This window comes from Fusarium falciforme, chromosome 11 (genome assembly GCF_026873545.1).
Source record: "Fusarium falciforme chromosome 11, complete sequence".
Taxonomy (NCBI): domain Eukaryota; kingdom Fungi; phylum Ascomycota; class Sordariomycetes; order Hypocreales; family Nectriaceae; genus Fusarium; species Fusarium falciforme.
Genome location: NC_070554.1, coordinates 343,620 through 482,315, shown reverse-complemented (window position 1 = coordinate 482,315; position 138,696 = coordinate 343,620). Strand labels below are relative to the sequence as shown.

The window sequence follows — 138,696 nt, the reverse complement described above, 5'->3', positions numbered from 1 at the left end:
AACCGGTCGTGCTGGGTTTATGTTGGCAGATAGACTAGTCGCGCTGTGCTTGAACAAGGGGGGTGTCACGTCTGGTAATGTGCTCAAAGGTATTGAGTGTAATCTTCCCAAATCGTTTGAGGAATCTGCGGTAGTAGTTGGCGAAACCAAGGAAGGCTTGTATTTCCTTGACGTTGATAGCTCTTGTTCAGTGGATTACTCGCGTTACCTTGGATAATATCGAACGCAATGGCTACCCAGGCAATTCCCGCAAACAATCACTAGTAGGTCCCACCTGCCAACCACCCACCTGCCGCACCGGCCCCGGCTAACCAGGACGAAGATATGGACGACGCGGATAGCTCCGACGACGACGAAGTCAAACAACTTCGGGCTCAGATCACCGCTATGAGCGCCGAAATGGACGGCATGCGCGACCTAATCGAGAGAATGGGCGAAACACAGCGAATATAGAACGCCTAATACATGAATAACGTCTAGGAAGTCAACAATATGGTAACCGCCGCCATGAGGGGCAAGGACGTGGGAGAAATCCTAAAGCTAGATCCCCTGGAGAAGTTCGATGGAACCGCGTATAAGCTGCCTATATTCCTTACGTAGCTACGCGCCTTCATGATCTACTATCTAACGTAGTTTAACCTGGCGTCTAGTAAGGTCTAGTATGCCGCCGGGCGACTTACTAAGCATGCTGCGGCCTAGTTTAAACCTGTCATAAAAGAATATCTTATTACCCCGTTCGTTGAACTCTTACCTAGGACTGCTAATCTCTACTCTAGCTTTGAGACCTTTAAGGCCGCGCTCTAGTAAGCATTTAGGATGGTCGACGAAAAGGCATAAGCCGAAAGAGAAATTAAGGCATTTAGATAAACCCGCTTAGCCTCGGAATATAGAACGAAGTATTTCTAACTCGCCTTAAAGCTCAACTAGGATTAGGAACCTCTGATATTATTTTTCTTTAATAGACTTAAAAAAGAAGTCTAAGCGGAACTCTATAAGGAAAATCAACCTAATAACCTCGTTGACTATATCGGCAGGGCAGTTAGGATTGATGACTAGTAGTTCTTATGGAAGAAACTATAGAACCCCAAGTTTGGCAATAATAAGGCCAATAACCCCCGGTTCGATGCTAATTAAGGGAAGAAGAGGAGTAGTAATACCTCCTATGGCACCGAAGCTAGCCCTATGGTACTCGGAGCCGCATAAAAGGGCAAATGGGATTACTATGGCCTAGAATGCTAATACTGCTATAAAATGAACCACATTAAGAAGGTTTATTATAAGAAATAGCGAGATATTAAGGAGGGACGCTATTAGCTAAACCAATGACGATCCCTCCCGGAAGGTAAGAAGCATATAAACATAGCACGATAAGTCTAATGGGAAGATAAGGAACCCTAAACTGCGAAATAAATAACCAAGCTCGTTGTGATATCGCGAAGCGGATATAATATGCTAGTAAGAAGGGATAAAGATAAGTATAAATAAAAACCGGACACCGGAGTGGCCTATAGTTAGGTAGGACGAACAAGGGAATAGCTAAAGAATACCTAAGATATATAATAGTAACTACTCCTAGAACTAATAAAGCAAGGAAACCCCCTACTAGATATAATAAATAGCAGAAGAGTTACCATCGCGGTTACTAGGAAACTTAAATAAAAGGAAGAAATAGCGCTAATAGGGCGGAAGCAATAAGCACCCCTGACGATAAGCGAATAAGCCAACTTCTAGGAAGCCGCTATAGAAGGCTTCCCCTATAAGAAATAGGTCGTGGGATATAAAAGAAAGGAATAAGTTTTAGTACCTGCCATAGTCTACCAAAGGGACTATAGATAAGATGATCCTATATAATGTAACTATACCCTGCGCCCTTAATACTAGGTTAAGGCATTATGGGAATATAATGAGATTTGCGAAAAGCAGAAAGTAGACCGACGCGGTAGGCTACTACGTAGCGACTAGACCACTAAAGCGAGTAGTAGCGGTGCGAATTGAACTAAGTTTGAACGGGATGCCTAGAAACTGTAAAAGGAACTACGTAAGGAATGCTCCTAACGGCAAAGGCGCTAGAAGAGCGATGAAGAACTATGGGAAGAAAAGAATTACCTACGGCTCTATGATAAGAACGACAACAGGCACTGGAACGACCTATGAGAAAGGTATATCTAGACCGCATGAGAATATATGGATATAGCATATAAATAAGAAATCTATATTAGAGCCTACTATAAGGAACTAGCTAAAAACCCGCGATACCGAGAGGCACTGTTTAATCCCTAAGATAATATGCAGATATACCCTATGCATAAGGAATACCCTAGTATCTCATGGATATCTTATTAATACTACTAGTGCAAAGAACACCGAGAGGAGAAATAGGAGTAAGACTGTTTCCCCGTCGCCCTACTAGCTTAACCTAATAATAACCCCTATATATAGTATAAAACGGAAGGCTATTAGGTATTCTATTGGTACGACGCTATCAGCGTCGCATGCGCTAGGTATAAGGAAGAACTATATAGAGCTATCTAGAAGCGTAAGTAGACTATTTATAAGGTCGAAGACTAGTAGAAATAAGTTAGCTAGGAGGAATAAGAAGAACTAGAAGACTAGCAACTAATGACCTAGTTAGAAGGCGAAGAGGACCCAGGATGGGAATAGGAACGCCGATACTAGGACTGGCTATATAGCTAGGATGATACGCATGACTATGAAGCGTGCGATAATGATGACTATGAGTACGACCATAGCGGCTATGCATTATTAAAAAACTAGGAAACCTACTTATAAAAGGGCCATAGGCGGAAGAACAGCTAATAATGCCACGAAGGGCCTTATGCACTATAAAGGGAGGTATAAACCTAAGATATTTTAAAATACTGGTATGAGTTAAGGGAGAATAGCTATGCGCTTTAGTAGATAGCGGAGCTAAGTAGAATCTATTTAACCCGAGGACGGCGAATAGGCTTAAGCTATTATAGAGGTATAAGGCGAAGCCCTATATAATAATTAACCTTAAAGGAAAATAGTTTAATTATAATAACGGAGTTATTAATAGCGAGATTGATTATCTTAAAGTTTTCGTTGAGGGAAAGAACTAAGGAATCTTATTTGATGTTATACCTATAGAAGGCTATGACCTAGTACTTAGGTACCTATAGTTATGCTGATTTAACCTATATTTTGACTGGAGGACTGGCTAAGTGCTCTCCTTTAATGAGGAAGCACCCTCTATAATAAATGATGACTTAGAGAACGATATGAGATCTCGAACTTCTACTAAAGACGCCAGAGAAGTTAGGCAGAGGTAAACACGAGATACCTCTCTACCTAAAGGGATATAATATAAATACCATAATGGATAGAAATGATAGAATTAGTAAATAATCGCATGTGTTATATAATAATTCTATAGGTTAGAAGAAGACCTTAAGTATGTTAAGAAGATACTAGAGGAAGAATGACTTAAGAATATTCTATTATAGTATTGCATTTATGAAAAACTCTTTGCGGAAGAACTCGAGATAGGTTTACCGGAGTATATGCACTATGACCTAGAAATCGAGTTTATTAATGGGAAGTAACCTAGCTTTAGTAAACTTTACCTACTTAATGAAGTATAATTGCTAGTGTTGAAGGAATATATCGAAGATATGCTATGGAAAGGATATATTAGGGAAAGTAAGTTATCTATTGGATACCCTGTTATGTTTGTCCTGAAGAAGAACGGAAAGCTCTAACTTTGCATTGATTTTAGAATGCTTAATACTATTATAGTTAAAGATTGTATACTATTGCCCCTTATTAACGAATTAAAGGATTGATTTTTTAGTATAAAGTATTTTATCGCATTTGACCTCAAAGGAGCCTATAACCTTATTTAGATTAAAGAAGGATATAAATAGAAAACCGCTTTTTATACTAAGTATAGACTATTTAAGTACCTTATTATGCCTTTTGGACTTATAAATATACCTGCTGTATTTTAATAAATGATTAATAATATATTATAAGAATATCTAGATATATTTATTATATATTACCTAGATGATATTCTTATCTTCTTTAAAACAAAAGAAGAATACATAGAATATATCCATAAGGTACTATAAATACTATAAGACGCTAAGTTGCTAGTGGAGCCTAAGAAGAATAAGTTTTATGCCTCGGAGGTGGAATTTCTCGGACATATTATCTCTTATAACGAGATATACATAGACCCTAAGAAGGTCTCAGTAGTTAAGGACTGGAAGGAACTAACTAACGTCAAGGAAATATAAGCCTTCCTTGGTTTTGCTAATTACTACCGTAGATTCCTTAAATGATTTAGGAAGATCATAGTATTACTAACCGACCTTACGAAGAAGGATAAGATATTTGTATTTAGGAATAAGGCATGAGAAGCCTTCTACGTAATTAAGGAACTTATCCTAAGCGAACTAGTACTTAAGATGTTTGACCTATCTAGACTGATAGAACTCGAAATAGATGCCTTAGACTTCGCGCTAAGAGCTTAGATTAGATAATAAGACGACGAAGGACTCTTGCACTTAATCGCATTCTACTCCTATAAGCTATACGGAGTAGAACTTAATTACCCTATCTATAATAAAGAATTCCTCGTAATTATTAATGTTTTTAAGGAATTCCGATACTATTTTCTTAGAAATAAATACTAGATTAAGGTATATATAGATTATAAGAATATTACCTATTTCGCGAAAATATAAGAACTTAGCGGATAATAACTATAATATGCTAAATACCTTTCGGAATTTAACTATATTATTATCTACGTTAAAGGAACAGAGAACAGCAGAGTAGATGCTATTAGCCAATGACCTGATCTGGATACTAGAAAGATTAAAGCTAAAGAATAACTTCTATACTTTATATTAGAGGGATACCTTAAATAGAAGTTCGTTAGGCGAACACGAAAGCTAGCACTCTTACTAGAGCACCTTATACTTATTAAGAAATATGGACGATGGGTTATGGACTTTATTGACTATGCGCGGGGATACCGATGAAGAAAAGATGGATTGTGGACCTATAAAGGAAAACTCTCTATCCCCGATAAAGCATTTTAGACTATCTTTGATTACTACTATTACTAAGTCATACGTTATGGGAACCTGGAAGAAATAACCCGGGCTATGTAATAATACTATGATGACTATGAGCTCTAGGCCGAAGTATAAAGAAGAATATTCTAATGCGAAAAATGTTACGAGGTAGTTAAATAAGTAAGCTAGAAATGGACCTACCTCTCGGAAAAAGAATATAAGGAATGAATTATTAAATAATTCTATGATATAAACTATAGATACCCGGAAAGATTAGTAAAATATATTAATAAGTACTTCTAAGGAGACTTCTTGGAAGAATGCTATAGATAAGCCTAGAACTATATTATCTGCGAATATATCTGGAAACGAGGAAAAATACTAACTTATGAACAGAGTAGAATCATAGGGATATCCTATTAGATTAACGTAGCTACCTATATAGTGGAATAAGGCAATCTACTCTTAGAATAGATCTAGTAGTATAATAAATAACTCTTAGACGATAAAAGGACCAATAAGTAATAAGTCCTAGATAAACTATGCTATGAACTTGTATGCGAAATATATAGCTACCTGCTGTATAGATACTAAGGAATTAATAAAACCCTAGAATGAGTTAAGATAATATTTACCTTTTTTAATATAAAGAAAATAGTCGCAGTAGTTATCGAATAATATGACCTTTGCGCGAAAACTAAGGCATGACGCCATAAACCTTACGGGAAGCTATAACTACTCCTAGTTGCATAACAACTATGGGACTCTATTACTATGGATTTCATTACTAAACTACCCCTATTAGAAGAACTAGCCACTGGAAACTTCTATAATAGCATTCTTGTTATTATGGATAGACTTACGAAATTTTCCTATTTTATACCCTATAGAGAATCGATAATGGCCGAAGAATTCGCCTACCTTTTCTACTTTTACGTCGCTAAGATATATAGCATATTACTTGAAATCATTATAGATCGAGGACTATTATTTACTTTAAAATTCTAGCAAAGCCTCATAGGATATTTAGGAATTAACCATAAACTCTCTACTATATACTATAAGGAGATAGATGGGCAAATAAAATATATGAACTAAATACTAGAATAATATCTCTGATGCTATATTAATTATGAATAAACTAACTAGGTTGAGAAGCTATTAGCTATATAGCTAGCTTATAATATGGCAATAAATGAAAGCATAAAGATTATACTAGCTTATGCTAATTTTGGATTTATCTTAGATGCCTACTGATAAATAAGAGATATGATTATTAACCCTAAAGTAATCCTTACTAGTGATTAACTAAAAAACCTGTATGAAGAAATGAAAATAGAACTCGAATTTGTTAGAAATAGGATAATAAACTATGTTAATAAGAAAAGAATTGAGGGATTGATCTTCTTAGAGGGAAATATGGTCTACTTTGTAATAAAAAATATTAAAATAAAACGATAAAATAAAAAACTTAACTATAAATACATCAGATTATATAAAATTAAATAAAGAATCTTAAAAAATAATTATAAATTGGACTTACTATTAAAAGTTAAGCTCTATCTAATCGTTTATATTTTATTACTTAAATTAATAGAAAATACTATCTAAGTTAAAACTGGAAACGAACTAGAAACCGAAGTCAATAGACTAGAAGAATATATCATAGAAGCTATCCTTAATATAAACAAAATCAACGGTAAAATAATATATTTCGTTAAATAGAAAGACTACCTAGACTTAGAAAATACCTAGGAACCCCTAGAATACCTTACTAGTATATAATACCTTCTAAAGAACTTCTATTAATAACGCCGAGCATAGGCTCATCGAGACTAATAGCATTCTAGTTAATTAAATTAATAGCCCCGAGAGAATACGCCTCTATAACCGCGGATGACTCCTCTTAGAGCTCGCCTAAATCCTCTAAAGCGCATAAACTATGCTTAAAAGCCTTGTTACCTCGCGCTTTGAGTAGTCTTTTTTGCTTCTAGATACAAGCGAGTTTAGCTATCGCCTCCTTAAGAGTAGCCTCTGCCTTGGCCTCCTCGTCCTCTAGATGCTTACGCTCCTAGATATTTTTAGCTACTACTAGGATTAATAAGGCCACTATAAGAAACCAATGTATACCTATAGAAAGAAGCTACTCTAGCCCCGTTGCATATAACCTTTGCGTCGATATAATTAGAATAATAGTTGGAATAGCTAGAAACTACCCTGTAGGTTAGACCCCGATGGAAATAGCAAGTATAAGGCATAATTTTAGAACTAAAAGCCTCGATATAGGAAGAAAGGCCCTACGCTTCAGAAAGTTTATAAAGAGAAGTATATTTAAAAACTCGGCCTAACATCGCGTTAGTAGGAGACAAAGATTTTTATAAGTTAAAGTTACTTACTGATAATACCTAGTCGCTGAAACTAGTCTTGAGGATAAGACCAACGGAGGGGAGACCTTATGTCACGGCTATGATATGGGCCAGGCGGTGAAGCCTGGCAGAATACCCTGACTAAGCAAGGGACCATAGGGACTGAACTTCGTTCCTATTGGTCCTAGGACTAAAAGATAAAGACGATGGTCCTACCCTAGACCGAACATCAGAATGATCGGTCTAGATAAACTATAATGAGTATATAGAACATACTTATTTGCACTTCCTTATATAGTAGCTACCTCAGCTATTAATACAACTTGGTTATACTTAATACCTTTGAGCATATTACTAGACGTAATACCCCCCTTGTTTAAGCATAGCGCGACTAGTCTATCTGCTAATATAAACCCAGCATGACCGGTTTATCCCTTGGGAATATACACGATCGTCACATAATAAGGAACCTATTTCTTTTTGGAATTGCAATATATCTTCTTTAGAAGGGGTTATATTAGCTTTTAAAAGCCTCTCTGTATTTCGTATAGGTACTTTAGAAGTTCCTATATTTTCCTTATTAAATTCCCTTATTTTATTATATATATATTTATTTTGAGATAAATATAAGCCTTTATTCTCTCTATTTATAGTTATATGCATTCCTAAAAAGTCTTTAATTTCCCCTAAAGCCTGGATAGCTATATCTTTAGAGAGACTTTTAACTATATTATTTATATCTTCTTTAAAGGGCCCTAAGAAGATTAGGTCATCTACATGGCATATAATAGCTATTTTTAGCTTATTATTTATAAAAACCCCGGTATCAAAAGGTATAGGGTAGAAGCCTAGATTATTAAATAATTTAGAGAGTAATAAATACCAAAGTCTAGGACTTTGTTTAAGGCCATATAAGGCTTTATTAAGCTTTAAAGCTATACTTTCTATATTAAATTCCTTATTAGGGTATTTTTTATTAAAATCCGTTATAAATTCCTTTAAAATAAGGTCTTTAAAGCCTATAGGAATAGTTATATAGATTTCTTCATCTATATTAGCATTTGCAAAAGCGTTTTTTACATCATATTGCATTATAAGGAAGTTATTAGCTATAGCTATTATTAATAAAAGCCTTATAGTCTCAGGTCTAGCTATGGAAGCATAGGTTTCATTATAATCTATACCATAAATTTGGTTAAAACCCTAAACCACATAGCGGGATTTATATTTAATTATATTATTATTATTATCAGTTTTTATTTTATAAACCCAACGGCCTTTTAAAGGCTTTCTTTCTTTAGGAAGAAAAGTTATACTCCAGGTTTTTTGCCTAATTAATTCTTCTATTTCAGCTTTCATAGAATCAAGCCACTTATAAGCTAATTTACAGCTTATAGCCTCTTTATAGTTATTAGGTTCTATAGGATTTTCTTTATTTACTAAGGCTATTATATCCGGGTATTCTTTAAAATCCTTATAGAAATCAGTTGGCTTTTTAGGAATTTCAATTGATATTTTAGGCTTATTATATATAAGGCTAGGCTTTTTATTATTATTATTTATTAGAGATTTTTCTATAAAAGGTAAATCCTTAAAGGTTATAGAATTATTATCTCGAATATTATTACTAAGAAAGCTATTTTCTATAATAATAATATCTCTAGAAATTATAACTTGGCGTTTATTTAAATCCCATATTTTATAGCTATTAGGTAAATAACCTATAATAACGCCCTTATAAGCCTTAGTATCTAACTTATCTAGAGGATTATTATTTTTATAATATATAATAGACCCAAAGGTCTTTATATTATTTAAATCTTCTAATTTTAAACTTATATTATCTTTAATTTCTATAGGGGCTTTAAAGCCTAAGGCAGAATGCGGGCTTCTATTATATATATAGATAGCTGCTTCTAAAGCCTCTCCCCATAAATAATTAGGTAAATTAGAAGTAAATAATAAAGCTCTTATTTTAGCCAATATAGTCCTATTTATCCTTTCTATAGCCCCATTAGGCTCTTTAGTATAGGGTGGACTAGTATTATATTTTATACCCCTTTTAAGGCAATATGGCTTTATTTTATATATATATTCCTTTGCATTATCAGAGAAAAATTCCTTAATTCTTATATTATTAGAATTATTCTCTATTTCTGCTTTAAATTGCTTAAACTTATCTAGAATCTCTGATTTATTCCTAATTAAATAGGCTTTAAGAAATCTAGTAGCTTTATCCATAAAGGTAATGAAGTAAGTAAATTTATTATAAGTAGGAACCTTTGAAGGGCCCCATATATCACTAACTATCTTATCTAGAAAATTATATTTTCTAATATTAGATAGCTTATTTACTTTACTAGTTAACCTAGATTTTATGCAATTTTCACAGGTATTTATCTTTATAAGATCTTCTTTATTATAAGAATATCTATCCCTATTTCTAAATAGGATTTTTAAGAGGCTTTTAGAATTAAGATGCCCTAGTTTTAAATGTAAAGAATATATATCTATATTCTTTTTATTACTATTTTTAATAGTATTATAAATAGGGCTTTTCTTAGTTATATTACTATTTTTAATATAAATTGGAAGAATATATAAGTTATTATCTTCTTTTCCAATACTTATAACTTCTCCTTTATTATTAAATAAGAATAAATCCCTATTATTTATAAGAGAAGTAGTATTTTTTAAAGAAGATTGACTTAATAAATTTACTCCTAATTCAGGTATAAAATAGCAATTTCTAAGAATATAATTCTTATTATTATCTAAGAACCTTATAACTAAATCACCTATTCCTTTAACTCTTATATAGCTAGCTTTTCCCCAGGTTACCCTATGGTTAACTAGCTTATAATTAATAAGAAAGTCTTTATTAGATACTATATGCCTAGTAGCTCCAGTATTATAGATAAAGTTAGTTATATTCTTATTATAGTTAAAGTTATAAGTTTTTACCTCTTTTAATCTTTTTAATAAGATTTTTAAAGCTGGTATATAGTTATTTATAGGTCCTAGTATATTATTAGCCTTCTTTTCTTTTAAAGAAGATATAGATAAATATAAAGGAGGGTTATATACCTCAAAAGGGGATTTTTCTATATCAGAGAGGCTTTCTATATCTAGGTCTAATTCATCAGAGCTAGTAGCCTCCTCTAGGGTAGGAGAAAATTCAGTTTTAGCTATAAATAGCTTTTCCTGTTTTTCATCTCTTTCTTCCCTTTTTGGCTTAGCCTTAGAGCTATTATTAGGATTTTTATAAGGTTTATTAATCTTATTTTTATCCTTAATTTTAAAGTTCTTAGGAGCCTTATTAGGGTGGAGAAAATAACAGTCTTTATCTAAATGTCCTTGCATTTTGCAATAAGAGCATTTATTAGCTATTTTCTTCTTTTTCCATGGTTTTTTAGTAGCTAAATAAACCGAGTTTTCCTTATTATCTAGCCTTTTAGATTCATCTATAAGGCTAGAAGAAAGGGATTCTAAATTATAAGCATTAGGGTTATTTCTTAAGGATTGAGAAATATTAGTTATATAGCTATTATAGCTTTCATCCAGATTATTTAAAATCCAGGCTATAATTACCTTTTTAGGTATAGCTATTTCCCTAGCTTCTAATTCATCAGTTACTTCTTTTATCTTATTTAAATAATCCTCTATAGTAGAGAAATTAGATAAAGAGATATTAAAGAATTCCTTTATAAGTAGAAATTCAGAAGTAAATCCAGAGGAATTATATAGGTTTTTTAAAGCTTCCCAGGCTTTATAAGCATTAGTTATATGCTTAATTTGTAAAAGCGGGCCATCTTCTAAGTGAAGACGTATAACTGCTAAAGCTTCTTCACTTTTAGCTATAGGGCTATTTTCTATAGAAATAGAAGTATATAGCTTTTCTTTAGTAAGAAGAGCTTCTAGCCTTAAAGCCCAAGTTATATAATTTTCACTCCCTTTAAGAGAGGAAATATTATACTTATTATTAGCCATTTTTATAAATTTAAAATAGCTTATAATATATAGTATTTTTAAACAAAATACTTTTAAAACTTATTTTAAGTCTCTTTTTAAGACTTAATAAAGAAGAGCTTAAAAGTAGCTTTTTCTTTATATAGCTAATATTAGCTAGCTAGTTACTATGAACTAGTTATTTAGCTAGTTATAGCTAATATATAATCCTTATTAAGAAAGTCTCTAATAGAAGGGTATTCTTCTAAGAGGAGCTTTTCTTTATATAAGAAATTATATAAAGTCATAAAAAGAATATCTCTATTAAATAGAGAAATAAAAGGGTATAGGGTAATAGAAACCCTAGATTTTCCTTGAATAGTAGGAAGATAAATAGTTAAAGAAGAAGCTTCTTTAATATCTAAAGGAGTATTATAGTCTATAATACAAGGTGAGCAACCGGGCTCATAACCTGTAAAAGACTGAAAAATAGAGACTATAAAGTCTGAAAATAGTATAGGGTAGGTAACTAAAATAGGAGGAGAATAGGCAGTGGAATCAGTCCTTATAAATAGCTGATTGGCTAGATAAGGTATCATAGAGTAATAAGAGTGGGGAAAATAATAGATAAGGTTATAAAGGAGAAGGCCAGCTTCTTATAGGTAGTCTCATTGGTTGAATTGGTTGAAGATTAAAGAAGCTATTTCTAAGAGAGGGTTTATAGCTTATATAGCTAATTGATCGGAATCTATTAGCCCGATTCGGATAAAAGTTATACCGTCGGATAGCTCTAATTCCGGGCTTTAAAACCCTATTAGTTTTGCTAGAAACGGATAACTAGAAGCCGAGCTATAGTTAGAAGAAGCTGAAACCCTTAAAGGTTTTAAACTAAGAGATTTAAAACCAGATAGGAAATACCCTATAGAAAAGCACGGTTTTACCGGCTTTATCGGGCTCTATAAGAGCCCTAAGTCCGAAGTCACGTGACCCTTCCTAAAAGGGTAATATTGCCTAAAAGGGGCATTATTGTAACTCCTTAATATCTTGCTTATCTAAGCATATAAAGCTTAGGTAAGCAAGCTGTAAGATAGCGCAAAAGCTATACTATAGGGTAATAGAATGCTAGGCTTATATCTTATAAGCCTATTTTTCTAGAATTATATTTATAAAAGACCTTTATAATAAGGACTTTTACATTTATTAATATAATTTATTATTTTAATTTTAATATATTTAAGCTTTATTTTTATTTCTTTATATAAGTTTTATAATTAATTATTAATAAAGATTATTTTAAGGTTAATAGTTATATCTCTTATTTATTAATAAGTATTTAAAATAAATCTAAAGTTAATATAAGCTAATATAATCTTTATGCTTTTATTATAGCTATATTATATAAGATAATAGGCCTTAATAGCTAGATTAAGGTAAAATTATAGATTAAAAATAGGTCTCTAATATATATAAGACTTTAATTTACTAAGCCTTTTATAATAGCTTAGCTATATAATATTTAAGAGGTCCCTATATATATAATATCTAGCCAGGGTTATCCTAATTAGTTAGCGGCTTTAATAGCTACCTTATATCCTTATAATTACCTCCCCTTTAGAGATCTTAGTCCCTAAGATCTTTAAGTAAATAAAAAAGCTTTAAATAATTCCTTTAAGTTCTTTAGTTTATAAATAAAGCCTTAATAAAAGCTTTTTATTATATTATCTTAAATATTTAAAATTAATCTTTATTTCTGTTTTATTATAATCTAAATAATTAAAATACTTTATTAGTCTTTTAATATTATTAGCTTTAATAAAATATTATTTTTATTTTAGCTTATTAATACTTATTAAATAAAGAATATTTATTACTTAATATATTTTATTTTAATTTTTTTTATTATAATAATATCTTATTTTTTTATTAAGGTTCTTTTATATATTTTATTATCTCTTAATAATATATTAATTTCTTTTTTATAATATTTATTTTTAATATTATTACTTATATCTTTAGGCCTTATTATATATTTAATAATAATATTAGCTTTATTAATTAATAGGCTAATAATTATTTATATTTTAATTACTTCATTTATATTTATAATAATATTTATCTTATATATATTATTAATATTAATAATATTATTTATATTTATTATAATTATTATACCTAGAGATATAATATTATAAGTTCTTTTAGCTAATTTATTAGCTTTATATTATTAATTTTTAGCCTAGATTCTTAATAAGCTCTTTAGTATTACTTAGTAATATTAGAACTTTTATATTACTTTTTAAAAGTATTACCTAAATAATACTAACCCTCTAATAAATATTAGCCTAATAACCTCTTATATTATTATTTAGCGCTATATTATTACCCTTAATAATTATAATATTACCTAGAATAATATTAAGGACTAATATATTAATCTAACTAAGAATATTAATAATTAAATAATAGCTAGCTATTAGCTCACTAAGTTTACTTTTACTTATAAGCCTTAATTTATTTATATCCTTATAAGTATAAATCCTTTTTCTCTTTGCCTTATATTCCCCGCTAACTTAGTATATAAGCCTAAGTCTATATTAATAAAACTAAGATCTATAGTCTTATTAATATTACTTAGCCCGCCTATGCCTATAATAATATTAAGCCTTATTCCCTCTATTATATACTAATTTACTTTTAGTCTACTAAGACTATAGTTATCCCTAATAAGGAGAAGGCTTATTTTTTTTATTATAATCTACCTTAGCTACTTATTATATATACCCTTGCTAATACTTTAATTAATATTTTTATTATTATTTATATTATAATATATATTAGTATTCTTTTTATTTCTTATAGTATAAAGCGCCTTATTATTATTATTATTAATAATAATAATAATAATAATAATAATAATAATAATAATAATAATAATAATAATAATAATAATAATAATAATAGCTCTAGTAGTAATTTACTATTTATTCTCTTTATTCCTAAGAGAGCTTATATTATTTAGACTTTTATATATAATAAGGCTAAGGCTAAGGGTAAAGGTCTAGTAAACCCTAGGCTTATTAATAATAATAATTTTAATATTAGTCCTTTTAACTCTAATATTATTAACCTTTAATATATATATATAGCAAGCAATATAATTAAATAAGTAATATACTTTTCTTTACCTTAAGATTAAAAATTATAATAAAAATACTATAAACTATTTATTTAATTAAAACTACTTATTATATTCTTCCCTAGATATCTTAATTACTACCTAATAAGTCCTTATATTATAACTAGGCTTACTATAGATATTATAATACTAAATACCTAGTTATACTAACCTCCCTTAATTACTACTCCGTGATAATTTAGCCACTACCTATATATTAATATCTATTTAATTAATTACTTATTTTCCTTCCTTTATTATTATTACTCCTTTTTTCTATAGCTAAGTCCTTTTTGCCCTTTAGCGCTGGCTAAGTATCTTATTTACCTCCTAAAGGTCTTTTACCTTAGTTATTAATAAAGTAACTTTATATATAATAGCCTTTAATCCTTTTATAAAAGACTATAAAGCTTTAAGGATTAACTCTAGGGAGCTATTTTAATACCTTTTAATTTATCTTTTAAGGTATTTAAACTAAGATCTAGCCTTAAGTATAGTCTTTAAGGTCCTTAAGACCTAAGAAGTAAAGGGTTTAGCCCCTTCCTTAATAGGTATTAAAGTCTATAGCTATATATTAAGCTTTAAGATTATATTTTCTAGATTAAGAAGAATAAGTCTAGCTCTTTTAAATAATACCTTAATATTTTTTTTATTATAATAGCCTTATATATTATATAAAAAGCTAAAAAGAACTTAGTCTTTAAAATATATATTATAAAGTATTTAATTAGATATTTTATTTCTTAATTATAAGCTTATTTTAATATATTAAAGTATCTAATATTAAGGGGCTAGAGTAAATAAGATAAATAAGGTAATATATAAAGCTAGATAATTGTTTTTTCTTTATAATATTTCTTAAATTTAATGAAATAATAATTTTTATAATTATTAAGGATTAAAAAATAATAAAAATTAATTAATTAATTAATTATATATTAATTAAAATACTTAAGTTATTTAAGACTTATCTTATTATTAATCTAGCTATTTTAGGTTATTATAATAACTTAATTACCTAAGAGGTTATTTCCTTAGTATTTATTAGCAAGGTAATATTAACCTATACTAATAATAAATAATAAGATTAATTAGCCTTTTATATTAATTACTTAGATTATTATAATTTATTCTTAGTTTCTAGGTTATATTAATTTTAGCTTTAAATACCTTTTTAAGCCTATAATAATTATTCTACTTATAATTATACCTATAAGAAAGCTAATCTTATTAAAGTTATAAATATTATTTAATTAGATATTATATTTTATAATTATACTTACTATAAGCTAAAATTAATTATAAATAATAATTAGATCTTTATACTTAGCTCTCTAATAGTTATATTTCTAAAAAAAAATATATCTTAAGGTCTAGGTATTATTTAATAAAGTTTAAAGCCTAATATATACTAATAAGTAATATATTATAATTAATAAGTAATATATCGCAATTAATAAGTAATTAATTAATTATTTCTTTTATATTATAAAGCTAAGAGGGAAATTCTTATAAATCTAGGTTAAGAATATAATACTTAAGGATTTATTCTTCTAGATTAGATAGCTAATATAATTTCTAGATAGTATTACGTCGAGGTTAGATATTATTTCGTCGCTAATATAGCCTTAGCTTAGAGACCTAATAGGTCTTTATAGCCTTTTAGATACTTAGATTTAGATTATTTTAGAGGGCCTAAAGGGCAAAAAGGGTTTTAGCCTTAATATTTAACTATAATATATTTTATAGTTAAGAATTAATTAATTAAATAAAAAGTTATATATAAGAGGGAAAAGTATATTGCTTGCTTAATTACGTCGCTTGCTATATATATATGTTATATATATATTTTTAATAAGCTAATTATAAAATTAAGGCTAATTTTTTAAAATAAATATAATAAGAGTAATAATAATTAGAGTTTATTATATAACTTATGCCTTAATATATAAATACCTTAATATATTAAGTAGCTCTTAATATATTTATAGATATTATTTATTATACTTAGCTAATAGAATTTCCTCTTTATTAAATCTAAGGTCTTTTAAGTACTTATATATCTTACTCTTAGATTATTATAATATTAATAAAATATCTCTAATCTTAGGGCTTTTTACTCTAAGATAATTAATTAATCTTTATATTATAATAATCTAGGTCTATTAATAATATAGCCCTTATATTTACTAATAGTCTTATATACTTTATTTTTTAGCTCTTTATATTATTAATCTTAGCTTTATAATTCTTTAAAAAATATTTTAAGCTTCTTAAAAAATAATAAGAAAAATATTATTTTATTTTTTATAAGTTATTTTATAATAAGATATAAGATATATTACTTTAGAATAATAACCTTAATTATAAGTAATTCCCTAGAGACTTAATTAAAGCTCTTTATTTCCTAAGTAATCTATTATATAATAATTTCTTTTTACTTAGCCTTTTAGTACCTAATAATAACTATAGATATAATATAATAAGTATTACTTTTTAATATATATTTATTAAAAGGAATAAGGCCCCTTAATATAGCTCTAATAATATATATATATATAATTATAACTAAGGTTTTACCCTTAAAGCTAATAATAATATACTAAAGCTCTAATAATAATATATATATAAGGGCTAGCTTTTTAATTAATATAAGGAATATATCTTTATATATTATTTCTCTCTTTATATAATCTAGTTATCTTAATAAGCTATTAATAAGGTTTTTATTCTTAGGCTAATATTAGATATTAAAATTAAATATAGAGAGTTTATAAACTTATCTTATTAATTTATTTCTTAACTTTTTTAGTAATACTTTTATAATACTTATAAGGGCTTAATAATTAATAAAGATTAAGAATTTCTCTAAGAGGCCTTATAAATAATAACTTTAGTATTTAAAGCTATTAATAATAATTAGTAACTCTTATTATCTTATAGCCTAATATTATTTTATATCTTAAAGCTTTTATAATTAATAAATAATAAGTTATTATTAAGAGTTTATTAATTAAGTAAAAATACCTAAGATTACTTTAATTAATATATTTATTTTAACCTTAATTAGCCTTAATAAGTCCTAGTAATAAAGAATAATTATAAAATAAAAAGTATACTTTAGGCTTTTTAAGGCATTATTAGCCTCTATAGGCTAACTAAAGTTTTTAGTCTTTTTATTATTTTAATTATTTTTTAATTATTTTATTAAAAAGCTTATTATTACTAAGTAATATATAATAAACTTCTAGTAAAAGTTATAAAATCCTAAGAAGACTTATATATCCTTAAAAGAGGTTAATATTAATTATTTCTTAATTAAGTTAATATATAAGGGTTTTATTTAAATATTTTTTTATATAATAATATATCTAAGGAACTTAATATTTTATTAATAGAAATTATATTTAAATAGGTTTTTATAGAGTTATATTTTAGTAAGCTATTATAAAACTTCTTATAAGTAATAAATATATTTTTCTTAAATTTAAGAGTATATAAGGATATTATTTATATATAAGATATAATATATATTAAGTAAATTAGTAAATAATTAATAAATATATACTTAAAAGTTAATTACTATATTTATTAATTTAAATAATATAATAAAATACTTAAAGTAATTATATTTTATATAAAAATTAATCTTTTAATACTCTTTTTTATTAACCTTAATCTTATAATAAGTATTATAAATATTAATCTTAGATATATATTTAGCTCTATAGAGCTTATTTAGTAAGTTATTAATAAAAGGGAAAGTATAATAATTCTTAATTATTATTTTATTTAACTCTCTATAATTTATATAAAGCCTTAGCCCTTTATCCTTCTTAGAGATAAAGAATATTAGGGCTCTAGCTTTACTTATAGAGTATTATATATATTTATTCTCTAGGTTCTCTATTATATATTCTTAGAGGGCTTAATATTATACCTTATCTATAAGGTATAATAGATTATATAGGGGCTCTTTGCCCTTAATTAGGTTAATCTTATATATAGCTTCTATAAGTATTAATATATTTTTTATTACTTATTTATTAAAAAACCCTTTTAATTCTTTAAGTTCTAAGGGGAGCTTCTTAGGTATTTCTATAAGTATACTTATTTTATCCTTAAGTATTTATTAAATAACCTCCTTTAATATAAGAAATACTATAATATATAATATATATACCTTTTTTTTTATTCTTAATAATCTCTTAGGTAAAGAATATAAATTAATAATAATAATTATAATATAATATTATTTATTAATAATATAATTATTTATTATATTTTTTTTATTTTATTAATAATTATAATAAAAGAATATTATATAAATTATTCTTAAATTCTAATTTAATTAATATTTATTATACTTTTTGCAGTTTATTATATAAATTAATAAGAAAAAAGGCTAACTAATAGGTATTTCTTAGGTATATTTTCTCTTCTTTAAAGGACTTAAGCCTAGGAGCTATATAATCTCTTATTAGCTTAAGGCTAAGCTTTTATATAAGCTTTATATTAATAATATTAATCTCTATATTAATATCTATAAAAACCTTAATCTCTTTCTTAGCTATACCTTAGAGAATTAATATAAAGGCTATAATTATCTTTTTAATTAATATTTATTTCTACATAAATAAGAATAAAAGTTTAGGTTTAATCTTTATTTTTTTTAATTTTCTAATAAATTAAGCTCTTAGGCTTTAACTTTATTAACCTTTATTAATTATTTATTTTTATTTCTAAGGGGGATTTAATTTATAAGGTTATTATTATTAGTATATATCTTAGCATAATATACTTAAGTCTTATAGCCTAAATAGCTATATTTAGCGTACTTTAGTAGTGGCTTATTTTTTCTTTTTCCTTAATATAGCACTAATATAGGTATACTTAAATTACTTATATTATAATAGCTTTATTTTAATATAAGGCATAAGAGATATTTACTAAAAGAATTTCCTCTAAAACTTCTTTTATAGCTTAAGCTATTAAAGAAATAATACCTTTTACTTAATTACTTAGTATTATCTTAGAATTACTTTTTCTTAGAATAATTATTTTAATTAATAATCTAAATCTAAAGGTATTTAGCTTCTTATATAATATAATAAGCCTTTTATAGGGGGTACTTTTACCTCTTAAGCTTTTTTTTTATCTTATTATATAAGTTATAAAAGAAATAATAAGCTATAGCCTTCTTATCTTCTTATTCCTCTAGTAAGCTCTTATAGAGTATATATTAATAAGTAAAGTAGTATATTAGTATCTTATTAGGCTTTTAGCTTATAGTTATAAATTAATTTCTTATTTTTCTTAAAGCTCTAGGTTAATATATTATTTTTATATAAATACCTTAAAATCTTTTTATATAAGTTCTTTTATTAAGCCTAAGATATAATTATATTAATTAGTTTATAATAAATAAATAAATATATTTATTTATTATTTATTTAATTTATTACTTTAATATTATTTCTATATAAAGCTAATTACTTATATTAATTACCTAAAGCTAATTATTTATATTAATAATAATAGCCTCTCTAATTAATAACTTATAATTATATCTAAGTAGCTTTTTATATTCCTTAGGCTAAGTGCTAGCTAATTAGTCTATAATATACTCTAAGATCTTTAATAAAAGGTTTTTTTATTTTTTTTTTCTTTATTTATTTCTTTTATCTTTATTTCTTATACTTATAACTCCTTTTTAATTTATTTAATAAGATTAAGGCTAATAATAAAAATAAAAAAGAGATTATTAAGATTAATTTTTATTTTTTTATTAATAAAATATCTCTCTTAATATAAAATCTTATTAATTCTAATAATTCTAATAGTTATTATTAATTTATATTAAGGAGGTTTATAATATTTACTTTATTTATTAAGGATAAATTACTATAAGGTTAGCTTATAGGTAATAATAAATTATAATATCTTTTAATCTCTTAGATTAGCCCTTTAAGGCCTTTTAAGTTAAAAAGGTTTAATAAGGTATTTCTTAAGTTACTTTTATTACGACCCTCGCGGTTACATTACATATTTCCCATAAATCCCAAGTTCTAAACCACTAATTATAATAAAACTAACACACTAAGGACTAATATTATTCCTAGACCGCGTTAGTCCTAAAATAATATTGCGCCTACTTATAATTAGCTTTACTTAAGAAAGCTTAAGTATATAAAATATATTTATTATACTTTCTTATATAAAAACTACCTTAGCTATTAATATAACTTAGTTATACTTAATACCTTTAAGTATATTACTAGATATAACTTATACCCTATTACTTAGATTATGCCTAGTACTTTTTATTAATATAAACCTAGTATAACTAATTTATCCCTTAAGAAATATATAATTATTATATATTAATAGCTCTTATTTAATAATATATTATATATTCTAAGTAATATTATTATTATAGCACCTAATACTAGATCTCTTTTTACCCCTCGTAGTAAGCTACCTATTACCCCTTAATAGAGATAGCCCGCGATTAAGCTAGAGGAACCTAATATCTTAATAGATATAAATAATAATAATAAGGAATATATTATTCTAGCCTTATATAAGGATAAGGTCTATAAACTTAGAAATAAGTATAATTACCTAAGTACCTAGTATAATAACCTCTTAGATAATATATATAATAATACTAAGATTACTTAGGAATAATTAGTAAGTATAGAGGTATTTATAAATAATATATAAGAATATTTCTATTAAGCTATAAAATAATAATAGTAATAATACTAGTAAACTATTAATAAATAATAAAACTAGATTAATTAACTTATTATACTTTAAGCCTAATAAAATAACCTAGCATAGTAATAAGTCTATAATCTTAGGAACCTAATATTTAAATATAATATTATTAATATTACCTATAAAGATATTAGCGAGATTATTAAGCCTAAGGACTTAGAGCTATTTAATAAATAAGCTATTTATATTAAGATATTCCTTATATCCCTTAGGGCATACTAATAGTATTTTCTTATTAAGATAGCTAATATTAAAAATAAGGTCTTATATATTAATAGATATCTTATAGGTAGTATATTTACTTAGTTTAAGCCTAAGCTATATAACTTTCTTAGAAATAAACCTATTAAAGAAATATAACTCCTTTTTACTAAATATAAGAACTTTAAGGATATAATTAAGTATAATTTTAGAATCATTAATAAAAAATAATAAGTTATATAGAAACTTAAAAACCTATAATAAATAAAGGCTACTTTAACCTATATAGCTAAGTTTATATAGATTACCTTATTCTTTAACTAAGAAATAAGCGCCCTCTAGATTATATTTTATAAAGGACTTAAAGATAAGGTTAAGGATAAACTCTATAAGATAGAAAAACCTAATAACTTCTAAGACTATATTAATATAGCTATTAAGATTAATAACTAATAATTTAAATAATATATAGAGAAATCTAATAAGGGATAAATTTAGGGTAATAAGAATAATACTAATTAGTTCTAAAAGCGAGAATAAGCTAAAGGTAATACCTCTTATAGGACCTATATGGGACCTATAGAACTTAGAGTAGCCTAAAAAGATAATAAAGATATTAAATATTATTATTATTATAAGAAGGGCTATAAGGCTAATAAATATTAAAAGAAATAATAAGATATAAAAAAAGGATATTATTAATTAAAGCCATAATAGCCCCTCTTAAAAGGTAAGAAGTAAGTAAGATTTATCTAAGTAAATACTAAGCCTTAGATAGCTATCTATACTACTAGGATACTTAGAATAGTATAAACGGGATATAACTATACTAGCGCATAATAAGGAAAAATTACTATGCCCTACTAAGCTATTTATTTAATAAAAGAGAAAGCTATTAGTAATTATATAATTAATAATATCATAAAGGAATAGCTTTATAAATTAATTAAGCCCTAAAAGACTAACTAGTTATACCTTACTAACCTAGATATATAGAACCCTTTACTAAAACTAGATAATAGAAAGGGAAATCTAGATAGCTTCCTATAATAATAAACTATTGCTATGACTAAACGCATAGAGCTCTAAATAAAAGAACCTATGGCATTAGCTTTAGCTTAGTAACTACTATTATTAGCAAATAAATAAGCTAACTTCTAAGAAGCTACCGCAGAAGGTTTTAATTATAAGAAATAGATTATAAGATACAATAAATAAACCTATATACCTACCATAGTCCACCGTAGAGGCTACTAATAAGATAACCCCGCATAATATAACTATACCCTATGCTCTTAATATTAAGTTAAAGTATCCTAGAAATATAATAAAATCTACGAATAATAGAAAGTAGACTAATATAATAAATTACTATATAATAATTAGGTTATTAAGATAAATAATAATAATATTAATTAAACTAAGTTTAAGTATAATACTTAGAAGCTATAAAAAGAATTATACTAAAAGCGCTCTAAGAAGCCCTAAAAGAGTAATAAAGAATTATAAAAAAAAGAAAACTACCTTTAACTATATAATAAAAATAATAATAAGTATTAAAATAGCCTAAGGGAAAGGTATATCTAGACTATATAGGAATATATAGAAATAGCAAATAAGTAGGAAATCTATATCTAAGCCTATTATAAAAAACTAGCTAAAAACCCTTAATACCTAGAAGTATCTTTTAATCTATAAGATAATATAAAAATATACCTAATATACTAAGAGTATATTAGTATCTCTTAGATATTATATTAATACTATTAGTATAAGACCTACTAAGAGAAAAAATAAAAATAAGATTATTTCTTTATCTTATTACTATATTAGCTAAATAATAAACCCTACCTATAATATAAAATAAAGGGATATAAGGTAATATATTAATATAAATCTATTAATATTATAAATATATAATATTTCTTAAAGCTCTATTATAATATTTAAGAAAAAAAATAAATTACCTATAAGATTAAAGACTAGTAAAGGATAATTAGCTAGGGAGATAAAAAAGACTTAAGAGCTAAATAAAAATAATAATACTAGGATTAATTATATAACTAAGATAATATATATAACTATAAAGCCTATATAAATAGTAAATATAAGTTTAATTATTTTAGCTATATAATATTAAAAAACTAAATAGCCTATTTAATATAAGGTAATAAATAGATAAATATAGAAATATATTACCCTAGAAGGCCCTATACTCTATAAATAGAGCATATAGGTAATACTACCTAGAATTAAAAATATAAATTAAGGGAGAATAATTAAATACTTTAATAAATAATAAAGCTAAGTAAAACTACTTTAACCTAATAATAATAAATAGGCTTAAATTATTATAGAGATATAAATAAATGCCTTATTTAGTTATTAACCTAGAAAGAACCCCTTTTAATTATAATAATAATATTATTAATAATAAAATTAATTACCTTAAAGTTTTTATTAAAAAAAAGAACTAAGGGATATTATTTAATATTATATTAAATAAGTAATATAACCTTATACTTAGGTACCTATAATTACGCTAATTTAACCTATATTTTAACTAGAGAACTAGCTAAATACTCTCTTTTAATAATAAGGTACCCTCTATAATAGATAATAACTTAGAATATAATATAAGATCTCTAACTTTTACTAAAGATACTAAAGAAGCTAAGAAAAGGCAAATATAAGATACCTCTCTACCTAAAGGAACATAATATAAATACTATAATAAATAAAAATAATAAAATTAGTAAATAATTATATATATTATATAATAATTTTATAGACTAAAAAAAAACCTTAAGTAAGTTAAAAAAATACTAAAAAAAGAATAACTTAAAAATATTTTATTATAATATTATATTTATAAGAAACTCTTTATAAAAGAACTTAAAATAAATCTATTAAAATATATATATTATAACCTTAAAATTAAGTTTATTAATAAAAAGTAACCTAGCTTTAGTAAACTTTACCCCCTTAATAAAATATAACTACTAATATTAAAGAAATATATTAAAGATATATTATAGAAAGGATATATTAAGGAAAATAAGTTATTTATTAAATACCTAGTTATATTTATTCTAAAGAAAAACAAAAAGCTTTAATTCTATATTAATTTCTAAATACTTAATGCTATTATAATTAAAGATTATATATTATTACCCCTTATTAGTAAGCTAAAGGATTAATCTTTTAGAATAAAGTATTTTATAATACTTAACCTTAAAAGAGCTTATAACCTTATTTAAATTAAAGAAAGATATAAATAAAAAACTACTTTTTATACTAAATATAGATTATTTAAGTACCTTATTATACCTTTTAGACTTATTAATATACCCGCTATATTCTAATAAATAATTAATAATATACTATAAGAATATCTAAATATATTTATTATATATTACCTAAATAATATCCTTATCTTCTCTAAAATAAAAAAAAAATATATAAAATATATCTATAAAATATTATAAATACTATAAGACGCTAAGTTATTAATAAAACCTAAGAAAAGTAAATTCTATGCCTTAGAAGTAAAATTCCTTAGATATATTATCTTATATAATAAGATATATATAAACCCTAAGAAGGTCTTAGTAGTTAAGGATTAAAAAGAATTAATAAGTATTAAGGAAATATAAGCCTTTCTCAGCTTCACTAATTACTACTAAAGATTTCTCTAATAATTTAAAAAGATCGCTATATTATTAATTAATCTTATAAAAAAAAATAAAATATTTATATTTAGGGATAAAATAAAAAAAGCCTTTAATATAATTAAGGAACTTATCCTAAGTAAACTAATACTTAAAATATTTAACTTATCTTAATAAATTAAACTTAAAATAAATACCTTAGATTTTATATTAAGCGCCTAGATTAAATAATAAGATAATAAAGGATTTCTATACCTTATTATATTCTACTCTTATAAGTTATATAAAATAAAACTTAATTACCCTATTTATAATAAAGAATTCCTTATAATAATTAATACCTTTAAGGAATTTTAATATTATCTCCTTAGAAGTAAATATTAAATTAAGGTATATATAAACTATAAAAATATTACTTATTTTATAAAAACCTAAGAACTTAGTAAATAATAATTATAATATGCTAAATATCTTTTAGAATTCAATTATATTATTATTTATATTAAAAGAATAAAGAATAATAAGGTAAATATTATTAGCTAATAACCTAACTTAGATATTAGAAAGATTAAAGTAAAGAAATAGCTCCTATAGTTTATATAGGAAGGATACTTAAAGTAATAAACTATTACTTATACTAAGTAATAAATACTATTATATTACTTAATAAATAAATAAAAAAATAAGATTATTATTAATAATACCCCTAGAGAACTTAGGAGACTTATAATTAGATAAATAGACTAAGTAAGAAGTTAATAAGAAATAATTATATATTAAAAATATATCTTTATACCTTAGAAATATATAAAGGACTTTATTAAATATTACTATTAGATAATAAAATATAATAAAAAACTTAATAATAGAGATTTCTAGGAAATAATATATTAATATTTTTATTAAGAAAACCTTAATATAAGACCTAAAAGCTACCTTAACTATAAAATATATTATAATAATATATAACTAAGAAATAAGGACTTATAAAAACTATATAAATATAACTAAGTTATAGGGATATCTTATATTATTATTAGAAGTATCTATATAGTAAAATAAGGTAATCTACTCTTATAGTAAATTTAAGAATATAATGCATAACTCTTAGATAATAAGAAAACTAATAAATAATAAGTCTTAAATAAATTATATTATAAACTTATATATAAAATATATAATTACTTATTATATAAATACTAAGGAATTAATAAAACCCTAGAATAAATTAAGATAATATTTATATTCCTTAGAATAAAAAAAATTATTTTAATAATTATTAATTAATATAATTTTTATATAAAAACTAAGATATAATGCTATAAACCTTATAAGAAACTATAACTACTCCTAGTTATAAAATAACTATAGGACTTAATTATTATAGACTTTATTATTAAATTATTACTATTAAAAGAATTAGTTACTAGAAATTTCTATAATAATATTCTTATTATTATAAATAGACTTATAAAATTTTCTTATTTTATACCTTATAGAGAATTAATAATAGCTAAAGAATTTATTTTCTTTTTTTCTTTTTATATTACTAAGATATATAATATATTACTTAAGATTATTATAGATTAAGGACTATTATTTGCTTTAAAATTCTAATAAAACCTTATAAAATACTTAAGAATTAATTATAAACTCTCTATTATATATTATAAAGAGATAAATAAATAAATTAAATATATAAACTAAATACTAAAATAATACCTTTAATATTATATTAATTATAAATAAACTAACTAAGTTAAGAAGCTACTAGCTATATAGCTAGCCTATAATATAGCTATAAATAAAAGTATAAATATTATATTAGTATATACTAACTTTAGATTTATACTAGATATATACTAATAAATATAAGATATTATTATTAATCCTAAAGTAATCCTTACTAGTAATTAACTAAAGAACTTATATAAAGAAATAAAAATAAAACTTAAATTTATTAAAAATAAGATAATAAATTATATTAATAAAAAAAAAATCAAGGGACTAATCTTCTTAGAAGGAGATATAGTCTTACTTATAATAAAAAATATTAAAATAAAATAATAAAATAAAAAACTTAACTATAAATATATTAGACCCTATAAAATTAAGTAAAAAATCTTAAAATATAACTATAAACTAGATATACCCCCTAAGGTTAAGCTCTATTTAATCTTTTATATTTTATTATTTAAATCTATAGATATTATTATTATTAAAACTAGTAATAAACTAGAAATAAAAATTAATAGACTAGAGGAATATATTATAAAAGCTATCCTTAATATAGATAAAATTAATAATAAAATAATATATTTTATTAAATAAAAAAACTACCTAGACTTTAAAAATATATAAAAACTATTAAAATACCTTACTAATATATAATGCCTTCTAAGGAACTTCTATTAATAATACTAAGATTAAATAAAAATAAAGCATTAAAGAAGTTATCGCCTAGACTAAGGGATACCTAATTAATATTATTAGGGATATAATCTACCTAGAGATTATAAATAATAATATCTTTATAAGTATCTAATATAAATAAGATACTATCTTATTACTCTACCTCTTAGAGACCCTAATAGGTAGCCTCTAAATACTTCTCCTTTACCTAGGCCTAGATCTTATAAATACGCAATAAATAGCCTATAGTAGCCGCTAAATAAGACTATAGCGCAGCCATCTCCTTATAAAGCTTTAATAAATTATTACTAGCCTTACCTTTATTTATCTCTAACTTCCTCTCTTATTTTATTAGGCTAGTAACTATAAGATAATATTAAAAATAGGGATTATAAAAAAACGCAAAAGGTTAGACTTATAAGATAACATAATATAAGTATTATTATAAGACTTTTTATTATAGATATACTCGCTATAGTTAGCAAAATCTATAAATATTAGGTACTTTTTGCCTAAATAAAAGCAATAAATATAAGGTATATTAGCCTCTTTATTAATAAACTTAATAGAGAGGGTAAGTATATTAATTTCCCTATCCTTATAGGAAGACTATTTAGAAATATAATTAGATATTACGCGATATAATAATAAAAGGTCTAAGTTAAGATATACTAAGAATAAAACTAAGAAGATAAGGGTATATAGGTCTTAAGGATAAGACTTAATAGAGGGGAAATATTATATTATAACCCTCGTGGTTATATTATATATTCCCTATAAATCCTAAGTTCTAAACTACTAATTATAATAAGACTAATATACTAAGGACTAATATTATTCTTAGACTATATTAATCTTAAAATAATATTATACTTACTTATAATTAGCTTTACTTAAGGAAGCTTAAGTATATAAAACGCACTTATTATACTTTCTTATATAGAAATTGCCTTAGCTATTAATATAACTTAGTTATACTTAATACCTTTAAGTATATTACTAGACGTAACTTATACTCCATTACTTAGACTACGCCTAGCACTCTCTGCTAATATAAACCTAGCATAACCGGTTTATCCCTTGGGAAACACATAATCGTTATAACTTTTTATAATAACCCGCAGAGTAGATAACTATCCTAGAAAATAATATAATTCTCTTAACCCTTTTATTTTAATTTTGCTCTAATTATTTATTAAGAAATTAAAGAATTATAAGATAATAGGCCTTAATAGCTAAATTAAGGTAAAATTATAAATTAAAGATAGGTTTCTAATATATATAAGGCTTTAATTTATTAAGCCTTTTATAGTAGCTTAGCTATATAATATTTAGGAGGTCCCTATTTATATAATATCTAGCTAGGGTTATTCTAATTAGTTAGCGGCTTTAATAGCTGCCCTATATCCTTATAAATTATTATAATAATCTATATAATAATAAATATAAAAAGAAGTAAAAAAGGTTTTAAGAAAAGTTAAAGGTCTTATTAGATATTATAACCTAGATAGAAGATAAATAAAATAGTTTAAAAGGCTTAGGCTAAAAGCTTAATATAATAAAAAAGATATTAATAGCTATAAGAATAATTATAATAATAATAATAAGAATATAAATATAAAATAATTAAAAATATATATATATATTATTTATAAATAAAATAATATATTAAAATTATATTATAAAATTAATAAAAATAATATATATAAAATAATTAATTTATATAATTAAAGTATTAAGATATAATAATAATAAATTTTTAAATATAAAATAATTATTAATAAATTAATATAGTACTTAAAAAAAACTTTTATAAGGTAAAAACATTATTTTAAAATAATAATATTAAAAAAAGTTATATTTATAAAGGCTTGTTTATTTTTAAGGACTTTAATTTATACTATTTAATAAAATAATTTATATAAATAAAAAATAAACCTAAAATATTAAATTTTTTAATATATATTTAAAAGTATATTTAATAAATATTTTATTTATTTAATAAATTACTTATTTTAAATTATTTTTTATTATTATAGTTATTTATAAAAGTATTTAAATATTATTAATAATATATACTTAAATAAGAGATATATTAAATAATAATATCTTTTAATTAATTAAAATAGCCTTATTATAAGGGCTATCTATTATTATACTATTATATTAGGTAATACCCTTATTTTTAGAAGAATAAGGCTCTTTTAATTATTACTTTTTATGCTTTAAGGTGACCACAGGCGCTCTATATAACACCAGACTTTTCTCGTCCAGCTCAAACAGCTGCTGCATCCTGTCTGCCATCCAGCCACAGAGCGCTGAAGTTATATTCCAATGTAGCGTTGTCTTGTCAGCATCCGGCGGGTTATCAAATCGACCGACTTAGTCGCACTGATAGGGAGGGCATTGCCGTGCTGGGAGCGCTGGGACTGCTGGCCATGAACGGGCCGGCTCAGTAAGAGTGGGAGGACGTCCTGTTATAGGTATGTGCTTATCCAGAGCATCCTGGCCACTAGGAGATGTGTGCAGACGTGTAATATACGTCTCCAAAGTGCCGAGGATGATGCCATACTTTGCTGCAACTTCCGCCTGCGTAGGCTCTTTTTTTCCCGATCACGTGATACGTGAACTTCGCGAAAGCCAATACTTCGCGGCCTTTCGCGTAATTACGGCCAGATCGTCACGAGAAGTAGTTACATAGTAGAATAAGGTGTAAGAATACTCTGATTGAATTTTCAAAGTCTTGTAAGTTATGGCTGATGAGAAATTAATCAGTCTAGTAGTTACTAGTAGTTTAGATATTGTCCAGTTGAAGGTTTTTGTGACCGACTCCCCAGAAGTCGGGTATGTGGATGGACCCGCCTCACCCGACGAGTAGGTTACCTATCTACAGCTTAGGTCACCGTCGCACGAGAAAGCGCCCGCCTGCCATAGCGCAAATTCAGACATACGCCTCAGGCCAGCTCATCAAGACACCCCAGGAACAGAGATCTTTGCTCGCAACATATGCCTTGAGTGTACTAGGAGTCGCTCGCGCACACAAAGTTAGCATGACACTACGAAGTTCCTAGTCTTCTACGCTCATTTCGCCGAGCAGCTCAAGGACTAGTCCGGCGTCTTTGAGCCAAATGCTACTCAGGAAGTATCCGGCATGCCTCTGATATGCGATAAAGGTCGATTACCCCGCATCACGTGTGTTTATCACCCCTCGATTTGAGGCATTATATATAAAAAGCTTACCCAAAAGAATTGTTTCTCATTTCATAGACACCGTTGGAAATTTCAATTTATATGTTTCCGGAATGAATTCTTTAGACGAAATTCGTACATCACGCTTATTACTGCGAAGACTGAGATCTAACCGTGAAGGGTCACAAGATCTTGAATGGTATCACACGGTTTGGAGCGATGACCAAGCTACACAATGGAGGTAATTCACCACTTAACCTATTGTGAAGATTGAAGGCGAGGATCTTGGGCATGACTAAATCTCACATTCTAGTCCTCGCGGCCCCTGCAAGACCAAGGAAGAGAGCCGTGATTGGATGGCGGGTATCATCCCCCAATCTACCCAAGACAATGGGACAAGAATCGGCTATGCAGTCTTTTGTCAGAGGTCAAGCGAACCTGGGAAGATAGAAGCCGATGAGGGCTGGGAGATTGCTGGCGTAATCACCTTCTTAGCACCCACTCATGGCGGCTCTGAAGACACGGCTACATCGGAACCACAAAAAAATCGGAGACCTATCGACATCGGCTATTTATTTCTTCCGTACACATGGGGCCGCGGGTTTGCGACAGAGAGCTTGGAGAAATTGTTGGAGTTGTATCAGGCCGAGTTGGCCGCTACAGAGAAGGATATCCACGTCGACTTGTATGCATATGTGCACTTGAAAAATGCGCGGAGCGTTCGTGTCGTACAGAAGCTTGGTTTTGAGGAGATTAAGAGAATTGAAAAGGAGGTATGGCTGCCGTTGATACAAGGTCCCTCACAAGAGGTTATCGTGGAGTTTCACAAGTCTCTATGCTGAGGGACTAACAAGGAACTCTTAGATCATAAGATCAGGGACTCATTCAGTACCCAAATCAGAATATTGCAGGGTTATTGGAATCATTACGGCACCTTTTTTCACGACAATTTTGCCTGGCTGGCCAGCGTAACGCTCCACATCGTCATTGTCTTGACCGCGATGCAGGCCGGGCTCGCGACCGAGTCCCCCGCCCGTAGCGACGCGTTCCAGGCGGCGTCGTATGGCTTCACGGTCTTTTCTATTTTAGGGCCCCTCGTTGCCACCTCGCTCATTATGCTTGCATTCTGCTGTATTTTTATGTGTAACTTGATTCAGGCCGTTCATTGCAGGGGTGACTGGTAAATGCCGGCCGTTGAATCAAGAACAGATGCGACCCAAGTGAAGCAGAGTGGTCCCCTGGATCCCCGATGCGCCCGTGTGCAAAAATAGGCGGGGTATAAGAGATCGTGGTTCTGGCGAAAGAGACCCTCTTAAGTCGCGGGATCCAGTGGCAGCCAAGGTGCAGAGAGCGTTCTGATAGTAACCACCAAACCGACCGGCTCAAGTTGCCAATCACTGGGGCTTGACGCGTCATCCTGAATTATGCAGAGTGCATCAACCCACAAGTGTCGAACTTTTAGTTGTCTAGTGAATACAATAACTTCCTGTATTGTTTTTGGCAATGCTGCGAAGGGCATGTGCTTCCGCAAATCATCCACCGTGGCGGTCGTAGTCTTGAACTCGGGGACACCTCTTCCCCAACAACAGCTGAGGCACGTGTACTCGTCTCTTTCACCTCTCTCTGGGACATGTAGGCGCAGATGAGGTTGTCCGAGAGTTCCAACGTCGATGACACGAGTTGGCAGAGGGGGGCTGGCAAATGCGGACCCGCCACAACACCAACCACCACAACCCGTGCAAAGAATTGATGTCCGAACAATACCACAATACAACAGCGATGAGAATCAGGATAGTTGGAGACGGGAAAAGAACTGTCGAGGAAGAGAAAGAAGAGAATTCGCTCGTACAGTGCCTCTCTTGGATTTCAGGGACATCCCTGCATAAATACCTCCAGGAGGAAAGAGTCGTGACATGTGGTTCCATGGTCTAAGACTTAGGGGAGCACGTGGAAGACGGCACGATCTCGCCCCACACGGCCCGAAACCGATCGAGATGATCCAAAAAAGGAAATCAACAACAAAACACCAAAGAAGGTGTAGCGTGAATCACAAGAGCAAAAGAATCATTGAAAAGTGTTCAGAAACAACAAAAAACAAGCGACAACGGCAGGATTCGAACCTACGCGTGCGAACACAATGCCTAGATATGCAGGATAGCAGGGCATCGCCTTAACCACTCGGCCACGTTGTCTTGTGATTGGTTGGAGGAGGGGGTTAGGTTTAGCGCTTATATTGGTAGCTGATTCTGCGCCCGTACTTTAGCCAATCACCCAAGGTATCTATCCATCCGTCTTGATCCTGAATGGCAGCTTTCACAGCGCAAATGTCAGCGACATGAAACTGGAATAACCCTCTCTTTTGGCGCGTCAATAGTGAGGAGGCTAGATATAATTTGGAATCAGCCCTGTTTTTCAAGTTTTTTCATCTCAGGTGCCCTTTGCGTGCATGTTTGAGCGCATTGGTTAGCGACATCTCGCTAGTTCAAGCACATTGTCATTCAGAACACAGCAATCCATATCAACGTAGTATCACTATAGTGATATATGCAAGTCCTTGATTTATTTTTATATATTCTTTCAAGTTTGTATCATCTTCTCCTTTCACTCTATTGGCTCAGGAGGTCATACAATACCTCGTCTCGGAAAGTGGCTGGTTTCAGTCCGTAAAACAACCCGCTCACTCTCACATTTCGGCAATAACGCGATTTCTAACAGTCCAGTCTCGTAATATGAGCTTCAATAATCACACAAGCTCATCTCACTATCAATAATCCTCTGAATAATGGGTTATTTCCGGAAGGATTCTGCTTTCTAAACAAAATCTCCGCAACTCCGCTCAGCTCCATGGAACCCCCCGGCTGACAACCAATCACTCGACTGCGGCTATAAATCCTTCCGAACACGGCGGGAACCTGGCGTGCATTCTACCAGTCTGTCTCATAACGTTATCGCTTTCCCGCTTATTGTCCGCCGAGGCAGCAGCAACTCCCATGCCTCTCTGCGGAGACTGGGACTCAACGTTATTCTCAGCTTTGTATAGTCGAACGTTGATAGGATGAGATACGACGAAGGACAAGAACTAGAAGTTGTATAAATATGAGCATCAAATCATTCCCGCAGAAGATTCATCACAGCCACATACCAAAGCAAGATCAAGCAGCAGAACATGAAACTTTCGACAAATCTACTTTTCGCTCAGGCTCTCTGGGGCTCAGCTTCCCAAGCGCAGCAGATCCCTCCAGCTGTTCCTTTCTCAACAGACTTCAACTCTTCCTTTGCCTTGACTCCTGCTCAGATCAAAGCTGCAGGGCTGTCTGAAACGATTGCATCCAGCATCAATGCCATCGTCAACTTTGATCGATCCAACCTCGCAAACGGCGGACCCAGACAAGATGACTTTTACACTCTTCCCCCAAAGAGAGCCAATCTGCGACCTGGCCAGGTCCTCAAGGTTCAGGAAGTCACGGACCCGGAGCCTTTCAACATCGCCTCCGGGTCATCTCTTAGCAGGATTTTGTACACCACCCGGGACATCAACGGCACCGTCATTCCTGCTAGTGCTTACATCCTGTGGCCCTTTATCCCACGTCAATTCGACGGTGAACCCAAAGGCAAGGCCCCTGTCGTGCTCTGGGCCCACGGTACATCGGGATTCTTTGCCGACGCAGGACCATCCGCATTCCGCACTCTGCAATACGACGACAAAATGCCCAACCATCTCGTGCAGGCAGGTTACGCCGTCGTTGCACCAGACTATGCTGGACTCGGACTGGAAAAGTCTTGGGATGGAAGCACAATTCCGCACCAGTACTTTGCCATGCCCGCAGCTGGTCAAGACACCCTATATGCCATGGAAGCCGCACTTGAAGCATTTGGAAAGCGACTGAGCGGCAAGTTTGCTGTCGCTGGACATAGTCAAGGCGGCGGTGTAGCATGGAGTGCGGCTGAACTGCTTGCTTCTGGCAAGAAAAACGCTTTCAAGCATCTCATCAAGGGATATGTCGGAACCATCTCGTTTGCTCCCATCACTGAAACGTTGCCAAGTCCGAATTTCGCTAGCACTGTCGGGATGCGCGTGTCAAGCATCTTTCCGGATTTTACTCTCGATCAATGGCTTCGGCCCCTGGCCATTGCTAGAATCAAGCTGTTTGCTCAAATCCAAGGAGGAGCCTCTGTGTTTCAGCAACTCTTCCTCACTGAGCCGGGAGATGCTCTTGCCAAGCCAGGCTGGTATAACTCGTCGTACCATGCTCAAGCGTTTGAGAAAATTGGCAACGTTGGGAAGAAGCCGTTTGCAGGGCCCATGCTGGTGGTGCAGGGTCCCGAGGACGTTTTCGCTGTAGAGGCAATCACGAATAAGACTGTGACCGAAACGTGCAAGCTGTACCCAGACAATGCTCTTGAGTATATGGTTGTGGATGAGCTTGGTCATACTCCGATTATTACGGCGGCTAGGCTGTTGTGGATGAACTGGCTTGAAGAGAGGTTCACGGGAAAGAAGGTGGTCGGATGTAAGAGGACTTCAGTTGAAGGATGGCTTGGCAAAGGAAAGCACTTCACGGGCAGCAACTCTTACTCTCAATGGGCTGGAGCGCCGGAGTATAGGTATCAGAATGCTGGTTCTATATGATCCGGACGGAGTGTTGGGTTGCAAGTAGCTATTGGCTGGCCCGTTCGTGCGAGGAGGCATTTAATCTATGGCCGACAGCTTCTCGATGAAGATGCAACTTAAGAGACAAATTACCGTCTAAGGCAAACAACAGTGTGATTCCTATCTAGTTACTAAGGAAAATCTAGACTTGAGTTACAAAGAAAACGAAAGCGCACCAGTGGAAGGTACAGCAGTGCTATAGTCGACAAGAATCAAGCAAAAATCCCACCACGGACTGTAAAAACACATCGCCCCAGGGACAACATCCCCTTGATGGCTAACACGTGGAGAAATCCAGCAAAAGACCCATTAGTTCATCCAGAGTGAGCTGCTAGAGACTAAGGACCTGCCCCGGGATCTCCTTAAACTAGAGCAGCCTCCATATCCGGCTGACGACTTCCACGGTAAGCACTAAAGTCGAGTTCCAGCTTGCGCCAGTCCCATTTATTCGCAAAGCCGGTGAAGATAAACGCAAAGATGGGCAAGAGCAAAACGTCCAAGACGCCAAAGATGATGGATCCTACTGTCGTGCTGACCTTGTGGCCACCGTCGCTGATGCCAAAGGCGATGGGGTAGAGGAACCACAGGAAGTTGACCCATCCGGCCAAGATGAGGTAGTCTCGGCCGATGCCTCGACGCTTTGCCTCCTTGTAGCTTTCATTGAGGGTGCTCATGGCGAGGATAAGGTATGACACGGTGCCGAAGGCGAAGAAACCCCATTTGTAAGAGGTCAAGGTCAATGCGGCGGTAAAGTATGGGAGGATCCAGAGCCAGGTGATGGCCATGTTGCAAGCAATGGTAGTCCATGAGACACCACTGGCCAAGCCGAGTCCGAGGGCGAGAGAAGGAAAGGCGACGAGCCAGTTGGCGTATCTGGCAAAGAAGAGGGTGGTGGTCGCGGCTTGGCCGTAGTAGCTGACGGCACCGACGAGGACAGCGACGGTGAAGAGGTAGTGGAAGACTCGCTTGTTCTCGGGCACGACGAAGCAGATGGATAGGATGGTCAACTGAAAGAAACTGTTAGCGGAGAAACTTGGACGGAGTCTCGTCGCGAACGTACAAAGGTGACGATGTGGATGGCTGTCACAGCCCAGAGCCAGTTGATTCCATGGTTGAAAAAGGCCTTGTTATCCTCCACATTTGGGTTGATGGCAAAAACCTCGTTGAGAATAGGTAGGATATCCATCTTGCCTTTGACGAACGGTGAATTGGTTCAGCTGGCGGAGGGAAAGGATGGCTGAATTATTGTCGATAAGGCAGCCAAAAGGGACGCAAGGCTTTTTATGGGCATGCAGTCAAGCCGGCGATTACCTCATTCCGAACAGTTGAAAACTTTGCGGAACATAGTTTTCGGTGAAGCATCATGTTGTCACTCGAGATCGGAAAAAGGTTTTGGGCGACAAGGTGTTGAAGCGGAAATAAGTTTTGATCCCTGCAGGCAGCACCCTCAGAAAAGACTCTAGACTCTCCCTATTGGATGTGGACGTCTACAGGCATGATGGCACGGATGCGATAGAATACAGCCGTTGAAAAGCAGGTAGTTGAGGGAGAGCCAGAAACCGTCATCGTGCATGCGGCTCTCTCATGAGGAACAATGCGCAAGGAGGGAGAGCAGAGGAGTGGGTTACAACACAATGCTAAACAATCACATAGCCTGAATGAGCTGATACGATTTATGATGTGCACCAGAGGCGAACAGTATTTTATCGCTCCTCTCCCATTCTCTCCTCTCAAGACGACAAGAAAAGCTCATCGCCTCCCTCCGTCATCGATGCCTTGTTAAATCAGGCCGCGGAGGGCAGCAAAAATAAATGAGAAGAATATGCGGAGAGCAAAAGGTTAGACCGAAGTAACATGTAGCAAATCAAGGCCTGGCTGTGTGGCAGCTCACCATGTGACGACACATTCATGACCATTTGTGCAACCCTCGTACTCTGAGCCAGTGAGTAGAGGCGAGGTATCCGCGAGAAAACAGCTAGTGTATTATCACCTGACCCTATCGAGTTGCGGGATTAGTCTTGGCTTGCCTTCAATTGAGACACGGGACAGTAGCAAGCCACTGTCGCGGGTCTGCCAAGGCATTACTATCGTCTGGAGGGCTGGATGGCAACGGTGAATGGACTAGAGGTCTAGCTACTGCGCCATGTTTCTTTTTCTTAGCGGGGATCCGTGCGCTATCAAGTGCTGGAATTTCGCCAGTTACTGTAGTCGATGGAGATGAGTATCCACTATGGCGAACCCCGAGTATTTAACCCACCACAATCGTCGGTCACCATCTGCCCCTGTATCTTCTCTTATTCTTTCTCAAATACAAACACAGTAACCATGTCTCTCGGGAACTTTTCTTCCCTGGTTCTGGATCTGGGCGGTGTGTTGCTGCTCTACTCAGCCAACAACGTCAAGACACTTACCCCCCGTCAAATCAGCAATGCACTGGACTCTCCCATCTGGCACGATTATGAGCGAGGAAAACTCTCGAAGCAGTCTTGCTATGATGACATCTGTAGAGAATTTGGCTTCGATCCAAACACCTGGGCTGAAGCGCTGGATACAATGAGGGAGTCACTGCAGCCAAACAAGGAAGTCATTAATGAGATTAAACGGCTGAAGTCGAACAACCCTCAGCTGCAAGTCTTTGGACTTTCCAACATCCCCATGGAGGACTTTCAAGATCTCAAGCCCTTGATTGACGAATGGGACATTTTTGACGACTTTTACGCTTCTGGCTTGACAGGTTTCCGCAAACCTGATACAGCCTGCTACGAAAGATTCTTGGAGCATTGCAAGATACCCCCAAAGGCGTGTATCTTTGTGGACGATCGAATCGAGAATGTCGTGACAGCACAGTCTCTGGGCTTCCGAGGTGTTCATATGACTGACACGAGTTCTGTGGTGGCTACTCTGAATAACCTTCTTGGCGACCCTGTCGCTCGTGGGTTGGAGTTTCTCAAACGCAACGCCAAGAATCTCTTTTGTGAGACAAATGCGGGGGAGACACAGCCTGACAATTATTCTCAGCTGCTCATACTCTAACATACTGGAGATAGGTGAGCTTTGACAGATCACATCCAAGACAATGACTGACATGTTATAGAGATCTAGTAACACTGGAAAAGACTGGCCCAACTTGGAACTACTTTATTGGAGAACCCGTGTTCTTTAATACCGTTTATCCAAATGATGCAGATACGACATCGTTAGCCATGCATGTCCTTGGTGACGTTTCGGCAGAGGAGGAGGCATTTGCGGTAAAAGAGATCACATCCCATCTCAACCCGGACGGCCTACCGTACGTGAGTAAACCCTGACGAATCAAGTCACTCATTTCTAACGAGATGCAGTGCTGGCTGCAGACATCTCGCCCTCGCTTCTGTCACATCATATGCGCCAACGTCTTTCGTTACTTTTATCTCAGCGGACAGATCGAAAAGTTGCCCAAGGTCTACCAGTACCTTTGCCGTCTGCTGAACACTGAGGCATACCTTCTGGGAACACGCTATTATGAGAACCCAGATTGGTTCTTATTCCTCCTTAGTGATGTCTGTGGGAAGCGCCCGAATGACGAGGCACTGAGTGAGATGCGACGTCTGCTCACTTTGCAGATTCAAGATCGCATCGGTTGCGATAGGAATATTTTTGGTGCGGCGCTACGATCCCTGGCTGCACAGGCTCTTGGGATCGTGAGCAAGAAAGATATCAAGATTTTGCTTGAGACGCAACTAATTGATGGAGGCTGGGAGAAGCAGTGGCTGTGGAAGTATGGCAAGGAGGCTGTTAAGCTTGGAAGTCGGGGTGTCGTCACTGCCATGGCGGTGAGGGCGATAAAGAAGGCTCGGGAAGATGCGTGAATCTTGACTTTACAGTTGTAGGCTGCCATCGAATCGGAATGGACATGTTGACTTTGCGAAACCTCGATTGTGTGATGCTCATATCCAAGCTCTGATTCAACTCTTCTTCAACCCATGTATGGCTGAACCCTACAATATTTACTGTTCAATCTTTGGTTTGAGTCATGTCGTGGTTAGAGAATAGTTGTTGGGGCAGGCAGAAGTGGTACTTCGCATCAGAGCTAGATTTAGGCATCAAAACTTAGACATGAGCAGCAACTAACAACTTTACCCGAATTTAAGTTAATGTGGGTCATTGATGGGTAGGACTGTGTTCTTGATGAAGTGATTGGGTGTTCTGTGATTGCCCGAATACCTATCGATCCGTGTAAACCACAAGCTATTCAGCAACCTAGTGAGTAGTAGAGTCAATTGAACGATGTAAAGCGAGTAACGCGTGATAGAAGGCATTCTTATTCAAAGTCTAACATTTCTCCCTAACTTAAAGCGAATAGGAAATCCCATGTGCGACCAGACAGTTCAACTGCACGGTAAAACTCTGTTAAACTCACCCAGTTACAGTTGTCCGATGCATTAACCCCAACTATGTTTTGAGCCACTAGTAAACACCTGAATATGTCTTTCGATCTATTTCATGCTTCCTACTTCACTTCGTCTAAGCTTACTATACTCAAGACGATCAACTAAGGATTTACTTGCACCTTATCAACTACCACTCGAGCACAAGTGCCCATCATCAACCATTTTTTCACCATGCTTGATATCATTCTTCTGTCAGTGCTCCTTGTACGCCTTCTGTTTTGGGGCACGAGACCAGCCAAATCTGCTGAAAGTCATGCTTTGGTGGTTGCCAAGAAAGAGCTGCCCATTGTTCCCAGGCCCAGCAACCCCCTCAACGTCCTCCCAAACGAGCTCTTGATGGATATTGCCGATTTTCTCAACCCTGCCGATAGAGCCTGCTTCGCTTACACTGACCGGCGGGCATACTTCTGCTTCGGCAGAGCGTTGAAGTTCACCTCTTCAACAGCCAAGCTGGAGTTTCTCACTCGCCTCGACCGGGAGGGATTCTTGCCTTTCGACATTCTCTGCCACGAGTGCACCATGTTTCACCCTCCAAGAACCAATAGTATGTGGAACGAGGTTGAAGGCAGAAGGGCATGTATCCGCGATGGCAACTCAGAAGTCATCCAGCTGGGATACCTCGACTCCCCTTTTCTCCCCTACCATGTCTTTTTCGACATTGTCGCTGCTGTTTGCCGGTCATTCAGGCTCAAAACGGGCCATTACATTGTCAATTGTCTTGCCGATCGACAAGTGTACAAGACTGAAGGGGTCAAGATCTCGAGCAGGACGTCGGCACGCATCTGCGAGGGTCGACTCATTCTCAAGACAGAGAATGTTCTGCTTCTCCAGCCTGGCCCCGATCTCTCGCGAAACGTGGAAAGGCTCAATCAGCTTCTCTATGAGAATTGGTGGTTGACCGGAGTATGCGGACACGTCAGCTGGGATATGATCTGGCCTTACATCTTCAACCCAGAGGAAGAGCCTGACGTGGACATTTACAACCGCGTTTTGAGCAAAGATACCACGACTCTTCCGGTTCTCGACGGCTGGGATATCTGCAGTTGTGTCTGGCATGGCGACATTACATGTTGGACTGTCGATGTCATAAGCCAGTGGGCCGAGTGGCATTCAGATGAACTCTGGACGTGTGGTAAATGCTCCACAAACTTCAAGATCAGTGTTGTTCGCAGGCCGCCAGACCACCCACGAGCCAATGCCATAGTGTTCACGTCGTGGAAGGACCTTGGTAGCGGCGTGAGCTTGTCGGATGAGAGCTGGAGGGGGCACATGGATACCTTTGATACCGTAGACGATGAGTATCCCCCAGCAACGCGGTGGAACTGGGCGGCAGAGTTGTTTGAGGATATTGAGGGACTGGGTACCCGTTTTACTTATATGCCGGATTTGGGCGAGGTCTTGGATGAGTTGGGCGAGATTGATGATGACTGATCTGAAAGGTTGGAAGGAATTCTTGCCTTCTTACGGGTTCCATTGGTTGAATGAAATAGAAAAGTATGCCTTGATGTATTGTAATGGGTTGGCTCATCTAATTGTGAAACCTATGTCTATGCTAATGAGTGATCTTCAGAACCGTCTATCCAACAACCAACAACTCCCAGTCAAATGTCAACTTTGTCTTTAATCTATTCCCGCAAAAACCGCACGTCTAACCTGCAGGCCTCAAACACCCAACTCCAGAGCCTTGTTTCCTACCCATGTATAAGAATCGATGCTGATTCTCGACTCAAAAGTACGACATGGGCACATCCTCTGTGCGGTTTGGATTCTCGCTGCTATCTCCCACCTTGGAACTGTCATCTTCCATGTTCTGTTCATCTACACCCGTCACCTTTGCGGAATGGTAGTGGCCTAGGGTAAATGCACGATTCCGTTTGGATGTTCTTTTCGCGTTAGGATCGTGATAGGCCACATCAAAAACCCCACGGTTGTTGTCGTTGTAGAATGCTCGATATTTCCCCGGTCTCCTTTGTGCGGTGTGGGTCGTCGTCTGGCCGGGAAAAATAGGAATATGCTCAAGAGACGCGGACGCCTGCACTGGAAGTCTGTCTTTGTTGCCAAAATATCTGGGGTAGTACGTCCGGCCGGGCGTTGGAGCGTTGGCTACCTGGGCTCTCACATGTCGAGCGTAAATCCATGATTTGTCTCGCCAGCGGGCGATATATCTCCCGAAACGATTACTTCTCCTGCGGGAGATATTTTGCCTTCCGTCGAACGTGAACTATGGGCGGGCGGTGTGAGTGACTTGAATACCAACTGTGAGGACGTACATACGTAGGATGAATCGGTCGGACGACGCCTAAGCGCTCCCTGAGGACAGGTTGAACACGGAACTGTGCTCGTGTAGCTTCCGGTGCCACTGCAGGTCGAGCAAGCAGGCGGGATAGGGCGTCTTCCCGAGCTGCGGCAGCTTCCACAGGCCCTGCCGTTGTGTGTTCCGGACCCGGCGCAGCTAGCACAAGCCACCGGGGTCGATGCCGTTCCAGTCCCCGAACACTGAGAACAAGGGATCAAGCAAGAGATGGCTCCTGCACCAGAACAAGCAGAACATTGTGGCGTGTTGGAGTTCATTTCTATTCAAAGAAAGCGGACAGAACGTGAATGGAAAGATGGGCTTCAGGAGAGCAGCTTCAATGGCTGGTCTTCTTATGTCCCCGTACTTCCCATCATCTTGGCCGACCAGAGATACCAGCACATATCGTTTGCTCAAATATCACTTTCGCATATTTGTGAGGGCGTTTCACATGCTGGGCTGATACACGGTCTTCTGGCTCAGTTATCCCATCGGCGGCCGGGCTTCAACCATAACAAAGAACACATTACTGGGCTGACACACGGCGACCACAAGCCACAACGGGGTGCTTTGTTCAACTCACAACTCAAGAAACAGGGGTCCCCCAGACCTGACAGTTGACTCTTTGTGTTGTCATAGTGGCGCATCAAGAGGCTGCGTCACGCGCTCAGCCTGAACCAACTAGGCTGTGGTGAAACCCTCCCTTACTGTCTGTTTTTGGTCCGTGGCCCTATTTCAAGGCTCAACTGGTTTGAATGCTTTGTCTTGACTAAGGAAACTGTCAGCCTAGCGAGAGGTCGGCCCACGCTATAAAGCCAGGGCTTTGAACTTGCTTTTTTCATCTCAGCCCCTGACTCTTCCAAGAATACACCATTTTTACCGTCAACATAAATTCTGCACCTCGTTTTCTGCACATCAAAAATGAGCGATCACATCAACCTTAAGCGCCCCATCGATCTAACTGAGCCTGAATCTACGCAGAACCTCTTAGACGTCATCCAAGCCGGTCTTGGCAGGCCATGTGACGTATCAACAAAGGCTGCCGCGCTAGCTGATGACATTCGAACACTGGGCGCTGCGCGAAGGGACATAGGTGAGGCCTCAGAGTTCATCGAAGAGCTCTGTGGGGTAGTGGTGTGTGTTGCCTTTCTTCTTCCTCCGGGTCACCCGTGGCAGGACACTTTTGTTCAGACAATGCAGAATGTGCAACAAACTGACGGAGATTATGAATCTGACGAAGATTATCAGTCTGACGAAGATTATGAGTCTAACGGAGATTATGAGCAAGAGTCTGACGAAGGTTATGCGTCTGACGGAGATGATGAGCAACTTGACGAGGTTGGTATACTGTTCAGTTTATTATCATGCCACACTAACACATCTCAAGGTCGAATTCCTTGATTGGAAATACTTACCCGAGATGGGCATGTTCATGCGGGACTTCTGGTTTGGTACGTTTTCGGTCTTCATACTTACAAGTGTTATGAGGCTTACATTCACAGATCCCACTACTCTCGACGACTGGACACCCGAAGAGGTGTCCGGCTGGGAGAATCTCAACTCCTTCTTTGCCCGGTTCAAGACCAATACATTTGAACGTTGGGTCACATTCCCAATCTGGCAGCTGAGCGACGCCCTGGAAGAGAAGCTTGACAAGGGCCCAATCCTTAACAGCAGATTGTGGATTGCGACAGAGTGGATTCTATTCTACGGAGAGTTTATCTTCGAGCACCAGGCGTCTGAGGAGAAACTCGATGAAAATAGAGCTAGAGCCTTGCAGGGAGGATCCCTTTGCTCGGGTATCGCACCTCTGAGCTTGGCGAGGTTGGCATTTTGGAAGAAACGCCTTCTCGAGATGTTGGATGAAAGGGAGGCTTTGGAACTCTCTGGTGAGATGGCTGAGAGGGTGGCCAAGTCGGCAGAGATGATTGGCGAGTTTCAGAGCAGCCAGTCGCAGTAAACATCCGTAACTGCCAGGCGTTGGCGATAGTTGACAGGAACGGCTTGAAGAATGGCTGGGCAGGACGGGAGGGTGGAAGTCGGAGTTGTGATTTTTTCAACACTATTAGGTGGAACCAGTGATTTGTATTGTAATTGTATTTAGCTTGAACATTCTTTTTTGTGCGATATCTTATTTTTGACATGATGGTGGATACTTGTAACTGTGTTCTTTGGTTGTGGCTGATAGCTTCTTTTTGTGAGGCCGTCACCACGCTCACGAGTGGGTACTTGGTCCAGAGACTAGGGCGGTAGGCCAATGAGGATGCGATGTCGATGGTGAAAGTAAATATGTGGTGTTTTCGGGCTGTGTGCCTTCACGTGACCTTGTGTATCACGTGGTAACCCCAAGATGTCTCTTTGACACATCACTCACCCTATACAACATACTATCAAAGGATTTATCAGGCTGATAACGCACACACTCACACACACTCACTCAGGCTGATGGAAGAAGATGAGTGGAACCGAATCTCATGAGAGTTTGGTCAGTCTAAAAATATTTGGCTACGTGACTTGACCCTGAGTTGAGAGATCTTCATCTCTGCTCACCAACAGAACACTTGTCAGACGCATACATTAGCGACCAATGTTTCATGCACGCCAAGATGTTGTAACGGATGCTTTAAAACCCGCGTGAGGGGAAATATGCTTAAATTACATAATTGACATGGGTTCAGCATGTGAAGGGTTGAGATGTGATCAAAAGAAAGGACTGATCATCCTTCAGAGATCGACAGTGTTCCCGCCGTAGCATGTCATTGGGCGGGCAGTCTTGGTTCGCTCGCAACACCTCCAACTCAGACAACCCCTCTACATTCGCATGTTCGCACGAGTCACACCACGTGGTCGAGATGTCATTTCAATGCGTCTCGAGGCTGAAGAGCAACGTGATGATCTACCCTGGCCTTAAAATACGGAGCCGCAAACACAGCTAACCCGAGACAAGCACATGGCACAGGAATGTCGAGTCATATACTCGGCCTTATTCACACGTTCCTCCTCTCGAATGCGTGGCCTGTGGGGAGGTAAAACACCACAAGGATCTAAACCAACCAATCGTATGCTACCCAGATCTGGAACAAAAGCTACCCCAACCAGGCTGGCAGGATGAAAGTCAACAAAAGAGGTGAATGGGCCGGTGACCGGATCATTTCTCCGTACGAATACTCCAACAAACCAAGCTTCCAGCCGTCGCTAAGCTTCCCTCGACTCCTATTCCATCATCACGCCCACTCCGACACCGGTACACGGCGCCGGAACCCACACATAACGGGCCGAATACCTCAAGCCCCGGCACATACAATAGCCAACAGTGCTATCCTCCACGCGGGATCGCCCTTAAATGCCGCCTACTATCAAAAACCGACGGGCGTCGTGTCGGACCGACTTGTCTCCAACTCCCCACAACGGCGCTCCCCTGCTTGTCCGTTTGAGGCAAGGTTTATTCGGCGATACCAGGTTGGTGTGGCGGGGAACGACTCCTACTGGGCAACGGCCCGTTGTAGCTTGTTTTATGGTTCTTCCCCGGATGTCTTCTAGGACGGTCTCGATTTACCAAGTGGGGGACGGTGAGACCGAGATTTTTTTTTCGCATTCACCTTGGGGAAGCGGAGGAGGGGACCAAGCGGAGGAGAGTCTCCTCCTCCACATCAAGGGATGAGTCTGGGGATGGGGTCTTGTTGGGGAAGTGGAGGTTAGGTTATCGGGGCGACAGGACCCGCCACGACAAGAGAGAGATATAAAGATGGCAATGATCAAGGTCAATTCTTGCTTGAATCATCTCATCATCCTCCTTCATCTCAATCATCTACAATGGCCGGTGCTATTCCTACTGCTGCCCCTCAGCTGGCAGGCGGCTACCTCACGGGTCGAGCCCTCATCTTTCCCCTGTCGCTCATCATCTCCCTCTTCTTCCTGTGGGGTTTCTCCTACGGTCTCCTCGATGTCCTCAACAAGCATTTCCAAGAGGTCCTCAAGATCACACGTCTCGAGTCCACTGGCCTTCAGGTCATGTACTTTGGCGGTGGTTACCTCCTCTTCTCTCCTGTCGCCGCCGAAGTCCTCAAGCGAAGAGGTTATAAGCAGACTATTCTTATGGGATTGACTCTGTACTCTCTTGGTGCCATTCTCTTCTGGCCCGTCGCCAAATCTGCCGACTCCAACAGCAACGGCCGTGCCGTGTTTGGCGGCTTCTGCGCCTGCACCCTGGTCATCGCCTGCGGTCTCGCCACGCTAGAGACAGCTGCCAACTCGTACGCCGTCGTCATTGGCAAGCCCGAATCTGCTTCAGCTCGACTCCAATTCTGCCAGTCCTGGAACGGAGTTGCCTCTTTCATCGGTCCCCTCATCGCCTCCAAGTACTTCTTCCAGGGCGAGAACCAGAACAGTCTCAAGAATGTGCAGTTCGTCTACCTCGCTGTGGCCTGCGCTGGCGCTGCTGTCGCCGTGCTCTTCCTGTTTGCTAAGCTCCCCGAAGTCTCTGAGGCTGTCATTGAGGATGAGGCTCATGGACAGACTAACCAGGGATCTTTCTGGAAGCAGTACAACATGTGGTTCGCCTTTGGTGCTCAGATGTGCTACGTCGGTGCCCAGGTCACCATTGCCACATTCTTCATCAACTACGCCCACGAGAACGGTGGCTTCACCACCAGCAAGGCAAGCACCATGCTTAGCTACGCTCTCATCACCTTTACTGTTGGTCGATTCGTTGCCACGGGTCTGGCTGTCTTCTTCCGCTCCGACTTTATCATGGTCATCTACTCTCTCTTCGCTATTGCTCTCACTGCCTACGTCAGCGCCGGCAAGGGTGCTGCTAGCGTTGGAGTCCTGATCGCCATCTTCTTCTTCGAGGCTCCCATGTACCCTACCATCTTCGCCATGGGTACCAAGAACCTTGGTCGCCACACTCGACGAGCTGCAGGTGTTCTCGTTATGGGTGTTTCAGGTGGTGCCATCTTCCCTCCCATCCAGGGTGCCATTGCCGACGCCAAGGGAACTCGCATTAGCTACCTGGTCCCCATGGTTGGCTTTGTCTACGTCCTTGGCTACGTCACTGTTCACTGGGTCCGCAATGGCATGGGCATCATGGCCCCCAAGGCGGAGCCCACTCTTGAGGAGATTATTGACAAGGAGAAGAGCGGCGCTATTGTTGAGGAGCACGAGAAGCGAAAGGAGGATGATATGGCTTGAGCGTTTTACCCATTATGAAGTAGCGATGATTAGGAGCGATAATGCATCATTCTTATATTATGACAGCGTTTGAAGATATACAAGAGCTCACCTAATCTACTGTGTCTGACTCTGCCTGTGACCATTTCAACATCTCCAACCCCCTCAGACATGAACGGATCCGCAACAAGGTTTTGTGAAACGCCCACCTCAACGAACCCCATCTCGATGCCCAAAGCCAAGATCCTACCCACATCTACCCCATGGGCTTGGCTTCCCGGTCAAGCATTAGCTGCCGTTGTGGAGCATCTCCGACGCTCGAGACCTCCTCTATCCACATCGCTTGTGGGCCCGTTGGTGAAGCCATTTCTCGTAAATCCCGCTCGATGCGAAAAAGGGCCGAAAACACGGTTCACCTGGCTGCCTTGGTCGTTATCCACAAGAATGGCGTCGGCGCCACTATCGATATGGTGAAATCGTCGGTGAAGAGCTAGATTCACATTGATGGTCGAGCGAGTCATGAGTTCTATCCCTTCCGATTTTGCCAAACTGCGTCTATGTTTGCCCTTGAGAAGAGAGGCATCTAACAAACCACTGTGGGTGATAGACTCGGTAGTTATAGCGATTGAAATTGGCCCCCAAGAGAATTTACAGGCAGCACTTTATTTCCTTGATCCGATACGAAGTTGGATCAAGATGGTCAAGTCGGTTTGAGGCAAGACACACAACCGCTGAACACGCTCCTCGAGTCATGGACGTTAACATTCCACAAGTTGGCTACCAACACACCGTCACTCAGCACCACTTGATGGTAAGACAGACGCTTGTCACTGATATCTATTTACATTTATCGAGGATCTAGTTCAGTGCTTTCGTCAACTGTCTAGTCCAAACACGTGTTGAAAATCACCGGATCCTTTGCCATATCCGGTCTAGAAGTTCTGACATGGCGGATAACCCCAATTTGGGGGCGGTTGTAGTTCTGTTGTTGATTGTAATTTGGCTGCTGCTGGTTGAAGTTTGGTTGGTAGGTATTGATTGGCTGATAGCTGTAGTTCTGACTGAAGTTTTGGTTGAAATTGTGGCCGAAGCTTTGGTAAAAGCCCCGGTTAAAGTTTTGGTTGTAGTTCGGTTGTTGATTGTAATTCGGCTGCTGGTTGAAGATCTGGTTAAAGTTCTGGTTGGAGGTTGGCTGCGACTGATACTGTGACTGCCAATACCCTCCTTGAGGGTGAGGATAAGCTCGCATCTGTTGCCCCTGCTGCTGTTCTTGGAACTGCTAAAACTCATGCTGCTGGCCAAGCTGTTCTTCAGTCCATGCGAACGGTATATAGCTTTGATTGCTGCCCGTAACGTCCGCAACAATAAATTCTTCGTCAATGTCAGACGGCCCAGTGCCCTCCTCGACAGCCATGGTACCTTCTTCCGAGTCATGCGCCCATTGTTTGTCTTCAAGTTGATAGTTGATGAGCGCATCGTAAAGGTCAGTAACTGGGTCATTGTCGACATCCACTATCTGGGCAGTGGTCATGTTCAGTGGGTTGAATATTGAGGTAGTATTCTTCATGGGAGCAACAGATGTAGACGTTGTCTTTGCCGACTTGTAAGCAAATGCAAACGGACGGACTGTTCCGTCCTGGTTTGCGTCAGCAGAAGACAAGATGTGAATAAACTGAATCTGCCAAGTCGATCGTTTAGTCGAAGGCCTCCCTGGTTTTGGGGGCGGCGTGTATCCATCAGGTTGATAGTCGTAAGTTTGAGTTGCCGATCTCAAAACATATGTTGGACAGGCGAGGGAATCTGGTTGAAGGGGAGACACGGCGTGCCAGTCCAGTCGCAGCTGCTTCAAGCCCTTGAATCCGCCCATCTTCTTCAGGCCAAACTCTGTGGGATGAAGGATCCAACCAGGGTAGAATGTAGAATATATCATCGGGTTTGTCGTTTGCGTGAGGGCGTATTTTCGAAACCGCTGGATCGTTTCAAAATCTGACTTGTCAGCAATGATCATCTCACTGAGCCTGGAGCTTTACTCACGAGGATGAAGATACCTTCCAGTTCTGTTAGGCGACACAACACAGCTCTTTGGCTTTAATTTTGCCCAGAGTTCTTCGGGGCTGCTGTGCCTGCCTCCATGGTGAGACCACTTGGCAACAGAGCACTTGTACCCGTTGAAGAAGTTAGATTTAGCGAGGGGCTGCTCAATAGGAGTAATAGAGTCTCCTCCCCAGTACAGCGAAAGGTGATTCTGTTCCGGAAAGTAGAGCACAGACATGATGGACGACATGTTCGCCCAGGTATCAGCTGGCGTCATTTTCTCTACTGCGAGAGCAGCTCGGAGAGCCTTTTCGTCCAGTCTTGCCCCACAGACAAAGCCACCAACACCTATACACACGAATCGTGGGTGCTTCGTGTCTCGAATATTGGCCATTTGCACCACTTCCTTCATCTTGTCTACCGTGGACAAGATGTCCTGCCGAGCATGGTCTGCCGTCAGCTCCCTCTGCTGCCCCTCGAGATAGTGCCAAGGAGAGTCTCCTGTGAAGAAATCTATCCCCAGAAGTTTTCGGTGACCCCATTTCGCGATGCAGAGGGGATAGCCGTCTCTAAAATGGTTTCTGAAATAGACTTGACCAGTTCCAACCTCCTCTTTAAATCCTGGCCTGTTGTCGTCTTCGATGAAGAGATCGTTCGGTCTCTTCTTGATAAGATCTCCTTTTGGATCCTTCGGTACGGCGGCATACTTCGGAAGGCCAGCCCAGTTTGGACAGTACAGATGTGTAAGTGGTTCGCTGCCGTCGTATTTCATGCGATTCGACCGACCGTAGCGGTCAATACTTTTTTTGAAACATCAGTAGACTGCCTGCCCAGTGATCATTGTCCCAGCGTGTGACAATCCAAGCGTCAAACTTAATCTTCTGCGGTTCTGCTTGGTCGTATCTGTTTCTGATGGCCTTGAGTGATGTCTCGATAATCTCAGCTGCTTGTTCAGCAGACGCAGAGCCGTCGTTGCCGCCGTCCATGATGATGCTCTTGAGGATTTTCCCATGAAGCCTGCCCGTCCTCTCAACCAGCAGGTGGACTGAGCAGTCTCCATTTGGAACAGCGATCTGGTAAGTATCTACTTCGATGGCGCCAATGGGGTCAGGCTTCTGTTGAGCCTGAGTTCTAGTAGGTCCAGGGATGCTGAAAGGCTGATTGAGTCCTCTTTGGACTGGGTGAAATCTGAAGGCAAGTTAATTATGTCTACCAACGACGGTGGAAATACAAACGGTGCAATAAGGTTAACGGGAAGTGACGAGAATATGCCACCAAAAGGGTTATTTGAGCCTCCTGTTCCGTTCATCTTAACTGGTAGATTTAGAGGTATTGGAAGAAGCTCCTGCGATGTAAACGACAGCCCTGAGTGTCGTAGTGATTTCATACATCGTGAATATTGATAGCCCCTCTTTCGACATCTTCATTTCCTCGTAATCTATCAATGCTATTAAACCCTAGGGACAGCCCCATACCAATCAATCCCTGTCACTTCTGGGACCGGTCGGGACCACTCTAGTTTCATGCAGTTATCAATAGTCGCAATGTTCGACCTGAGCTGAACGACCCAGACGCAGGTCCAGATTCTGACCATATGACGGTGTATCGGAATAAGTTCCGCTGCAAGTATTCACGTTGAGGGCCACGATAAGACATGCCGCATGCTCTACTACGAATTTAGCCATGAACTCCTAAGTCTCAACTCGAAGAAAAATGACTGGGTTTGTTTCGAGCATCGTCGTCACTCATCTTCGCCTCCAGCTGAGTTAAGGGGATAGTGGACGATGCCGAGTCATTAATCGCCTGAAAGAATTCCATGTAACTACATATCCCAAGGAACAAATCAACAAGATCTCATCTAGTCCCGTCCCAATCTCCTTCAGCGAAAGGCACGGCTCTTTCGCCATATAGGTCCCAGTCGATAGACTGACCTGCTATCAGATGCGCCGTAAAAGCCCACCAAGCCGCAGTTCGGGGGAGCTGACAAGTCGAGGTGCCACCCTTCTCTCTTGATGCCCCATTCAAAAGTGTTTCCCTTATTAGTTTCAAATACCATGTAGGTGATACTTGAGGCCAACTCGGAGGCTATTGGAGGGTACATGACGAGACGTGTCACGTATTCGTCGGGGTTCCGCATCTCAAAAATTGCCGTCTCTTGGAATTCATACGAGTATTGCATCGAGCGGCCATGACCAAAGGATCTTGCGCCGTAATCCGTCGAGAAATGAGCGAGCGACTTCGCAGTGACATTACTTTTGACGTCTGTGGCCAACATGGAGTAGAAGCAGAACTTGTCAGGCCACGGCGAGGACAGCTTCCCTTCGTCTATTTCCAGAGCATCACAGAAGAAACCGTTGGTATGCTTCCCTATGGGTTTGTCAAAGAACATGTGGCTGAAGGTCTTTCGGTTGTAGGGCGACCAGACTTCGGCTTTCTCCTCGGTAGACATGTAAGCTTCTACGTCGGGGCTAACAAAGGCTGGTTCTGCGTCAGATGACTCAAAAGAGAACAGCGAGAGAGCTCCTGCAGCCTGGCCCGGAGTCTCATTGGCTTGGTCTTTTCGAATTGGGAGCCGAGCGGCCCAAAGTTCTGGTGCCTCGATGGGATGCTGCTTCTCGATCTCGTCAATGTCTTCAGGACGAAGAGCACTGAAAACATGTTAGCAAAAGCTGATATTCAACGTGATCACAGCTCACAGTTTGTCTATGGTCTGGCTGATTGCCTTCATCTGGGCTTTCAAGGAGGTTCGCGCCTTGATAAGTTCTCCTATGCCAGTACCAACGGCATTTTCAACTGCTCTAACAAGGTAGGCATCGGGATTCTCCAGAATAGTTTGGATTTGCTTGACGCAGCTCTTGTACTCCATGTACATGTCTAGCAAATCATCGGCATAGACCTGTGCCGTCTCAAACTGAGGTAACCGGATGCCTTGGTCATTGGCCCACACGACAAAGTTCTTTGTGTGGTTGTAGGGAGTTAGGATGGCCCATGTTCGCTGGGGGCACTGCGCCACCCTTGATGGAAACGCTGCCGCCGCCGCGTACAGAGACTCGAGAGTCCATTCTTCCTCTTCTATCATGACATTAGAGATAAAATGTCAGAGAGAAAGTATGCACGCACCTGGCTTGATCTGGCCTCCTCCAGACCAACTGACCATAATGGTTGTCTCGGTCTGTCTCATCGCCGACTCGTGTTCAGAGAAGGAATCAGTATCACTCAGTGTAAAGTCCATCTTGTGACCTGACGAAGTGCAGCAGCTGTTGACTTGACCTTTGATGCTGGTACGTGTTAGCGGCCTGTGTGAATTTCCAGATAATCTACTCACGCTTCTTCGACAGCAGTCTTGTTTTCTACATCCAGCACCTTGGCCGACACGACACCAGTGAGTTCCCCGCCCTCGACAAAGCCTTGGCCCATCAGTCTTGCATCGAGAGAATTCAAGGGCTTTGCATACCAGAGATGAAGCAGTTCCCGTAGATCTTGAGAAACGACTCGCTGTTCAAGTTGAGGCCCTCCTCAGCCTTGAACTCTGCCGTTTCGAGTAACTCTGTCTTCTGGTTGACCACCTTGACCGAGACAATGGCGTTGAGGTCGCTTGCTGCAAACTTGGTCTCGTCCACAGTGACAGAATTGCGCGAACCGATGATGCCTCCATTCTTGAAGGAAGAACCAGCGCTCACATTGAGACTCTTGACAACGTCCGACATCTTGTCAACAAACCTCGATGAGTAGTTGACATTCTGCGAGACAGATCCATCGCTGCTGGCGGGCTTTTGGCCAATACGATCTTGGTTAATCCTGACCGCATCGTATACACATGGTGCATGGAGGAACGAGTTGTAACCCTGGCCAAGGCGCATAGAGTCATCGTACGGGGCGAGGATAATTCCCATCGTGGTGACGACAATGCTGCTGGAGTGGGTGACGATAACGACAATGTTGAGAGACAACCACGATGAAGAAGCAGCATTTGAAAGATGACTTGATCTCGTGTCACTTGCAGGGTCTAGCATCTAGACTCTTACAATGGGGGCATCCCAGCCAGCCGTATGCAGGCAAGGATGTCTCTGTCAATAGATTCAAGACATGACGCGTACACGAGACTATCCACATTGCCAGAAACGACCTTTCAGCCCCGAGCCAAGTCGAACTATCGACGGGCTAGACCACGGAACTCATCGACTCCGCTTATCCCATTGGTTCAGTGCTTCAGCTGGTGGTGGGGTACTGTAGCATTCGCAACCCAGACCTTTCGTATCCTTGCTAGTCTGCCGGGAATAACCTCCAATTGGTGATTCTACGGCAATGGAGTTGCTGTCTGGCAAAGTCGGGACCAATGAATGAACTGTGATAGCGCTGGCAACAGTCCAGATCTATTTACTGCTGCAGGAGAAAGAGATTGTCTCAGTTTACCACCGCGTGACGAGGTCTGTGATTCCTTGTCTGTCTACGGACTATAAGCATGTGAGATTATTCGCTTATCGAGTTAATGAGAGCCGCTGTCCGTGGGAAGCTCGTAAGTCCAGAGGGGGAGGCGCATTCTTGCTTGCGTGCAGCTCTTGTTTCCTCGCCTCACTTGGTATTTGGGCTATCAACATAATTGCTGTTGCGAATCGTTCTACAGCCCTTTCTAAGCAATTGTTGAGTCAAAATGACCGGGAACACGCCCTTTGTCACAGCTCCGGCCCAGGGCAAAGTTAACCCGGGCTCCCACAACAACACCTTCTCCTTGAAGATCATCAGCATTGCTACTTCTGAAACCCCGGCTACAGTGCCCTTAGATAAGGGCAAACTTGGAGAGAACGATGCTCAGGAAAAGCCTCAAGGGCCTCCCATCAAGGCGGTTTTGCTCACGACCCTACCGTTGCATGCGTAGGTGTCGAAGTTTACTTTGAGACGAAGTAGTTAACTGACTCTTTACTAGGCCAAATCTAGGCGTTTTCAGAAGCTATGTGACGTTACGTTTTGTCAGAAATCGCCTCATGCAGTCTTTTCCATCGTGAGTCTTTCGCCTCAGCCCTCGAACAACTGCCAACAGCTATTACTATAGTGCGACACCATTCACTTTTTGTAATGAAGAGGGCGCAGCAACTCAAGATGACTTGAGCCTGAATGCTTACTTTGCACTGCTCAAGAGACAGCCAACCCTCCAGGTAGGCTGCCAAAAGTGAAATAAGCTGTCACAAACTGACGGTAAAAGGATACAACCTTCAACGTATATGTCACCTCTAGCGGACCTCCTGCGACTCAAGCGAGCACCTACTTTGCCGCTCTCCTGAAGAAGCCTTTCCTGCTGAAATTCTTGCGAGTAATAGACTCTCAAAGGAGCAACATCGAGACATCTCTCGACTCTGGGGCCTTCAAGGGGAAGAATGCCGCCGATACTACGCTACATACCTTGCGCGGAGTTGTCAAGTCCATGAGCGTCGACTCCAGACAAGACATTTTCTGTTTACCTGACGGGACACCAGTCCAGGACAATGTTTCCCTTCTGCAGTATCTCGTCATGGTGAATCCAACCATCAGCGGAGCCGAGAAGATCCCTTCAGTTCCAGTGTTTCTGAAGAAAACAGGGCTCTTGGCCATTCAATCAACCCAGGGCGTGACGAGTGGTAGCCCGGGGTTCATTCCAGGCTCAGGGCGCCCCTATGGCGATCCCAATAGCGGTGCCCCTGGCCAATGGGCCACGGGTATAGACCAATCGGTTATTTCCAAGCTAGGGAGTCTTGACATGTCATTCACGGTATGCTATCTAAATGCCAAGTCAATCTAGCGCTAATACATTCAACAGGACAGATCAGCTCAGGAACTACATCGTGACAAGACTGACCTCCAGGCCACTGAGATGCTCCACGAGAAGGACCATGCAGGGGCAGCTGGGGCTCTGCCGTAAGTTTTCATTATTCCGAAAAGGGAAATGTACTAAATGTATCCGGCAGGAATATCCACAAGCTAAGTGAAACAGAGTGGGATATGATCTTGAAGAATGGGAATGCCTTTTGTGGATGGATCATAGACTTTGATGGCAACAAGATTCGCCGGGCTCCTCATGCTGGTACCTATCTCTCACATCTCTATTTAAAGGTTGATTTCTAACTCGATCATAGCGTTTAGACTTCGAAAGGGTCTCAACCTCGAAAAGGTAAATGTTAAGGTCGAAAAAGTGTCAACTCCAACGCCCTCTGCCACCGACAAGAAGCAAGACCAAGAGCATTCGGAGAGTGGCTCAGACGACAAGGACCCCAAGTCCAAAGCGAAAGAAGACTCAGCGGCTCCAACTACAGATGAAATGAAGGAATACATGCCGAGAAAGGCCCATGGAATCCCCAACTTTATGGTCAACGATGACTCCAGCATCGAGGTTGCTGCCGTGCGACACGCGTTTTCGCAGTCAATGGCTGAGAATCACTTCGATAAAACGACTTTCGATTTTGAAGCGTGAGCAAATATCCCGTAACTGTTTCTCGCATCTAACCTTGCATAGGTCTGGAGGCTTCCGCGGCATCACCGCTGGAGCACAAGGTGGCGTAGCGGCGCAGCATGGATTAGGCCAAGCAGAGGCACCAAGGGAGCCGAGACGTCTTTGGTTGCTACCTACAAGGTCAGCTTCACCTTCAAGAGTGTTGCCATCAATCGACTAACACAATCTAGATACCTCGCGTGACGGTGTATCTACCCGCCGAAGACCTAGAAGTCACAGACGAGTTTGCTGCCGCGGTTGAAAAGATCCGCAAAACACGCAACTTGTATGATCTTCGCAAACTTCATCAAATGTTTGGTCAGGTCTTTTGCAGCGAAATTGTCCTTGGAGGCTGTCTTCAGACCTCAAAGACTCTCGACGCAAAAGAACAAGAAAAAGAGTCGATGGCCCGATCCGAATTCAAGGCCAGTGTAGGCTTGGCTGTGGGCTTCCGTCAGATTGCGAGCGGGTCGGTGAAGGCCTCCCATGAGAATCAGAGCCATCAAGAGCAGGGTAACAAGGATACGAAACAGGTAGAACATCTATCGTTCAACGCTACCGGCGGCAACACCATCCTGGCAGCAGATCCTCCAGCCTGGTTGACAAGCGTTGGGTCCGTCGTGAATAGCTGGAGAGTTATTCAGCAATCTCAACTCACAGCCGTCATGGATGTGGTCTCGGCCATTCCCCATTATGAAGAAGTCAACAAGTGGTTCCTTCAAGCTGTTCCCAAGCTAACAGACTATGTCATCATTCCTCAGAACAGAACCGTCAACGCTCGGTTCAAAGTCATGTTCACTCTAGAAGGCCTTTCAAGAGCTCTCGCAGGCTTAAAGGTTGGAAAAGATGGGCAGGAGAGCAAGAACGAGGACGTCGGCATCTCCAAAGGCAGCGATTCCGGTGCCATTCAGACTTACTTGGCCCATCAGCCTGAGAAACCTCCCATCTACGTGCGAACTTTTGTGAAAAAGTACGACGAGAAACCGATGATCGTACCATCACCTCCCCGGTGGGAGGGAGGTAGGATGAAGGTGGATGCAACGGCCGAGATTTATCAGACGACAAAGACGACGACTCATGCCATCTTCCAACCACCAAGGCAAGTTTCGATGACTTGTTGTTGGAATTTGCTAACGGACGCTTAGTACCCAAGCTCCAGTTCTCATCAATCCTCGAGCCTTGAAGCCTCTGCCTCCAAAAGCAGACTCCAAAGGAAAGCCCTCACCTGCAACCATTGACGGTAGGACAGTCTGGGCAATAGAAGTCCCAGAAGGATACAGCGTGAGCGCTCCAACATTGAGTTCTATGAGCAATACTGACCCATCGACAGCTCACTCACGAGTCCCTCGTTACCATCAAGTCCCAAGCTTCGTCCACTCCTGGCACTTCTCTGACCTTGAGCGTGTATCGCAACTCCCAAGGTGTCTTTATGCCTGCCATCACAAACCAGCCGGATCCAGTATACTGGCGAGTCCTCAAAGTCAATGCTAAAACCGGTGGCAAAGACGCAAACCAACTCAAGTATGGCGATCCAATCCGACTGTGCTGGCGATTTTCAGACCAGACAAGTGGTTGGCGAGATTATGTCGACGACTATTATGGACGTCGTCGGTTCGACCATCCAGCGGAGCTTGGTAAAAATGAGGGTGCTCTATACCTCAAGGCTCCCTTTCCTCGTTTCGAGGCCCTAGATGATCCGCAAGGAATGTCACTTGTTCTGAGCTCAGCTGCAACCAAAGATCCCATCTTGACAAAGCTCAAGCTACGCGAGCCGAGCGCCCCCGGAGGCAGTGAGCAAGTCGCCTACAACTTATTTGACCTGACATTCCGCCTCGACTTTGTACCGGCCAATGGGCAAGTAGAGGCTTACGAGTACATGGATATGGTCCGTGAGGACGACACATACGCGAGCCTGACAGAACTCCGGACAAAGTACAAGGTAAAATTAAAGGCCAAAAGTCTGGAATGGCCCCACCCACCACTTACACACCTCATTTTCAACCTTCATCTTCACACCGCATTTACGCAATAAATAGAAATCAGATTGAGATAAAAGCTATACCATTTTGAAGCCCTGATTCCGTAGATTAATATTTAGTATACCATCCGTGCGCCCGGATGCAGGCTCGCAGCCTGTTGCGGGCCGAAGTCGTTAGCTTCAAAATCAGATGGTTAGGCAAGGCCTCCCACGCTTCTTGGATCCATTTAATCAGCAACTTCCTGTCGGCCTTGCTACTTTGTAATCTGACAAATTGAGGGTATAACCTTCGCAGCTTAGCCTTCAATGCCTTCCAGATATGTTCAATCGGGTTTAAATCCGGCGAGTGTGCCGGCCAGTAGATGGGCCGGATCCCATGCAAAAGCAGCCAGTCCATTAACCCCTTGGCTATATGAATACGGGCGTTGTCTTGCTGGAAAAGCTCGAATTCGTTGAGGAAAGGAAGGAGACCTTCTGTCAGCGCCTTTCTATAGCTCCAAGATGAATATCCCTTCCTCTTGGCCAGTTGATCTCTCGTCATAGCGATGATATATATCCTCTTGGCCCCGGCGATGCCTCCCCACATCATAATCGACTAACGAGGCTTTCCATGAGACTGTATATTCACTAAATCCTTCCTATACTTCTCATCAGGCCGTCAAAAGACCCAGCCGTTAAGGTTATTAGGCGCATTTTAAACCGTGACTTCGTCGGTGAAGCAGATCTGCGAGGGATATCAAGAAGGGAAAAAGACTCTATCTTTGACGCCTTAAACCTTGATATAATCGTCAAGATGATATACCCAAAATTAGCAGTGTTCAAGCCTCTCTTTTGCGTCTTCTTCTGATAGAAAGATCCGTCTTCTTGACCGCCATTTGCGGCGCCAATGGCTATGAAGACGGCGCTTTAAGGTGCGAATAGAGACATCTAAGTCTAGCTCAATTAAGACGTCTTGCCATGTGAGATCGCGATGCCGGTTAATATATGAATTGATCCTCACAATCTGCAAAGCTGAGAGCTTCTTTGGACGCCCTTTTCGGGGCCTTGATCGTAGGTCTTGGTGGTTTTCCCATCGTCTCTTGGTCTTCGAGACCGTGCCTTGCGAGGTGCCAAAATTGCGCGCAACTTGGCTCTGAGATTTGCCGGCCCGTAGCTCGGCCATCATCGCTGCTCTTTGCTCGGGAGTAAATTCATGGTTAGAAATGCGATTTCTGCTTATTTCAGTACCAAAAGAGCGATCTTCAGGTGCCATTTTTGCCTGATATCTGGAGGTTGAAGATTGAGTGATTGTTCAGTCACTTTCGCAAAAAGCGGGGTTGCCGTGAGGCCATTCCAGACTTTTGGCACGTGATTGTACCAGTAGCACAACCTGAGGATGACATTGGCCACCAGGTCATCAGCCACGTGACGAATACATTTGTCAAGCAATTTGAGAACATTGTCAATGCTGTTCGCCACGGTTCCCCAGGTGATGTCTTGAAGGAGACGTTCAAGGGTGCTATGATGTAAGTTCCTCTCGCAAGCCTTAACCAATGCCTGGCTGACAGCTATGTTCCAGGGTCAACCCAGTTGGATTTTTGACGAAGTTGGCGGGATTCTGGTGAAAAGGGAAACAGGAAGCAGATATCGATACCTCTGTCGCGGAAACATGGTCCCTATAAACAAGGAATGGCACAAATGTGTCTACTTGGCGCATTGCGGCCCGAGGCACTTGGCCCTCAATACTCTAACCCATCCGCTGTGCCTTTGAAATGGATGATTTCGAGTCAGAGTGGTCTTGTAGAAAGCAATTCGACTCTATCCACGCCCGCGAGCTGGTAGGATGCATCAGCAGTGACGACGAATTATTTCGTTAGACATACCGGCACTTGGCTCCCAATGGGCACATCTAACTGCAAGCCACATACGCCCAATTCCTATCTGACGACAATATCGCGGAGAAGGCAGAAAATGTGAGGTTTTGGCTCAAGACCCCAATTGACGAGCTGGCCCAAGGACCATAGACTCGAGGAAATTGGTAGATTCCAGAGCATTCAGCAGATGAAGATCATCGAGTTGTACACGCCTGCGGTTATTAACCGCGTTCTTGGCTGGAGTAGAGAAGAGATTTAGATCCTTGTGGCCAAGGTGCGCATCGATCCATTTTTCCATTCCTCTGTATTTTGTCTGGGGCAGAAACCTGGGGCTGGCGATGATGCATAAACCCCGTGGGGGGATCAGCCTGTTAAGGCGCGACAATGAAGCGCTGTGGATAATTCTGGTGTCATCTGGGCACTAAGCTCTGTGTCTGAATACGTAATTCTGTTGATTGTTTGACACTTGAAATCATGCTTGGTTGTCGGGCCGTTGAAAATCCTTGCCCACGAGGGACCGTGTTTGTGGCCGTATTTTCGCTCAGAGGCATCGGCTATCATCGCATGAAGATTAGAAACCTTATCTAGGTTGACCGTAAATCATCCAAGCGAAAATCCCCAATGCATGGAATAATACCAACCAGTTTACGAGAACATCCCAGTTATCGCGGTTGGTGCAGGGTAGATCGACCGCGCCGGTAACGTTGCATCGGCATGTCCATGTCCAATCAGCTGAACCCAATCGCCAAGACGTGCCAAGGCAACGAACAAGAGCCCAAGACGAATTGAGTAATTGCCCTCGTGCTCATTCAACGTCGGCCATCATGTGTTGAGAAGTCACTTGAGAGAATGCGAGTAGCCTCGGCTTTATATCTTTACGCTATGAGCATTTTGGTAGGTAAAAAGCTTTGACATCAACAGCTTCTTCACATGTTTGTTAGTGTGGACCTCGTAATTAACACATCCACAGTCTCAATCCTTACAGATGCTGTTAGTGCCGTGTTACCCGGCCACCAATTATCACCAGAATCCACCCCGCGTGATACCACCTGCCACAAAGGTCGCGTCGGGGAGTCCGTGGTGAGGACAGGCGAGGCCGATAAAGAGAAAGAGGAAAATCTCTTGAAGATCATCTCAGCTGGAGCTGAATCGTCCACCGACAATCATTGATTGTCCCCTGCTCGGGACGTTTATGCCGAGTAGTCAAGCCTTTGGTGCGCCACAGCAGCAAATCAACACCAAACCCGAGATCCATGATGATTACGTATCACCCCCAAAAGCCAATCAAATCGAGTATTTCCCGCACGCAGCTATTGGCAGCATGCTCCGATCTTGAGGAACTTCTGCTCCCTCGAGTGGAGACACCGTTGGTTTGACGGATTTGACCCTTGTGTTGTCCTCAATCCTTTCCCCTCTTCAGAAGCTTTTCTCGAGCCCATTCCTTCTTTTCACACCGAGGATTCGGGCCTTGGGACTTGTGATTTAATCTCCTTGGTGATTTGTGTCGCCTCGTGAGACTGTCGTGCCACCTCTGCAAGCCTATAACTTTCTCTTGCTGTCCACCGTTTGGAGGACCTCAGCTCATTCTCACCACAGTAATTGCTATCGCCTTTGTGGGCCCCTCACGATGTTTGGGTTCGGAAAGAAGAGCGAGGAGAACTCTGTTGAGCCTCACAACAGCGACAATGCAGACATCGAGCCACGTCCTCAAAGACCGTGGGTAGAGACGGCCCTCCCTGTATTTGCTTGTGGAGCTGGTCTCTTTTCTGATGGCTACATCAACAACGTGGGAAAACTCCTGCAATCTCATGTCTCATCCCTCTAATGCGACAGCAGGTCATCGGATCCGTCAACACGACTCTAAAAATCCAGTACAAAGACGTCTACATCAACTCAAACGCCTTCAAATATGTTGCCGACATTGCTTTTGCCGGTACCGTCGTTGGTCAATTGATCTTTGGTTTTCTGGCCGATCATTGGTCGCGAACCAATACTCTGATGGTATCTACCGTTATCCTCATCATCTTTACTGCACTGGCCGCTGGATCATACTGGCATGGGGAGCCTGTAGGCATGTTCAATATGCTTACTGCCTGGAGATTCTTTGTGGGAATCGGTATCGGAGGTATGATGTCATCCTTTTCACCCTGTGCTACGGTTAGTTAACAGTTGTAGGTGAATATCCTGCTGGTAGCGTCGGATGCGCCGAGTCGAGTAGTCAGATGAAGAAGGGCACTCGAAACAGGTGGTTCATTCTCTTCACTAACTCCATGATTGACTTTGGATTCGTTATTGGCGCTTTTGTTCCTTGTAAGTAGGTTGCATCTGTCGCTCGAATGCCGCTAATATGCTCTAGACGTGGTTGCGGCGGCCTGCCACAACGGTCACCTCAGCACGATTTGGCGAACTAGCTTGGGAATCGGTGTTGTATTTCCTCTCGTCCTCTTCGTCATGCGTCTTGGACTCAAGGAGCCTGAAGAGTTTACCCAGAACTCCATGAGACATCAGACACCTTACTGGCTGGTTCTGCGCTACTACTGGTTCAGACTGTTGTGTGTCAGCCTGGTCTGGTTCCTCTATAACGTGAGTATCTGAGACCCATTGAGCCACGTTTATCAAACTGACAAATTAGTTTTCATCCTACGCCTTTGGCATCTACTCATCGTCGATTCTCTCTGGTATCTATGGTGAGGACGCACCACTAACAACAGTCTTTGGCTGGAACACAGTTGTCAACATGTTCTACTTGCCTGGTACCCTGATCGGTGCCTTCGTGAGCGACTGGATCGGCCCTCGATACACTCTCGCTCTCGGCGTCACTCTCCAAGCTATCGTCGGGTTCATCATGGCTGGAGTATACTCTAAGATCTCAGGTAACATCGCTGCGTTTGCTGTCGTCTTTGGTATCTTCCAGGCCCTCGGCGAGTTGGGACCCGGAAATAACATTGGTCTCTTGGCTGCCAAGACCTCGGCGACGGGTGTCAGAGGTCGATACTACGGTATCGCTGCTGCTACTGGAAAGATTGGTGCTTTCGTTGGTACCTGGGTATTTCCATACATCCAAAAGGCTGGTGGTAACGACACAGAGTCAGCTCAGTACCCCTTCTGGGTATCGTCGAGTTTGTGTATCTTGTCCGCCGCTATCGTCTTGTTCTGCATCCCGCATGTTGGCCAAGACACTATTGCCATTGAAGACCAAAAGTTCCGCGAGTATCTCCAGGAGCATGGATGGGATACTGCTCAGCTTGGTGTCAAGCAACCTGGTGTGGAGGAGGGCGCTGTGGTAAATGATAAGGCTGTTGAGCAGTGAGACGAGTAGAGGGCCTCTGCACAAAACGGTATCGAGCTCTCGAGTGGAACTATTGATGTACATGGTTCCTGTCCTTTTCACTCCGGTCCGCCCATGGGATGAGAGATACCGGCAACGGTCAAGAAGATACATAAATAAAGCCAACAAGCTCACGACTAGCACCGTCTCCGGAGGCATTTAAACAGTAGCTGTCACATATGAAAATCGTCAACAAGTGCGTCCAATTCGTGCGGCGAACTTCAGTCCTCCCTCAACCCTGACTGGATTAGCTCTCAGTCCTATCAATTATTCAGGTTGCGTACGCGCGAAGGCTCAGCCACTATGGAATTACGAAATGGCTGACCTGACTGATTTGCTCGAACTGAGTCAGTTCGGAGCGTCGTGTTGTTTCTTATCATAGTTGTATCTTAGCTTTGCCAGATGCGATAGGTTGAAGCTAGCCTGGGTAGAAGCCAATCTTAGATAGACTTGGGCCATTGGTGATCGAAGACTTCCGGTGTTCAATATTGTGCAATACGCATTATTGATTGTGCTGACAAGTTCTGCGAAATAGAATGAGCGGCCTAAGCGACTAGGAGTACGGACAGGGTGGACGATGGCCAGGTTTTGATAGGGTTCGGGACTTAGTGGCCAGTATTACTATAGAGATGTTTGCATAGTATAAGTTTGTATATAAATGAATCGAAGTCTAATGAGAGTGGCTCGTGAGATTAAATCCCGTCTATCCAGCATTCAAGGATCGGCGCCGGCGAGCAGAATCTCTTGCGCGGCCATTATTAACAAGTCCTAGTCGTAATCATATAACAGGTTCGTGATCATCAGAGCAGAGACTGCATGCGCTCTACTCGCAAGAGAGAAGGTAGCTGCCATACTGCTTGGCACCGGTGTGGCAGCTTCCAACAGAAACCTCCTGGCGGTCCTCCTTGCAGGAAACATCGCTGAAGGTGTAGACTAAAGACTCGTTAGCAACGAACTGGATATTTTCAAGTCATCGACTTACGTGTGCATCCCTTGGCATTGTCGGTGATCTGCTCAATGTTCAAGGACTTGATGGTGTATGTGCCGTCAAGCTGACCACACTTGTTGATGCCAGATCGTCGGACGCTCAGGTAGCCAACATTGGGCTGCTTGCAGTCAGACTGAGGGTAAAGACGGACTTGGGCAAAGGGGTCATAGGGGCCTGAAGCTGGGGCAGCAGATGCGCCCATGGCGAGGGCAGCGACGGAAGCGACGATGGTGGTGAAGTGCATGTTGGCGTTGGGGTGGTTGAGTAGAGATTGAGGTTGAAGGTGAAGCTGTGTTGGAGACTTGTTTGATGCTGAGTGATTGTCGAGCTGAGTTGACCAGATGAAGGCGATTCTCTCTACCTTTATATCATTTGGATGATGGCTGTGTAGACCTCGATGCATATAATCTCCATCAACGGGCCCCTACGTCATCGTCCACTCCAGCACGAAGCTCACACAATGTAAGACTTCCCTGGGCGGACAATGAGACACAGCTTCTGGATACGAGACCTCGTGTCAGCACTGGGTCACGTCGAACCCACTGATCACCATCTAGGATATCTCGATGCACGACCGGTCTATTCAAAGACACTGTTTGCTGCATCTCCTGATTTTTTTTTGGCTTCGTATTTCATGCCTGTACAACTGGTTGGATCATGACGATTGTTTATGCTGGGTCGCATGATCCACACCGACGTACGTGCAGGCAGATCATTCGTGGCGGAGGATTTATGGACACAGCCTCTCTCCAATGTTTCACAGAGAAGTGCCGGGGCCTCAGTGGAGGTCACAGGGTTTTGCACTATTGGGAATAGTAAATCGAACTATTCACGACGATAGGCTCAAAGGCTATGTCGATGGACGCTTCAAGTTGCTTGTGAAGTTCCATACGTTGGCCGTTCTGTCTGCAAATCGAGTTTGTAAATACTCATAACGGCCCAGAGAGAGGTTTCTATACTACGTTACTATGCACCTGCAACAGACGCCGAGGCCTCAATTGCAGATCCAAGAATAGATCATCCATGTACCGACGACTCGTGGACATGCAAGAGGAACGTCGGCCCCATTATCGCCGATGGTCCGATCTTACCAAATCGCAGATCTCAAGATTCCAGAAAATCCCATGGCCGAATCGACTGATTCATCGTATTTTGCGAGATCCCTCTCATCCTGCAGTGATCGAGTGGCGAGTATTTGAAGCCGGTCAGTTAGGTGCATGGCAGTGTAGCACTTAAGAGACGTCACTGGCTACCTACAGAAAAAAGAAGTATTTTTACACGTTAGATCGTACGTAACTATTGAAGTGGGCCGTTTAAAACTGTCAATTCTTTGGAGCATACACGTATGTGTCTTGCGTAGTGTGGGGAGGATCTGCACTGCCTAGGAGACCCCTTTTGCCCTGCATCAAAAGCGTTGGATTGCAACTTCTGGGCGGATGCGGGAGCGGACGAGGAGGTTTATTCGTTGCCGTGTTTTTCATGTCGATCAATGGGGTCTTATTGCGAGGCAAGGTCTATTATTAGGTGCTGCGGGGACAAGGGATGCTGACATGGATTGAGCGGAGCGTCGCAATCCTTAAGCTGTGCCAGCTCAGAGAAAGAGCCGCAATTTCGAGGCACGTTCTGGATTACTTCATCTTTTCTATGCTCTTGGGATATCCCGGTAGATATAGCTAGGACTCGGGGGCCTTGCCGTGGTTCGTTTCGCCATCACAAGATCCATGAAGCTTCAGTCATCATGGCCTAAGCAACTGACTGGCACCATCTCCCTGCTTCGGCGGCCGCCCTGCAGATCTTGGAACCCTGACATCGTATTCAGGTGCATCGCGACGGCGTATTGAGACTCATGTGATGGATGGCTTTTTTCATGTCGAGGAGAGGCATGTGAATGCCTCGTCTAGGTATTTCGAAGTATCTCCACCCCAATGAGAAATTTCTTCGCTCCATGACTTCCGTTGCTCTCGTTCCACTCGTTTATCCGAAGATTCGGTCCCGACTGATCAGGCCAAGCCCCATTACCTGTGCACACGTTGATAGGATCCAAAAACATGGTATACTTCCCGATAATGACAGTGGAATAGCAGAGGGTTTTAAGGCTGTGGCTGGGGTCCGAACAGGCATCTATATGTCTAGCTTCAAAAAAAAAAAAAAAAAAAAAAAAACAAGTAGCCGGCACGCTGTCTAGGCAAAAAATAATAATACCAATAATATGACTCATCCTCCGAGCAAAACCCTTTTCCTTTCGACACATTACGCTTTGCCCAGGGTCTTGATCTTCTTTCCATACCAGGCCTAGATTGAATGTTAATAGCTTGTCGGTTTTAGGGGTCATGGGACGAACCGTTTCATAGCCAGCTCCGATGACATAGTTGCCAATCTTCTTCAATAGCCAAGGGGTTGGAATAGAAATGGCAATGGCCCGCGCCTCATCGTCCTTCTTGCTCTTGTCTAGGAGGGTGTTTGTCGGGACAGATGGATCGAGCATTGCTGGCCGAGCTAGACCGACCATGTCGAGCGAACCACTAGCCAAGGCGCTCTCTATCACCTTGCGGCTGCGGAAACCGCCCGTGACGAGCAACGTCAGGCCGGGGAATTGATCTCTGATGGCTGTCGCAAAGTCTAGAAAGAAGGCTTCTCGCGCCTTTGTGCTTTCTTTCTTGGCAGCTGGGACTTTATCAGGGTCGACAATACCCTGTGGAGCTTGTGAGTAATGGGACCACTGACTGGGAGGAGGAACATACGATTGGCTCCTCGTAACTTCCACCGCTGATTTCGAGAAAATCTATCCCGGCATCTGTGATCAAGCGGAGTTGTTCGAGACACTCCTCCAAGGCTTGTGAAGACTGGTGATCGACAGAGTTGAACTTGATGCCAACTGTGAAGCTTGGTGGCACGGCCTTGCGGATGGCCTTGATAATGTCCACCACAATCTTTGCCCTAGCCCCAGGTGATCCTCCATACGCATCAGTTCTCTGGTTAGTCTTGGGACTCAAGAATTGTGAGAGAAGATATCCGTGCGCTCCGTGAAGCTCTATGCCGTCGAATCCAGCATCAGCGACAAGGACTGCCGTCTTGACGAAGCGATCCTGAACGTCCAAAATCTCTGGAATCGTCATAGCCCTTGGCGTTCCAAAGAGTAACCTGGAGATTACTCCTGCGAATACGCCTTTGCCGAGACGTAGAGGGATAGCGCTAGGAGCGAGCGCCTTGTCGAAGAAACCTCGAGTGCCGGCTCCGGCTGGAGATTGCCGACCGGGATGGCTGATCTGGACCACAGTCGGGGTTCCGCCGCTTCTAGAGGCCGATGCCCACTTCTTCCAGCTGTCTAGAATGCGGCTCCTGTCGATGGTGTCATTGTTGGCAATATCTCCAGCTTGACCCAGGTGACGAGGATCAACCTGGACGTTTCCTTGATGCAGCAGTCAGTGACCAATGGTTCCATCGATTGCTCACACAAGATGCGAGATTACCTGTGATTAGCAGTCCCCAGCCGCCATTGGCCCAGGTTTTGTAGGCAGTATAGACTTGATCGGTTGGCAAAAGGTCCCCATCTGCTAGGTTCTCCGCCATGGCGGCCTTGGCTAACCGGTTTGGCAGCGTCAAGCCATTGTTCAGCGTTATCGGTTGCTCTATATGGGAAGTCATGGTGTAAAATTCCGTCAGTAACTTGATGTAGGTGGTGTAGCTCTAGGGTTGACGAATGGTAACAAGCCAATACCTTGATGCTGCGAATTGCTGCCCCTGAAAAACTTATAAGTGAAAGATTTTGCCTCGGTAGTGCCAATCACGTCACGGAGCCGTCGACGGCATGGCATTAGACCGAACGCAATTTAACGCCAATGGCGTCGGCGCAACTTGGGTCCGTCCGTGTCTCGGTCGAGCCATCAATGATTAGTTATCAATCCGGTACCATCTTATCCATTGCTGTGGATCCGTTGATTGCCACTACGGGTCTCCTGATGATAAGTACTCTGGCCGGGGGACATGACGTGTTAATATTCCCGATGGGTGAACAGGATTGCCAATGGGATGGAGGTTGTTCAGGTTGACGCAACTACCGCTGGTGCCTTGGCCAAAGTCCGCGGCGCCGAGGTCGTTCGCCATCGCGGAATTCATAGCCATCATAACGTCATAAGCGATAACCGAGTGCAATCGACTGCCGCATGATTAACGAACAATCCGATCACATCAAAAATCGGCAGCGCTGTAACATTATGAACTCTGGGCCAGGTGTCATGCCATGCCTTTTGTTGGCTCAAGGGCGAAACACGGCCCGCTCGCTAGGGCTTATCCAGACATCTGTCAGAACTGTATCGATCCTCTACCTATCAGAAGTGTAGTACCAGCCCCAATAGAATAAGCCACCCAAAGAAGTGATGACTTACATGCAATATCTCGTAGAGAGAATGCCTCAAGCCCTGAAGAAGTCAACATGGTTACAAGTATCACGATGCACGTATACCACGAACGGGACGGAATGTCACTCCTCGGATTTCAACTGGCGCTGTTGGTAATCTCATGACAGCAGCGGACTAGCTAGATTGGGGGAGCTAAAAGGAGAAAGACGTGGAAGTGGCGCCATCGTTATCGGTCAGTTCCAGTTGTTTATTTCATGATAATGCAGCTGGTAATGGTGATCGACATTTGGCGCCTGTTCACACCAGATCCTGGGTGAAACATGAACGTCTGGTTCGTGCGGCTGTTCCATCCGGCGTTGTTTCAAACGACCGGCCCAACTGTTGCTCCACGATTCAAAACTGCAAACTCGAAACACAACGTTATCCTCCAGCTTCGATCCATGGGGAGATGAGGTTCTATAACAATATAAGAGATGACTTGTTCGGGATACGGGATTGAATGTGTAGGCAGCTCAGAATCAACATTGTTTTCATTGGCTTCCCGAGGCCGTCCGCTCTTTCAACATGGTTCATCTTATTCAACTTCTTGTCCTTCCTTTTTTCTTTTTTTCTACCTCCAACGCCCTTCCCAAGCCAAGGCACCGTAATGGAGGGCAGTGGTGTCGTCCCGCCATCTCGTCGAATATTTTCGTGTCTACTTATGCTCCAAGCCAGACGCAGGTGTCTGAGACAACTGCCTCGTCCCTTTCGCTTGAATCTTCCATCTCTACAGATTCTACCGTTTCTACTTCTTCGGTCACTGTTCTGTCCCTTTCGACTGATACTATCATCCCTACGAACTCCACCATTTTCACGTCTTTGACGACTGCTTTTACTCTTTCGACTGAATCTGCCATCTCTACGGATTCTATCGGTTTTGCTTCTTCCACCACTGTTCTGTCCCTTTCGACCGAACCTACCATCTCTACCGATTCTACTGTCGTCACATCTTCCGGCTCTTTGACGACAACTTCTGCTGGTAAAGTCACCCAAACCACCTCCGAAAAGTCTACCTCCGAATCGACTTCAATCTCGCTGACCGAAAATACCTTGGCCCCAACCACGACTTCAGAGCTCTTAACCGCTTCCACTTCAAATCTTCAAACCGTCTCAACCTTGTCTTCTTCAAAACCTGATGGAATCACCACTACCAGTGCGATTCCATCCGTTTCACCTGCCTCTACTCAAGGAGGTCCTCCAGCCGTCTTCACTGCGAACCCAAATATTGGTCCTGGCGGAGAAATTTACAAGGAATCGGAGCATTTCCGAATCTATGGCACCATTCCGGACAATGTGAACAAGACCCTCGACCTCCTGGAGGGCGAATACGATTGCCTCGTCAATACATTGGGATGGCGATCGCCGGGCTTGTCCAACTACGTTGAAGGCGAAAAAGGTCCCTGGTGCAAGACCAACGTATATTCTGTTAGCGATCTTGGCAGCTCGGCGGGTGTTCAACGGTTCGACACCAAGCATGGCTTTGCTTATCTCGATGTTGTCACCAAATGGCTTGATTCCGGTGTCACGGCTCATGAGTTTGGCCACGCCCTTCACTATCACCAGAGAACATGGGTGTATCAATCTAGAACAGGAGCTTGGTGGGAAACTGTTGCGAACTGGGTCGCAGAGACTTACCAGACATCTGACATCTGCGCACCGGCTCGGGAAAAGGTGAACAGGTCAGCTGCTTCAAGTATCATTGAAGTCAAGAAGCTCATCGGAGACTCGTTCCAAGTCATCGTTGACGGCTCTTCCGGCACTGGAAACTACTATCAAGCCTGGCCTTTCCTCACCTATCTCACCAACAACCCTGATGAAATCCCTGGATTGGGAAGACATGTGGTGCGTGAGTTGATGGTCCAATACAAGAAGGATAGTAACGAGACACCTCTTCATACTCTCGCACGTGTGGCGAGTACCAAGGTCGGAAGCATCGTCGGCTCATACTGGGCCCGCATGGCCTATGTTGATATTGGACACGCGCCCGCTCAGAAGGTGTTCCAGCAACAACGCCATAGCATAAACTACAAAAACGTCGCTCTCCAGTATGATAACACCTACAAGGCTTTACCTGAGCGCCAGCCGCAATACATGGGTTGCAACATCATCCCTCTGACCACGTCAGGCGCCACCACAGTCGAGGTCGACATCAAGCTTGCAGAGGAGGCCGAGTTTACCGCAACGTTTGCTGTCCGGGACACTAGTACAGGATCTGTACGATACAAGACTCTGGAAGACGGATCTGGATCTATTGCAGTCTCGGACGGTGAGGAGATTAGCTTGGTTGTTGCAAACACGCCAGCGGATCCCATCTTATATGATGGGTTCAAATTGACGAGCGTCTTGCAAAAGGGCTTGGACTATTCTTTCACGCTTTCAGGGGCCACTGCATAACTCAACTTATCGGTGGGAAGTCTCGCCGCGATGGGCTTGCGATCTATTTCGTTGATGCCAAAGAGCGGTTCTACTGAGTTTGCGGATACCCGCTTGAAGCGAATACCCCGAGTTTCGTTCATACCATTCACTCCTTTGTAAAAGTCTATGCTATTTGCATTTGAATAAATATTTAATCTATAATTTCCGTCAAATAATGCAATTCTAACTCTGTCAAGGCCAAGATTGCCCTGCCAAGTTGTGCTAGCTCATGTTGTCGGCCAAGAACCCCCCTTTTCTGGCACGCAGAAAGACCTAGGGAGTTATTATCACGTTTCGTAGCCACTCAATATCGGCACATACTGGCATCTTGAACGCAGCGGTGCTCATCTTAGAGCTTCGATTTTGACTAACATTAATAACTATGGGCTTAACTAGACCACTGAAGAAGATAAAAGTACATTTGATACAGACCATGCAGTCGAGGTAAGGCAGTCACCCGTTTTCTCGCCCACTGCCGGAAAGATCCTCAACTTTAGGCATACAGAAGAGGGAGGACCTCGGGGATATTGAGCTCCAGGTCCACAACGGACACGTTCTGAGACAACGCAGCAGAGCGCTTTCCGATTTCCTGCACCAATGGATCGCCTTGCTGTTTGTAGAAATCCTTCGCATCTGCAACAACATGTTCAAGCGACGGCGATGCTCGGTGAACAGTCTTCTTGCCACCAGCGAGAGCTGACTGGGGGAACAAGGCCAGTCTCTGCGCGAGCTTATCAACGTAGTCGTACAGCTCGCGCGACGTGTCAAAGGCCTTGTTGATCCAACCAATCTCGGCAGCGTCGACTGCAGTGATGTCCTTGGAGCTTAGGATGTATTCCATCGCCCGTCCTCTACCAATCAGATTCGTAAGAAACTGGCTACCTCCTCCTCCGGGAAACAAGCCGCTGCCGACCTCGGGTTGGCCAAACGCGGTGTCCACCTTGGTGGCGAACCGCATGTCGAGGGCGACAAGGAATTCATTTCCAGCGCCTCGTGCTCGGCCCTCGACCGCGCCAATGGTGACCTGCGGCAGCCTCGATACGTTGTACATCAAAGTGGCGAATGATTCGACGAAGTCAGCTGCGGTCTGTTAGAACTGATTCTCTTATAGGACGTTATATGGGTTAGGGATCTTACGCTTGGCTAGAGCAGGGAGGGTGAGGTCGAGATGGGCGACAAAGAACCGAGGCACGTCACTATTGAAGATGACAACCTTGGTTTCATTGTCAGTTTGGAGTCGAGAGACCAAATCAGTAAGGTCATTTTGAGTGTCCCCGTTCCAAAGATTGACAGGTGAAGACGGGTTGTGGAACGTAACGGTGAGGATACTGTCGTTCTGGGCGGTTTTCAGACCCGTATACTTGGGAAGATCTAACGAAAGGACAGAAGAGGCCATGGAAATGGCCATGGCCAAACTCAAGGGACGAAGGGGATACATGTTTTGGGAGAAGGTGGGTTGGCTATGGTGAAGGTCTGAGTGAGATGGACAATCCTCACTGAAGTTATCCAGCCGTTGCTTTGTAGGATCGCAAGCACATTGGTCTTCCTGATAACCTCTTCTCAGGTCGTCATTGATGCTAACAAAGCACACTGGCCTTCTGATGACAAATGGGACGTGACCATCTAAATGCGTATACGCGTACCGTAATTAATGTGCGGACTATGGAAAACCTTCATCCGAATCAAAGAAGTAGACATGAGCCAAGCTTGCGAACGGCATCACTGCTGGCGTTGACTGCACTGACGTAAAAGCCCCTTGTGCCTGGATATTTTCCGATTAGTGAACACGACTCGGGCGAATAAATTGCGCCTTCGGCCGGCGGACTAGACCACGCTATCTTAAACTTGCGGAAAGTATAATTTTCTACTCCGCAGCGTATTTCCTGGTTGGCCAGCATACTTCGAAAAGGCAATTTCGAGCTGAATATTTCAACCTCGGTTTGGCTTGATCGCGGTCTTTAAGGATGGTTATTAATTCATCCTGATTCCCACCAACACCTTCCTCTTCTCTACTTGCGGTAACTCGATACCCATCCTAGCCTCTGAGCCATTCACGATTATCTTTTTCTGTCTTAAACACTCTCCCTCTCATACCATCTCGATACTATCTCCATCATGTCGTTCAACCCCAAAGATGATATTCCAGATCTGACTGGCAAAGTCATCATCGTCACCGGCGGCAGTAGTGGACTTGGCAAAGAGAGTGCCCTCCAGCTCGCAAAACACAACCCCGCCGCCATCTTCGTCACAGCCAGAACAGAGAAACGTGGCAATGCCGCCGTCAAGGAGATACAGGATGCCGTGCCGAACTTCAAGGGCCAGATCAAATTTCTAGAGCTGGATCTCTCTTCCTTTGCGTCCATCAAGAAAGGCGCCACCACCTTCCTCGGACAGTCTGATCGACTCGACATCTTGATGAACAACGCCGGCTTGATGGCCACCCCCGCCGGCCTTACAGCTGACGGCTATGAAATCCAGTTTGGTTCCAATTACATGGGACCAGCTCTATTCACCAAGCTATTGCTCCCGACTATCGTCAAGACGGCTGAACAACACGGAGGAGATGCTCGTGTTGTCAACTTGAGCTCCGAGCTCTTCAAACAGGCGCCAAGGGAAGGAATCCTTCTTTCTCGCTGTAAAACCCCCCTTGACGACATTTCCAGCTTGGCCCGCTATGGCCAGTCCAAGCTCGCGGATTACTACCACACCCGTGCCCTGAGCAGATTCTACCCTACTGTCAAGTTTGTCGCGATCCACCCAGGAGTTGTCAACACGGGTCTTTTCGATGATTTCAGGAAGAGACGGCCTTGGCTCGGTGGATTGATCAGTGTGATTGGGTCCATTTTCCTCACGGATGTTCACGCTGGTGCAAAGGCTCAACTATGGGCAAGCACGGCCAAGTCACAGAATGTCAGGAGCGGTGGTTTCTACAACCATAAGCTCAAGGAGTATAAAGACGCGGTTTTGGATGATGACAAGGCTGTTGAAGAGTTGTGGGACTGGACTGAGAAGGAGTTTGCGAGCAAGGGGTTTAAATGAGAGCGGAATAGCGTTTTGACATACATAATGCTGTAATTATTTCTTTTGTAAACCTAATCTGAGATACCTAGTCCATAACGGTAGATAATAAGAAGAAGGTGGCTGTCATTCAAATCTCCTTAACCCTCAAGCTGTTAAACTCTAGCAAGTTCACCTTGCCTCCATTGGAGCCTGTGGTACCAGGTGAAGTTAAAGCAAATGGATAATGTTTGCAGGCTTTAAGACGGGTTAATGGCGTCATGAACTTTACGCTTGTTGAGCCTGTGTTACTATGGGAAGCGTCCTCAAGCAGAAGTAAGCCTTGCCACCTAAAATAAGGAAGCAATAGATTACCTTGGGGAGCGAGGGAGGTGAGTAGGAGACACGATACCTGTGCCACGACGACAGAAACCAGTGGTAAGGCGGGGTATACTAGGGTCATAAAGTGTCATAATTTGGATCGATGGAGGAGAGCTAAGTGACATGAGAACGAAAGGAAAGAGATCCACCTGTAAACCATGTCTGAGTAAACGACCCTATTCCTGCCTTGTTAAGAACCTGGTCCATCCTCCGACCCCAGCCAAGAAAATAGAAAGCCTGCTCCTGTGTTCGTTCACAGGTGACCAGCTATGTCAACCATAAATGTGATGGGCTGATCAGAGACAGCTAGCTGATTGAGCTGGCGTTGGCCCGACGACCTCGGCGGCGGGAAGGAGGCCGAGTGGCTCTAGTAGAGGTAGCAGAGGATCGACGCTTGGGCGGCTTGGCTGCAGACGGTGCAGACTGACGGTTGCCAGGTGCGTTGGCGTTGGCAATCGGCTGATGAAAGCCTGTCTCAGGTCGCGTACGAGGAACAGCCGACTGCTGTGCGACTAGATCAGCAGCAGTGTACGGAGAGACAGTAGCCAGAGGTGAAGATACGCGAGGGGTGTGAGCGTGGGTGTATCGCGAGGGACCTCCATCTTCATCGGTGTCCAGGGTAATGGGGTTGGCGGCAGACCCGAAGTCGAGGCTTGAATGGGAGGCAGAGATGCTATCTAGACCTTCCACAAAGCCCTGGGCTCGTTGAGTGTCAACAGTCAATGGCTGGGGCGCGGGTGCCGGCTGGAACGCGGGCGCTGGTTGGGACACAGTCGATGGCTGGGCTGGAGCCGCTGGAACAGGAGCTTGGGTGGTGTACTGCGGCTGAGCAAGGTTGGTAGTGATGGGGAGAGGACCTCTGGCCGACATCGCCAGCCTCAGCCGATACTGATAGACGACGTTCTCCTCGGCGCGCTTGTCCTTGATGTACTTCTTGGCGTTCTCGATGGTCGTCATGTCGTTGAGGATGAAACCGACTCTCCACTGGAAGAGGTTCTCATCTTTGCCATTTTCAACTTTGAAGATGGCCTCCCATGCGATCACATCCGAAAGAGTCCCCTTGGCTTGCGCCAACAGGCCACCTGGATGAGGTCAGTAAGTCGTCAACATTGTCATACATACGGAGCACTTACGAATGACAACGGAGCGAAGTTCGTCTTTGTAGTCAAAGTCCAACCCAATGTCCTTGATCAAATGATCGGCCATCACCTCCGAGGCAATCAAGTTGGGATCGAGGAACTTCATAGCGTCACTTCTGAGGCGTCGAGAGAGAATCATCATCAGCTTGGCCTCGAGGTCGGCACAGAACTTGAGGGTCCATGCCTTCTTGGCGGAATCGGCTTCGAGGTAGGTGGAGAGTTTCTCGCCGGCTATCATCTGCAGGTGATGTTGGTCAAGTCTGGCGTCACACAAGGGCAAGGGATGGGCTTACCAGGGGGCCATTCTTCGCACAATGTTTGCACATGGTTGGAGCGAGGCTGCGCTAGGCAGACTCGAGGATGGCGGAGCGATGTATGCGCGAGGAAGATCGCGGAGGAGGAGGATGGTCAGGGATGTCGAGGCGACTTGGATCAGTCCACGAAGGGAGTGTTGATGGCAAGATTCGAGGAGAGTTGGATAATGTTGCACCGTTAAAGTCTTTGAGCCGAAGGGAAGATGCATCAAAGCTCGTTTAGGGCGTCCAAGCAGGTCAAAGTACCATAAAGGGGGAAATGGTCTAGATTGTGAGGTCGTTTGCGCGAGGGGTAACTCAAGGATTGTCGTTCCGTTTGCCATGTCCAACAATGCTCGCAAAACTCTTGAGGACACTTTGAACTCGGTCGATCAAGCCGACAATGAAAAATTCTCCTTTTTCCGTTTGCACAGCATCAGTCGAGTATTTTCAGTGGCAAACGGGTGGGTGCATGTCGTGTGCACAAGCTGATGCAGCCAAGTTTGGTGATAAAGTGCGGTCTCGGAGATAGATCAGGTGGCGGCGCTAAGATATTTGTTTGTTTGCCCGCCCAAAGGAAGAATAATCAGGCCAGCATTGTCGTCAGTATATACTTGTGCGATCGCAAACGAGCCCAACACGGTATTGTCGCGGCATGTCAGCCGGGAAGAATCATCCAACTTGCGGTGAAAGATGTCAGAAAAAAATGAAAGATGTAAATTGTCCCTCGAGGCGAAACGGTAGCATGATTCTTTGTTCCCGCACCTTGGTGTGACAAACAATACCAAACGCCGCCTCCAATAAATGACCGGAAAATCTTGGTGTCCGAGGGGAAGTTCCAAGGCAGCCAATAATCATTGATTGAGTCGACAAAGGACGTGTCAGGTGGGCGCAGTGCAGCTGAAGGGGGCTGTGCTTGCAGAAGCTGAACATGGACAGCCCTGATCAACACTTGAAAGGTTGGCAAGACCATCGATTTATTTGTGTGCGAGCTCAGTCGCGAACAATATTGCTCAAGAATGACCCCTTGCAGTTGTTTTGATGCTGTCATATGTCGAGAACCTTGTTTATGAATATCGCTAATCACTTCTTAGAACCTTATGTAGATAGGTCCAAGAGTCTCCTTCGCCATTCATCATTCCATCAACACAAGCCTCGAGAATCAAAGTAAACGAGCCGTCCACTGCGCACACAACACACCGAGTCCTCCCGCCTGCCAGCAACCAAACCTCGTCGTAAACCTTCGTTCGGCACAAAGTCCGGTTGTTCGACCAAACCGATACCCTGCCCTTAAAGCTATTTTTGTCAGACCAGTTTAGCTGCATGCGGTCTTTGCCTTCTTCACAAAGACCCTCGTCGTTGCCGCGGATTTCTTCGATAGATGGCAATGATCTGCAAGAGTGCGTCGCATCCTCGAGAACTAGGAACGCCTGACCAAGTTCCGAATGGCTTCAAGTTCGTTGAGTGATATCTCAGGTAAGTAGCTCAGCTTTACAAGTTGAAAGCGTTTGAATCGTGTGCAGCATCAATGCCAGCAAGTCTTGGTGTCCGCCCAGTTGCCATGCCACTATATCGTGGGCGATAAGCCTGAAATGGGCAGATGGACTCCAGGTTCAACCCGTTTCAAGTCATTCTAAGCAGCCAATCGTCATCGTCCGTTGGGGTGGCTGAGTGGGCGCAGCGCCATGTCTGGGCGTAAGCACAAAAAGCGGCATTTCAACCTTGCATATCATCATTAGCTTCACCGCGATACCCTCAACATGTCATCAACTCCCAAAATCTGCGCCTGGACCGACCTGCCTCCAGAGGTATGGAGTGAGATATGCCGACACCTTCCGAAGCCGGCACTGCTCCGACTGCGGCTTGTGTCTAGCAAGCTAAGCGCCATTGGCTTACCCTGGGTGTACAAAAGCCTACGCCTCGAGGCCCGTACCGACTCAGCCGAGAGATTCATCCTCATCTCCAAGAATCCCAAGCTTCGCCATCTCGTACGAGAGGTCACGGTAAAGACCTGGGGGAATCACGGTCACGATCAAGACCCGAACGGGCCCTGGCAGATTTCCTGGCCTTTTGCCAAAGCCCTACCCTATCTGCGCTGCTTCACCAACGTCACTACACTTCATGTCCGCTTTCACGAATCATTGGGAGTTTCCTACTACGCCCCGGTGGCTTACGATGTTGAACATTCAGGGCTTTTCCGATACAGGGTCATGGAAACGATATGCCACTGTGTGATGGGCATGTGGACACCAGAGATACAAGCCAAGATTGATGAAACGGCACGGTTCCATCGATATTTCAGCGACACACACCCCCTCCAGTATGCCGATGGCCATGAGATCCCCTTGGGCCACGTCATGCCACTCCGAGGGCTCACCATTTCCAACCTGTCACCTTATAAAGATTATCTCGCCGAGGATTCGGGAGCGTTGAAAAAGATGTTGTCTCTACCAAGTCTCGTCAACCTCAAACTCTTGATTACTTCCGGCGGTCGTCCCGATCGTGATAGGGCCCAATCACTGTTAGAAAATGGTATGCTCCAGACGCTGCCCAAGACGTGGATGTTCCCCAGCATCGCCGAAAATCTGCAGATACTTTCGCTCGTCTATGGCGAATGCTGGGGCCTATACCCCAAAGTCGACTTTCGACAACTCGGTGAATCATCGCTCCCGAGACTCAAGGTCCTCGTTCTCGGAAATTACGTCTTTGGTCAAGCGTGGCAGGTTGACTGGGTCGCCTCGGTAGGCCAGGAGAATGGCGGACTACAAGAGCTATATCTTGTCAAATGCCCCATCATTGTGAGGGCCTGGCGTCGACGTCCCTTTGACGATGGAGATAATGATGAGTCCGTCACTGAGACTTTCACTGGGCCTGAGCCTGGCCTTGGGGTCCGTGAGTATCACCTTCGATGGCACAATGTCCTTTCCCGATGGGCAGAGTCCATGAACGGGTTGAGGGTGTTTTGCATGGGCGAAGGCCCCGAGGGTCGGGATACCTCCAAGCTCATCCATCAACTTGCTCAAGAAGAGGATGTAATGTCCCGTCGCCACAATGATAGGAAGCATCAAGGCTTTGCGTCCGAGATATGCACAGAGAAGGAAAAGCGGCTGAAATATGCCAGGCTCAACATCAACATGTTTCACGGTCATTCAGGTTGGAAACCAGCTTTGCAGGTCAAAAGTCCAGGGGATGTTTCTGAGGGTGATACAAGAATCAGGGACGAAGTCGCGTATGAGCGGCTCATGTCGATGGTCAATGCAAGGGTTTCGGCGCAAGGTTCTTTGTGAGACTAGGTGCGCCTTGGCCGGGAGAGTCTGTCAGAACAGGCTGTAATACAAGTTGCGACCGTGTAAGGCGTTTCTCTGCAAAGTTGTTGTGTCTATCATGACTGTAGAGTGCTCTGAGGAGCCAGTATCTATTCATAGCCGAAGCACCCAAGGTAGTTTGAAGCACGTCGCCAGACCTGAGCTTTACAGGACATATCGGCTGCTCACATGTTAGTACTGTTCAGCGACTCTCGTTGATTGTGACTTACAAGGCAAGGTTCTCTCGATCTGTCAGGTCCAGCTGCCTGGTGTTCACCACTTCCTCCGTCGTTTCTCCACTTTCATCAACATGCTCAATAACACCAACCTCTCTGATCAGACCTTGGCGGTCGATTTCGTCTCGTCTCTTGTTTTCCCTTGCCAGATACCATCTTAGGTAGAGGACAATGCAAGTTGGGAGAATACAGGCCACGCCGAGGATGACACCCCAAGTCACGAGGTATCGAGGCGCGTATTGTGGCTGGAATAACTGGGGTGAGAGAATGTTGCCCAAACCGTACCCAACGTGGTACAGGGCAATTACTGCGGTTTTCTTGGTGTGTCCAGCAGAGCAGTTGGCGGCCCAAATCATGACAACAGCGTAGGGGATTCCGCCAGTTGCACGTATCCAGATAGCTGTCAGTAGACCCCAGCGGTTACCCCAGGGAAGAGTTAGCAGCATGATACAGGATACAATGGGAGGTATGTATGCCACCGCAGACACCCAAGCCCGACAATTATGTGTCTTTGCCAAGATCCAAGCCGCTGCACCAAGAGACACAAGCGCAGTAACACCATTGATGCACCCCAAAAGCGTCGTCTAAAGAGTGGTAAAGCCAAACGACTTGATGATGAGCGAGTACTGATTGGTCAGACCGTTGGCCATTTCTTGAGACCATGCATGGAGGAAGAACAGCCATGTCTTTGGATCTTTGATGGCTTCGATGAATTGGTACTTTTTGAAGTGCTTTTGCTCGATCCCAGAGTGATTCGACTCGATTCGAAGGATAGCTTGTGCTCGTTCCTCAGGGGTGAGAAAATGGGCCGTGATGGGACTTCCGGGGAAGAAGATCCACACGGAAATGCCGTATATGACGGTCAAGGTGCCAGTGATGACTGGAAACGCTATTAGACAACACGATGACATCCGGAGGGCAGCTTACCCATGAACCATCTCCACGGCGCGAAGCTGCCAGTATCGATAAAGAGGACGCCATAAGAGAGCAGTCCTGAGGTGATAGGGCTTGAGTTCCCGATAGCCCACATGATGGGCATCAATACTGCTTGTTCATCGTATGTGAAGAACATGGATAGAATGACGAGGAATGATGGCACGATGCTTGCCTCTGCCACACCGAGGAAGAAGCGGACGACGAAGAATGAAGCAAAGTTGTTGCATGGGATATGAAGCAGCAAGATACATCCCCTGGAAGTCGGTCAGAGACAGTGCTGAAGGAGGGGAGTTACCTTACCAAACGGTCAAGTTGATTGCCAGCCATCTCGCGACAGGGAAGCGTTGAATAGCCAGATTCTGTGGCCACTCTGCCAACAGATATCCAAGGTAGAAGATTGATGATAGCCAATTGTATTGGGTAGCGTTTAAATGGCCGTCTTCAAGGATGCCCAGAATCGCAGAACTTCCTAGCTATGTACCAAAGTCAGCTTGTGGACGTGGACCAGCGTGGCAACACTTACAGTCTGCTTGTCCACATACATAAGGTGGTAACCGACACACAAGAAGGGTAGAATCCAGCGAATACACTTATTCCGGATTCTCTGTGCTTCCTCTGGTGTTGGGGGGTCGACCTTGACCTGGGAGAATAGCTTGTAGCTCTCATCTGCATAGCGATCAGGTAACTTTGGTGTATCGACTTGGACCTCTCTTGACGAGGTTCGAGCGATGCTTTTCTGTGGTTGCGCCATGTTTCTTGACAGGCCAATAGATTGCAACGGAGTATTTCCTTGGCGCCATTTAGTACAATACGGATAGATTCTATTAAATATGTCGAGTATATCTCGTCAGTGTATTCACCATTCCCCACCGTAATCACGAACACCTCCAGCGGTTGCATCAGAGGATGGCGCAACGATCGGCATGGGCATTGATTGGTTCAAACATCAGCATCTTGAACTCGATATGGGAATAGTCGGCTTTTGTCCGACCTGCGAACGGGAAATCGGCATCACCTATACAATCTGGAAGCATCGTCATCCTTTCATCGCCTTGCATCACTGGAAGGTGAGAGCCCTATTGGCTTGTAGACCTCCGATCGGAGACTATCCCATATGATTATCCCACTTTCTAAACCGAATCAGACCTCCTTGATGCTTTTGCGCCGACTATTTGCCCCCATAAACTCCCAAGTTATAACCCATTGCCTTGCCTCATAGGCTAAATCTCCCACCCATCTGTGCCGTGAAAAACTCCCGAGTTTGATCCATCGCTCCCATAAGAAACTTGTCAATATCCATATCAACATCAACAAAGTGCTGACCAAAGTCCTCTCCCGGAGCCAAATCCTCCACGCCCTCTCCCTGGCTGAGACGGATCTGAAGCTGCTTCCCAAGCCACACCGCAACCTTTTCGTTGTGTCCTCTGATCGAAGACTCCATGTGAGTTCTAATCTCCCGGCGATACTGCAGAGTCCAATCCCTGGGCTGGAAGTGGTCGATGTTGCCTGCGGCTGCGTAGGTCTTATCCAGATCGTTGTTATCGTCGAGATCAAAGAACGACTCAACCGTGACGTTTTCGATGGCGAAGTTCTGCGCCCCGGGTTTCTTGGTGGTATCGACTATGTAGCTGTAGACGGACGTACAGAGACCGGAGTCGGCGCAAGTGTGTTCGATGTCTTGAAGGTAGCCTGCAATCTGCTAGTCCGTGCCTACTCGGGGTCGGCCTAGGTACTTACAATCATGTCCAAGCAGCACCCTGGCGCGCGGAAGACCATAACTTTGCAGCATCGGCACAGGACCTGTTGGATCGGGACATTCATGGATTCGACGAGATAGCTGTTCGGCTGTCATCTTGTGACCTCTTTGATTGAGAGCATCGGTGATGCGCCCCCAAGCGTAGTGAGTAAGAGTGTCTGCGATAGAAGTAACGATGGCCTTGGCCGGACCCGACTCGGCTTCCGGACCGTTCTTGACGAGAGGCGCATACAGCGACATGCTAACAATGCATGTACGCAGAAGTGAGTCGCCACATGCCTGTCGCATCAGGTCTCCGATGGGGATGGAGCCGCAAGGGTCACTGGGCGAATCTTGCTCCATCGCTTTGAGCGCCTTGAGATATCCGGGTTCCACTTCCATAGAGTCCGAGTTCTGGTGGTCGGCTTTCCCATACCAGGTTGGTGATGAGGGCGCTGAGAGCTTCATGTTCACGCAAGATCCCCGGGCACGGCAATCGATCAGATTGAACTTGAAAGCTGCGCTTGATGGGGCCGAGATGACAATCAGAGGAATGAATAAAGACTCGCCCACGTTTGCACAGCCTTGAAAGTGATTGCGAGGGCTACTCTGCGACTGAACGACAATGGAGCGAGGCTAAGCTGAGACGCCGAGTGCAATTGGCAATGGGAACAATTGTTGCGTTTGACAAGAGTCACTCAATGCCATTCCAAATTTTATTGCGTTTGTTTATTGACCTCAAACGCCGTCACCCGAACAATAGGCCCATCAGGCCAACGGCATCAAACGCAACGACTGCCACGGTAAGCGGCGACGCAGTGTCTTCCGCGCTGCTGAGAAACACGTCGGATTCGTTTGACGAAATATCAGAAATCTTTTTACCCAAATGCAGTGTCCCATTGCCGACCGTTGACGGAGGTAGCCATCTATTGGCTCAATCAAATGGTCGCCCGCAACGTCGGATGCCTCCCCGGGGAGGTGACAGATGACATTAAACAGGTATGACTACTCAAACAGCGGTCAATGTGAATTTGAGGGAGTGACGGGGGGTACAATACGTTGATAGCCGGCTGTGGCGTCTAGATGGAGTGTGGATGAAGTTGGTGGAAGAAGGATGGTAAGCGATGATAGAGACAACACGGGAACCCGCCGAAAGAATTGCGAGTCTCGAATCGATCTGAAACAAAACCTTCATCCATCCGTCGGCTCCTCGGTCGTGAACCAGCAGTAATTAATTTGACGCAAGAGCTTGGCTTGAGTGTGCCTGGGAGACACTTGGCCAGCCGCTCGGGAGGGTCCACTACCACGAGCCCACGCCTCAACCGTTGCAGCGTTTGTTAGCCACTCCCTACAAGCCATTGGTGTGTCGAGATGAGCGTGTATCTGCGTGTACCTGCTACCTAGGTACGCACGCCCTGGCAACGGCAGTCGCACAACCTGACGCTAGTGTGCCGTGTCTTGGCGATGGCGTCGGGCTCGAGATGATAGTGGCCAGGGTAAAGCAAACACTCAGGCGAGTGACTGAGGGCAGATGATTGAAGATGTGTTCTTTTGGAAAAGGGTCAAAAAGAATAGAGTTAGCAAAGAAGAACTCAAAAATGGTGTCCAAAGGCTAGTGATGCCCTCAAAAGCAAAATGAGTGTGGGCTGGGGTCACACAAGGCTCTCGACTTTTGCACCTCTCTTCAATCGCGGAACACCATTGGGCCATACTCCGTACAGGAGTCTGCGTCTCTAACCACCCACCCTCAAGTGCGGTCCCATCAGCAGTGTCCCAAGTCACAGCCACTGTGCCGCCCTCAGATGTGACGCGTCTAGGCGCGTGAAGAGTCTGTGGGATCGCGATGCCGCCTCCCCTTGCTGCACGGGGTGAGCAGATTGCATGGACTACGTAGGGCTCCCATCTTGTTTGAGTTGTGCTGCGAAGTGGTAGGGATTGTGCTTGGGGTTGAGATTTATGCAATAGGTACTGGTCATATTGCGATGTAGATCTATGCATAGATTGCACGTGGGGATTTGTGCAATCAGTCAGTGAGTGACGAATGTATATGGATCTGCACATCTTTGTTCAAGGCCGTGCGCCCATGTGCACAATCAAAGCCATCCACCAGACTTAGGCGCAAACAAATCGACGCTGCATAACACTGAGCGATGAAATTTAGGCACAATGAAAATGACCTTACATACTAGTTTTAGAGTGGGTTATTTGAACTAATTGGGCTCTCTTCCGTTTTTATGTACTATGAGCGAAGCAGCGGCAAGTGACGCCAAGCTGCCTGGTTGGCTGGCAACTAGTCCGCCTAGACATCAGTTCTCCCAGCAGACAAAGTTATTAATGTTTCAGGGTTTAGTTCTCAGTTTTACGTCTGAAGTTATGCCAACATTTTTCATATTGAAAACGTGAAGCTGTGAAAGAGATGCGAGAGGTTATGGCAAGGCCAGGCAGGTTCCAAGCTGTAATAGAAGTGCACGCAGAGCATGTGAATGAGCCACCGCAAAAAAAATGCACGAATAAAGAACCGTGACCGCTCTTTTTCTTTAAGCTTCTGCCCCCCTTTTGCCTGCTTGACGAAGTAGCGAGGCCATACAAGGCTTGTCCTTTGCCAACAGGCCGCTTTCCCTCTGGCCGATTCATGCAGTTTCTTGAGTCTCGGAGAATCAAGTGCGAGGCAAGGCAGGGCCATTGGTTCGTGTACGACCATAAACCGGGATTTGAGTTTAGGAAGTCTCTGGATGGGTTATATGGGACCGAGGAGACGGAAGACAGCGGTGAGTTTGACTTTATGTGTAAGCAGACTTCATTCTTGGCGAGAGTTTAAGATGGGATTCTGCTAACTATTAGCCTTGACTTGCTGTCGTTCTTACATACCTTGATAATTGACAGCTTTATGCCTATCAACGGAGCCATGATAGTGGGTGTCAGTCCACCACGGCGGATTGAACGGAAAGCCAAGGACGATGTCGAAAACACATCTTCTGGTCTCTCGCTGCGGGATGAGATTGAGGAGGCGTCTGGGCAATTCCCACTACTCATTCGTAGGTCTTCATATCTCGTGTTAGCGGAGTCCAAAACAGAGCCCAGGAGAAATGAGAGGCTTGCGTGTTTGGACGTTTGAGGACCACAGGCTCAGTTGTTTGCGCATTCCGTGAAGGGCGACATCACGATTATCTGATCTTGGGGGCTTTAATGCTTGCGTATGGGAGTAGAATAGGATAGGTTATCATGAAACAACTGCGTTCTTTGTTATTATCACTGATGGTTTGTTTTGAGGGCCTCGCCGAGTTCACAATGAGATGCTGTTCTTACTTCTCGTCGTTACTTGTTCTCCATTGAGGCTTTTAAAATGCAATGCGTAGGTCCTTCAACAAAATGTGCTTAACTTGCCTATTCCAGCGATGTACGACCAGATTTTCTAGGACCCATGTTTTAACAATGAAGCGATCCATCCCTCTGGATTCCTATTTTACAATCCTTGGCTTCTCAGTGGTTCGTTGCTTGATCCTCTTAGCGACTGCAACACGTCGTCCGCGGAATCTTCCCAATCCAGCTAGTGCTGACGGAGACATCAACAACCCCAGACGTGTTTCGACTCAACTTCGTCCGCGGGCCCCGAGTTTGGATTATCGCCAGTTGATAAAGGGCTTCAACTTAGTGTGCCTACTCATCCCCTTGAAGGATCTACTCAGAGGAAAGGCGTACGCCACCCATGGAGAGCCCAGCCCCCGAACCCTCAGGTGGGGATGCCCTCACCAACATGCCCAACCTCAACATTGTCATCATGGGCTTTGGCAGTCGCGGCGACCTCGAACCAACTCTAGAAATCGCCAAAGTGTTGCAGGTTCATCATGGCCATCGTGTGAGATACGTCACACATGAGCGTCATCGACCTCTCGTCCAGGCCGCTGGCATAGAGTTCTACTCCCTCGGACGAGCCAACCCGAGGGAGATGATATTCCGAAGAAGCCTTGGCGCTGCAGGAATGCGCAAGCTTTTACCCCAGATTCAGGATGAGTTCTTTGAGATGGGCCAACGATTCTGGGGGGCTTGTATTGATGATCCTGCTGGCATGCCTGAGGAACCGTCACCAGAGCCGTTTGTTGCGGATGCCATCATTGCGACTATGACGACCTTTGTCCACAGCTCTGCTGCCGCCAGAATGGGTATTCCTATTCATCTTCAGGCGAACAATCCTCGAATATACTCAAAGTACCTGCCACATTCACAAGCGGAGAGCTCTGCCACAAGCGATTCGGTTGTCAGGAATGTGCTCTCGTGGTGGTTGAAGGACTTGGCGTAAGAAACTGAAGTAACCTGTAATGCATTCCCCGCTGACTATTTGCATATAGTTTTCTTCTCATGCTGAATTCTGGTTTCAACCGACTTCGGGTTGATACCATGGGCCTTGAAGCATTCTCCCCCTTATGGTGGACCAGCCAATTCTTTCGCTTTCGATTGCCTTGCACCAACCTTTGGTCTCCCCATCTTCTCCCAAGCCCTGCCGACTGGGGTGATGAGATTGAAACCGCTGGCTTTGTGTTTTCAGACCCGGAACCGTACACTCCGCCCACTGAGTTAACCAAATGGCTCGAGAGCGGAGACGAGCCGATCTATGTCGGGTTTGGGAGCATGTCGTTTCCAAACACGGAACAAGTTCTCCAAGCTGTCTTTGATGGCATCGCCAAATCTGGACGTCGTATCATCTTTGCAAAGGGGTGGTGTGGCATAGACTCTAGCCTATTCCAGAGAGATGACATCTTTATCGTTGAGGAGATACCGCATCATTGGCTCTTCCCTAGAGTCGCGGCCGTCGTCATTCACATGGGAGCTGGAACGTTTTCACTGGCGCTCAAGTTTGGAAAGCCTATCATCATGATTCCCATTGCTGGAGATCAGCCGTTTTGGTCTCACCGGGTGTTCCAAGCCGGGTGTAGTCCAGAGCCGATTCCTCTCCAAGGTATCAACTCGGACCTGGTCGCCACGAGAGTTCAAGAAGCACTCTCACCTGAGATTGGACAACATGTCAAGTTGATGGCAGACCAGATATCTAAAGAAGAGCCCGGTCAATTCAAGTTTGCCAGATCTGCTTTGAACACCTTTCAACAGGCGTATGCCGAGGGATATTGCGATCTATTGCCTGACCGTGTAGCGGTCTGGAAACACAAGCCATCTGACGTCAAACTGTCAGCGATGGCTGCGAGCATTCTTGTTACCGATTCCCTGATCCAGCAGACAGACCTGAGCTTGATACGACATGTCGAGTTGCCAGATCTTAAAGCGCCCGGAGATCCCATCTCGGGAATTTTCAGCGGAATCGCCCTGCTTGGAGGCCGAGTTTTGTCCCTCTTCGGGGCATTCCGAGGCCTGGGAACTACCCAAGGAGCCGTGGAATTGTTGAAGCGGGTGGTTCATGTTGCTGAAGGTAAGTAATCCAAATCCATCGTGAATGACTCTGCTAATCAGTATCCAGCACCTGTCGGTTTTCTACACCAAGCCTCTTACGGAGTTTATAACATTGCGGAATATCTCACATTCAAACTCGGCGGTATTCATCGCCAACAGTTTGACAGCAATCTCTGGGCCTACTCTTATCCCGAGATGCTGTCATTGCTGCTTCTGGCGCCAATCAAAGAGATCAATCCCTGGACAAATACTTTCATGACGCTGCTCCTGTCACCTATCAGGTTCACTATTGCCATAGCCAATGTGCCCATTGGATTTCTAGCCTTCACCTTGAGGCTGATTGACAGAAGGATTGAACAGTCATTGGGCTATCGCCCCAAGGAGGATACAGTGTACAATGCGAGAATGAGACAGGGCCGTCAAGAGATGGGACTTGCACCCACTGAGCTGCATGGCCGAGTGGTGCAGTCCTGGGAGAAAGTGAACGGGTCAAGTCTGGCGAACTGAAGCTGTCGAGAGTCTATCAATGGAGTCCTAAGACTGGCGAGTCAGCAGCACACTCTATTACTTTAAGTCAGGGCCCAATGGCCTTGGAGATGAAGCATTCAAATGTTGTGGAGCAGAACCTTGTCGTCAAATACGAGTTGTCGAATTCTTCTAAAAGAAAACAGGAAGCAGAAAAATAGGAATGTCATTGGCATCAAGCACAAGCAGAAACAATGAATTGGACGAGTCAAGTTGATGTTGTTTGCCGTGACCTAGTCACTCGGCATAATGTGGATTGCATCCACTGTTGGTCATTACTATTTACTCATTGTTATTGAAGACAGACACGCTTTTGTTGTTTTACAGGCGGGACTTGGTGCTCTCCTCACGACCCTGTAGGTTGGGGTGGGGAGTTCGGACGGGTCGAGTCACGGCGTAGAAGGCGAGGCCCTCGGACTTGGTGGAGAACTAGACGTGAAATGTCAGTGACACATCTATAGAGTGATATTGTGTGTACAAAGACATACCTGGACCTTGGAGCCGACGTGGAAGAAGGCAAAGTCACCAGGGACAAGGTGGTGGGTGATGCCGGTGGCCTCGTCCTTTGACGTGGTCAGTATGAGTGTCAAGAACGACTTCTGTAGCTCTGACATACCAGAATGTCAATCTGACCGCTGAGGATGTACTTGGTCTCCTCAAAGGTATAGTGAGCAGGTCGCGCCTTGCCAGCGACAATCTTGTAGAAGCCCGAGGTCAGGTGGGTGGGAGAGTCGGTCGTCTTGGTTCGGATCGAGTGAAAGTCGGCAGTGGTGGCGTTCTCTCCCTGGGGAAGGGGGATGAACTCGTGGCCAGCGCCCTTGACGATGGTGAGGGGGACAAGGTTTGCAGACACTGGGGAGTTAGTGGTGAACTTGGTGTGATGCGAGGTGTCTTACTCCTGTTGTAAGTCTGATGGATCATGGTTAGACTGACTACAGCAGATGTCAAGCAGACAGAGCTACCCGTCTAATATAGCAGCCCCAAGTATACATCGGTCAACTCGGTGCATTCTCGGGGTGTGGAGAAGATCTCGGATGCATGCCCGGCATCGAGGAGATGGCGGATGCAGTCCCGGGATCCACACGCCCCAGAGGTAAGCCATGCATTTGTGGTAAGCGTGTAGATACCATGGTTGATGCGATTTCATACAAAAATGGCATGAATCCCAGAAAAGGAGACTTAATCGTGCTGTTTGATCGTGTTTGAGCGAGCAGTTTGTCCTGGAGGTATTGGCACGGAGTGGACGTGATGCCGCTAATCGGGGATGACGGGATAGCAGACACGGACAATCACGGAGTTTTATGACCAAGGCCGGTCACATGACTTTCCACCAAACAATGTCTCACGGCGAAGAGTCTTGGCTCTTTGATCAGCAATCCCACCAGTCCGTCTTATGAGCAATACCCTGCTAGAAATATCAGAAAACATCTCTTTCGGCACGTCCGACTCCTCAATTTCCCACACCGCCGAGAAATGCCGTGAGTTTTCGGGTGCCTCAATCACGGTAAGCCTACGCGCAAGCTCTCCGCCCGGGTGGATCCCCCGGTAGATTACCCCGTCCTCCGCCCCGGACCTTCGGCAGACGGACCGGTCAGCAGTTTCTCGGAGCTGGGGGAAGCTTAAGCGCTAGGTACAGGAACGGATGCCGAAGATTGCCGTCAACGTGTTGCAAATGGTGGCGTTTTTTTACGGGGCGTTTGGTAACGGCTGTTGTTTGGTTAGATTAACAGTCCTACCTATCTCCTTGACTGCGCGAAGGCATCCAACCCGTACTAGGCAGGGATCCTGGCCAATCACGGCTAGTCTCCCACTTCGCTCACTACAAGTGCAATAAGGTGGAAACAGGATCTAACTACGATATCAGCGGCATTTGATAGTGCTCTAGCAGTGGGGCAAGTACCCGTTGGATGCCTTCGTGCAGTCAAGGAGATACTTGATGATAGTGAGTGCCCTGGGCTGCTTCCAGCCGAATTGTAGGGGGTGGGCGGCGCCACCTGGAGGGGACGGAGGCAAAAAACTAGGGTCGTGTCCATCTCAAATGGATGAGCCAGTCCTGCTCCTGGGGGTGCCCCCCGACGCGAGGGGATAGTTTTTTTCACTGCAATATTAACCTCTCGCAAGCGACTACTTCTATTTAGAATGCCAGCTGGCTCAAAGCTCACTCAGCCAGTGGAGGCACCAGGCTACCGGCGCTTACCCGTGGTCAGTTAAGATGCATGCACAGCTCAGATTCCGATTCTCACTGCATTTTTAACCCTCCTCGCGAGCCTTGTCGACAAAGGCATCTATCTAATGAAATCTGGTCACTAACTACCCTCGGCGTGGATCTCTACTTCTCCCACTATTCAGCGAACAATGAAATGTGCTTCCAATCGCCCCAGTCTGCCTTCACGTCTCTGTCAAGAAAAGGCACAGCCTGAGGGTTGCCGTTGCGACTTCAAACGGCAACGTTTTTTCAACGAGCTTTTAGCGATAGAAATGCGAGACGTGTCCTAACATCTAGGTATAAACATAGCCACCTTATGCTTTATGATGCTGTGCGCTTTTCTTGTGTTGTCTGCCCCAAGAGGTGTTTGGAATAACAGGGCAGTGAGCATCTGCCTTGGCATCCAGACGGCATCAGAAGTCAAGTTCGCCAATCTTGCGTTTACCCACAGCTCCGAGAAACAGGTTACTCTCGATAGCCAATCGCTGAGGAGGGTGCTGCATGACCCCAGAAGTTTTCTGTGCAGACGCCTTCACTGCATTTGTAACCCCAGACGACCTGTCTCGTTGCAACTCTTGGCATGGACGGGTCTCGACTCAGCTGTTCAGCCGGCCAAGCACTGCCCCGATGGGGTAGAGATTTAAGGCCGAAAATGTGCGGCCTGAGAATTGCCATCACGAGTTGAAACGACCTAGATTTTTTTCTTCTTCTTGGAGTTTTCTGTTGAGACATCCACCCTAGACTTCGTTCCAAAGAGCACTATTTCTCGCGTCCAGCTGCTGGCAAGAGAAGTACTCCTACCATGGCAGCTCAAAGATACAAGGCTTGAACACCATATGCAGCTGGCATCTCACACACTGCCTCCTTGTGGGGCACTTGGGGGGCCCCAAAAAACCCTCTTCACTGCAATTTTAACCCGCCCCGAGAGGTCTGGCCTTATCGATAAGACTCTTATTCAATCAAAGCCTATCTCGACACAAATCTCCACTACTGGACGCCGCCATTCAGCCTCACATCAAAGCTACCAATGAGCTTCGCTCACAAACGCCAAAGTCTCCTTCACGCAAAGAGCTGAAAATGCGCAGCCTGATATCATCTTCCCCGCTTCAATTACGCGACGACGAAATGCCAACGCCCCGATGGACCCTATATCCATCGCGAGCGGCTGCGCCGGCTTGATAACGGCCATCGGAGGCCTGTCCTTGTCGATCCACACCTTTGTGCGGACTTGCCGCGAAGCTCGTGGCGATCTGGATAGTGTCTCACGTGAGCTGCTGTCTTTGAAGACTATTCTGGAGCTTATTCAAGAAGACGCGTCGGATGAGAGCAAGCCGTTTCCGACTACGCTGAACCAGCATGTCAAGGCTATTCTAGCCAATTGCAACTTGGTTGTGACTGAGATCCAGAGCTGCATCACAAAGTATGACCAAGGTCGGCTTAGGAGCCGAGTGACCTGGGCTATCAATGGGCAGGGTGACATCAACAAGCTGCGCTCAAGCTTAGAAGCCCACAAGACGGCACTGGAGATTGCTCTCGATATGCTGGCCCTGTAAGTGTATGAATGCCCCCGACCGCTTCAGAATGTTAAGTGCAGCTCAGCCACCTGGCTAAAGAGATCAAAAACGATACGACAGAACTTCGCCAGGATACAGCTGCCATACGAGAGGATACGGCTCAGATCCTGGAAGAGATTGCTAGACTGCAGGCTCGACTCCCACAAGATGCTGCCGCCGCTGCGCCAAACAACTTCATCCTACAGAGGTTCTTCGAGGACATGACAACTTACACTGAGCAGGCCCGTGATGCAGCGCTTAGTGACACCGATGCAAACAGCTCAAAAGCACTATCGTTTGACGAGGGCCCAGAGGAAGGTCCCGCGGCTCTCCTTCAACAAAATTCCTGGCCCTACCACTCCATGTCAAGTTCATCCCAGCAAAGCTCACGCGTAGAATCAGGCATCTCCACTGGTATTCAGAATCCTTACCGGGACTCAGAGGCCGCCAGCGACACGTCTTTCCCAACACTTGTCGATGAGGGTCACGGGCCGGGGGGAGATTATTTTTCTCAACGGCACGAGAGCTATGATGAGGAGGCAGACAAAAATGCAACCATCGCACATCAGGGGATTTCTGGCTACGAGATCCCAGTGTGTGAAGAATTCCTCAACCAGCTCCACCTCGCTGACGGCCCTTGGGGTATCAGCCGAGAATTTACTCACCGTAGGCATTCGACCATAACTTGTTCTCCTGAAGAATTTGCAAAACTCGACATCACATTTCGTCTTGAAGGCTTCGAACCACTGCGGCACATCAGGATCATCCTATCTTTTTCAATCTACCCTTCAGAAAATTTATCATCCTTCAACAAGCGATGGTCGTTTCTCTGCTCATCCATCTGTCATCTTGAAACATATACGCCACTGTCTAAAGACTATTCGTCCCCTCCAGAATACCTATGGAGGCAGATACTGGTTCATATCGAATGCGACACAAGTCTGGATGAGATAGACCCCCACGTGCGGGAATCACTGTACCGAATGGGTGTCCTCAGCACTCCCAGGGCAGAGAGGGAGCCGGTCATGGCGGGGAACATCCAAGCCGAGATTTTTGAGGTGCGCTCAAGTTCAAAGAAGACAGTCTATACGGAATCAAACTGATTCGAGCTATTAGTACACGACACGTGCTGTTCTCTATCCAGGCTGCCGGGTAAGGGCCCCCATTCAAGTCATCCTGACAGCCTACCGTAGCGATTCCCGTCTTTATGTGTCTGGCGCCGAGGTGATACGCGCACAAGCCGGGTGGTATCACTCACTACGCGCCCTTCTTGGGGCCGGAATGATTATCAAAATGCCCGACGAGGCGAGCGAAATCTCAGAGCGGGATTCTGGATATCAGCATCAAGAGTTCCTCTACGAGGCATGGGCAAACAAACGAGACATTTCGGGCCTCAGAACCTATAATTGCATCACTGTTACATCCCTCAGAATGTACCTGTCGATGCCAAGGAGGGAAAAGCCCAAGCCAAAGAGCATATTGACGAAAATACTGGACAGTTTGGCGGCATAGGACACTTGTGGAGAGCACTCATAGGGCGAACAGGGGGTGTATATATATCCTTTCATATTTCCAACACAAACTTGAATGTACAATTCGCCAATTGAAACTAACTCCATCGTTGTTGATCCAGTGACTCTTCTCCTGGTACTGAGATTACCTGCCAGTGATCTAATCAAAGTGAATTCTCCAAAGCTCTCGATCAATGCCCGCAGAGAAATCGCTCCTCGTGTGCATCATTAGAACATTATCACTGACGACAATGTCTCCCTTGTCCCAGGCGTGATAGTACGCTACTCTACGATCGTAGAGGGTTGCATCGATAGCGGAGCAGATTGATGCACTCTCACCAGGTTCTTGGCCTTCAATGATAACGTCTGTGGCGTCGAATTGAGTCCTGCTCTGGGGCCATGGCTCATGGTAGCGCAGGCAGGGCTTCTCTGTGGTTGGGTGTGGTACAACAAGGGGTAGGCCCTTCAGGACGGTTTGGTCGAAGGAAGAAGTTGACACGCTCCATGTGAGCTTGGATAGGTGGTCGACCTTGAGCCACTTGGGGAGGTACTTGAAGAATAGTGTTGATGAGGCAAAGATGGTGAATCCTGTGTCTCGTGGAGATGCTGTCGCACCCTCAAAGAGCTGGAATCTGGAGCCGTTGTTAGTGAGTGAATTAATGTGTTGGCCAGAGAAACATACTGTGGCGGTGTAGAAACCAAAACCTCCTTGCCACTCTCATCAACCTGCTTCACTGTCTTGAACAACCCATCATAATGCATGGGCATAGGCTCCGCCGAAAGGACATTGTTAAGACCCCTTGTCTCCAGTCCTCGATCCTTGACCTCAAGCAACAAGCCAAACTTCCATGGCAGTGGTGTTCCAAACTGGTGGCTGAGGTTAATGAATCGCTCACGATCAGGCTTCTTGACGAATCCGCGTAGGATAACAGGAGAGTTGATCTCAGAAAGGGCGCGGACTTTCTGTGTGTCGATGTCGTCGATGGTCAAGGATCCGGGTCCATTGGCAGGGCGAATGGTGAGACCCGCTGGATAGATGGGGTCAACGACGATGCCGCCCTTTTCTTCAGCCCAGTTGAGAAGAGGAGACTTTTCGCGGTAGTAGCTTGGGCGACCGTTCTCGTAGATCAGCTCCAGATTGTCGTTGTTCTCAAACTGGGACCGCATTCCGGTCTCGATGGTTCCGTCCAGCTTGAGGACCAAGGTGCTGTGCCATGGTGTAGTGTAGATGCTGTCAGTGGGGAGCAAGCTGATGGACAGCTTGACAGCACCAGTTGATGGGTGAATGGATAGGCGGACATGGTCAGGATACTTCTGACGGACCGCGTTGGCAAAGGCCTGGCTGTGTTAGTTCCTTGTCTCACAGGCATTCTTAGGCACTTACATCTCCTCGAGCCATCATCTGCTTGGCAATGTACTCAGTTCCCCTCTTATACCGGGACTTGGTGCGGTCCTCTCCAATGGGGTACACAGTCTCCAAGTCGGTCTGCAGGAACTTGATGTAGCCACGATACGTCATGCATGCATCCTCAGCCTGGCGGACCTCATCCCAGGTCCAACCGGGCTTGCTGAAGGTGTTGAGGAGAGCACGACGGAAGTTGGAAGCATTGGCGACATATGTCATCTCGTCGAGCTCCTTTGGTAGATCAATGTCGACGAGGTCCCGGAGACGGGCAAATGAGATGTGAGCAAAGCCCTTAGAGGCAGCGAGGGCTCTGAGAGTCTCTCCATATCCCCAGACATCCTTGTCGGGGACACCAAGAAGGTCTAACAGCGTTAGTGTCTTGTACGGACAGTGAAATAAGGGGATAACATACCATTATACACAAGACCATCCGAGATAATGGTCAGCTTTGCGCCAGGAGGATAAATGTCGGCAATTGCTTGACACATTCCATTCAGATGGCTCAAAGCAAACTCTTCCGCCTTGTCAGGCAGCTTTCCAAGGACCTTGGACGTCGAGTTTGGTGACTTGAAGGGAAAAGCAGGGAGGCACAGCGGCACGGCCTGCTGAGCCTTGACATGTGTGTAGATGAGGGCGATGAACTTGAGGACAGACTGATCAGCACTGGCGTAGATGTTTTCTCCCTTGTTCAGACGATATCTTCCAATGATGTCGAGAATCTTTGAAGAAGTCTCGAGAGCCGAGGTGTCGACGGCAGAAGCCAGAGGCTTCATGCTGTCTACGGCCACATCATGGAGGAAGCTTGGCTGAACGGGGGGATATGAGGTGACATCGGCTACAGCCATTGTGAAGAGAGCTGCAAAAGAACTTGAAGAGTGATGGAGAAACAGAGTACAGAAGAAGGGAAGAAGCGCTGTTGAAGCTACTACTATTTGAGTTCAAATCCGACGGGAAATACATGGCAATAAATGTCTTGAAGGCAAAAATTTTATCCCCTCCCCTGTCTGTAAAGACCGAGGATAACAATACACACACGATAGGTGTATCCAAGTCTGGAATTGCTCCGAGATTCCGAGGCTGTTTGACCCCCTGGACATTCAAGAATCAAAAGATCTAATCTGATGTTCAAAACGTCACCGAAAATTCTTCGACCAACTCTTGTTTTTGCATAAGCATTACCAAATTGGAAATTCAACCTGATGCACCGCCGGAGTGAGGCCAGAACTAGAAGGACGTTGCGTAATCCCCTGAGGCGCTTGATTCCTTGGCGAGACAAGCAGAATTATTGAAACAAGGTATGCGGAACAAGGGCTTGCGTCGTCACGGCCGCTTTGATGCAAATCATCCCAAGCTAAAAAGCCGGTGGCGGAGTATATCCCACCGCGGTGGCTCGGCGCCGCGCGCTCGGCTATCCCACCGGTCATCCCATCTTAGATCCAGGGGGCACTGCCGGTTCTGCTTACAAGGCCCGACCCGCAGGAGGAACCGGCTCCGGCCGGTAGGTGGGGACTCTGCCGAGGAAGTCCCTTGCGTGGTCAGGGGCATGGATTCATGGGCTTGTTTTGGGTGACGAGGATGGGCGAGTATTTCCGATGTTTGGATATGATACAAGTTGTACGAGTCTGGCTGGATTTTTCAAAGAGTAGAGTCATTCTGTATTACCCGTTATTCTCGTTATTCTCGTCTTTGTGTTCTTGCAGTCATGGAACAAGTTGATGTCACCATTGTTGGAGGTGTGTTTGTTTACTTTTTTACGGACTCCGCTAACAACATCAGGTGGTCCTACCGGCCTCTTCATTGCCCTTCTCCTGAAGCCTCTGGGTGTTTCGGTCCGAGTGCTGGGTAAGTTAGAAGAGAATTGTGCCGTTAGTGACATACTGACGAATGTCCAGATGAAAAGCCATCTACGCTTGAGCTTGGTCGAGCTGATGCCTTGAACGCTCGCACTCAGCAGTACTTTGAAGTCGCTGGAATCCTCGATGAGCTCCTCCCAGATGGCCTCAAGTGTAATAGTAAGTATTCACCTACTGACATCGAAATCCTCTGCTGACCTTCGTAAAGCAAGCTCTACCTTCAAGGATGGAGACTTCAAGTCCCGCCAGAACGAATGGTGGGTAGGTATCCAGAATGCCCTCCACAAGAACTTCCTCATGATCGGCCAGCCTGTGGTTGAGCAGGTCATGAACAAGCGACTTGAAGGCGTCGTTGCTTACAACGAGCACGTCACCGACATCACAGAGACCGATGACTTTGTTCAAGTTACGACAAGCTCAGGTCGCAAGATCCAGAGCAAGTACGCTGTTGGCGCCGATGGCGCGAGGTCCTTTGTGAGAAACACGCTGGGCATTAGCTTCACTGGCACAAAGCCCGAGATGGTCTGGGCTGTTCTCGACACTTTCCTCGATACCGACTTCCCCACCTGCCCTGAGATCATCACCTTTGAGCTGGATGGTCAGTCTCGAGTGGCTTGGATCCCTCGAGAGCGCGGCATGTCCCGTTTCTACGTTCTTCTCAAGGGCGAAGTCACTCAGCCTCTCGCTGAGGCTTCGATCAAGGAGCATTTGGCTCCTTACAGAGTCGACTTCAAGAAGACTGAATGGTTCAGTACCTTTACCAGTAAGCGCATTAGGTGACATCGTGCCGATCTTCAGCTAACGCTTTCTAGTCAAGGAGAGGATCGCCGGATCCTTTGTCTCCAAGGATGGCAACGGCCGCATCTTCCTTGCTGGCGATGCCGCCCACGTCCATTCTGTCAACGGCGGCCAAGGCTTGAACACGGGTGCTGCCGATGCATTCGCTCTAGCATGGCGTCTCAGACTCCTTGTCCAACCTTCCCTTTTGGCTGAGAACGCGCTTGAAAAGGTCATTCAGAGCTACGACATTGAGCGAAGATCTACAGCCGAGCAAGTCATCGGCGTCGCAGCTAAACTAGTTCGAGACACGGTCCACGAGGCCAAGAAGTATGTGTCTACGATTGAACGGAATGCTGGTTTCATCACAGGTCAGTGTGCAAGGCTCGATTAGACTTTCGGGGAGTCCGCTAACAGGGGATGCAGGCATGGGTGTCAGCTATAACGAGTTTCCTACTCCGCTCATCAGTGGGGAAGAGCAGGGGATCTGGAGACCAGGCGATCGCTGCCCTGACATGGTCTTGGCCACCGGCTCTGACGAGACTAGACTGTACTCCAGTGTTTCGTATGGCAAGTTCTTGGTGTTGTCCATTGGACAGCATCTCAAGGATGCACCTGGTAACGACCAGGTTTCTGTCTTTACGGTGCTGCCTCAAGGAGTCACCAATGGACATCATGAGCTGGCTAAAGGGGAGATTGTATTCTCAGCGGATTGGGCCGATGCAAGCAAGCCATTGGTGGTGGTTGTAAGACCAGACATGTACATTGGCTACGTGAGCCAAAGCGTCGATGACGATGGCTGGAGGGTATACGTGAACAACATCCTGGCCCAGTCTTGAGTATTGGGGGATCTGCATCTTATCAGATCAGGGGTCCTTGTGTAAATTAGTAGCTTGTACCGAATCTAAAAATTGAGTTTACGCCCACCTTCCTAGAATAGCCGCATGAATGACCAAAAACAAGAGTGAGAGATTGATTGCGTTTGTTGACGTTTTTGACTTGCCAGATTCAGCAGCTGTAAGCCGTGATGCCCAGGATATCTTTGATGTGACAAAGTTCCAGCTTCAGCTGTCACACGGCACAGATTACGACGTGTCAGTTGAAAATAAGACGTCACATTGTAGAAACATTGCGGTTCCTGGTCTTGAGTGAAAGATCAAAGTCCCTTCTACAATCACCTTCCAAGCTCGGCTTCTGGAATTCAGCTTCTTCTCCCACTCGGCTTCGCAGGGCTTGACTATTCCCTGAACACTAATGCAACTGTAGTACCTGCGTGTTACAACCGGATATAGCGCCACTTGTAGGTAATTCGGCGAAGCTAGGGCCCACGATCATATCAGGAAGGTCGGCTTCAGCTGCTAAAACGTCATGGTCCTTGTCCATGACACTGGGCAAGTTTCTTCAAAAACCCATGTTTGAAGCCAAGTGGAACCTCGTGGTGTGATGTTCCGGCAATGAACCTGTGCCTTGACCGTTTCTTAATTCTCCGGGATATCCCATGTCGTCCTATTCGCCCCGATCTCCTGAGATTGGGTTTCATTCCTTCCACTAGGCGCCCTGCCAAGCCCTTTACCCTCTTATCCTGAGCGGAAATATGTCCGTGATGACAAAGGAAGCGCGCGCGGCCTTGTGGGACGCGATAATGTAATCCACGGATGGGAGAAAAACTTGGTAAAATGGGGCCTCGGCATTGACCGCGCCACTAATTGCATCGTTCGAGGTTCGATTATTAGTCTGTGCTAGCCCTCTTTTATTGGTCTCGTCGTACAGCTTCAAATATTCAGCCTGTGCATTCACTGCTTGTTTGCCATGGCTTCTTCTAAAGAGGCGTCAGATGAGGCCCCGTCGGTCAATGATGCGTCCACGTCGACGGTCGTTCCGGATGGAGGCCTCCTGGCTTGGCTACAAGTTGCAGGTTCATTTTGTCTTTATTTTTGCACTTGGGGTATGTATCCATATAAGTCCAGACCATTGGGCAATTTCTGACCATCTTGAACAGGTCTCATAGCCAGCTTTGGATCCTTTCAGACCATTTACGAAAATGACGAACTTTCAAGCCGCACACCATTCCAGATTTCGGTCATTGGATCTCTCCAGACCTTTCTCATGGTGTTTTCAGGTTTCGTAATGGGACCAATCTACGATGCAGGCTACTTTCGTCATCTTCTCGCCGTGGGATCCTTCTTCATTGTCGTTGGCACGGTACTACAAAGTCTGTGCAATCGATACTGGCAGTACATTCTCACGCAAGGCTTGATGATTGGTATTGGAGCTGGTTGTCTCTCGATCCTGAGCGTGGCCATCACCTCGCTCTGGTTCACCACCAAGCTACCTCTTGCCAATGGAGTCGCCGCGTGTGGAAGCGGCCTGGGCGGGTAAGTAGATTACCTCGGGAGCCTTGCGCAGCCATTAATGTTGTTTTAGTGTCTTGCTGCCAATCATGGTTCGAGAGATACATGCGAAGTCTACTCTCCCATGGGCAGTTCGCGCCGTTGCTTTGCTTCTCCTCGTCATGCTGGGTTTCGCGAATATCGTCCTCCGACCCAGAGGCGCTGCCAAAGAGAAACGTCAGCGACGTTCACTTGTTGACAGAACCGCCTTTACTGACTGGCCGTATCTACTTTTCGTAGCTGGCTGTTTTTCAGTATTCTTGGGCATGTACACGCCGTTTGTCTATATCCAACCATATGCCCTGGGTCAAGATATCGTATCGCCGAAGCTGGCTCTGTATCTGCTCGCAATTCTCAACAGCAGTTCAATCTTTGGGCGCATCTTTCCCGCCCTCCTCGCTCAAAGAATCGGACCAATGAACATGATCATTGCTACTGCCGTAGCCCTAGGCATCACTAGTTTATGCCTCATGTCGGCTACCTCTCTGCCTCGACTACTCATCACCGTCCTGGTTCACGGCTTCTTCACGGGGTCATTCTTCGCTTTGCAGCCGACCATCTTTGTGAGGTTGGCGAGTGATCCCAGGATGATTGGAACGAGGTTTGGCATGGCATTTTCTGTCATGTCTTTTGCGCTTCTGTTCGGTCCGCCCGTGGCCGGAGCATTGCGTAGGGCAAAGGGGTATAACGGCGCTTGGATTTGGGCCGGCTTAACTATCTTGGTCGGAGGAGGCCTGATCTTGACGAGTCGACTCTTCAAGGGAAGGGGGACCTTGAGGATATAGAGAGGATATGCGAATCTTAAACTGCGCTTCCACTACCACACCTCGTCTACTGATATCTTGACTGAAATTACGTTCTTGCCCCATCTACTTGGTGATCTCTTTCGCCGAGGTTATAAGATTAAACATTATAACATAGCAATTCAAACCCGCCTTGTTTAGCAATAGCACCATGTTTCCATGTGCTACTATTGGCTTTCTACTCATTGTTGAGCATATTCAGTGCGTCATGTTATCACTTGTGTATTAATCCTCGCTAGTTATCTTATCCTAAAGCGCCAGGCCAATATTGTTGCATGATCATTAACATTTTCAACTCTCCTATGTGGCAGAAAGTTCCATGGGAATATCATATCAGTCACTGTTCTCTACCGCTATGTTGAATATACTCCGTAGCTTCATGTCTTTTATTGCATGCAATAGAAAAGACTAAAAGATAAGCTACTAAGTAAGCATGGAGATATGATGCTATGACTTACTGATTGTATATTCTTTATCATAGTCGACGCCCAGCCCTTGATGGGATGACTGAACGAATAGATAGTAGCTTCATTAGAAAGAAAATGCGTCAAGTACTCAAGTTAGTAATGCCAGTGATCTCATTTCTTAGGTGGGCATGCGACGATAGGATGAATTAAGTTGGTGTAGAACACAATCCTGTTTCTCCTACTTGCTGGGTTGTACTTGCGCTTCCAGCATTGGGTTTCTGACCCTCGCTTGTGTCTTTCATTGTCAAAGAGAGAGTAATGCTACAGGCTGAACAAGATTTCATGACTATCAAGATATTGAATTGTTATTATTAAACTATCCAATAGCGATTTGTTCGTGTGGTAGCACCCAGTGTTATATAATACACTTCGCTCGAACCATTGCTACCCGGTTGAACACACCAGCGCCAATAGACATATATACCTATCCGTCCATTAAAGTGCCCGATACGTATCCTCTTCAGTTCTAAGTGAAATATAGTCAGGTTTCTTCAATCTTCCCGCTTCTATTAGATTAAGTCGTCTGTCTCCCTTCCCGTTGGCACCCACCTTTTTTCAGGAGACAGAAAGTGCCAAGCACAATATCAATACGATTCTTTTCAACCTAATCCTATCTTAACGATCAATTTAGCTTATTGCTCTATCCTTTCCAGCTCTCCTGACTGCCTTGTGATTATCCCCACACTGTAATCAATCGCGAGTAAGTAATGGTTGTCTGGATTGTGGGCATTCAATGGCAAAAACATCTCGATACTTGATAAATACCACAAAAATAGACTTGTCAATGTGAGAGCAAACATAGATAACACGGATGGTTAGTAGTAAATATACATGTGATTCTTGTCCATCTAGACAGCATGAGCTCTGGAGGGATCGGATGAGATAGGGAACAACCGGAGAAAGCGCGTGGGAGTAGAAGATCACACCACACATCAACCAACATATAAAGGAAGTAAACCCATTCATTGTTCCTTATGGTCTTAATTAGTTCCACTGTCTTTGCTTTCAAGTTCGCGCATTCTCAATGTCCACGCGACACTGAAAATACCAGGAATGTAGGGTAGCCCACTTCCCCAACTGAATCAGGTTAGATAATCCACGGCCCCACCCGAAGTTCCAGCGTTATAAATGTCCATGCCCAGCATCTCAGCTCATTCCTGCCGCTGACAAGACACACGGTCTTCTCCTACAACCCTCAATTATGCGCACCACTCTCCGCAGATCCTGCAACGCCTGCGCAAAGGCAAAGCACAGCTGCGATCTTCGGACCCCGAGGTGCTCGAGATGCATCAAGAGGAAGGTTTCTTGCGTTTACGCTAATGAGCCGTTAACTCTTCAGGCGCCGGAGGGTCCGGGGCATGGCAGGACCATGATCAACAAGGCGAGCAAGGTTACTTGCATAGCTCAGAGGGATGCCAAGATGTCTAGAAAGGTTCATGATGGCTCAGTGAAGCTATTGAACTCTGTAGACACGTCTTTTGATCCGTTTGATTCGTATCCGCCTACCCGACTCTCCCGGATACATGTTCAACGCCTGATACACCATTGTATGCCGCCACGTACTTTTTTACGTCTGAAAGCTGACTTGATTAGTTCTCTCTAATATTGCCTTTCAATATTACCCGCTGGATCTCAGCATGATATCGAATCCCTTCATTGTATCATGGTGGCCGCTGGCCCTCGCGGACCCAGCCCTGTTTCATGTATCAATACAGACAGCATGTCTAGACGAGGAATTGAGGGCGCACAAGGGATTCCCAATCTCGGAACTTCTCATGGTCGATTCCGTGTCTCTAATACGACAGAAGATTGAGAATTCTTCGCTGGCTTTTCAGGATGACACGTTGAACTCTGTGGTCACCCTGGCTGCAATTGAGGTAAGAACTCGCGTCTAGCAGGCCTTCCCCCTACTTATACATCTGCGGATAGCACGGAAAAGGAAATGTAGAAGCTAGCAGGACCCATATTGACGGGGTTAAACGCATAGTCGGAGTAAGAGGCGGGATAAGCCACGTCCGGCAATCAAGTCCACTAACGGCGAGGATGATTGCTTGGTAAGTACACCCATCTCAGAGGCGGACGCTTGCTAATATGCCGATAGGGTATCAATGCTCGTCACAGGCGCACCTCAATTTCCTATTCAAGATGATCTAGGGATTGGGGATGGGGTGTGTCCGACGTTGCAGTGGCTGCTGGCATCGCCGGATTTTGAGTTGCCGAGTGAGGCCATCGACGACCTGGATGTCGACCCTGCTGTGATCGACATCTTGACCCGCCTTCGCAACATATCACAAGAAGCAGCAAGCTTATCAGGGACTGAGCTGCACGATCTGACTTGCTTCGTGGTGCACAAGCTGCTCTTGTTACCGTCACTCTCTCCGCAAAATTTGCAACAGTCGGCCGCCTCGGAAAGTCTTCGGTACGCCTTGGCGCTCTACATGCTCGCCATCCACGGCACGACATATTATTCACACATCGGCTTGGTCATGACCATCATGCAACGATTTCGAAGTTATCTCGAGATTCTGGTGGGAAGCGATGTTGATGAGTCACTAAAACTCTGGATATTTTCTGTGGGAATGGTGTCTTCAATTGACCCTATCAACAGCAAATGGTTTATGGAACAGGCTTATCTAGCCGCGACATCTCTCAAGATCCAGACTTGGGAGGATGTACTTGTACACTTTAAGAGGATATTATGGATGGAAACACCACGAGGGGTAATATTCCAGCAGCGGTGGGAGGCCATGTTGACATGAAGCAATACCAAAGAATTCCACTCTCCCTCTTCTCGCAAACGCAAAAAACGTGGTTGACGCAAAAACAGAGTTGACGCCCGTATTCGGATTCATGCTTGATTCGGAGACTAGAACTAAATAGGACTAGACTCCGCAACCGTTGACCGGCAATAAGAATAACCGTTATAACCGGACCAACACCAAGCCTCGGATTTCGTGACTGACCGAGAGGTTGGCCTCAGCTTATTTCGATGGCATCAGCAGATTTTACAGATCTCCTTTTTCTTCATTCCCCGGAATTGCCCGTTTGTTCTTTATCGTGGCCATAGCGTGATGGAAAATGTGTTCCCCACACTCTGGTTCGGAGTCTAGTACGCAAATGGCCATCGCAGGTCTTGTCGGATCTTCAGGGTTGATAGAGATCCCTGTTGGAGACACTGTGAATCTACCAGAGTTACGGAGATTCTCTCGGGGGATCGACTTGGCTTGAGATCTGGCCAGTCAGAGTTGGGGATTTGTCTTGTATTCGGATTCGGTTCGTTTCAAAGGTCGGCCGACGTGGATGATAAAGCAAAGAGTTGAGTCAGTCAGCCGGCCTTCGGGCATTCAGTACTTAAAGGCCTTGTTACCGGCTCGTTGTCTGGGTGAATCAAGCTCTCAACTCCTAGGGCGACCTTCAACATGATTATGGACATACAGGACAGCGGCATGCTGCACAATGGGACCCTCCCTGCAACACCAGTTCCAAGCAATGGCGTCTTGACAGGCTATCTTGCCAATTGCAGCAACTGGCAGATCTTCATCACCGTCTTGCTCCTCTTGATGACTTACGATCAAGGTAAGATACCTCAGTCTACAGTGACAAGAAACTGCTGACGTTTATAGTCGCATACCTTATCCGAAAAGGCCCAATCGCTGGCCCAAGGTTCAAGATCCCCTTCATGGGGCCTTTCGTGCAGGCTCTCTACCCCAAGTTTGACGCCTACCTCGCTCAATGGGCCAGCGGTCCTCTCAGCTGCGTATCAGTCTTCCACAAGTTTGTCCGAATCCTCTCCAGTATCTGCCCAGCGCTAACTCCGCGCCGTGCAGGTTCGTCGTCTTAGCCTCCGACCGAGACATCGCGCACAAAGTCTTCAAGTCCCCGAAGTACGCCAAACCATGCCTCGTTCCGATGGCGACTGAAATCATGGGAGCCAATGCTTGGGTCTTTCTCATGGGCAAGGCGCATACCGAATACCGCAGGGGTCTCAACGGTCTCTTTTCCAACAAGGCTCTTGGCTCCTACCTACCCGTACAGGAAAAGGTCTACGGCGACTACTTCGACAAATTTGTTGCTGAGAGCGAGGCCCATGGAGGCAAACCTACGGCGTTTATGCGTCTTTTCAGAGAGATCAACTGTGCGCTCTCGTGCCGAACCTTTTTTGGCGACTACATCTCGCAAGACGCCGTCCAGAGAATCGCCGATGACTTCTACCTAGTGACCGCTGCTCTCGAGCTCGTCAATGTCCCTCTTTCGATCTATGTCCCCTTCACAAAATGCTGGAAGGGCAAACGCACTGCACAAGCCGTCCTGGCCGAGTTCGCCAAGTGCGCAGCTGCGTGCAAGGGCAACATGGCCGCTGGCGGTAAACCGACTTGCATCGTGGATCAATGGGTTCTTCACATGATGGAGTCCAAGAGGTACAACGAGAGGATTGCCGCTGGAGAGACTGGAATCGAGAAGCCGGCGAATTTGATCCGCGAGTTTACAAATGAGGAGATCGGGAGCACTATGTTTACGTTCTTATTCGCTTCGCAGGACGCATCGAGCAGCGCTACTACTTGGCTTTTCCAGGTTCTCGCCCAACGACCCGACGTCCTGGACCGTCTCCGAGAAGAAAACCTCGCCATCCGAGGCGGCGACAGAAACCGCCCCTTTGAACTATCCATGTTCGAATCAATGACATACACCAACGCTGTTGTCAAGGAACTCCTCCGCTGGCGTCCACCCGTCATCTTCATCCCCTACCTCGCCACAAGATCCTTCCCCGTAACACCCAACTACACCGTCCCCAAAGGCTCCATGATCGTCCCATCGTGCTACCCCGCCCTCCACGACGCAAAGGCGTATCCGGACCCCGAGACCTTTAACCCGGATAGGTGGATCACGGGGGATGCTGAGCAAAAGACCAAGAATTGGCTCGTGTTTGGGGCCGGACCGCATGATTGTCTGGCGAGGAAGTATGTGCCGTTGACGATGGCTGCTATGATTGGCAAGGCGGCTTTGGAGCTTGAGTGGGAACATCATGCGACGGATCGTTCGGAGGAGATTCGAGTTTTTGCGACCTTGTTTCCCATGGTATGTTGGTTGCTTGAAGCCTCTGAGATGTTTGCTGACTTGATGAACAGGATGAATGCCAGTTGGTGTTTAAGAGACGTGAATAGGTTCGACGTAGCGTTAATTTTGGCAGAAGAGGCACCTGTTATCTGAAGTAGATTACTCCAAGCTCTCACGGGCATCGTGAAAAGTGATGCTATTCTCGCCGTCGCTCCACTCTCTTTCGTCGTTACCATTGTTGTTATCATCATCGTTGTCTTCTTCTTCTTCTTCGTCGTCGTCTTCGCTCATCGTTTCCCAATCCCCTGAACCACTGCCATCTGAGGGATGAAGCTCGTCGTCATCAGTGTCAGATGTAGTGCTTTCGTTGTACTCGTCTTTTGTCCATCCTAGGAGGTCGCCTGGCTCACAAACAAAGCCACCTCATGACTCGTCTCGCTGCATCAACTGACGCTGGTGCATCACCCATCGATGCATCCGAGCGTGTGAACCATCTTTTTCCAACTCTTGTTTCTTACCTAGAAATAGTCCGGCTGCCCAGTTTGCCTCGCGGGTTCCCAGGATCAGGTCGACCATGTCAACGACGACACGAAGAGATAATGGCCGCCAGTTGATGGAGTCGCGCACCCTAGTAGCCATGACACCCAATGTAGTCTCATTGTCTTCGTGGCGAGCGTCGGGATTTACACCCACGAGCAGTTCTGGGTAAAACAAACTGGGCTCGAGATCTGTTTCGTTGTTGACCAAATTTGAGAGCATATTTCGTCCGTTGTCATCTACCGCTTTGACATTTGCCCCAAGATCAATCAAGATGGGCATATTTTTGCATGAAAAAGCGCAAGTCCAGAGAAGAACTGTTCTTCCATATATTTCTTTGGCCTCGAGGTCTGCGCCGGCATCGATGAGAGCTCTTGCCAAGGCCGCGACGTGGTCCAGGTCGACAACTTCATCGTCAAACAGAAGGTGCAAGGGGGTGGATCCTTCCCCATCCCCACAATTAGGGTCGGCATGAGCATCCAAGAGAATTTGGACCACGTCCATCTCTTTTTGTCGGCCCTGAATTTGGTTGGTAGCGTAATGCAATGGCGTCCATTTGTTACGGTCAACCAACGAGATGGATGCGCCCAAATCGAGAAGTGTTTGAACCATGTCCACATTGTGATGCATGCATGCGAAGTGAAGCGGCGTCTCACGTACGTGACTGGTTTGCTGGTTGACATTGGCCGATGCTTTTACCAGAGTCTGAAATGCGGCCATGTCTTCTTTCCACACAGCCCAGTGCAGGGGGGCGAACCCAACATCATCTGGCGTGTTGATGTGCTGTGGCTCAATTTGAATGCATTCGTCCAGCGAATGTGTCGTGTCCTCTCGGATTACTTGATGTATCATGGTCAGCGGCGACGTATCCTCAAGCTCCATGGCCGCAATCTGCCTCAGTGTCACTTGAACGTCTGCGGGTGCCCAGTTGGAATTTCCATCTAGTTCGTATTGCCGCGCCCAATGAATGGCACATCTGCAACTTAGTTGTTAGTCCTCTTACTGACAAGATAAATTTTACCTGCCCGTCAGATCCTTCATCCTTGGGTCAAACCCCAAATCCAGAAGAATTTGCAGAAGTTGCCAGTATTTTTGATCGATGCATACCTAAGGTAGGTGAGCACATTACGTCATTCAATGTCCCTCGAGCCCACCAGTTTGAACATTGTCTTACTGTTAGAAAGTTTACGCCCCATTCGGCCAAGATATCCGTTGGACGAATCGTGCCGTCCATGTAATGCTGGATGAAGGCCCTATCGTCATGGCTTGACGTAACCAACCACGCGAAACCGTAGATAGACCGCGGAATCTTTAGAAACAGAGCCGCGCCGTCATCGTTGATAGAGCTCCACGATATCGACGCCACAAGTGCCCGGGCTACCAGCCAGCGGGGGAAACACCACTGAAGCTGAATTGATGACTGAGACGCTGATTTACACAACGGCTTGTCGCATTTCTTGATGCCCAGTATCGGAAGGCTCTTGTACTGCACAAAGAGTGATCCCATGACTGAGCTCAACCATTCTGGTGTGCGAGCATATGAAGTCCGATGGCACTGGCATCTGCAGTTTGGTGGACATGTCTGCCTGAGAGTTGTGCTGACTGATATCACTGTGTGGCCAAACTGGGTTCTGGTCTGAGAGCCTTGAGAGGCGCGGTTCGAATGTCGGTCCGGGGACAAGTTCTCCATGACCCGGGAAAGCTGCGTCTCGACTCTCGTTTCGAAAACATCCAGTCTTCTACACATAGCTGATATCAAAAGGTGCTACAGAGAGAAGGGGAATAGACGTACCTGCTGATGGTTGCACCGATTTCTTGATGGTTTGCTAAAGTCGAATGGAGGAGGGCAGTTTGGGTCTCGTTCTGCTGCACGATGTGATTAATCGACTCGTGGTCTTGCTCTGTCAAGGTGTTTCCGTGCTGAATTTGTGACGCAATATCCGTAAAAGACTGTTCCATGACCGCTCTGACGTCAAGCACGAGACCAGTCTGCCGCACCCTGTCATTTTGCGTCAGCCTTTGAGTGCAACCAAGTGTATATAATATCGACTCGAGCCCACCCCTGAGAAGTGTTAATAGCAGCTAGACAATCCGTCATCTCGCTGCTCAGCTGCTTCACTCGTTGGCGAAGTCCCATCAGATTTGACTGCTGCCTCTGCCACATGATTCTGGGGATCCTATGACGTCCCTGGCTGTCGAGTCCCTTGCTTTTAGCAATAAAATTCGTGGCTGTGTCGTTTAACTGGCTAGAGATCTCCTCAAACTGTACTTGAAGATTGCGAATCGTGTCGATGTCCACGTCGGGGACGTCCGAATGGACACCTGCCAAGGAGTCGAGAGAACGTCGGAGAAGTTCAGCCCGCCCGTTGAGTGTGGAAAGATGATTCAGCAAGTCCATAAACTCAACAGGAGCCTGCCGGATTGAATGTAGCGTTCGGATGCCGGTGGTAATCATGCCGATGCCCTGCGCAAAGGCAATGGCGGCCGCGGCGACCTCCATCGCGAATGGCGTATGTGGACGTTGCGGGATATGCGTTGATGAAACAAGAGATGGTTAGCGAGGTGATGATGATAGAAGGAGAAGAAAGAATCCGAGATTTCCAGAGCCTGATTCTAAAAATCAGGCTGTCGTTCAGCTCCCTGCGCCAGGTCAGCTGACCCTCACGCCCATATGCTGTACGCCGTGGTGGTGGCTCAGTCTGCATCTCGATATGCCATTGGATGCTTCTGGGCGGTTGAAACTGATATGCAGGCCTGGCTGAGGCGTGCGATTGGTTCTGCCGGCGTCCACGTCTCGAGGCATCATGGAAGGCACAAAGTCAAGTGGCTAGAGAAGCATAGGCATTCGCAAGTTAACGTTGACATCGGTGCCTCACAAAATCCTGGGTGAGTTTCTTCATCTCTCACTGCTTCAAGAATAGGAGGTTTTGCTGCGCTGACGACGCTGAGGGCAGTGCCACTGCGGAGTACCGACGATGCCAAGACGCAAGCCACCAACGCCCTACTGTCCAGTTGAACAGGGGCTGAGAGTCGCTTGATGTGAAAACCCAATCGCAAAGTCGCGAGCCTTAGCAATGCCCCCCCACATGTTCGGAGCCCGATGTCTCGGTAGGCGAGAAATCGACACTGACGCTGAAGTCTCTTTCCCCGAGCCAACTTCGCACGTCCACTCACATACAATGCCCGCCAAACATTGACTATCTCACTGGGCATTATACATGCAATATTGGCCAAGTTTTGACGCTAGATTTCGCGATGTAGAGGCGGGGGCGAGGGCTCTTCTCCAGAGACAGCACGCTGAGTGCGGCGGCAATGTGCAAGTTGGTGGCGAATGACATCCACGACGTCTGGGCCCAGGAGTTGTTCCAATTCCCAGAAAATGCGATAAGAGGTGTCAACGGCAAATTGGATCCATGATTGATAGCTATGGCATGACAGATTAGGTGGTCGATATGGTGTGCTACACTCTCCGCGGGTTTTGAATAAGCTGCCCACGGAGATCATCCAGACCTGAACCAGCGACTCCAGATGATCGGCAGGGTACTTTCTGAATGAGGCCAACGAAATATACGAGAAGACCAATAGGATTCTGTTGGACGCAATTAAAGGATAAGCGACAAGACGTTGGTTATGTAGCTGTTCGCCACTCAGATTATTGCCAGTTCTGAAATAGCCTCAGACCCTGCTCACAACGCCCAAGCTGACGAATCGAGTCCCAATCCATCATTATTCCGTCCTCTCAGGGGTCTTCAGCCCTGGGACATCCATCCCACATCCCGTAAGCAGACCCCACAAGGCGCAAACTACCAGCCCTTTGGTTGACACTCAACAACATGATTTCCCAACATCGCCCTCTTATTTCAAGCCCTACAACCAACACGGCGGAGAAGCCGTCGTAGGGCCACGACAGAATCTCCGTATTCGTCACTAACCCCGGGATCAGCCTTGCCACTGGGTCTGAAACTGGCTAGAAGCTTCGGTCGAGTATCTGAGATTGGTTATGTGCCGTGTCTTACCCCGGCTTGTGATTACCGAAGTGTTATTTGATGCGGAGCCCCTGGCTGCGGTAGTGGCTTTCCTCAAACTCGCTTGTTGGGGACTTCAAACGGTGGAATAAACTCTAAATTTTACGTCTTTTCGACGTCGGTTCTAGAAAAGTTTAGGAATTGTGATATCTTGCTTGATAGGATGGATTTATCAGTCATTTCAGACGGAATAATTAGCTCTCAGCTCTCCGCCATTTCCGATACCAACAACCAATTGCAGCAGCCTCTTGAACTTGAGCCTCGCAACTCCCCCACAAGTTCACACTTCATCCTATCTTCCATGACCCCTTCAATTGACAACGGTCACCCCGTATTCCCTCCGGGGCTCGGTAAGGCTCCCCTGCCTTGTCCGACCCCTGAGGCCGCGTCTCGGGTGATGAAGACCCGACGCACCGTTAAAGGTGACACTTCTTCTTGACTTTTTATCTTTTCTGGGATTCTGTCACTGTCACCGTCACCGCCGCAGAAATACGACACAGATGGGTTCAACATGGCTGTGGACGTGGATCGGGTGATTTCCTCCCTCACCTTGGCGGGCAGCGCCCTTTCGTGCTTGGCGACGACTTTTGTTCTGATTTCGTTCACTATATATCGTCGTCATTTGCGGAGCTTTCGGCATGTTCTCGTGTTGAACTTGGTGGTAGCAGGTACGCTTTTCATCGATGCAATCGCATCACATCACACTCACTTGAGATCATCGCTCACATGGTAATGTAGAGTTCGTCAACACCTTGAACAACTCTGTATCGGGCATCATCTTTCTCAAGACTGGTGAACTACAGCCCGGTACACCATGCGTCGTGAACGGCATGGTGGGTCAGTTTTCAGTCCAAGCAGCCGACTTTTCAATCCTCGCCATCGCCCTTGTTACCCTTCTCACGGTAACACGCTTCGTGTACATGCCAGGCGTCTCGACGAAAGGATGGATCCTGACCTGTCTCTCTGTCTGGACTATTCCACTCATCACTAGCCTCACCCCGACATTACTAGGTGAGATGGTGCCAGTCGGCGGCAATTGGTGTTGGATCTCTGCAGGTCGGCCTGATCTTCGCTATGGGATGGGTCATGGTTGGCGATTCCTGGTCATCTTCTCTACCATTGGCGTCTACATCTACATCTGGGCATATCTACGACGACACTTGGGCTCGAAGCCAGTTAACCAACGGTCATCATCTTACGACACACCTTCTACAGGAACGATGGGCTCATTTTGGTCGAAATGTGGGAGGAAGGGAGGGTTCCAGGTCATGAAGGATGAAGAAGTTGAGCTCAGTACTTTTGGCGATGGATCGAATACGACAAACTCGCAACGGGACATTGATGACGACAAGATACGGAGCAGCAACAAGGAAGAACTGGCCGACTTAGACTTGGAGGCGGCAGAAGGGTCGGGGTCCAGCTCTACCAGACCGAGAAGAAGGTCGACGCGTCACATGCCATCTGCAACCAGAAAGGAATTGGGACTGCCAATCCCAGAAAACGCCCACGTCAGGTATGATGACGCATCTCCAGTTGAGAGACATGGCCAAGGTGCCACGTTGCAGACCAACGCAAGCGAGTTCCCCATACGACGAGACACTCACGAAGTCGAAGTCGAGATCAAGAGGATGATGCTTCTCAACGCGTATCCCTTCATGTACGTTCTTTTGTGGATGCCGGGACTTATCAATCGCCTCATGGAGGCTTCGGGACACTCAACCAGCAAGACGACTATCGCGGCTCTGCAGATTTCGACGCAGTATATCGGGCTGGCGAACGCGTTGACGTATGGGTTTAATCATCACTTGAGGGACAGACTAAAGGGAATGTATTTGACGCCAGCAATTTCACGGATAAAGAAGAGGTTTGGGAGGTAACGCATGTAATCGATAGTTTATGTAATGATAATGAGGATGAGTTTCAACGACTGCAAAATATTTCCGCTTCTTTGGTAATGCGCATAGCGAACTGGCATTATCGAGAACGCTGTCAGGATTCTGTGACCCAGGGTTCCAAGTGCTTGACGACCGGAGCAGTGCAAAGGCAAGAGGGCACGGCATTGCATCAGGCCATTATCTTCGCCATTAAATGTAGAACTATTGATATGGTCTCTTCGCGGACGATATAAGTTAGGGCAGCCGGTGGTTGTTTGGTGTAGGGTGACTCCTAAGGACCGTAGAATAGGACGAGATGTTGAGACTGTCAGCCCCCAATTCTGGATTTTGGACTGGCTTTTCTCTCCCAAATAACTTCCCGGTTTCTCTATCAAATATAGCCATATAAGCTTCTAGATTGCGTTGTTTTAAAATTTATGGTGTTTTGTGTTGGGCTTTGATGCCGTCACGTAAATACTGATACCTTTGTCTTGAACTGTTGTGGCGATGGCCTCTTTTAGAGCCCTCATCGATGATAACAATAACAACCCTTCTCGATACCCTGTAAGAAGCGGTTACTGCTTGACTCTAGGCACGGCCGACTCGCACCTCTCCGAGTGCTTATAGTTGCATCGATGGCTCTCCTGGGAACAGCCTTCGACGTACATCCATTCTTTGCCGAGAAGAGTTCCAATGAATATGGATATTTTAGTAAGAGGCTGACTAGTGCTGAGAGCGCCTTAAAATAATGAAGTACTACTAAAACCCACCTGCTTCATCGTCGATGAATCTTCGCCATAGAGCAGTCGAGTGTCACATATTGAAAAGACGACGAGGATGTTCTCGACGTTAATACGGTGCAACTAGACATCCAAACTGACTACTCATGAGTGGCGTTTTAAATCTTGTTTAAGTGCAAAGTCGGCGTGGGATCGCTGTATATGATACTGTTCGGTTCGACATGCGGTCTTGCAGGGAGTCCTTTCGTCAACTGCCGAAAACGGGGTTTTGTCTGAGAGGGACAGCTTCCCCCTGCCGCTACGCATTTCATGGTTCGATCTTAGACATTGGAGTTAAGTCACGGTGCACATATATTAAACGGGTTCAACGTTGTTCATTCTTATATACATAGCGTTGCGAGGCGACAATGCCCGTTATGCCGTAGACTGCAACCAAATTGCATATCCATCCTGCTCGCATCGACATTCTGAGGGTACATCAAAGTATTTACCAGCAGGCACAGCTCTTGGCCATTACCATGCCTTTGAAATGATTCAACTAGTGAGGAGAGAAGAAAAAAGACCAGCTGAGCTCAAGCAGCTCCCTCAAGTCCACGATTCCAGCGCATTCAACTTGAAAAGAGGTGTCGTACTACACCAGAGTTGATCCTGCTTAAGGGGTCTTGACAGCGGGGCCGGGGATGGGGTAGCTGCTGAAAGACTGGTAGAGGTTGAAGAGGATGCCAGGGTCCTGAGGGGTGTAGAAGGTGGTGAAAGCGCCTGAGCCCTGGAGGGAACCGGAACCGCTGCCGGTGACCTTGAGGTTGATGCACTGGGGGTAGGCCTGAGCTCCGTTGGCCTGACCGGCGGAGTGAAGAGCGATGATCTCGTGGCGGAGAACATAGTTGCCGGGCTTCAGGTTCTTGGGGATCGTGACGGTCCAAGAGAACCCGTTGGAAATAAGCTGGTCAGCAGCCCAGGTTCCGGGGCTAGAGCCGGAGATGAGGCCCTTCTCAGAGATTTTGGTCCACGAGAGGCTAGCCTTGTTGATGCTCGCGAAGTCTCCAGAGACGGGAGCAAGATACTCAATGACAGGACCCTTGTGAGATTCTGGCCAGGTATCCCACACCAATGTGAGAGTATCTCCAGCGGCGACAGTGGCAGCGTTGGAAGCGGGCTTGCCGTTCTTGTGGCAGATGATATCGGCGGTCCCAAAGGCATTGGGTTCCACAAAGCCGTTATCCTGGTTACCAGCAGACCATCCAACAGCGTCGGCAGGAGCGTTCCAGGGAAGACCACCAGTGTAGGTCTGGCCGCCTGCGACGATGATGGACTTGACGTGGCCGTGGGCGTTGGCAGCTCCGGCGAGGAGGCCAGTGAGGAGACCGAGAGAAAGGCTGGTGTGATGCATTGTGAAGGATCTTGGGCTGAGTCGAGTTGCTGTTGGTTGCTTTGAGCTGAGGAATGATAAAGCTAGGGACAGAAACCCTTCTTATATCTGTGCTTGGAGAAGGTGAAGCCCCCTACTATACAAGGAACTTCGATATGCATAACTGAGCCTCTATAGCCAAGGCCTCGACTATAAAACCACTAACCGCATTCGTAACGGAGTATACGTAAAATTCTTAACGTGGGACCAAGTTTGGGGACTTGGCAAGGAGAGTGAAGATCCGAATTACCCAACAGAGCCACCAGGTCTCGACAAGGGCTTGATTGATGCCACCTACCAAGAACATCCCATAGGAGCACGTCTTATTCCGAGGCAATGGAAGGTTTCATGTACAGCGGTGGCGTGGTCGATCACCTTCAGGCTATACTCCCTACAACCAATGGGATGCATGTCTTCGCGGACTACGGGTGCATCTTCCGAGCCTCAAGTCATATGCCCACGTTTCGAACAGATCCCGTGGCCCCAGGAAACGGGAACATGACCCGATTCTCCGTAGATTCAATGACGCGAGGCGAGATCTTGGCTTTATTTGTATGAAACAAGACTTCTCCACACGGTGGGCGCTTGCTGGGTTGCATCTCAGCCATTCATTGTGAAACGGGATTGGTAAATTTATCCACTGGAGAAATTCTTCAGGAGCTTCTTGTGGGTGCTGTAGCATGTTTAAATGCTTGTTTGAAGCTCATTCGTGGGGTAACTTGAGGCTCTGGGGATGTTTGGCGGTGAAATATGAGCGACCAACAGCAAGGCGGGAATAACCTCCCTGGAATCCTGATCCATCAAGCTGATACATGTTCCTGGAATTGATCACGTATGTATATCTGAAATAGAAATTTTCAAGTTGCAGTCGGAGAAACATGCCAAAGATCAGATGGAGCCAGAGCGCGTCATGAAACACCCCTATCGGAGGATCTCGGGTTTGCGAGCTAAGATGTTTCAAGGACAGGTATTTCTTTTCTTGCGCTGAAAAATCTTACTATCACGCAATTGGCATCCTCGAGGTTATTGAGGAAACGACTGGTATGTGTGTAAGGTAGCATCTTTTTAAGTGGATCAGAGAGAGCCGTGAATGGCTTCACGGCGGTGGTCACAGGCACATGCCTTGCCTCTTCGATTGGTTTGACCGCCGTCTTTTTTAGCAAGAAACCATGGCCAATAGTAAGCCCCGGCTAAATAGAAACATCCAGCCTGCAGGGTAGAGTGGCATCCGCGTCAATCCATTCAGTCGTGGCCAACAGCCGAGTCATCGAGGAGCCGGCAGTTCAAAGTGCCTTGTTCGATTCCATTTTAACCTGATGCAACTCATCGAGTGCGGGGGAAGCATTCAGGCTGGGGTCATCCTCATTCCATACGTATTACCCATTGCCACCCAAGACACCTCATGATGAACTTGGCAGTTTCCTTCTTTGGTCACTCTCATCGACCTCCGTAGAGTTTTCCACTTCTAGCCAATACTCTTCAAGATGGTATAGAAACTTTATTTTTGCGGAGCTTTGTTAGGCACTGTCCTTGATTCAGCTGCTTTTCCTTTCGGCCGGCTTGGCCACCTGATCAAGCTCGGATCACCGTGAAGGTTACATCCAGCGAGCAGAGTAGCATCTCGATGAGTACACCACGAGATCACCCATTTCCTCACATTGGATTCATTGGTGCTCTAAGTGCTCCTTGGCTCTTTCAAGCGGCTAAAGTAATCTTCCGTGGCTCCTTTGACGGGTGGAGAGGGCAAAAGGCCGACGGCACCGATTACTACAGTAGTTATGGAGTTTTGCTTAACAGCATCGACACCAAAATACTCTGGTATCATCCCAGTCTTGTCTGGTTCTAGTTGTTAGTAGGAAATCTCACGCTAGTTAATGTTTTAAAAGGCTCTCCTTCTAGGGATATCACTACTAAATGCTTCCTTGAATCACCTTGCTATCCTACATTCTAATAATCTTCAAGTAGAGGAAACTGCTATACTACAAACCTGAGCTCAAATCTAGTATTTTAGAATTCTTCTTAGCTCAGTTTACTGGTTATACACTCAGGTAGATAATACTCATCAACTAGCCAATTCAGCATGTCACACATCTGCTCTTCAACCCATCCGCTTAGCTGTACTTCCTGCAACTAGTACGGATCGATTAGAACGATATTGCATACGCTTTTTGTCATGCCCTAGTGTGTATCCCAACCTCATCTTTTATCCTCGGTTACTACTAACAGAACCTCCTTGTTCCCGCATACTTACATGCTCTTGACACTAGGGCGCAGGATAAGGGCGCGCTATAACATGCCGCGTCAAAGGTTATCTCGATGACAAATTTTCACCGAGTGTATTCTCGGCAAGAGACTGGGTTCTCCGCTCTCAACCATTGGAGAAGAGGTATTCTTTCACTTGGTAATGACACATCAAGTCGGCGGCCAATACCCGGCGGCCGGTTGAGTTCGACAATGGTCAATCACTATGGGAATTTTGAGATCTCCTCCGGATTACATCAGCTCTCTGCGTTGTGAACGTGGATAGTGCATTACGTCAGGAATTGCTGATATGTGTGCCACCATGCGGAGATTTGACTGATCTTTCCTTCTGCTACAAATAAAACTTTGACTCTTCTTCATATCATATTTATTCCCTCTTCTTATCTCAACAGAACTCGTAATCCCGCATCTTACTCTTCACAATGTCTCAAGACGAAGTTGGTGCCAACGGCTGGACCAGCACCCCTGCTGATGCGGGAGCTATTTTCGGCGACAAGCCTTACATCAATGAACCCGGTCCCTTATCAATCAAAGACATCAAGTTTCCATCGGATGATCCGATCGTTGCAAAGACGGTCGACTATGTCAAGGCTCGACTTCATCCCGAGACGTTCAACCACTCGATGCGAGTTTACTACATCGGTACATATCCAACACTCAGTCTCATCTTTACATGACTAATATCAGATACAGGAATGGCCATCACGAAGCAGCAGTTCCCTGGACGGTATGCTGTCGTGAACCCCTCCAGCTGGGCTCTCACGTGCCTCTTGCATGATATCGGCACCGCCGAGGAGAATCTCACTGCGACCCGCATGTCGTTTGACATTTATGGCGGCATCAAAGCTCTCCACATCCTGAACGACATTGGAGCTACCAAAGATCAAGCCGAGGCAACCTCTGAAGCCATCATCCGCCATGAAGACATGGGGGTCGACGGAACTATTACATACTTCGGGCAGCTTATCCAGCTCGCGACAACATACGACAACACGGGATATCATCCTCACGTCAAGGATTTTGGCAAGATGCTTCATGAGTCTACTCGAGCCGAGATCAATGAGGCGCATCCCAGACTGAAGTGGTGCACTTTCTTCTCTGGCACGATTCGGAAGGAGGAGGAGATTAAGCCCTGGTGTCATTCGACCCACCTGGTCAACTTTGCCAAGGAGATTGAAGAGAACACTCTCATGAAGCAGTGGGAATTCTAAGGGCAAGATAAAGGAACTAGGTTACTTAAAAAGATTGCCCATATGTGCCAGACTTCAGATTGACAATGATCTCTGTAGCCCCAGAGCTGGCTGTCGAGGATATATCCAACCCGCCTCCAGGGACTTACTGCAGTATTTCTCGTGTATTGTATACCACTCGAGCCTCAGTACTCCAATGCTATTCGACAGAGTGTCTATGAATAAAGGCGCTAAACAAGCGTGAATGACTCCAGCGCTTCCTCTTTGGGCAACAGACCGCCCTGCATGATTCCATGGACAAAGGCCGCAGAAACGAGAGAGAAATGGTTGCTCTGGTCGCTGAGGCCCTGTCCAGGTTTTCTCATAATGAATGGAGTATTTCCGCCAACCAAAACATGGACCGTGTCTCCGACTTGAATATTCGGAGATGCCAGGCCCATATAGCCATTGCGCGTGATGAAGAACCGCTGAAAGTATAGCAGCTGTAGGTCAATGTTGACCGGCCTTCCGTCTGGAATTGTAGGTATTTCCTCCTCCACAAGCTGTCTGTCTTCGTGGGTTGCCATTCGGTAGTCGTGCGAGTTAAGCCAAATCAGACCACGGCAGAGTATCATCCACATGTTGTCTTCGTATGTTCCCTCTTGAGTGGGATATCGGGAGCTCCAGTAACCGAGAGATCGAACGAGGTCAACCCACTTGTCAAACACATCCATAATCTGCTTCCTCGGACAAGGTGTCACTGAATCACCAACAGCTATGATGTCGTCAAAGAGAATACCAGAAACGTCCAGCTCCAAAGGGTTGTCCCCGGCGGAAGGCTTGAATGGGGTCAAGTCGACGGGCTTCCAAAAGTTCTGAACGTACAGTAAAGCGACGGAGTAGTATTCCCAATCGCCGCCGAGAGAATAATCCGGAACCCATGACGGTAGTCCATGAAGACGATCTCCCTGGAAGTGATAGACTTGCATAAACGGCCGGAGATCGCCGTGTAGCTGTATCAACTTGCGAGCTATCCGGGCATACAACTGCACCGTCTCGATGGTATAATTAGCTTCGATTCCTGCCGTGGTAGCCTCATCGTGCGCAAGTCCAAGGACCCCATAGATCATATCTCTGGCATCAGTCGCTTTGCGATCACGGAATCTGCCCAAGAGCATATTCAGTGGCAGCGGATCTTCTCTTCGTCGATCAACAGCCGAGACCTTATTGTAAAAGGTGACAATAGGCGGCTCCTCGGCCAAGTCGTTTCGGACCTTCATGTTGCAGCACCTTTTTTGAAAGTGCCCGAACATGTTATCCACAGCCTGGCTGAAGACCATCCAACTCAGCTTGATGGCCCCGTATTGCACGGTTGGGTCAGCTGGTAGGACAGCTTCTTGGACAGTCCACATGCGGGACCACCAGGGCTGGGTGACAAGGGAGCGTATGGATTCGGTGGCTTTGTACCAGGCTTGGAATGAATTGTCTGGTAGAGAGCTGGCATCGGTGTTGAAGTCGAGATAGAAGATGTGGCAATCGTCAGCCAGCTTGCGGATGAGGGAAATCGCATTCTCGACTCCAGCCTGGGTTTCTGGTTCGACCTCTGTGCTGAATGGTGTGGAAGACGTTGCGTCGTCTCGGTAGTCGCCGATAAATAACGTGGTCCCTGAAGCTCTCGTAAAGATATCTTTCATCAAGTTGACCTGGTGTGCCTTTTCGACGTCATCTTCCTGATTGATGCAAATGGCATCGGCCCAGACTTGACGGGTAACGGTCTCATATCTCAGTCTCTGAAGAGCTCCGTACAGGTTCCTCGTAACGCAAACCTTGTGCTCATCGACAGTGATCTCGCAAACATCAGTTCTATCACCCCAACAATAGGACAGAGCTTCAAAGATGGGCTCGTCCTTGAGGTCAACTATTTCGAGATGGCCTACAATCTCGTCGCCGTATTTCCCAGGTTCGAGCGTTAGAAGCCGGATCTGTCGACTGTCGAGAGAGATGTAGGTGTCCTCAATGTCTGCACCTTCGGCTTCGGAGACAACAGAGGCAAAGGCCAAGCGAGAAGTGATGGTTGACATGTTTAGACGCCAAGCTCGGAGCCCGCTTCCAAGAGACGGGACTTTCTTCTCTTTATCCTAACGGTCAAGCAGGTGGCGATCTATTCACGCAACGTAATCGTTCCAGCAAAGCCGTGATGGGGCGGGGCGCGCTAGTTACAGGCAGCAAGGCAGAATAATTCACGGCCATCTGAGTCTGCCAGCCCATTGGCCAACACATGGCGTTGAATAAGCACAATAGCCCAGTCGTTAACAAGAACTTCAACAAGCGACACTTGGAGAATGAACGTGAACCGAGGCACAGAAGACATGATCGTACAGTGAGAAATAAGGATTAGAAACCGTCACAGTGCACGGCATAACGGTTAGACGGAAATACCAAACATGAGAATTGAACCACTTCGCATGAAACCAACGAAACATCACCTAACTTCAAGAGTACGGTCCCACATAACGAAATCGGATTGTTGGGGACGGTGAGAAAAGAACACGAGCCCCCAAGCAACCTCTCAGCTTGTGAGTGGAAAAGGCCACGCAAGGATAAACTTTGCCCACGAAGAATTTGTGCTTGTGGAAGACGGTTTCTAAGAGCAAATTAGCTTGGTAATCGATAATCAGACATGTTATTTACCTGAGTTCAGCCGATTCCCATTCAGGGTTACGAAACCTTCACCGGTGAGCATGTTCAGCCCGCATCCCACGTTGAGACGTTGTCCCCAAGACTCGATGGTCTGGCTGCTGGCGTCCTTCTCCCTGAGTGCCCAGGCAGTCAAGGTCGCAGTCGAAATCTCGTAGGACCAGGAACCAGGGTGTTGCCCGGGTAGTTTGTCGCGTGGTAGGTCGGCGGTGCAGAATCCGACGTAGAGTTTACTACACCGTGTTAGTAAATGCAAACACCAAGATCGTTGAGAACTTGGTTAAATCCTTAGAATCATCGATGTAAATACGCACCCGCTTTCATTCTTGATCCACGTCCCAGCCTCAAAGTAAAAGTGTTTAGCATTAGGCGGTATGCATTCTTGGGTGCGGAAAACAGCAGATGAGAGCCCCGGGTTAGTCAGAGCGACCGAGATATCCAACCCGTCACGGGCACCTCTGATAGTGATGTCAGGGTCCTGGTATATATCACGAATAGTTGCTGGGACATGATACGACGGCTTGTCGGGTCGTCCAATGTCGGTCTTTGCTAGGTGATCCCTCAAAAGGTCGCCCGCCGCGGTCTGGCCGTAACTATCAGCGACGTCTGATGGGATCCAATCATCCTTGTCCAGGCGCAAAGCATCTGCCTCGGCTTCCAGCAGCTGTGCAAGAGTGGCTGTATCGCCATGCTGGGCAAGGAAGTGTAGTGCCCACGGGTCCCGTTTCAATGCTCCCAGATCGTTGCGTCTGGAGCTCCACGCTTGATGAATAGCGTCGCTACTGCTCACCGTGAGGGACATTTGAATGAGAACATCGAGGTCCAGGATTGATAGCTCCATCTCTGGAATGCTCTTGAAGACACGGTTGAACAAGTCAGCATCCTCAAGTTCCCACTTTCGGTCAGTAACCATGGCTTTCAACCCATAGATCCGCATCGGCATATTCGTCGCCGCATGAAGAAGGGCGGTACTGAGACATTTCGTGTTGCAATGCCTGATAGCCAAATCAAGATCTTGGAAGCCATCCGGACCACGCTCCCGCCAGCCGTTAAGTACCTCACCACAGGAGAGCAATTTGTCAAGCGTCTCTTGCCGATTGTGCTTCAATGCCAGCTGCAGTGCTGTATCTCCATCCTTGTCGCTGACGCTGGACTCAACGCCTTCAGAGACCAGAAGCATTGCAGCCGATGCATTGCCCGCTGCAGCTGCAATGTGTAGGGGTGTTCTGAGCGACTTCTTATTGGTAGCCTTGATCGTGTCTCTTCCAGCATTCAAGATCAGGGATACCAGGTCACGTTCAGCGTCGCGGCAGCCTGCTGCGTAATGCAATGCATTCCAGCCTTTGTCATCAATGCTTCCGACCTGGGCCCCCAGACTGATCAGCTTCCTTGCAGCTGCTGCCCTACCCTCGAGGGCGGCCAGATGGAGCGGCGTCTGGCCTTGTCTGTTTGGGATGTTGACGTTTCCCAAATCTTTTACGAGATTCTCAATTTCATCCTCATCCGAGAATGCAGCCGCATAGTGAAGGTGATAGTTTCCGCTGTCGTCGTCGGCCTTGGCCGCGGTCCATGTTGCCATGAGTTCTTTGGCAAAGTCGGTACGACCCTGGTCCACTGTCTCATCGTTCTCATTCCTCAGAAGGTAGGTCAATGGGGTGTTGCCGAGGTTGTCGACATGAAAAGCTTGAGGAAAATGGGCCAACAGTCTTCTTCCAATCTCATAGCTCCGCCCAAGGGCTGCGACATGGATAGGATGCCGTCCCCAGATGTCGGCTTGGCTAGGCGACAGGTGCTTTAGCAACAGCTCGACGCAGTCCAAGTGTTGTCCCTCAACTGCGAGATGCAATGGGGTCTTGCCGTCCAATCCGCCTGCCTTCAGGGCATCCTTTCGGGTATCTGCATCTGTCTCAACACAGTCGAAGCATGCGGTGAGAAATTCTAGGTGACCGAAAGAAGCCGCAATATGAAAGGGGCTCCGATGAGATTTGTCTAGGCACGAATATGCCTCCACCCCCGGAGTCAGAGTTCCCCTACCGACATATCTTGCGATTTCAGGATGCTCTTGAGGCGGGGCAGTTATAGCATAGTGTAACGGAGTCCATCCAAATATGTCGGGCGATGCCCTGTGAGAAACTAAAATAGTTAGCTTGGAGGCACTTTTCAATCTCGAGGGGATGTGTAGCCAGGTAGAGCTTACCACCAGGGTCATTCAGGATCGTATAACTTCTGTCCAAAGCCTCAAAATGCCAGGCTTGGAACCCACAAGCCTCTCGAAAGCCAGAAGAGGGCTGCCTCACCATGGTGTTGCTGGATGGTACGAGGGCTTCCGCAAGACTATGGCGGAACCCACAACGCCTGAAAACCTGACGGAGCTTTTGTGCGCGACCCTGCAGATGAAATCCCAATGCTAGATGCTTCAGTGTGCGTGGAAACTTCTCAGCAATGTCAACTAAAAGGCTTCTAAGTGTGTCGATCAACGCAAGACTTTCCGAGGCGATAAGTATAAACTCGATCGTTTCCAACAATACCGCTGTCACGAAACACTCGCCATCTCGGCTACTGCATCGTGCTAGCAGTTTTCTGTACAGATGTGTCATTTCCTGGCATCCGTGTTGCCGAATCCCCTCGGGGATTGATGGCATGAGTCCAAGGACTACCTCGTTAGGGAGCAAGTCCCTAAAGCCGAGGGCTGGGATCATGCACAAGAGAATGTCGTTTACCGTCCCAAGCCCCCATGATTCTATCCCCTTTACCGCCTGTGATAGTCTAGGATGGCTCAGGCGCGGCTTATACCAGTTGGAAATTAAGTTGTCCGGGTCAAACTCGGTGGCTGGATCGAGCTTGACGAATTCGGGGACGTTTGGTTCTCCCTGGTGTAAAATGTTCTTTGACATGTGTTCCGTGGCGGCCCAGATGAAACTTGTAAACAGGTGTTGCGCCATGATGTGTGGCAGTTCTGCAGTCGATGAGTGAATCATTCTCCGTTCACTCGTGTGGTGAGGTTGTGAGTTCCCTAGAGCAACCTATTAGTGGCTATGGGTTGATTGATCGTGACCACAGCACCTGACCTTGCAAGGGCATATCGAACCCTATCAAGAGGCTCGAGTCCTTGTTCACACCTTGGTGAGAGGCCTCGTGCTCATCTTCGCATTCTAAGGCAATGTCGTTACTAATCCACCACGAGATATCTCGCTTCAATGAATGATCAATGGTCTTGCCTCTCCAATCGCCGACAATCCTCCGAAACTTGACCTTGGCGCCGCCAGATCGTCTCCAATCCCCCTTTCCTGTATCTGAACGGTTGTCAGTTGCCTTACTCTGTTCCACAACCGGTTGTGCCTCAATGCTAGCCATCCAAAGCGACATTATCGCCTCAATCTTCCCCAGCTCGGCGACCCATGTGCCATTCTTCCTTTCAATGTGAACCACTGTCTCCTCTGCATCATCGCCACCGTTAGGATCGGGATTGCTGGTTTTGGTTGCCCATAGGATCTTATCTAACTGGCCATCCCTGAGGCCATCTTCCGAAGTTTTCTCCTCGAAGAAGATTTCCATGAAATGCTCAACCGACTGCGCTAAAACAACTGCCATTTCAGACACGGCGGTTTTCCATTTGCACAGGTCCGCCAATCTCTCACGGACTTTTACAAGCTGTTGGCTGGAGCTTTTCTGACGAGGCTCGGCGCCTGAGCCTTGTGTTGGTCTTGTGTCGTTTTCCAGATTAAGAATTGAGTCTGTGTCGTCTTCTGATCCTTTTGAGTCCAGGTTTGAAGGAGCTGTCAATCTAGCCTTTTCATTTGCTGTCAGCACTTTCCATCGACACACGTCACTCAGATTCCTGTCTCTCAAGTCCCCATTTGATGGCTCACCATCCTTGAACTCGCGAAATTCGGGGTAGACGACAATTTCGGCTGCAAGGAAATCAAGCTCGTAGCCTGGTAGCGCTGGACAGGCCAAGGGGATTATCCCAACTCCACGTCGGATCAGAGCCCTGACGAGTGCCATGAAAACAGTAGCCAGCAGTTGGGACACGGCTACAGGCCATGGAAGTCCTCGTAGACCAATGAATTGAACAATGAATCCCGCAGATCCAAGGAGAACCCCGACGAGAGTAACTCCCTCCCACCACCTCCTCCTGCCTTGGTTCACATCGCTGGACCCCCCTTGAGAAGTCTCTGCAGTCCAAAGGTCGTTGCTGCGGGATGATGTAATGATATACGGCTTTGAACCTCCAAGAATGGCATAAGATTCGAAAGCCTGCTCACCGACGCTTTGAGGTTGCTGAATCCACATGATGTATGGGTCACGAGTTGATTGCGAGTCTCTTTCGTCTTCTGGAATGTTCCCCCCTGTCGAGCGCGTCCATACATACTCGTCGGTGCTGCTCTCGATAGCAGCAGAGCAGATGGCCATTCCAATGCAGAGAAGGGCAGACCCAGCAACGTAACAAGGAAATCCATAGAGGTTGTTCTCAACCCCGACCGCTTTGCTAGTAGGGCCATGATATGTCACAACAGCGGCAATGGCAACTAATGAGAGCTGGAGAGCAACCGCAGTGGTGGAAGCCGTAAAAAGTTCGGCGTCCTTCCTTACGCGGGAGGACTGGCCGGTTGAGACGTTCAGCTGAAGGTTTGGTGGGCATTTTGGATCGAGTGGCGCTCCCGGCTGATTGCTTTGGTTTTCTATTGCGTCCTCGGGGTTTATCAGTCTTTGAAGTCGTCGGTAGGTTTTGCTTTGATACTCTGGTAAAGACGTCTGTTAGCTCACTGATGGCACACCTGAAGGTGACCAACGCTAACTCACTGGACCTCTCCATGGGCGGAATTTCCCGCTCCCTAGACTGGTGTGCCGTCTGGAGCGCATAAATACCACATGATGGATGATCGGAGTCGCCTCTCCGGACGGCATCCCTGAAGGTGACCAGCTCTAACTCATTGGACCTCTCCATGGGCGGAATTTCCCACTCCCTAGACTGGAGTGCCGTCTGGAGCGTATGGATACCACATGATGGATCATTGGAGATGCCTCTCTGGACGGCATCATACACATCTGGCAAAATGATGATCTGAGCAAGCGTAGATCGTCCCATCGTCCGGACAATGCCACTCCCGTTGAACATCTCACACACCTCATGAGATACCGATGACATGAGGTCAATTTCGACGGTAGCTAGGCTTTCTCGGGCACGGCCGATGAACGACCGGGCGAGTCTGGGGCCTCGGGTGCGAATGGCGCCCGAAAGGGCTGCAATGATACCGAGCGGAACGCAGGCAAAAATCAAGTGATCGCGCCAAGTGAAGCTTTGGCTGAGATACTGTTGGGCAAATTGCTCCCCAAACAGTGCAAGGATCCTGCAGCCAGATATCAGTGGGTGTCTGGCGGAAGGCCTGATAACTTACGGAGCAATATCAGTGAAGAGATTCAATGTAAACTCGCTTGAGTCTTCGGCGGCTGCCACTCCCCGTATAAGGAGGAGCAGCACCGCTTGTGGGAAGTGGATGTTTGCATTAAACATCGCGCTGATTGCTTTCTGGTGATAAACGGCCACAGTAAGAATGTGAGGGGAAAAGTTCGAAATTGGGCCAATTTCTCGCAGCCTGCTTTTTGAAAAGACAAACCGACATAACTGCATAATTATGTGTTATCGAATGTCTTAGCCTCTACTCCGTAATGTTATTAGCGAAATGTTCCATCAAGCTCTCGCTCATCGCTCTGTGATTGCGCAGAGCAACTTCGAAGTGGCTGCATATCCTACCCTCGCCAAGCGCCACAAGCAGGGAGGGGCAGTGCTCGGTTGCCTCGAAAGGCAGCCAGTGGCTGCTGCAAAGAGGGTTGAAATAATGCGCAGCATATCTGGTTCAGCAGATCACGAAACCCAGAGCTGAACAAGGGGCCTCGCAGCATGGACAGTTAAGATAAAGCACCTGGATATCGTCCCCCCCCCTGGTTTTCGCATGCCTGTCAAAACCAAGGATCTCTATGGAATAATACCTCTGAGTGGAGGTGGGATATAAAGATCTCTCCAATTAGAGATTCACTTTTCGACAGGCATGTGAAAACCAGGGGGGGACGAAATCCATGTGCTCTATCTTATTCGCTCTGTCAAAAGCAGCAATCAATACCGCAAAGTATCTAGGGTGAACAGTAACGTGAGCTTATCGAGTAGATACGTACTCTGTATTCAGGGCCGGATTCGCCTACCGCTCATTCACCTACTGCTCATCTTCTCCTGTTGCTCATTGGCCTGTGGCTTACCTCGTCGCTCGTTCCTAGCCATCCACATTCGGGTGGCGTCCAGCGTGGAACAGCCAACCAGGTATTGCACCATGGCGAGAATTCGCTAACCCGCTCATCACTCACTTTGCTATTATCATCAGCTTCCCACCGAATCTCAGTCTTGTGCCTCCACGGCATGATGGTCAGGTCAGGGTACACATCCACGTCACATATCTCGATAGCGAGATAACCAGTTATAATCAGGCCATGCCACACTGTTTTCGACTCGTTAACCTACTGCAACTCACAACTTGTATCGATAAGTATGCCAAAACTCATGCTTGCGCTAGCTGACAGCTACAGAGCACGGTGGATGGGTGGCCATCCATGGATCCATAGGTAATGTTGGCCGGGCGCCCAGGCACTAGCCTACAGGGCCTCACTCCCTTATTTCAGCATGAATCACGCCTGAATGATAGTTAGGGCACCTGGCTGTCTACAACTCGGGTAGCCCAAGCCATCCAATACCTCTCGCCACTTATTCCATACCTAGGTACGACACAAGGGTGGGCATTCGCAAGTCTCATCAGAAATCTATTGCTTGACTATTGGGCATAAAACGGTCAATGAGAAGCCCCTCATGCCTGCGGCATTCCGCAGCGTCAGAAGCCTGCACACGTTACTAAGCGAGTTAACCGTGTTGTTGGATTACTTGGACATTGCACTACCAACCACGTCTTCCATGGCTGTTTCAACCTCGCGATATAATTTTCCCTTGAGATCTATTTCAATTCCTTCCCTGCTAATCCCATTGATTAAACAGTCAGTGGGACAGGTCATCAACACACAACCCTGTCCCGTGTAACAGCGGCATCCTTGGCACCAGAAAAGGGCACAGCCTCACGCATAGCGACGCATGCCCTCACATTCATTCGGTAAGAATCGCCAATTCAAGTTAGACCTAAGTAGAGGAGATTACGCTTGAGTCTTGCCTGGCTGGTAACTCCCTCATGTTTCGAAAGTCCTAAATCTCTCTGCCTACGAGCCGCCGCGGTACACCATGCCTAGGCGGGAAAGGAGTTTACGGTTGGCATGTTATTCAGCGATACGGCCGTCAATTAAAAATAGCTTCGCTGTAGCCATTTTGGCATCAGTAAGCTCTTCTATAACGATGATGCTTTCCGCCCAAAAGGTCGTTGCCTGGATTGACAGAGTAGCCAAAGCCTACTCGAGCGTGAGCGCCATTTCGTGTCTCATTCACCCTCCCGTGTTATATCACGCTCTAATGTCGCTTCCCGTCGGGTCTCGACAACGAAAGTTAGGGAGACTGCATAATGAAGACGGGTAAGAAAGTATGTGTGCGTTGCCATAGATGTTAGCATTATGAAGGATGACTATGAGCTACATAATAGACTTGTGAGTCCAGCAATCCTGTTCCCATCTCGTAGCTCCCTCCTCGTCTCTTGGTACTTCATCCGTAAAACCGCCCAAGTGTCTACCAAGACGCTCACAACTCCCCATTTGCCGCTACCAACAGAATGCCTTCTGACTTCATTCGCTGCCGTGCTCGGCAGATCCAGCGGTACGCCTGTGCGAAGCCAGCACAGCCCTTCGCCGACCTCATCACCAAGAAGCATTTCCGTCGCGCTGCCAACCTCGAGAAAGACTTTGCTCTGAGTCTCTCTCCAGACGACGAGGCGCAGTGGCCCTCCAACTAGAGTTCCAACTCCCTCAGTCTGAAGCCTTTTCTTCGTTGTTGTTCATGGGTGCGCCTCAAAGTTCCTGCTGAGCCCAAAGACGATATCGTCGACAAAGCGGTGGTATGTCGGTATGATAAGGACATGAGTAATTGTGAAAAGCTAACTCGTGTCATTAGATAGTCATCGAGGACAGTGAAGATGAAGATGACAGCGAGAGCGGTAACACGGTCGAGAGTGATGACGACCAAGTTCAGAAAGCCGAAAACGAGCCCGCGCTCTTCGCCGAGAGCGACATCAACAAGTCCAACGAAGAGTCCGGGGTTGAACGGAACGCCGCTGTAGCACTAATGACATGCCACTATCACCAACCCAGTTTAAGCCCAAGCTCGCCCCAAGTGTGGTGTTGAACGACGAGAGCCAATCACCGAAGTGCAGAGCACGTGCTCAGCGGGATTCACCGCTGCTCCTGGTCCCTCAATCCCGGTTGATTGATAAAACCGTGTACCTTCAACGTCCATTTGACATTTGGTGACACGAGGATAGTACCTAATTCTCTTTTGCTACCAACCTACTACGTCCGCCACCATGCCTTCTCAAAAAACCAGCCAATCGACGAATAGCCAAAGCACCAACGGCTCCGCCTCCACGAGCGCAGGCACAGCCAGCTCCGGCAGGAAACCCCCCTCCCGATACAGAGTCGTCAAGGATGGCTGGGGAGACCGCCCCACTTTTCAGTACAGCTGTGGTCTTGGAAGTGAATTCAGTGAACAATTTTCCCCTCAAGCATCGCTGACAAGCGTCTGGTAGTGGACCCGGCCAGCATCGAGGAGGGAAATGAAATTATTGATTCCATGATTAAGCATGAGTATGGATACAATGACAACAAGGAGCGTTGAGGTCACGACCAGGGCCCTGGGCACTAGACGAAGTCTCATTCACTGATGCATGTCGCTCCAGTTGACCAGTTTTCTTGATGATGAATCGAGTCCTATCTGGCCGGTTCTTTTACTGCCCGTAATGCCCCTTTTAGACAATCCCATCTCAGTTCGAGACTGGCCTTGCAGAATCAATCTTTCAAGCCCTGATTGGTCCTCGACAATTGCACACCGTCGCCTGTTACTTAATCTCCGATACGGAGTTACGGCCTGGAACACTCCGTCCCCGCTCCGTCCCCACTTCGGCCCGGGCGGGGATTCCGTGTCAACGCCGGGCCATTCGTGACATTCTGCTGCGATGTGGTTACGGTCGACCCCGATGTAGTTGGCTATCTCTTTGACACATCTTGCTTGATCTCTTCGGGCCATACTTTTGACACCTCCAAAGATCCCCGGTTGTGATAGCCTCAGTCGTGTTCAGACCTTGCCAGACGAGTTTGAGCCATGGGTTTGCAACTCTGCCTAATGAGGGTATTCTCAACTTGCTCTGATCGGCTGGGTGAAAGAGACAGGCTGACAATCGTATTCCCTGGTCAGTCAGTGGTTCACGGTGCGTCAATCCACTGGCGTTGGCATGCCCGATCGGGACAGAGACGGATTCTTCCCGGTCACATGACCGGAATCTCCGTCCATCCCCTCAACCACCAGAATATGGTTTCACCCTCTGAACTTTCGAATTGACCCGTTCAAGCAGAGAACACTATGAACACACGTAGAGCACGGAACTACAGACGCGTCTCCCAAGCGTGCGACAATTGCAGGCGAAAGAAGATACGCTGTCCGGGCCAGAAGCCAAGATGCTCAGCTTGCACCCGACTTGGCCAAGCTTGCTGTTACGCAGATGGAGAGTACAGTGGACAGGCTGCAGCGGGAGTTGAGAGGAGAGTGGTACAGTTGATCTTATCGTTGTGGAATGTTCTCTCATTGACGGTATTAGGCGAACCGCCTCACCCAGCTAGAAGAGAAGCTCGATAGGATCATAAGCAGGGTAGAGTACGTCAAGACAGGCATAGTATATGGGGCAAAACGGGAGTGGATACATGGGCCATGCTCTAACGACGCATTATAGCCCCCTGGGGACACAAGATGTTACCCCCTGTTCAGCCCTCGGTGCAGGGTCAACCACATTGGCCTCTTCGCCATCGTCAGTCTACGCATCCCCCACATCACTGTGAGTTCCCTTCCGGTTCATTAGATAGACACCAACTAATGTCCTTGGATTAGACTATCGAGAGAGACCATCACAAGGGCAATCGAAATCTACTTCACACGAATACATCGCCAACCACTATGGTTGTTTGACACCGAGTCCCCACCAACGCCAGACTCCAGCGTGGAGCTTATCTGCGTCATCCTGGCCTTGAGTGTGACCTATGGTGACGCCGGATTCTCCGACACCGGCTTGAGGAGTCCAATATTTTATGGGAACACCGCCCGAAGACTGGTCATGCTTAAGGTCGCTGAAGGGACTGTTGACTTGCAGAGTGTCCAAGCTTTGTGCCTGTTGGCCTTTTTCAATCTCATTTGCAGGTAACAAGCCCCAAAAGAATGGTAGCTGCTAACCCTGAACAGCTGGCGATATACCTCTGGCTGGCCTCAACACCACGCTAGCAAAGAATATTTTGCAGTACCTGAACCTCGGGCACCAAGGTCAGAATAACTCTTCGACCACTGACGAGCACTCGAAACTATTTTGGAGCATCAACCTTTTAGATGCATGCTACGGGCTACCAGTTCTCGCCCCCTCTTCTTCTGCGGACGCGCAATGCCCGAACTACTCGACTATTCAAACATGGAAAAATTCTGTGACATGTTCCCCTTTCCCTCAACAATCTCGGCCTGAAGGAGTGCAGACTCTCCCACACATTTGGTCCCATTCTGCGAGAATTAGTAGTCTATGGGGAGCGGTCAGACTCTATATATCGCGGTGCTTTGAAGACGCAATTAGGGCTCCCTGGCAGCCGACCTCGGACTACTCCACACTATGCTCAGATCTTCTGGAATTCGAGACGTCGTTTCCAGTCTCACTGAGTTATAATATGGTAAACTTCCCGGAACGTTCTCCCCAAGAGGTCCAAGACAACCGAGCGGACTGGCTACCATGGCTCAGGCTGCAGGTGACCTACCACGCCATTCACTGCGTTCTGAATCACCCGTTTCTGTACTCGCCCGAGTCCTCCAAGCAGAGACTTGGGTCCAACACGTTCTGGAGAGGATCGTTTGAGAAGGCTCTCCGCCATTGCACGTGGATCTCCCGATTGATAAGGGTTGCTAACGAGAAGGGCCTCGATCTGGCAGACCCGTTCTTTGCCCAGGCGGCGGCTATCGCTGGGACATTACACTTGTACTGGACGCGCAGCAATGACGATACCTTGAAGAACTCGGCTACAGGCAACTTGGAGATCTGTCAGGGACTGATTGTCCAGATGGCAGCACATTGGCCGCTTTGCGTGACGATGGTTGGTCCTTCTGCTCAGGCGTCGAAGCGAGTTTTTGGCTGACACTTTTTAACAGTCACGCGCCTTGGAGCACTTCATTGATCTTGTTAGTGCATCGAACGGGAAGGAAGCGGAAGCAACTCCGGTTGCAGCGAAAAAGTCATTGATGTGGATGATCATGGATATCGCCGCTCCACATTTCCCAGCCTACCCCGGTGACGCATCAAACGACAAAGATCTTTGTGAAACTGGGTTCAATGATGATGAGTACAGGGCGACGAATGAGTCTGAGATACACTCCTCTCCAACTGATATGAGGGAGTCCACAGCACACTATGCGTCACCTCCTGAATGGCTACCGTCAAGATCGGATGGTCTCAGTACGGAGCACCGTACAAAAGAGTCTTTGCAGGAACAAAGACATGTGGTCCCTTCCGGTTCTATTGAGGAAATGGGGTTTGATAGGAACAGTCTAGATCTATTGTGGGGGCCTTGGGAGCAGATGATGCGTATGAGCACGAACCCTATTACCGACTTGGACTGGTGGGACATGAGTAATCTGTGAGCTGCGAGAATTGGTGTGCGCGACAGAACAGACGGTAGATAGCTCAAATTGCATTCTCAAGCCCTATCTGACTGGGTGGGATAATGAAGATGTTGTTGACCTGTCACCCTAGTCTGTTCCCTGGCAAGATATTAAGTAGTGTTTACCGAGGTTGGTTCTCTTGAACAACCTCGCTGTTGCTACTATCACTGCGGAGAACCTTTGGCCCCTATCAGTAAGTTCCGGCTAACCCCCGGGATCTGTCACGGATTCCGCCCGGCTATTCCGTGTGAATCCCACCTCTGACATGTGTCGTATCCTTTGAGACTGAGCTTCCGCTCACATGACCGGGATCATGATACCTCGACGCTTCGCATAGCTACAATTGAAACGACTTCCTCGGCATGTCTAAGTAGATATGGGACATAAAAGGCCCCTGTCATTCAATGCTTTGGTTGCAGGTGAATATACTGTCTATCCATCGAGAACAAGCCATCGCCACCTCCCATTCCTGCCACCTTCAACCATGACTCCCATCACTTCTCTTTCTTTCGACAGCAGCAGCCTTCCGGCTGTCGCTGCATTTGCCGCCGTCTTGGCCTTGGTAGTCAAACTTCTCAAGAAAGCCATCTCGGCCGAGAAGAGTGCGGCCGGGCGAAACTCTTTCACCACGACAACTCGAGCACTGCCAGCCTCTTGGTATTGTTCCCAAGAGATCTACGAGCTTGAGAGAAGAGCCATCTTCTCCAAGAAATGGATTCTGGTGACACATAGGCTCCGGTTCCCAGAAAGCGGATCGTGGATACGATATGAAGAAGCTGGCTTTCAGTTCTTCCTCGTCAAGAATAAGGATGGCAATATCAACGGGTTCCACAACATTTGTCGACACAGGGCGTTTCCCATTGTCACCAAAGAACAAGGCCAGTCTAGTGTGCTCTCGTGCAAATACCACGGGTGGTCGTATGGCCTGAACGGCCAGCTCGCCAAGGCACCCGGATATCTCGACATGAAAGGGTTCGACAAGGCCAATAATGGCCTCTTTCCTATTCATGTCCATGAAGATGCGAAAGGTTTCATCTGGGTGAACCTGGACGCCTCTAAGAAGCCCGAGGCCTGGTCTCAGGATTTCAACAAGATTGACCAGATGTGGCGACATGAGTCCTTCAACTTTGAGGACTATCACTTTGACCATACCTGGGGGATGAGCGGCGACTACAACTGGAAGACTTTGGCCGACAACTACAACGAGTGCTACCATTGCAAGACGGCTCATCCCGATGCTGGTTCGGTTGCGGATCTTTCGGCCTACAAGGTTGAGCCCAAGGGTGGAAACATTGAGCATTTTGCCAATACCACGACAAAGCAGGAAGAGGAGGGCCTGAAAATTGTCAGCAACTACTATTTCCCCAACGCATGCATGACTGTGTCGTAAGTATTGAATGTCTACTTTGATGATGTGGCTAACCAACACAGACCGCACTTCTTTTACATGATGAGATGTGTTCCAACATCAGCTAACCACTGCTCGATGGAATACGAAGTCTACCGACACAAGAACGCCAGTGATGATGACTTTAAGAAAATCGACGAGATGTTCAAGAGGATTCTGAACGAAGATAAGTGGCTGTGCAACAACGCCCAAAAGAATCTCAACGCCGGTGTCTTCATCAACGGAGAGATGCATCCCAAGATGGAGCAGGGCCCTCTTTACTTCCAAAGCCAGGTAAGAAAGTTTTTGAATCAGCACCACAAACTTGAGGAAGCGGCCAAGAAGGAGATTCGGCCTGCTCAACAGGTCTTGAGTGGGGATAAGGATGTGACTGAGGTGGACATGGGGTTCTGCTCTGGGGTGGCTTGTAGTAAGGACAAGGGAGCATTGGAGTGGTAAGGTCAGCCAAAAAGGGAAGGGCAGCGGTAGTTCTGCAGTGTTAAAGCAAATTCAGTTAGCTCAATCATGCAATTTCTCTAAACTCGTGATACTGTTGGTATGAACTGCCTCTAAGTCTCGTGTCCTGACAGTTGCTGTCTGTGTGAATCACTCCGAGAGTGCGACTAGACTCCCCGGCGACACTTCCTGAATGCAAATATTGAACCCTTGACCTATCGGTCGCGTGGCCCAATGGCAAGGCGTCTGACTACGAATCAGAAGATTCTGGGTTCGATCCCCAGCGTGATCAAGTTCTTTTTTTTGCCTTACTGGGGCGTGATGGATCCTCCAACTCTAACCAGCCATGCTATCCGTGAGCTAGTCATGGCGAAATATCTATACAGCGATCGTGACAGGAGCGATTGTTCTTTTTGCAGTGAGAGTAGAGTTTAGCATAACGGCGCGCACGTGTTCACGGGAACCTTAATCTTAACATGCTTTAAGCCTTAATGGATCTCCTTCCTGTCCCACTTTATCTTATTGATAGCTAAGCAACTTCCTTGTCCAGCTAGGTATAATCTTGGTACTGTTCTCCCGAAGCATCACTTGGAAGACCTCGGCCCATGGGATATGTCAAATTATTAGGCTCGGCTCAAATCCGGCCTCCTACGGAACCCCATGGAGTCAGATTGAGGCCTCTCTTAACGCTCAAAGCACGCAGGCGATGGGCAGAGCCACGTTGAAGGCCTGATAGGCTGCACATTGAGGTTGCTGGTTGGCCGCCTCTCAAATCATATTCCACAAACGCAGTGTTTAGATCCACTATTACTCCCAATATTGGCCAGCCAAGATTGTGGCTGCTCGAAGCGATGGTCTTCATAGCCTGATTCTCAAACAACCGTATCGAGGACTGTTGGTTGAAAACCCCGCATCTTTTCTTCAGCTGGAAATCCTCTGTGACATTCCTTCTCTCCTAGTGCAAAGAAAGAAACCCTTGCGCCGACCATGGCGCCCAAATGGCTCCAAGCGTTGCGACCCAAACGCAGCAGCAGATCACCATCTCCATCTGGTGGGACGCGCCAGGATACGCCGTCTCATCTAGCGCCGTCTCAGCCCGGACCCTCATCATCCGCCCCTGCCCCAATCGCCCCAGAACCTCAGGCGTCGCTGGTCGTTCCGTCCGTTACCGCCCCGAATGATCCAATTCGAACTCGAATTTGGAATAGCGCCTACGACAGGGTCAAAGAAGATGAGCCACGCTTAGTCGAAGCCTACGAGAAGATCCTCTCTGTTCAGCTTGGTGATGATAACCCTGCTACACTCGATGGAGCCTCGACCAATGTGATCAAGCAAGATGCGGGTGCTAGGCAAGACCAGATGAAGCAACTAGTCGACAAAGGGTTGGAAAAGACCGAGAAAGAGGCCAAGGTGAAAGAGAAGATCAAAGAGGGAATGCAACCCATCAAGAACATCAGGGACTTTGTGGCGTTGGCGGTCAAGTCTGAGCCAACTGCTGCGGTTGCATGGGTGGGCATCACAACGTTCATGGAGGGGCCGACGAATCCACCATCAAACTGCAAGAATTGCTCGAAAAGCACATCGCCAGCCTATACAAGAAACTACTTGTGTACCAGATGCAGAGTGTGTGTCTGTACAACAAGCACTGGGCTGCTGTTCTCGTCAGGGACCTCGTCAAGGTCGATGACTGGCAGGAAAAGGTCGACTCGATCAAGAAGGCCGAGGAGGCCATTCGTGAAAAGGTCAAGCAAAAGAACTCTGAAGTTCTCAAATCACGACTTGCTTGTATCGACGACAAGTTATGACATTTGCGTCTGGATGTTCAAGCTGTCACGTCGGCTGTGGGAGGGGTCGAGTCAGCTGTCAACGAGCAGACACGAGGCTTGTTAAAGATGCACTACGACGAAAAGGACAACGAGTGCCTCAAGGACCTACACATTGTGAACCCGCAAACGGATAAAAAAAGGCTGGAGAAGACGAAAGGTGGCCTCCTCAAGGATTCATACCGATGGATTCTCGACCACGATGACTTCCAGGGGTTCCGGGGCGACCCAGACCGCCGATTGCTCTGGATCAAAGGCGACCCAGGCAAGGGCAAAACGACGTTGCTCTGCGGCATAATCGATGAGCTAGAGAAGGAATCCTCACAGTCTTTGTCGTACTTTTTCTGTCAGGCAACTCAGGACCATCTTCGCAGTGCTATCTCAGTTCTCCGAGGTCTCGTGTGGCTTCTTTGCAAGAAGCAGCCAATGCTGATGCCTTGTGTTCGAGAAGCATACGACATGGAAGGCAAGAAGTGCTTCGAGGACTTTTTCAGCCTCAAAGCCATCTTGGAGAGCATGCTTCAAAAGCCATGCCTGCAAACTGCGGTCTTGGTTGTCGACGCCCTGGATGAGTGCTCTTACCAAAGAGACGGTGTCGTTGAGAGAGAAGAGCTCATTGACTTGATCATCGAACTCTCGGAGTCATTCAGCGCAAAGTGGATCGTTTCGAGCCGTAACTGGCCCGTCATCGAAGGGCAACTTCGTTCTGCCGACAAGATCGCGGTTTCGCTCGAGTTGAACAAGAATTCCATATCCCGGGCTGTGGAGACCTTTGTCCGATACAAAACTGACGAGCTGGCGCGCATCAAGCAGTACGACGAGCAAACTAAAGAAGAAGTCCTTCAAAGACTTCTTCTCGGTGCAAACGACACGTTTCTATGGGTGGCCTTGGTGTGCAAAGAGCTTGCTCGCCCGGTTGTCAAACCATGGGAGACATTGTCCAAGCTCGATCATCTACGCACCGGACTCAACGACTTGTATAAGCGCATGCTCGAGCAGATCGTGGACTCAGACTACTCAGAGCTCTGCCGAGAGATCCTTGGTATCGCTTGTGTCGCGTATCGGCCCCTGTCGCTGGATGAGTTGCGGACTCTTGTGCCCGAACTCGAGGCCTACAGCTCAGAGGCTTTGAGGGATCTAATCGGAGAATGCGGATCATTTCTTACCATTCAAGAAGATGTCATCTACTTCGTGCACCAGTCGGCCCAAGATTTCCTGGTTGGCAACGGAAAAGACACCATATTTCCTTCTGGCACACAAGAGCATCATCACGTTCTGTTCAGACGCTCATTGGAAGCTCTGAAAGCCCTTCGAAGAGATATTTATGGATTGAAGTCCCCAGGAGTTTCCATCAAGGACATCACGCGACCGGATCCCGACCCCCTTTGTCCGCTGAAGTATGCTATCCTTTATTGGATCGACCATCTGGAACAACTTCAAGGGGGCAGAGACACCTCTGATGACAAGGCCATTGACAAGTTCCTCAGAGAGAAATACTTGTACTGGCTTGAAGCATTCAGCCTGCAAAATTTCATGGACCATGGGCCAGACAAGATTCAGAGGCTTCGAGGCATGATTGTGAGTACGCAAGGATTTAAGATGGCGAGAGATAATATCTAATATTTCAGCAGCGTCATAGTGACGTTTCAGGTCTCACCGATCTTGTCAACGATGCCTGGCGATTCGTCTACTCGCACTTGGAGATCATTTTGGAAGCACCACTCCAGCTCTATGCTTCAGCGCTCGTGTTCAGTCCCACTGGAAGCATGATAAGAAAACTCTTCACACACGAGGAGCCAAGTTGGCTAGTTATGAAGCCAAGGATGGGACAAAATTGGGGTGCGTGCGTTTTGAAACTTGACTTGTATGAGGAGCATCGCACCTGCAAGGTGGTCATCTCACCGAATGGAAACCGTTTTGTGCGACTCGACGATGATACTGTCGAAATCTACAACATTGGCTGGAGCGACATGACCCATTCAATCGGGTTCACCGATTCGGCCGGGAAGGCCAGCTTTGCACCAAACGGGGAACATCTCGCAGTGTGTTCCATCAAAGGAGTAATTCAGCTCCTGGATACCAACACAGGACGCCGCATTAGGGAATTAATAGGCCACGAGAGCATAATCACTGTTCTCGCCTTCTCCCCTAATGGAAAACTTCTAGCATCAGCCTCGTCAAGGGTAATAATACTATGGGATCTAGGCACAGGACAGCGGCTTCAAATGGTTGATTGCGAAACCCCAATCTCGATGTATTTCTCCTCCGATAATCAGCGATTGGCATCAGGTTATCCTTCTGGGGAGATGAGGGTTTGGGATGTCACAAGCGGTGATTGCCTCTGGGGCATAAAAGCTCACAATGATCGCATCGGTTCTCTCGCATTCGTTTCTGGAGAAATTTTGGTCTCTGGCTCATACGATTGCCTAGTAAAGATCTGGGACTTGACAGAGAAGGCCTGCGCCCAGATACTCCCAAAGGCGGCCCGTCGCCATTCAATTGTGTCCCTTCAAGACGGAAGCCGTTTTGCATACCGCTCATATCGTCACGATGATGAATATGAATATGATTATGATAAGATTATCAAGATCTATGACAAGCGAGGGGGACGCCTTCAGTCCATAAATGTTGAACACAAGACAATGGCGATGCACGACTTGGTATTCTTG

At 44.8% G+C, this 138,696-nt stretch overlaps 35 protein-coding genes and 1 pseudogene across 36 annotated transcripts, besides 1 other annotated feature; 21 read left to right on the top strand and 15 right to left on the bottom strand.

Moving 5' to 3' along the window:
* Positions 1-33,977: 33,977 nt before the first annotated feature.
* Positions 33,978-35,441, top strand: NCS54_01307800 (AB hydrolase-1 domain-containing protein; the record flags this gene model as incomplete). The annotated part of the gene is made up of 1 exon (XM_053158290.1): positions 33,978-35,441. The coding sequence occupies one exon, from the start codon at positions 33,978-33,980 to the stop codon at positions 35,439-35,441; it is 1,464 nt and encodes a 487-aa protein (XP_053014265.1).
* Positions 35,442-35,824: 383 nt separating this feature from the next.
* Positions 35,825-36,648, bottom strand: NCS54_01307700 (Hypothetical protein; the record flags this gene model as incomplete). Its single annotated transcript, XM_053158289.1, has 2 exons — positions 35,825-36,469; positions 36,523-36,648. The coding sequence occupies 2 exons, from the start codon at positions 36,646-36,648 to the stop codon at positions 35,825-35,827; spliced, it is 771 nt and encodes a 256-aa protein (XP_053014264.1).
* Positions 36,649-37,787: 1,139 nt separating this feature from the next.
* On the top strand, positions 37,788-39,310 carry NCS54_01307600 (Hypothetical protein; the record flags this gene model as incomplete). The annotated part of the gene is made up of 4 exons (XM_053158288.1): positions 37,788-38,436; positions 38,506-38,509; positions 38,557-38,755; positions 38,804-39,310. 4 exons carry the CDS (start codon positions 37,788-37,790, stop codon positions 39,308-39,310), a joined length of 1,359 nt encoding a protein of 452 aa, XP_053014263.1.
* Positions 39,311-40,063: 753 nt separating this feature from the next.
* Positions 40,064-41,323, top strand: NCS54_01307500 (Hypothetical protein; the record flags this gene model as incomplete). Its single annotated transcript, XM_053158287.1, has 1 exon — positions 40,064-41,323. The coding sequence occupies one exon, from the start codon at positions 40,064-40,066 to the stop codon at positions 41,321-41,323; it is 1,260 nt and encodes a 419-aa protein (XP_053014262.1).
* Positions 41,324-43,106: 1,783 nt separating this feature from the next.
* NCS54_01307400 (Hypothetical protein) lies at positions 43,107-44,145 on the top strand (the record flags this gene model as incomplete). Its single annotated transcript, XM_053158286.1, has 3 exons — positions 43,107-43,523; positions 43,573-43,636; positions 43,688-44,145. 3 exons carry the CDS (start codon positions 43,107-43,109, stop codon positions 44,143-44,145), a joined length of 939 nt encoding a protein of 312 aa, XP_053014261.1.
* A 1,853-nt stretch (positions 44,146-45,998) lies between these two features.
* Positions 45,999-47,375, top strand: NCS54_01307300 (Hypothetical protein; the record flags this gene model as incomplete). The annotated part of the gene is made up of 1 exon (XM_053158285.1): positions 45,999-47,375. One exon carries the CDS (start codon positions 45,999-46,001, stop codon positions 47,373-47,375), a length of 1,377 nt encoding a protein of 458 aa, XP_053014260.1.
* A 1,258-nt stretch (positions 47,376-48,633) lies between these two features.
* Positions 48,634-53,281, bottom strand: NCS54_01307200 (Hypothetical protein; the record flags this gene model as incomplete). Its single annotated transcript, XM_053158284.1, has 8 exons — positions 48,634-49,340; positions 49,389-50,188; positions 50,262-50,576; positions 51,320-52,036; positions 52,085-52,460; positions 52,509-52,666; positions 52,714-52,795; positions 52,843-53,281. 8 exons carry the CDS (start codon positions 53,279-53,281, stop codon positions 48,634-48,636), a joined length of 3,594 nt encoding a protein of 1,197 aa, XP_053014259.1.
* A 758-nt stretch (positions 53,282-54,039) lies between these two features.
* Positions 54,040-59,430, top strand: NCS54_01307100 (Hypothetical protein; the record flags this gene model as incomplete). The annotated part of the gene is made up of 13 exons (XM_053158283.1): positions 54,040-54,260; positions 54,313-54,387; positions 54,439-54,541; positions 54,589-55,131; positions 55,180-55,277; positions 55,328-55,443; positions 55,496-55,826; positions 55,873-55,915; positions 56,040-56,947; positions 56,994-57,129; positions 57,179-57,787; positions 59,219-59,331; positions 59,385-59,430. The coding sequence occupies 13 exons, from the start codon at positions 54,040-54,042 to the stop codon at positions 59,428-59,430; spliced, it is 3,342 nt and encodes a 1,113-aa protein (XP_053014258.1).
* A 1,876-nt stretch (positions 59,431-61,306) lies between these two features.
* On the top strand, positions 61,307-62,989 carry NCS54_01307000 (MFS domain-containing protein; the record flags this gene model as incomplete). Its single annotated transcript, XM_053158282.1, has 5 exons — positions 61,307-61,465; positions 61,516-61,804; positions 61,855-61,989; positions 62,036-62,262; positions 62,312-62,989. 5 exons carry the CDS (start codon positions 61,307-61,309, stop codon positions 62,987-62,989), a joined length of 1,488 nt encoding a protein of 495 aa, XP_053014257.1.
* Positions 62,990-63,830: 841 nt separating this feature from the next.
* Positions 63,831-64,386, bottom strand: NCS54_01306900 (Hypothetical protein; the record flags this gene model as incomplete). The annotated part of the gene is made up of 2 exons (XM_053158281.1): positions 63,990-64,386; positions 63,831-63,940 (listed from the first exon to the last, which is right to left on the bottom strand). The coding sequence occupies exons 1-2, from the start codon at positions 64,237-64,239 to the stop codon at positions 63,831-63,833; spliced, it is 360 nt and encodes a 119-aa protein (XP_053014256.1). The 5' UTR covers positions 64,240-64,386.
* A 1,859-nt stretch (positions 64,387-66,245) lies between these two features.
* Positions 66,246-67,640, bottom strand: NCS54_01306800 (Oxidored-FMN domain-containing protein; the record flags this gene model as incomplete). Its single annotated transcript, XM_053158280.1, has 4 exons — positions 66,246-66,287; positions 66,337-66,687; positions 66,737-67,404; positions 67,466-67,640. The coding sequence occupies 4 exons, from the start codon at positions 67,638-67,640 to the stop codon at positions 66,246-66,248; spliced, it is 1,236 nt and encodes a 411-aa protein (XP_053014255.1).
* Positions 67,641-68,917: 1,277 nt separating this feature from the next.
* Positions 68,918-70,786, top strand: NCS54_01306700 (Hypothetical protein; the record flags this gene model as incomplete). The annotated part of the gene is made up of 1 exon (XM_053158279.1): positions 68,918-70,786. One exon carries the CDS (start codon positions 68,918-68,920, stop codon positions 70,784-70,786), a length of 1,869 nt encoding a protein of 622 aa, XP_053014254.1.
* Positions 70,787-71,300: 514 nt separating this feature from the next.
* NCS54_01306600 (Hypothetical protein) lies at positions 71,301-72,245 on the bottom strand (the record flags this gene model as incomplete). Its single annotated transcript, XM_053158278.1, has 2 exons — positions 71,301-71,887; positions 71,945-72,245. 2 exons carry the CDS (start codon positions 72,243-72,245, stop codon positions 71,301-71,303), a joined length of 888 nt encoding a protein of 295 aa, XP_053014253.1.
* A 677-nt stretch (positions 72,246-72,922) lies between these two features.
* Positions 72,923-73,846, top strand: NCS54_01306500 (Hypothetical protein; the record flags this gene model as incomplete). Its single annotated transcript, XM_053158277.1, has 1 exon — positions 72,923-73,846. The coding sequence occupies one exon, from the start codon at positions 72,923-72,925 to the stop codon at positions 73,844-73,846; it is 924 nt and encodes a 307-aa protein (XP_053014252.1).
* Positions 73,847-74,491: 645 nt separating this feature from the next.
* Positions 74,492-75,650, bottom strand: NCS54_01306400 (Hypothetical protein; the record flags this gene model as incomplete). Its single annotated transcript, XM_053158276.1, has 3 exons — positions 74,492-75,267; positions 75,319-75,562; positions 75,618-75,650. The coding sequence occupies 3 exons, from the start codon at positions 75,648-75,650 to the stop codon at positions 74,492-74,494; spliced, it is 1,053 nt and encodes a 350-aa protein (XP_053014251.1).
* A 1,727-nt stretch (positions 75,651-77,377) lies between these two features.
* On the top strand, positions 77,378-78,904 carry NCS54_01306300 (F-box domain-containing protein; the record flags this gene model as incomplete). The annotated part of the gene is made up of 1 exon (XM_053158275.1): positions 77,378-78,904. The coding sequence occupies one exon, from the start codon at positions 77,378-77,380 to the stop codon at positions 78,902-78,904; it is 1,527 nt and encodes a 508-aa protein (XP_053014250.1).
* Positions 78,905-79,087: 183 nt separating this feature from the next.
* Positions 79,088-79,604, bottom strand: NCS54_01306200 (Hypothetical protein; the record flags this gene model as incomplete). The annotated part of the gene is made up of 2 exons (XM_053158274.1): positions 79,088-79,103; positions 79,153-79,604. 2 exons carry the CDS (start codon positions 79,602-79,604, stop codon positions 79,088-79,090), a joined length of 468 nt encoding a protein of 155 aa, XP_053014249.1.
* Positions 79,605-79,742: 138 nt separating this feature from the next.
* NCS54_01306100 (Hypothetical protein) lies at positions 79,743-80,845 on the bottom strand (the record flags this gene model as incomplete). Its single annotated transcript, XM_053158273.1, has 4 exons — positions 79,743-80,038; positions 80,086-80,348; positions 80,395-80,567; positions 80,618-80,845. The coding sequence occupies 4 exons, from the start codon at positions 80,843-80,845 to the stop codon at positions 79,743-79,745; spliced, it is 960 nt and encodes a 319-aa protein (XP_053014248.1).
* A 462-nt stretch (positions 80,846-81,307) lies between these two features.
* On the bottom strand, positions 81,308-82,297 carry NCS54_01306000 (Hypothetical protein; the record flags this gene model as incomplete). Its single annotated transcript, XM_053158272.1, has 2 exons — positions 81,308-81,783; positions 81,832-82,297. 2 exons carry the CDS (start codon positions 82,295-82,297, stop codon positions 81,308-81,310), a joined length of 942 nt encoding a protein of 313 aa, XP_053014247.1.
* Positions 82,298-85,535: 3,238 nt separating this feature from the next.
* On the top strand, positions 85,536-87,736 carry NCS54_01305900 (Glyco-transf-28 domain-containing protein; the record flags this gene model as incomplete). The annotated part of the gene is made up of 3 exons (XM_053158271.1): positions 85,536-86,122; positions 86,176-87,248; positions 87,297-87,736. 3 exons carry the CDS (start codon positions 85,536-85,538, stop codon positions 87,734-87,736), a joined length of 2,100 nt encoding a protein of 699 aa, XP_053014246.1.
* Positions 87,737-88,075: 339 nt separating this feature from the next.
* Positions 88,076-88,663, bottom strand: NCS54_01305800 (annotated as a pseudogene). The gene is made up of 4 exons: positions 88,651-88,663; positions 88,371-88,606; positions 88,243-88,317; positions 88,076-88,183 (listed from the first exon to the last, which is right to left on the bottom strand).
* Positions 88,076-88,663: a sequence feature.
* Positions 88,664-91,099: 2,436 nt separating this feature from the next.
* NCS54_01305700 (Hypothetical protein) lies at positions 91,100-93,025 on the top strand (the record flags this gene model as incomplete). The annotated part of the gene is made up of 3 exons (XM_053158270.1): positions 91,100-91,509; positions 91,560-92,571; positions 92,630-93,025. 3 exons carry the CDS (start codon positions 91,100-91,102, stop codon positions 93,023-93,025), a joined length of 1,818 nt encoding a protein of 605 aa, XP_053014245.1.
* Positions 93,026-93,184: 159 nt separating this feature from the next.
* Positions 93,185-95,274, bottom strand: NCS54_01305600 (TauD domain-containing protein; the record flags this gene model as incomplete). The annotated part of the gene is made up of 4 exons (XM_053158269.1): positions 93,185-93,656; positions 93,707-94,362; positions 94,409-94,791; positions 94,842-95,274. 4 exons carry the CDS (start codon positions 95,272-95,274, stop codon positions 93,185-93,187), a joined length of 1,944 nt encoding a protein of 647 aa, XP_053014244.1.
* Positions 95,275-96,131: 857 nt separating this feature from the next.
* On the top strand, positions 96,132-97,898 carry NCS54_01305500 (FAD-binding-3 domain-containing protein; the record flags this gene model as incomplete). Its single annotated transcript, XM_053158268.1, has 6 exons — positions 96,132-96,162; positions 96,206-96,271; positions 96,322-96,441; positions 96,491-97,045; positions 97,095-97,430; positions 97,486-97,898. The coding sequence occupies 6 exons, from the start codon at positions 96,132-96,134 to the stop codon at positions 97,896-97,898; spliced, it is 1,521 nt and encodes a 506-aa protein (XP_053014243.1).
* A 970-nt stretch (positions 97,899-98,868) lies between these two features.
* Positions 98,869-100,234, top strand: NCS54_01305400 (MFS domain-containing protein; the record flags this gene model as incomplete). The annotated part of the gene is made up of 3 exons (XM_053158267.1): positions 98,869-98,974; positions 99,059-99,434; positions 99,484-100,234. The coding sequence occupies 3 exons, from the start codon at positions 98,869-98,871 to the stop codon at positions 100,232-100,234; spliced, it is 1,233 nt and encodes a 410-aa protein (XP_053014242.1).
* A 1,659-nt stretch (positions 100,235-101,893) lies between these two features.
* Positions 101,894-103,478, top strand: NCS54_01305300 (Zn(2)-C6 fungal-type domain-containing protein; the record flags this gene model as incomplete). Its single annotated transcript, XM_053158266.1, has 4 exons — positions 101,894-102,266; positions 102,313-102,596; positions 102,649-102,773; positions 102,821-103,478. Exons 1-4 carry the CDS (start codon positions 101,921-101,923, stop codon positions 103,476-103,478), a joined length of 1,413 nt encoding a protein of 470 aa, XP_053014241.1. The 5' UTR covers positions 101,894-101,920.
* A 660-nt stretch (positions 103,479-104,138) lies between these two features.
* On the top strand, positions 104,139-105,881 carry NCS54_01305200 (Hypothetical protein; the record flags this gene model as incomplete). Its single annotated transcript, XM_053158265.1, has 4 exons — positions 104,139-104,295; positions 104,343-104,493; positions 104,547-105,795; positions 105,846-105,881. The coding sequence occupies 4 exons, from the start codon at positions 104,139-104,141 to the stop codon at positions 105,879-105,881; spliced, it is 1,593 nt and encodes a 530-aa protein (XP_053014240.1).
* Positions 105,882-105,933: 52 nt separating this feature from the next.
* On the bottom strand, positions 105,934-108,856 carry NCS54_01305100 (Hypothetical protein; the record flags this gene model as incomplete). Its single annotated transcript, XM_053158264.1, has 6 exons — positions 108,372-108,856; positions 108,104-108,310; positions 107,486-108,050; positions 107,333-107,418; positions 106,293-107,287; positions 105,934-106,175 (listed from the first exon to the last, which is right to left on the bottom strand). The coding sequence occupies exons 1-6, from the start codon at positions 108,809-108,811 to the stop codon at positions 105,934-105,936; spliced, it is 2,535 nt and encodes an 844-aa protein (XP_053014239.1). The 5' UTR covers positions 108,812-108,856.
* Positions 108,857-110,847: 1,991 nt separating this feature from the next.
* Positions 110,848-112,213, top strand: NCS54_01305000 (Git3 domain-containing protein; the record flags this gene model as incomplete). Its single annotated transcript, XM_053158263.1, has 2 exons — positions 110,848-111,004; positions 111,075-112,213. The coding sequence occupies 2 exons, from the start codon at positions 110,848-110,850 to the stop codon at positions 112,211-112,213; spliced, it is 1,296 nt and encodes a 431-aa protein (XP_053014238.1).
* A 1,389-nt stretch (positions 112,214-113,602) lies between these two features.
* On the bottom strand, positions 113,603-114,340 carry NCS54_01304900 (Hypothetical protein; the record flags this gene model as incomplete). Its single annotated transcript, XM_053158262.1, has 1 exon — positions 113,603-114,340. The coding sequence occupies one exon, from the start codon at positions 114,338-114,340 to the stop codon at positions 113,603-113,605; it is 738 nt and encodes a 245-aa protein (XP_053014237.1).
* A 2,702-nt stretch (positions 114,341-117,042) lies between these two features.
* On the top strand, positions 117,043-117,831 carry NCS54_01304800 (HD domain-containing protein; the record flags this gene model as incomplete). The annotated part of the gene is made up of 2 exons (XM_053158261.1): positions 117,043-117,262; positions 117,314-117,831. 2 exons carry the CDS (start codon positions 117,043-117,045, stop codon positions 117,829-117,831), a joined length of 738 nt encoding a protein of 245 aa, XP_053014236.1.
* Positions 117,832-118,040: 209 nt separating this feature from the next.
* On the bottom strand, positions 118,041-119,870 carry NCS54_01304700 (HET domain-containing protein; the record flags this gene model as incomplete). Its single annotated transcript, XM_053158260.1, has 1 exon — positions 118,041-119,870. The coding sequence occupies one exon, from the start codon at positions 119,868-119,870 to the stop codon at positions 118,041-118,043; it is 1,830 nt and encodes a 609-aa protein (XP_053014235.1).
* Positions 119,871-120,281: 411 nt separating this feature from the next.
* NCS54_01304600 (B30.2/SPRY domain-containing protein) lies at positions 120,282-126,001 on the bottom strand (the record flags this gene model as incomplete). The annotated part of the gene is made up of 7 exons (XM_053158259.1): positions 120,282-120,433; positions 120,481-120,719; positions 120,801-122,619; positions 122,684-123,499; positions 123,555-125,228; positions 125,290-125,837; positions 125,886-126,001. The coding sequence occupies 7 exons, from the start codon at positions 125,999-126,001 to the stop codon at positions 120,282-120,284; spliced, it is 5,364 nt and encodes a 1,787-aa protein (XP_053014234.1).
* A 2,239-nt stretch (positions 126,002-128,240) lies between these two features.
* On the top strand, positions 128,241-132,340 carry NCS54_01304500 (Hypothetical protein; the record flags this gene model as incomplete). Its single annotated transcript, XM_053158258.1, has 8 exons — positions 128,241-128,404; positions 128,438-128,522; positions 128,579-128,740; positions 130,275-130,330; positions 130,407-130,508; positions 130,562-130,863; positions 130,910-131,796; positions 131,852-132,340. The coding sequence occupies 8 exons, from the start codon at positions 128,241-128,243 to the stop codon at positions 132,338-132,340; spliced, it is 2,247 nt and encodes a 748-aa protein (XP_053014233.1).
* Positions 132,341-132,845: 505 nt separating this feature from the next.
* Positions 132,846-134,207, top strand: NCS54_01304400 (oxygenase subunit alpha; the record flags this gene model as incomplete). The annotated part of the gene is made up of 2 exons (XM_053158257.1): positions 132,846-133,747; positions 133,793-134,207. 2 exons carry the CDS (start codon positions 132,846-132,848, stop codon positions 134,205-134,207), a joined length of 1,317 nt encoding a protein of 438 aa, XP_053014232.1.
* A 984-nt stretch (positions 134,208-135,191) lies between these two features.
* NCS54_01304300 (NACHT domain-containing protein) lies at positions 135,192-137,666 on the top strand (the record flags this gene model as incomplete). The annotated part of the gene is made up of 4 exons (XM_053158256.1): positions 135,192-135,811; positions 135,871-135,989; positions 136,032-137,609; positions 137,659-137,666. The coding sequence occupies 4 exons, from the start codon at positions 135,192-135,194 to the stop codon at positions 137,664-137,666; spliced, it is 2,325 nt and encodes a 774-aa protein (XP_053014231.1).
* Positions 137,667-138,696: the final 1,030 nt, after the last annotated feature.